Source organism: Diorhabda sublineata, chromosome X, assembly GCF_026230105.1.
Source record: "Diorhabda sublineata isolate icDioSubl1.1 chromosome X, icDioSubl1.1, whole genome shotgun sequence".
NCBI classification, from domain to species: domain Eukaryota; kingdom Metazoa; phylum Arthropoda; class Insecta; order Coleoptera; family Chrysomelidae; genus Diorhabda; species Diorhabda sublineata.
Genome location: NC_079485.1, coordinates 3,713,008 through 3,857,186, shown reverse-complemented (window position 1 = coordinate 3,857,186; position 144,179 = coordinate 3,713,008). Strand labels below are relative to the sequence as shown.

At 31.3% G+C, this 144,179-nt stretch overlaps 7 protein-coding genes and 1 non-coding gene across 18 annotated transcripts in view; 4 read left to right on the top strand and 4 right to left on the bottom strand.

Annotated features, from left to right (window-relative positions):
• The window catches only part of LOC130451101 (uncharacterized), a 5,511-nt gene extending 1,865 nt beyond the window's left edge, over nucleotides 1-3,646 (bottom strand). The window contains exons 1-3 of the mRNA XM_056789904.1: nucleotides 3,391-3,646; nucleotides 2,437-2,634; nucleotides 194-327 (exon numbers count right to left, since the gene is read on the bottom strand). Coding sequence (XP_056645882.1) covers nucleotides 194-327; nucleotides 2,437-2,566 — 264 coding nt within the window. The 5' untranslated portion in view covers nucleotides 2,567-2,634; nucleotides 3,391-3,646. The remainder of the gene's footprint in view (nucleotides 1-193; nucleotides 328-2,436; nucleotides 2,635-3,390) is intronic.
• A 74,476-nt stretch (nucleotides 3,647-78,122) lies between these two features.
• On the bottom strand, nucleotides 78,123-80,653 carry LOC130450943 (histone H1, gonadal-like). Its single transcript, XM_056789692.1, has 5 exons — nucleotides 80,371-80,653; nucleotides 79,097-79,188; nucleotides 78,827-79,043; nucleotides 78,409-78,690; nucleotides 78,123-78,326 (listed from the first exon to the last, which is right to left on the bottom strand). The coding sequence occupies exons 1-5, from the start codon at nucleotides 80,387-80,389 to the stop codon at nucleotides 78,232-78,234; spliced, it is 705 nt and encodes a 234-aa protein (XP_056645670.1). The 5' UTR covers nucleotides 80,390-80,653; the 3' UTR covers nucleotides 78,123-78,231.
• A 3,633-nt stretch (nucleotides 80,654-84,286) lies between these two features.
• LOC130450947 (uncharacterized) lies at nucleotides 84,287-130,309 on the bottom strand. Of its 11 annotated transcripts, none has more exons than XR_008910653.1 (15): nucleotides 130,208-130,294; nucleotides 129,993-130,103; nucleotides 129,527-129,617; nucleotides 123,140-123,379; nucleotides 122,912-123,088; nucleotides 115,642-115,880; nucleotides 115,414-115,590; nucleotides 109,072-109,310; nucleotides 108,844-109,020; nucleotides 101,775-102,013; nucleotides 101,547-101,723; nucleotides 94,273-94,511; nucleotides 94,122-94,221; nucleotides 93,905-94,017; nucleotides 86,657-86,792 (listed from the first exon to the last, which is right to left on the bottom strand). XR_008910653.1 is itself a non-coding variant. In XM_056789697.1 (5 exons), exons 2-5 carry the CDS (start codon nucleotides 87,454-87,456, stop codon nucleotides 84,968-84,970), a joined length of 459 nt encoding a protein of 152 aa, XP_056645675.1. In that variant the 5' UTR covers nucleotides 87,457-87,645; nucleotides 89,118-89,230; the 3' UTR covers nucleotides 84,287-84,967. The 11 variants fall into 11 exon arrangements, 3 of the variants coding, with proteins under 3 accessions (XP_056645675.1, XP_056645674.1, XP_056645676.1); XR_008910655.1 differs by having other exon boundaries at nucleotides 94,320-94,511; XR_008910657.1 differs by having other exon boundaries at nucleotides 101,822-102,013.
• On the top strand, nucleotides 102,938-104,539 carry LOC130450945 (histone H1, early embryonic-like). The gene is made up of 3 exons (XM_056789693.1): nucleotides 102,938-103,842; nucleotides 103,979-104,260; nucleotides 104,343-104,539. Exons 1-3 carry the CDS (start codon nucleotides 103,641-103,643, stop codon nucleotides 104,444-104,446), a joined length of 588 nt encoding a protein of 195 aa, XP_056645671.1. The 5' UTR covers nucleotides 102,938-103,640; the 3' UTR covers nucleotides 104,447-104,539.
• Nucleotides 110,235-111,837, top strand: LOC130450946 (histone H1, early embryonic-like). Its single transcript, XM_056789694.1, has 3 exons — nucleotides 110,235-111,140; nucleotides 111,277-111,558; nucleotides 111,641-111,837. The coding sequence occupies exons 1-3, from the start codon at nucleotides 110,939-110,941 to the stop codon at nucleotides 111,742-111,744; spliced, it is 588 nt and encodes a 195-aa protein (XP_056645672.1). The 5' UTR covers nucleotides 110,235-110,938; the 3' UTR covers nucleotides 111,745-111,837.
• LOC130450948 (spermatid-specific protein T1-like) lies at nucleotides 118,027-118,808 on the top strand. Its single transcript, XM_056789699.1, has 2 exons — nucleotides 118,027-118,331; nucleotides 118,417-118,808. Exons 1-2 carry the CDS (start codon nucleotides 118,073-118,075, stop codon nucleotides 118,509-118,511), a joined length of 354 nt encoding a protein of 117 aa, XP_056645677.1. The 5' UTR covers nucleotides 118,027-118,072; the 3' UTR covers nucleotides 118,512-118,808.
• LOC130450949 (protamine-like) lies at nucleotides 125,288-126,039 on the top strand. The gene is made up of 2 exons (XM_056789700.1): nucleotides 125,288-125,565; nucleotides 125,648-126,039. The coding sequence occupies exons 1-2, from the start codon at nucleotides 125,307-125,309 to the stop codon at nucleotides 125,740-125,742; spliced, it is 354 nt and encodes a 117-aa protein (XP_056645678.1). The 5' UTR covers nucleotides 125,288-125,306; the 3' UTR covers nucleotides 125,743-126,039.
• An 819-nt stretch (nucleotides 130,310-131,128) lies between the features above and the next one.
• On the bottom strand, nucleotides 131,129-131,201 carry Trnar-ucg (transfer RNA arginine (anticodon UCG)). The gene has a single exon. It is a non-coding gene; the product is annotated as a tRNA-Arg (tRNA).
• Between the last annotated feature and the right edge of the window lie 12,978 nt (nucleotides 131,202-144,179).

The window sequence follows — 144,179 nt, the reverse complement described above, 5'->3', positions numbered from 1 at the left end:
TCAACTTATGTAACAGTTTTTTTATCAAAAAGCTATTTTTACACTAGTAGTTTCAGTTTATCTATTAGTCTTCATTCATATTTCTACTAAAACCTAACTAAACTAAAAAATGTAGATGAAATTGATAAATACTTTTTGCATCTCCAGTTTTTAGTAAAAAATCTGTATTCAGTAGTAAAAAGACGTTACTTACAATAATCAAAGAGTCTCCTTCCATGAAACTCTTCGTGTTCTTAGGTTCCAAAAATTGTTTGTAATAAGATCGTGTTTTACCAAATATTTTGGTATCGCAATATTCCATACCAATCTTGATATTGTTGTTTAGACCTGCAAAAAGTTAGATTAGTTTATCTAATAATTCTCTTCAAAACATCATTGTCTGCATAATTAAACCTTTTGGTTAATCAAAAGTTTTACTTGGACAGATTATATCACGATGACCTGCATCGACATGTACATCTGAAACTACTGGTAATATTTTTCAGATAATTTGTAGAATCTCCTGCGAATTTTCGTTTCAGATAATTGCTTATGAAAATTTTGACAGATGCAGCCCTTCATAAAAAAATTAATTATTTGGAAGCAACTAGAAACAGGTCAAATATTATCCTAATTTGAATAATGAATATAGCTCCCTAAATCTTGACACATGTGTTGAGAAAAAATATTGTTTTATTTTTAAAAATTCTGTTACACAAATTTCGAAATTTTCTCAAAATATTTCTAAAAATTTAGGGAGCGTCAGGCGTTATTTGGACAAATTATGGTTAACCTTACTCTATTTGTTTCAAAAAGACAATTTATTTGTGAAGATTAGTATCTATCCAATTTTTTTTTAAAAATTGAAATAACCCATTTTTACAACTCTTTATATTAGAATACTAAAAATATGATAAAAACAGGGTATTCTATGTAAAAACAAAGTTGGGTTTCATAATTAGAAGTCGTTGACACTTGAAAATATTTAACTGGGAGTAAGCTAATCAGAAAACTCTGGTATGTAAATTTTCATAAAAAAAATATTAGTAGTTTCATATATAGATGTTGACTCAGTTCATTGTGGTATAACATATTAATTTTCTTTAAAATAAATAAGTATTATTTTTTTCAAGGGAAAAAATGATTTATGGATTTGTTAAGGTAGGAGACCTAAAAAATTGTTATTAAGGATACCAAAATTAAGCTTTAATCGATATTTATATAACTAAGAATACTTTGCAATGATGTTTTGACCTGTGTGTATAAGTACATGCCTCGTCTAGTTACAATTGTAGAAATTTTATCAAAATTGTTAGAAAACATCACCTTCTCCAAATGTATGCTAAAAAATATATATGCTATTTGTTAATATAATACCAGCATATATACAAATGACAAAACAATATTTAACATTCATAATTATATAAAGAATGACTTGTTACTTTTCTAAACATCCAGTACTAATCTTAAAATTAATTAAACAAAACACTTATACAAAAAAAGTTTACTGTTATCAGTTGCCAGATAATATTATATAACAGAATCTTGAATTAACTGCAGATTTCTGGCTACATGAATTTAATAACAATAAAAATTATCCTAATGCTGGTATTTAAATATTTATCTTCCCAATTCATCAAGTGATAACACCAAAAAAAAAGAAATTAATCATAACTAAGAAGTGGTCCACATGTAGATTAATTTCAAGAGTTGATAGTACCTCTAAAAATTAGATTACTTCTTATAAACACTTGTTCTAAAACTTAATAAGGGACATACAGCCGTTTAAAAGAATGAATTGAGAACCTTATTTCTTCAATTATCATATTATTAATTGATTTCATATCACCACCACTCCAACTTACGTAAATACAGGATGGCTTTGAATGGTAAGTGCTGATAATTACTTCACATTTTTGATAATAGTGAAATAACTTCAAATAGTGATATGTATCAAGTATTACAAAAGCATATTTTGGAGAAAAAGGTCTAAGAATACAATTTGGAAAATAATTTCTTCAGATTATTAGGAACAATAACCTTCAATTAATTTTCCTTATTATTCAGTTTTAGAAACACTGTAAACAGAGAGGAACCCTTGTGTTTTAACCAAACTAGCAACACAAGAGACTATATAGCATTTTGGTCCACCTTGTATATATAAATGTTCTTAATTTTCAGTCTACTTCAATCAACAATGTGTTTTTATTTTATATAAATGATTTTTAAGTTCCAATATGATTATTTAGTATTTGTTTTTGATAATATTTTGGAGAAATTCATTCAAATATACCAAGAACATTCACTAACAAACTATATATAAAAAAATATAAGAACTAAAAATGGAAGACATCAGGAATGTAATATCTATTGCTTGTATTAACATATTACCTGAAAATATTATATTCCTCAAATAAATAAAAATAGTAATAAGAAATAAATGAATTTTCTACTTACCATAACGATCAGCAGTGACTTTAGCTAAAGACTCGGTTGTTTCCAGTTTACAAAGGCTCCTGACATTATCTGCTACATAATTTATCAAAGATAGAATTGGTTTTTCAGTTTCAAGATGAAACTCTGGCATTACTGGTAGAGCAAACTTCAGTCCAGTGGATGTTGTAGCTTCTGTTTCAATTTCATCAAAATTATGTCCTAGATTTAATAAAGATTGTATAAAAATATAAAATAATAAATAATAATAATAATAGTAAACTAATAATAATTCCAAATAATGTAATGCTTTAACAATGAACTATTGTAGTTACCTTCATGCCTCTTGAAATAATAAGGGTTAAATGATTCTGTTAATGGAGCTGCTGTTTTCTCATTAAAGTAAGTTCTTTCAACTTCATTATTTTGGATTTTTGACTGGTTGAAATACATTTTTGGTTCAATAGGTGCTTCAGAAATGTAAATTCGTTCTGACGTTAAGAAAGATAAATAAATAAATGAAAGAATAATTTGTTTGACAAATTTAACAAAATTGTTGTTACCATGGAAACACACATTTATGTTTCTTATAGCATACTTAAACATTTATTAAGTTATAAATGAACTACTAATTTTCGAAATACTAATTCGATAATTAATCATTTTCATGAAGTTTTCAGTTGATTACGTAAAGTGTGGATAATATAGAGATTTGAATAGTTCAAATCAAAATGTTTTATAAAGATCTGGTTTCTATTATAGTTAGACATGAGTTTGATAAGAGATTTGTGGGCACCACAAAATTTTAATCAACGGAGAAACATTTTTGACTATCTACTGTATTTTGATGAAGCTACGTTATATCAAAATTATTGTTTCAAGAGGCACGAAGTTATCCTATTTGAAATTTAATTTACATTAACCCCTTAGTACAATCTACATTGTTATTGTGAAATTTTAAAAATAACGGTATAATACCTTATTCCCATCTTATTGTTGAACTATATCACCTGTTGCATCGAAGTGGATGAAATATTAGATATAAAACATATATGCTGTTGTAAATGCACTTTAAAAACAAAATACACTTTAATAACACAATCATTACACTCTTAATATCTAAAACTTTCTTCTAATACCAAAATAATAATTAATTAATTGGGATAAATTAAGATTAACATAGATGTTTTGTAAAGATGGCTGACTACATTATACTAACTATCTCTTTCTTATTAAATACGACGATAACTCTAACCTTTTTATAAAATTATTGTGTTAGGGTAAGCGTGCAATAGAGATTTGCGATTTGTTGTCGCGCGACTATTAAGTTGCTAAAATAGAACAATAGCTAAATAAGCTTGTTAATCTACAACATAATACTGATAAAATTTTAAAAGCTGGTAGAAATAATCATTTGTTGTATTTAATTGAGTATATTTATACATAATTAATATAAACTCTGAAAATAAAACATGACTGAGAATAATTATTAGCAAAGCAAGTGTATGAGCTACAGAATGCTGCAATTTTTCACTAATACTAGTGACACAGGCGCAGGGCTAGAACTCTTGAATTCAACGTAATTTGTTAGGGAAGCAAGACTTAAATATTTTCTTTATAAAAAAGGTTAGGTGTTGAATTGTTTATTAGGGTTAATTGGGTTCGCTAGTGCTACAGCTACCTACACAGTTTAAGAAAACTGTTGTGTTTTTAGGGTAACTGTATAATGGGGAGACGATAATAGCAACAAAAACACACATATATCATAAAACTAATTCTGTGAAAAAATTGATAATAAATAAGGTAAGGAATGTTGAAACAATACTGGTGGTTAGGTTTTCACGATTTACAAAATTTCTAGTTTCTATCTCTGCTTGAATTTGAGATGAAAAATAAAAACACATTTTACTCATCACCTTGTACGGCTGATATCTTGAAGGAGAAATACCCTTCATAAAACATTGATTTTTCATATGGCCATTAATATTTTACTGCTTCTTCATATGCACTTTCTCCTAATCTGAGTAATAATGAAGACACCACCCTTTAAAATGATAAATTGAAAACCTTTTCTTCAAGCCAAACGGATAAAACTACGAGGTTCATATTTTGGGATGATTGTAAGACATTAGGATAACTAATTTTGACCCAACACCTACCGCATGAAATCACGTTAAGAACCATGTAAGGATAATCTCTTCGAAAAGGGAAAGACGTATTATAATGTAATACGGACAATCACCTATTGAATCGTATGAATGAGAAACTCTGTATATTCCATTGACATCTTTTGTCAAATTATTTATTTAGGCTGCTGAGTACTAAATTGCATTTTATAAATATCAGAAGATTGATATTTGAAAAAAAACTGCTCAAGTTCCAATTCAATCTTTATATAATTCTTAAGAACAAATTCTGATGTAAAAACGCACAGAGAGTTGGAGGCATAAATAGATGTCGCTAACTTCTTCTATGATTTTGACCTTGCTGGAGTGAAGAATTAACATAGTGCACGGATGGCCCCAGGATGAATGGCTCCGGCTTCTTTTGAGAATACCCCAAAATAAGTAGACTTTTTGCTTGGGAAAAACGCTACGTCTCTCAATTCAAAGTATTTACTGTGATAGAATGTAGTCGAGCGACACTACACAACATACAGCAGAACGGCTATAAAATTTATAACATCTGAAATTGTGTGTTCTAGGCTTGTGTTGTAGTGCCAAAAAGACCACGAACTGGAGAGTGATGGTTACAAAGTTCGACTCGATTGTGTACCCTGCCACTCGGGCAACTATAAGGCTGATTCGTTCACCAGACTAGGATCAGCAAAACCACAAATTGACCCAGACTCCATTCTTGGTATAGCCAAAAGTGTAGCTATAACATCTGAAGAATATGCCTGTAAGACAAATTCTGCGGAAATGTATGGAAACACCTGATATGAGACAATATCTGATTTAACCGGACAAGGTTATTTAACACCATATCCATGCTGTAGGAGGAGGAGGAGGAGAAAGAAACTGCAGACCACGTCATCAGTGAGTTCAAACACGTGGTGACTACAAAAGGCAAGATCCCTGATTAACTTTTTTCAATACATCGACCTTTGGTAGTTTTAAGTGGGGCGCGATAGGCCTATGTGCACAACGGTTCTTGATCGCTCATTAGCTTAACTATGAACTATGAGTGAAGGAATTTTTGGAGAATGAAGTAGAGTAAATTGTGTAATTTTTTTTAACTGTATAAAAAATATGTTGAGATTTTATATCTAGCAAGCTATAACAGCAAAATCATAGAGGAAGGAAATAAAGAGAAGCTAAAAATCTACTCAACATTAAAACTGCGGATAGCCTATAAGCTTTGTCAAAATTATTAACTGAGAAGACGACAATATGGCTTAATAATTCAAATTAAATTTAGACTACTGCGTATATCAACTTAACGAAATAAAGTTCAATAATCCCAGCCCTGGTGTAAATAACGAGTATTTACGTGCTCTGAATCCGAAAGAAATCTCAAACCGTCTCGAAAATTGCAAATCCCGTCGAGAGCAAACTCTCGCGAACTCTCGATAAAGAGATTGCCGGAATCGAGCACCATCATTAGTTGGGTTACTTTTTTAATTACTTCCTTAAATAAATACTGGTTGCGTTGTAGCTCTAAGAGAAGGAAAAACGTTAACATGATGCCGAACTTCATAATTAAGCTTGTTTAGATCTATTTTTATTTTGAGGGATACAGGAACAACGATAATATAATTTCCTTTTTATTTCTTTTTTTCTGGCTTTATTTCTGGCTGTTTCAATGAACATTTTAATGCGAAAGCTCAAATAGGTCATTCAACACAAATTTTTTCTTAATGAATGAAAATTAAATCTATTTCGAGAAGGTTTATTTGAAAATGGCATTAAAGTGGATTAGATTGAAAAACTTTCTTCTGAAAAAATTATATTCACGCTGCAGCGTTCGATAGTTGTTAATACATATATGGAATGTGGAAAGCTGCATTTTCATTTTTCGCTATCGAGAAGTTAACGTGCTCTGTAAGCAAAAAAAATATACACATCTAGAATACGAAGAGCTAATACCAATGCTGTCAATTTCCTATTTTGAAAATGCTCTAATAATATTCAAAGTAATTTAATGGGTTGTCTTTAATGACCTAGACGAATGAGACATAACCTATTTGACTAAATACTAGATACCTCAGAAACTAAGTTGCTTCTCAATACAGAAATATAATAATAAGTGTTGCAAGATTCAGATGTGATTCTTAAGCAAATAGTTGAAGATACTGCTGAATTGAACATGAAAAATTCTCTGTACGATGGGTACCACGAATTTGAATAAGTAGATGCACACAAGCGTCCTCCAAAAGATATTTGCAGTAGTCTTTTAAAGAAGTATAGACAGGACATTGGTAACAATAGCTGATTAATGGAGGGAAAGATTAAATCTTCATCAGAGAACGTTATACTAACCGTATTTTGGGATAATAAAGCGCGTAATTACCTGTCAATATGAGACATAATTGGAGGTGCTTATTATGCCAATCTAATTCTAAAATTACATGAAGTGATAGAAGAGAAACTCCAGGGGAGTACAATGTTGCTTACTTGCATCAGGATGCACCCAGTCAAAAGTCTCCCATTGAAACAGCTACAATAATTAATGCAGACTTCGAATTAGTTTTTCAAAAAATGAAGTCGTATGTAGGGTAGATCAGTGCTTTGCAATGGCCGAACAATCTTACTTTCGATAGGCATTAGAAATAGCCTTAATGGAGATTGTATTGAAAAATAAGAATGATACCTATACAAATTTTTGAGTGTGAGTTGGACAAGGGTAGAGCAAAAGGATCAGCCTTCATACATATTGCACTATATTAAACTTCTATATTTAAGTGAAATCCCATATTTCATAGAAAAATAGGTTATATTTCGATATAAATCTACCACGTATAGACAGACGAGTAGCGTAGTTGTAATGGATAAAGAAAAATCCTATTTTGTCTAGTATTGTCATCATGTTCAATTGTCTACTTTGAAATACACGACCTTAAATATAACAAAGATATACATGTGTACAACACATACATATTTACAGTTCTAAAATATAACTCCAAGGAAGTTCCAAGCTTGCGGAAATATTTAGAGAAGTTTTATTGTTGTACAAAAAAGTGGGCGTAGCAAAAAAAAATTGCATAAAATATTGTATACGCTGCTTATTTTAAAAAACTTTTGGCACTTTTTTTTCATCAGCTCAAGTAACTGGTCAGTACACAAGATATGTCGAAATAATCAATTGATAATTTATGAATCCCTCAGTGCAAGCTATTTTTCACATTTGCCGATCAACAATAATTAGTTTAAATTAAAAAAAAAACCATATGTAGGTATTTGTGACCGATAAAGTAGCAGAAGTCGTTAAAAATCCAGTGGAGAAGTTAGAGCTACATAAACGTCTCAAAGCACTAATTATAATACTCATAAAAACCTAATAGTACTAAATATGCTGCATTTAGTTTTGCCATTAATCGCTACAACTGAATTGTTACGAATTAATTCGAAGGAATAATTTTCAGACCTTCATTTCACATTAGCAATATAAGGTTTGGTAAAAAATCAATTTGACCTAAACATCGTTAATCAATTTCAGTGTTCCTGACAATCTAAGTTCATTTTCAGTGAAAATTCATGATATACATGAACCCTTTAAACCGATCAAAAAATTTCACCACACATTTGAGGTGATATAATGAAATAAAGCATCATAAATAGAATAATTATATGATGTTCAAACACCGTATTATGGTAAAATTAAAACGATCCAGTTAATAAGATCAAGATGTAGTGACATTGTGAACTGAAGGAAAGTGTATTATTTTATAAAATTAACAAGTGGCTGCGGTGAAACAAAAATATGTATCTATTAAATTTGGTGGAATTGTAATTATAAAAATCCCATTGACGACTTTCCATATTTCATTATGTATACATAGCAAAGATCGTATTTTATCATGTAGCAGATAATTAAAATGCCCATACCTATGCAGCATGCAATAATTCACATATAGATATTTTCCAGTGATTTAAAAATCCCTATTTTTGTTTCTATTGGTGGAGTGTTTCCGGCGTTTCGACCCATATGCGACAGTGTAGTGTATGTTTGCCAGACGTGACCGTTTCAAAGTGGGTTAATGGTCAGGGTTTCAGAAAAATTATGAAATATGAAGCGGGTAGATCCTTTCGAAGGTGCAAGCCACTTTAACCTATTTCTTGAAATTGGTAACAGTCGAGCAATGGACTAAAGGGTCAAACAATATATTTCAATGCTCTTTCTCAGTGACGGACTTTTCTAATATTTACAAAACTTTTATTGTCAATTTTTTTAAGAATATAAAATAGTTGTTACATTCCTTTCAATTTATTTCACATTAGAGAACGTGATATGTATACCAAAGTTGTAGTTCAGTGGAGATTATTGGGTATATATACACATTCAAGATTCATTATTTTTTTATTTGTAGTGTTTAGTTTTCTCAAATGACTTTGTTTGTATGTCTAGATGTTAATTAAGGTGCATTGAGTAATACATGCGTACTAGAAACAGTTCTTTCAAAGCCATATCTCCCTCAGAATCTTCTATGCATACACATTACGGTCCAAAAGATCTTTTGTAGCCTCTTTTTTTGCTGTGACTCTGAATATACTCAGTGACTACAGCTGATGCATTAATCCCACTCCTTTGCTCTGTCAAAGATTTCATACGCCTTCAGCTGTATTGCTCTGGAGGTCCGTAGTTTCTAACAAAAAATGTGAATATAAGTTCCGTTTTCTACGTACCAGAATCTTTATCCTAAATCTAGCTAAACCAGTCCAACACAGTAGTCATAGAGTGTAGATTTAAAAGAAGCTGAATCGAAAGCAATGAATTACATACTTAACGTTAATTTATAATGTATTACATAAAATAATCTTTTCGTGCTTCCATTACGTTCTAAATTTACGTTGCCCATTTCTTTACTATCTTGTGGGGGATTTCAGCTGTATTTATCTATAGTAATATCATTCAGTACGTAATTATATTCTCCCTCTTGTAATATCATTGTACGTCTGGTTGATTTCTCATTACACCAAAATTCCACCCTCGCTCTTTTGTCTCATTCTTGTCTTGTCTAATAGGCAGTGCCAAATGATGTTTCGACAATAGATCTATTACACAATATTCCCAAAGGGAAAAGATATCCCAGTCTGGAGAGTGCTCATTTCGTCTGAGATCACAGCTACGGAATAAAACATATATCAATAATATATGAAAAAGTTGTATAGAGACTATGAAATAAATTTTATTAACATTTAACTAAATTGTCTTTTGGTTATTGTGGATAAATTAATCACAGATGTACCAGAATAGTATTTTTCAAACTTTTAAGTCGAGATATTACTTAATGTGTATTCTGTGATTTTTTGATACGTTAATATCTCGAACTTTTTTCTTTTTGTTATATCATTTCCGTACCTAATTATAATTATTTACTCCATCTTACGTTTCAAGAATCATGAATCTCTTATTAGATCGTCTAATTAACTTAAACTTTCTATTTAATCAGCATGTATTTAAGACTATTTATTTAATTTCTCTTGGTGTAATACTTTTTATATCACAAAAGTTTGTACAGTTCAAGTTCTAGGAATACTCATTCGTACTTGATAAACTTCCTTTCCAACTCTTCAACTAATATTTACCCTATTCAACTTACCCGAAATATCTTGAATATCATAAAGTTCATAAATGCTAGAAATGTAAGATAACGAAGTTCAGTTGAGATTGTTGGAAATTTTCTTATATTAGAATTGGAGAGCCCATTCGATAAAAGGTTTCACTTTATTCAATATTTGAATGGATGTGACAAATAACTTACTACAAATTATGATTTGATTAAAATCAAGATTCTATTCTAAGTACATATACAAGACAGTGAAATATGTTTTCATTTATTAATTAAATATTAAATCATATATTAAAACATAGAGTCATGAATGCAAAAACTTTCAATTGTTGATAATTATGTCGATATTTGCTTAGAATAGAGTTTCTTAAAGTAAATCCAGTAAAATCGATACCTCTAAGAGTTATACGCCTATCTTAATGGATTAGAGTATCGTTTTTGAACGTAAACATTTTAATTAGTGCAATATCTGCAACATTATTGATTTGAGGGTTGATTTTTAATCCTTTTACATTTGACTGTTCAATATACATAATATGTTATGGATTAATTTCAGTTTAATTGACGTATTTAAAAAAATAATGTTAAAATTCATTAAATATATATATTACTAGTCAATAGTTTTGCCCACCCTATATTTTGCGTGATACATAACAAAAATAATACGATCGATTTTGATATTTATATTTCAAAGAACATATATAGATAAAAACAAAGTAATAATAAAACTACTGTCTATAATTGTTACAAATTTAAATTCTTGATTCATCAGTGTAACCCCCTTTTGCTTTTATTTCAGTGCACAATTTTGGCATTCTCTGTAACAATGTCGAAAAATAATTCGCTTCCATTCGTTTTCATGATATTCCAAGGATGTGAAATGGAAGTAGGACGCTGCTTTCTGACTTCCCTGTCCAATTTGTCCCAGAACAACTCCGAGTCGAATTGGGCGACTGTGACTATTTCAGTTTATTCTTCCTTTCCAATGTTTTCAAATAATTTCTGCATAGTTTCAAGGAATGCTTTCTATCGTTGTCATACTGGACGATAAATTTTCTGCCAATCAGACGCTGGCCAGAACGTACTACATTTTCCTTAAATATTTCTTATAACTTTGTCTCTTCGAAATCTCTGCAGTTTTTACCAAGTTTCCAATCGCCCTTTTTTCAAAATATCCCCAAACCATCACCGATCTTTAGCGTGTTTCTCAGTCGAGATTACACATGAATCTAACATCTGTTCTTCCTTTGAGCTGCGCACAAACACTCTTCTCTTAGACTCAAAAATCTCAAACCCCCACCCTTCCGAAAAGGCCAGCTTCTCTCAATCTCCTTTTCACTGTAGAAGTACTCAAAGGATTCATTGATCTGAGCTGCTATATCTGGGACCGTGAGTTGCCTATCACGTTTACTGATCACTACAATACGTTCATCTTCAGCGGTTGTGCTTTTCGAGGCTGCCCTGAAACTTTTCTACCGCCAAAGCTCCTAGTGAGTGAGGTATTTTTAATTCGGTGGCAATGGTACGGTAACTTCTGCCTAGACAATGAGAACTTGTGATTTATGCAAAAGTTTCAACCGATAGTTCCTTGGTTTTTTTTCCATTTCAAAACTTAAATCAACGTAGAGAATATAAACCCTTGGTCTCAGCCAACATCCAACAGACCTCACCAAGTGAGATTATCACGCTTACTACTACGGCATAGTTATTCAACCGATACAAATCTTATCAAACGAAATTAATGAAGCCTTTAATGAAGGTCTTAGTGTGAAACTTATACTGAGTAAAAACAATATGAAGCCACAAGAAAGAAGTACGACATTTCAGTTAATGCAGAGAAGACTTTACAAGAAAGCACGACTTTCAAATTATTAACTTAGAATACACTTTTTAAAAACTTTATTTTACACAAACTAATAATTATAGAATGATTATAATTTACTTTAAATGACCACATTCTACTAATTAAATCGACCTACAAAAAAAACAAAACCAAAATAAATCGTTATCCAATAATGAACTTAATGAAAAGCTGAACATTTTTTTATATGAATTTTTTATCTTCAGATTCGTCCTTAATGTTGGATTATTTTGAAACTTGTGTTTTAATGTCTAAAATCTCATTCGATTTCAAAATTTGATCGGATTTCTAGGTTAAATAAGCCACTTGAAACTAGATTTTTTAATCGGGTATATCTGAACTCAAAGTTACGAGGGCGGTTTAATTGCAGAAAAAATATTTCAATTTTTAATGTATTCTTCTACTCTATGTACTTAGTCCAGCGATCGAATTTTTTCGATCCATTCAAAGACTAATATTTTGGAAGTTCCGACAGATGTGCGTTTGTATCTGCTATCACCTCTTCATTTAACTGAAATTGCTTTTTACCAAGTCATTTTTTGAATTTTGGAGCAGAAAGTAATCAGAGAGAGCCAGATGAGGTGAATATGGCGGATGACGCAATATATTATAATGCAGCTCGTCTGCAGCGATCGTAGACGAATTGGAAGGTGAATTATCATCTGTCCTTTCTTCAACAAATGCGAACGTTTTCAGCATCTAAATGTGACAGCAAATCAGCTAGTTTTGGTCAGTGGTAGTTTCCTTTTAACTAAATATTCAATACACCTTTCGATTCCCATAACCTTCTTTGCCAAAAAAACAGTTTTTGTTACCTCGGGAGCACTTTACTTCGATAAATTCCATTATTTCGACTGTATTTTTGTTATGAGATATAATGGAATACCCAAGGCTCTTTAACATTATCAACAGGAATATTCGCTTGGTTTACGTTTGTCTATAATCAAAGATTCGTTCGAATTTTAATGCGATTTAGCATTTGATAAGCATCATGCAATCGGGAAACCCACACACAATGAAACGAATTTTATTAACCATATCTGAGGTAGCAGAGGTCCCCGCATCATTCGTGTTCATATGGCTACTTTTGAAGCGGAAAGTCTCTCACAAATCTTCTCACAGTACGGACCAGTTACTCGATAACATTTTCGTTATACTTCTTCAATATTTACTTAGGTAAAACTATTTATTTGATAGGTGGAATTCTTTTTCCTTTACCCCATCAAACCATCAAAAAAATAACGTTTCCTTTATATGAGTATTAAAACCATTCTATTCATTAGATTTATGTAAAATTTTGGCAAATGACGAGAGAAATATGGCGAAAGCTAATAATATGATAAGAGTAGCGAAAGTCAACCTTCCATCAAACCGCCTTCGTATACAATCATTTGGTCATTCTATTTCGATATATGTTCATATTATTCACTTTTTTCAGTATATTTCTATGAAAAAGCTAGCAACTACTGCACGTATGTGAATAATTCAATATTAAGACATTTTTCAAGTAAGTTTTGTTGGAATTTTCGTTGAAAGCCTGTTAAAGCCAGACAAATATATCACAATTTGAAAAACCACCGTCCACAATCCATAATTGTACAGTAACGGCTGTTTTTACCCTACATGTGTGTTACAACATAGTGATGTATTACGCTGTTCTCGACTGTCTTCCGGAAAAGGATTGTCACCTTAATGATATACGACAGAGAATAGTGCTGGAAGTGTTCATACTAACTTTGGAGAAGGATATATCGTTAGATGAGATAAAATACCAAAATATTCGGAGAGAAAATTCAGCCTAATGTGGTGTAACAATGTCATGTCAAATGGGCTCGGAAAATTAAAAAAAAAAGTATATTCTATTTTAAAGAAAAAGAATACTCAATTTTACAATAATAATGGTGTTATTATTTCAAATCGATAGGACAAAGATAAGAAGTCTTGATATGTTTTATACCGCCCGGGATCTGTTTCAAATAGGTACTACGTCATCAACGCCGATTGTGTTGGAGAGCGGCCATCCTGTCTGACACAATGCTATTTGCTAGAGTGGCTAGTCGCTATTTTGACGAGAAAGAGTTGATTTGTTGATAGAAATGGAGCAGGTATTTGTTCGTAGTCTATTAGACAACTTACCCCAAACAGATTCGCTTGCAATGGCTACTTATTTCGCCACAATTAACAATTTTATGACTGTTATAAGACCCGGCATATTTATGGAGCAAAAACAAGAAGATTCTATCTGCATGGAGCCTTTTTATTTTGAGAAATCGAATATTAAAAATTAAACAAATATATTACATTTGATTTTTTCATTCGGAACAAATTCGACTTCGGTTTTGTTGGACTTGTGGTGTTCGAGTGAAAAAGTGTCTGATTTTATTCACAAAATAATTAATGCTATATTATCCCCAGGTGTTATTAATTTAATTTATTTAATACCTAGCAAAAGGTGTCAACAACTTATAAAAAAATATAGTTTCATAGAAGTTTTCATAAAAAAAAAGAATATATCCTCAGAATGATGGTCACAACAAAACCGATTACTTGGAATTGATAAAACAGTATTCCTTTTACTGAACTTTTTCATTGCGGCACACCGTTTTTTCCGTAATTTGTCTCCCTTGGGGATACTTAAAAATACTTAGCTTGGTGCAGTAATAGTTGGTACATTTTGATAGAAGGCTTCAAAATTCTAACAAAAAATACAATTAATACGACGCGACGTGATAAGATGGTAAAACAGAACAATCTGGTGTGGATGCTGCTGTAGCTGCCGGTCGAACTCGATCGGCGCTGGTGACATAAGCAAGCGATTTGCGCGTCGCAAGAAGAATAAGAGCGGAGTGAAAATAGTACACTTAGAAATTTATATGAGCGCTATTATGAGTGCTTGAGACGGGCGAGAAATTGCAAAGTTTATGTTACAGCGTGCCCAATAATTTGAAGAAACAATTATCTATAGTTATGAAGAAATTCAAATTACGTCTAGTGTTATATGGTATATCTTTTTTCATTGTTCACATCATTTCTCCTCGTTTTTCATATAGTAGCTTTATCTTCACTTCTATTACCATTGAATCTACGTCTGTAATATCCGCATTTCTGAATTCATCCTTAAAAAGTCTATAATATAAAAAATATAATTTCTAATAGTTTTTTTTTTCATTGTTGTTTTGGTTCACATCAACGTTTATGGTATAATTTTTTTGTGTATCCGATATTACTCATATATTTCGTGCATTTCCTCTATATCTTAATAAATCCTTCCAATTCTTGTATACTCCTAAATACTAATATTATTTATGAGCCTGTGGAACGGAGGTTGTGAATCAATTTATTGGAATATACTTTTCTACAATATATTTATCATTAATTTGTTAGATCTATCACCTCCTCTTACTGGTTATCCTTTGAGCATATCTTTGCTTTGAATTTTTCATAATCTGGTACATTTTATTAGTAAAATTTACTTTTTTTGATATTATATTTTGATTCAATCACCTGCAATAATCTCCACTTGCAGAAGCAGATAATATAGCTTAAGAGGCTTTAGAGAGATCTCGTGCTTGAAATGCATTGCAATATTTAAATGTGGTTGGAAGCGCTTTAATTCAACTCTTCTGTATCCCCATTTCAATTATTTTTAATTTGCTTTTCTCGTTCATACTTAACGTTTTAGCAAGAACGAATTTATTTAACTTAGAATTTATTTAAGTAATCATAAAACATTTTGTGATACAAAAAAGACCTCGCTCTAAATCCAATTTCAGTGTTGGACAAACGTCTGCCGACTATCAATGAATAAATCTTCATGGTCTGTGTATTGTTCCAAAATTGAAATTGAATGGAATCGTGGAACTGAGAAAGGACACATCTGTCGAAGACCGCCAACAATAAAGCATGATACGATTTAAATGCACTCAATTTCCAAAGACGTTACTTTACATTTTCTGAAAAATTTTATAAATATCTGTGTGAAGTTTCAAGAGAACATATAACAATATATTTTTTTGCTGATTAAAAATATTGATTTATTTTGAATATGAGACAATATGAGATAACGATATTTGGTCTCTAAAAACTACTTGTTATCAAACCACGAGACACACAGTGTAAGTATGCGTGTAGTCGCATTATCTACAGTATATATATATATATATATATATATATATATATATATATATGTAACGAACAAGCTCGGGAAATGAGTCCCTATGCGGGCCCTGTACAGCTACAATGGAATTTCAAAATTCGGCGAATTCGCGCGTCGCCTCTAAAATTTCTTATAAACAGCGGAAGCGCCTTTGATGTGTACTTTCAGAACTTTTCATTGTAGCAGGCGGGTTATTTACAGTATTTCATCTAAATAATTTATAGGAAAGTCTATTTATTTATTCCTTTCGTTTCTTTTTGTTCTAGAACTTTGTAGAATTCTACTTGTGGTATATAAATAAATTTATGTAGCGCAGTATGTTAGTTTTAAATAAATAGTCGTAGTGAAAAGAAAGGATTAGTAAAAGTAATAACAGAAACTCTTTAAATGATATTTATAAGTAAATTATTATAAGTTAAGTGTATTGTAAAGTGTGTAAATAAATTAAGAACGTAAAAAACAGTGTTTATTAATTCACCCCATAAATAGAAAGAGTGTAAATAAATACGAAAAACGTTGCATACATACGAAAACGTTATTTTCAACAGTTCTAGAAACTCCTACATAGTCTATGCAAACTGAAACTTTGTTAGATCGACATATCCGAAAAATTATTGACTGAAGAGGGGCTAAAGATGAATAATAGAAATAATATGAGAGAAGAGAAATTAATGTGAGAGAAAACGTGGGAGAAGAGATAACGACAAAATATTAGTAAACTATCAGGTCAGTTTTTTATGAATACAAACGATACCTGCAGAATTGGAAAAGTAGTACAAACAAAAGAATTGAAATATATGAAACAGGACATTGGTGATCTCTGGTGCTTAAATAGAGAATCTAACAAAAAAAATCAAGGAGGAAAATTAAAAGATAAATGGAAGATTACAAAATGAGAGGAAAGGATAAACCAAGGAAAAATAATAGAATGAAATCCAGTAGACAACAAATTAAGTCACATCGCAACATTTAGATGGACTGATCCTCCATGAGAAATGGATGGATGAGTTCTGTGACCAAAAATTTAAAAGCATCACCCTATACTAACAAATCGAAAGAAGCATGAAATGGAGTAAAAAGAAGTTTCCTCCTGTACCTATGGGCCTTGGACTTAGCTAAAACGGAAGTTGAGCTCTATCAGATTGGTACCATAAACGGTATCATGAAAAAATTGTTCTTAACCAAAGATGATTGCTCGTCCCAGAGATATAAAGAATGTACCAAATACAGACATTGGAGCACTGGAAACTCTAGAAGTTTTAAAAAGTGCCTCTGCAAGAAGTACAGCAAGATGAGGAAACTCCCACCCTTTCACTTTAACACTTTAGCGGCACAACCCAAGGATTTTAGAATTGATAAAGCTAGAAAGCAGTAACATACCAATGGAGCAAATGCATAGCATGATGGACACAGACATCCCATTTGAAGTCGTAATCAATGACCTCAAATCACAGATCTTCCACGAACTGGAAATGCATCTCTCTGCATATAAGAAGGTTCGAGATAACGTAAAGGACTGGATTGAGCATTTTTATACCAAACCACTGGGAATATTACTATTCTGGGGCAGAGTTACTAGCAATAAACATATGTGCTCAGGAGAGTTTCAATAGAAACGTCTCTAGCAATCACATTTACATTCTCTCCGATAGCCAATCGGCCGAAAATCTTACGTGCTATTGCATATTCAAGCTAGCGTGGGAAAGCAAACAAATTCTGAAAACACTAGCTCATAGAAACAAAGTAGTCCTAATATGACTACCAGACCACCAGATGTCATTAACGTCAACATTAACGAACTGAACGAATAGCTGAAGAATCAGATGGGGTTTTACTGGAGAAACACTCCAATCAGAGGACAATCCAAAAGATTCATAACCATATCAGCTAAAAAGTCTGAGGAACTCGAGATGTATATAAACCACATTAAGCTGATGGCCGGTCTTGTATCAGGTCACCGCCCCGTCAAGTACCACCTTAATATGATAGGTAAAGCACAGGACGATAACATCAAATTCTGTGATCAAGTCATGGAAAAGCAGAGGATCTACTCTGCGAATGTCCTGTCCATACCGTCAAAAAACTTAAATATCTCGAAGAAGTAGTACTTATTCCTTCGGACGTAGGACATTAAAACTCAATTTTGGATGCAGAACAATGGGATGTTCAAAATATTTTTTAGGTATAGGTGCAAAACGACTCCCCAAACAATCTACGAAATGTTTTAGCTTTATAAGAATATATAAGCAGTTTTTATGCTAGTTCCGCCTAAAAAATAATATACAGTTGGGTTATGATGCTTAATTTATTAATAAGAAGACTTTTATTTACTATTATCAATCAAAATTTCTATTGAAGAGTTTTTGTGTAGTATAAACTCACATGAACCAACACAGAAAAATATTCTGCTAATATCTGTAGCTTTGTTACCGCTCTATTTATATAGAGTAGAATAAAGTGACCTATATTTAAAATTTCATCTAGATTACCTGAGAATACTTTGTGTTCGAATTTAATCAGCTACGGATAGAAAGAAAATGGATATTAATTTTTGCCAGACAATGGAAGTATTCTCTCTACAATGACTTGATGGGAATAGCATTGAAGCAGCCGGGCATGAGAAAAGGCCACCTAACTTGATAACAACGTAATTTTAAGTTCGCATGCAAGAGGCTGCATAACACCAAAGAGGACAATAGGGCATTCTGCGGCGCAGAATTGAATCACAGCGCTCGCCGGTTCTTTGATTAAAAACTTCCTACGACTCAGAACTTTCACAACTTGAATGCACAGTCGAGATTTAATTGCATCACATCTCCGAGTCTTCATTTATTATGCATTCGTTTCGATTTAGCAGACAAATAAGTTAATTGATTATTGATTGGAATCGAATATGATTAGTGAGAGAAACATTTATGAACATAATGTCATATTTTGATAATTATCTCCTACAGAAAAACATCTAAATTAAATATCTAAATAAGTAGCTTTGTAGAAAATATAGAACGAATTTGTATCTATAGAAACTGATATATAATTACATTAATACGAGGGTTGCTACAATTCAAATTCTATTATAGCATGTTTGCGCTTTATATTTAAACAATGAAGAGGTATGCGTGGACCGAGAAAAAATCAATAATTTTGTTAAATGAAACTTTTAAAAAATATATCATTATGATCTCAAATATATTATCGAATGAAAATCAATGACTGTATTGTCATACATTTTTTTTTAAAAACCACTACGGTAACAATTTAACTACAAATGTTGTGGAAGAGAAGATAAACTTTCCTTGTCGATGGTCCAAACTAAGACATTAATCAATTGGGGATTAATCAATCGTTAGTTTAATCAGAGAATTAATGTTTCAGATAGTGTCTCGGATATTCAGCGGGGCGTTATTAAATTAAATACGATAATCTGCCTAAAGAAAAGGGTAGAGTTATAATAGTCTGAAATGTTGATATCCCTTAAACGGATTCAGGTTATGGTTACCTGAAAATAGGCACAAGGAAAATAAAATAACTGATTGTTTTGTGTGTGTATCTATAGGAATACGACGAAAAGGAGTCTACTTTTTAAAAAAACCCCATAGTTTGCTATTGCACTTGAGGCCTAATTACTATATGCCTCAGTCGGAGACTAATTTCAATAACCTTTCGGCGTTTCCGGGTCCTGATGCGCAAATCAATAATCATACATAAACTTGCTTGAAAATTTAAAAAAAATACTTTCGCCAAAGCCAAATGTTGTTGTCTTACAACATTATTTCTTGTCAACTTACCATACTGAACGCAACAAGTTTGTTGCTAAACTCCGACGCAACCAACTTGACTGCGTTTGTAGGTGTCTCTAGCTGATATTTTTCTGCGGGCTCAATTTATCCGAATGGGCTCGAGAAAAAAAAATTCTGCAGGTTTCCGACGAAATGTAGACTACTTTTGAAAGAATTCGAAAGACTGCTATTTCACTTGATGCCTTGCGTATCCATAGTAAAGAGCTTGGTAATCAAGGAAAAAACTTCGAATATTACGTTAACAAAATGTCACGTAGTCGCCACAGACTTAACTCTGCTTCTGACTGTAACTACCCTTCTCAAAAAAGTCACCCAATCATCAGATTATGCAGCAGAAATTCGATTGTCACGCGTTGGGTATTCACAATATCTGTTGCCTCGTCCTCCCATCCAACAAATAATTGCCATGTTAATCGAAAGAATCTTTTTCATAAACTTTGTTCAAAAAAAGGTCATGTGCCAAAGGTTTGTATTATCAGCCTGCCTGACACGCATGACTCCGATAAAGATTTCAACCTTAAGGCCGCAACGCAATAGATATAATTAAAATTAACCTATTGGAAGTAATACTATGCCCAGAGACTCAACCATAGTCATCAATGGAAAACAACATGCCAAATTTTCAATTTTACCACAAAATTTTACAAAAGTTTGGCTTGAGTATTGACTTGAAACTTTCCAACATCACTTGTCATACAATTTCAAACGACTCAGTGCCTTGCAAGAATGAAGCCTTGTGACATATAAAGGCCAAACTATCAAGGCAATCATCAATGTTGTGCTCAAGGGACACGACTTTCAGGGCGCGACTGAATACGTAACCTCGATATTGAGATTCAACAAACACAAGTTGCTGCTTACAGAGAGAGAGAGAGAAATACTTTATTGTCAAAAAATTGTTAAAATATATAAAAAAAAACTTGTAAAAACTGAAAAACAATCATAGAAATGACTAAATAAAGATACAAATTTCAATATACAGAAGAAAACCAGAATGAGTAACAAAATTATAGGTAATAGTAATAGGTAATAATTAGTATATAAGCCCGCAGCAAAAATTAAAACATTATGCAGTAGTAGTTACAGAGTAAAAGGCACTTTCCAGTAAAAATGCCCTCAAATTATTGCGGAAAGCGGGAAAAGATGATATCGATATGATTTCAATTGGCAAGTGATTGTTCATTTTTTGCATTGTAAAATATTGAGCCCTTAACTAATTCTGAACGTGGAATAGGTATGTGAAGGTCGTGCTCCGCATTTCTGAGTGGATAGCCGTGCAACGATCTTTCTGAAATTGGAGAAGCGTGCTTACGTAACCAGCGTCTTTTCCAATCAATTTGCCATAACACTTTGTGAACTACACATGCACTTTTTATAAAATTCTCATATTTAAATTTACTGCATGATATTTTGGAAAGTTTGTGAGAATAAATGTAATGAAAATTATACTTGAATAAACGGATTTCCCATTTTCATTTCGCACCTTTGAAAAAGCTACTGTTTGTACAACGACTTTTTCCAAATTAAGAACCAAGCTTCATGCATGTATTCAGGGAGTGGCTGTGATCTCAGAAATGTTTGTTTTCACAGAGAAAGTTAACGAAGCGTTCTATCACGTAGAATTTCCTGCGGAAGTTGCAAGATATTTTTCGCTTCACGAGATTCTTTCACGATTCATGTAAGTTACCTGATTTTGTGGTTTTTCGGTTTTATATGCAATATATATATATATTATATAACGATGAGAAAAAGATAAAATATGCTAGTAAATAGTCCAAAGGTATTGGTATTATAATTAGGACAAATTCTCTAATGCTAAATTGTCAAGGAAGTGTATAGGAATAAGATTAATACCTTTTAAGCAAATTACCGAATATTCTACTCAATCAATTCTGTTAATAATGGAAATTCGTGAAAAATATTTATCAAAATCACTTCTAGATTGGTTTGATTGAAATGCAATAGTTTCAGAACTTGCTTATACCCAAAAATTATGTATGAGTGTAATAATGTTGACATTTAAATGTATTTAATCATATCCATAATTCTTTCGACGAGTAACCCATGTTCAGTAAAATAATCTACACTATTGTACTAAAAGAAGGAATTTTTCGTAATATAATATGGTACAAATCAAAACCACAATTATATTGATGAATCTCATTCAGAATTTGAGGAAGTTGAATATGTACAAGAAAGATATTCTGTTGCAACAAAATTAATTTTAATAAAGACAGACAGACATAAATGCGCTAATTGACCAACGACATTAGATATGATATAGATATAGATAGACATACGATATGCTAAAGGCAGAAGTGAGAGCTAATTCTTGTCAAACAAACTAGCATCTGACAAACTCTTAACTATTCTGGTGGACCATCAAAGAACATTCGCAGCAGATGTGAAAATAAGAAAAAGTGCCCTTTTTCAATCGTTGATCAATAGACACGAAAATAGTCTCTGTGAGGTAATCCAAAACTCCAAATGAACTGAGACTAAACCAGGTTTACATCCACAAAAAGGGTCTCCTGTGCTGAATCAATCCTTGAAAAAAATTAATAAATTGGAGTGGGTGCCATTGTCTCACTCAGCATACTCGCCGATATCATACCCTCGAATGTCCGATAACAAAAAAATTGAAAATTTAGATGATATCTAAAATGCCATCACGGATTTATTCACTTGAGAATCAATGAATTTTTATCGGTCTGGTATTGAAAATTGGTCCACTAGATGGGAAAATAATGTTGGTAACTATAGTTACATTTTAGGAGGAAAAATGAAAATTTGTTGGAAATTTATTTGTTTTTATTCAATTTAATAAAGTTACATTACTTTCCAATCCATCTCTATATTATTTATTTTTAACTGTCAGAATTTTAGAATGAATTGTAAAGAAAAAATAGATATCAATATAGTAGATAGTTTGCCCATATTCCCATCAAACTTCACGCAACTATTTTATCATTATTTTCAAAACCAGTTAGGTTGTTGTATCATAAAATTCTATTCATTTCAGAAAAGAGTATTTCATCAAATATTCTATGAAGTTTAGATAAAACCCCATGGAAGCTCTTCTATTGAAATAACCCATCATAGAAAACATATAACAATTAATTCACAGCGTATCTCAATGACGCAGGCGTTTATAAATCAGACAGTCACATTAGTCTCCCAAATAAACTACCCTTAGTCACATCTTGTCAAATATGAAAAAATCGACCAATTTCCATTTATAAATTCCTTTCGTCCTCAGGCTCAATATATACACCATCACCCATGTTTGCCATCACATATTTGATGGTCTTCATTAATCATAAGGCTTTATCTACGTTTTGCTCGTATATTTCGGAGCCAACTTTGATAGACAAGAGTGATAGTATAAACGTAATTAGTCGCCATTTAGATTTAATGGTCTTTTAATATTTATATGGCAACCCCTTCGTGAAGCAGGCATTTTAGAAATTGCTACAAATTTTAATACGTAACGTTAGCTAAGCTAACATTGTCTGGAAATTAGCTTTTTTCATAAATATCTCAATTTTTATAATTGGTCTTCGTACAATGAATGTCAGTGAACGTTTAAATTTTCTGCTAATATATTAAAAAATGTATTACCGAATGTATACTTTAATTTGATCCGATATGAAAAAGGACATTTTAAACCTAACCCAATTTCAGTTTTATACTAGATATTTATAAAATTATAATTTTATCACTCGAAATTCTGTGTAAGCCATGCATAACGAAATTGAATTGTATTACCAAATAGCAGTTTTTATAATTTCGTTTTTTTTTTTTTTGTGGAATAGAAGAATAAAAATCGCAACCAAACCATGAGAATTTATCTTACTATTTGACTTAAGGGATATTTTAAGTACTTTTGAGGCATTACTGTGAAGTATCACCATATATCTTACTATGCCTCAGAGGACATTTCGAATTTACTTTAATACGAAATACTTGATTAACCAATACTAACATAACCTCTTAAAATTTGTGCTTTTTTTCTGTTCTGGACTAGGTGAAAAGAGGTCGTGAACGCGCTGGTCGTTCTTATTTGAAGATTAAGGGTTCTATTTTAGAAAGCCAAAAATTGAAATCAGACAATAATATTCGGTGAAAATTTCCGAATTTCCATATCATGGTTACAATAATTTAAAGTGCACATTGCAACAGCAGCCGCCACTTGACCGTTGCCAAGTGCGTGAACTCCGAGACACTGAGTTCCTCGTGAGGTTGCACGAGAGTGTGGGCATGCGCTTCAGCTTCCTAGAAGCGTCGGAGCGACTGGTGTAGTGGATGCTTTAGTTTCAATCAATTTAAAAATATCGATTCACAGCATAGATCATTAAATAGTTTTTGTGGGATAGAGGTGTGCCATCTGTTAAACTTGTAATGGGAACATATTCTAGAATGTTATATTAAGTTAGATGCTGCAATTAGTACATAGTACAACATATATTAAATATATTTCACCGCCATAGTCATGATAACTAAAAATTGAAATGACAAGCCGTGATAAAAATTTCGTTTTCCTTCATCAAATCGTTGCGTTGCATGTTTGAATTAATAAATAAAAGACTTGTGCACGAAATGTTTCATTATTATTTAAGTAGCTACAATGTATCCTTCTACTCCATTTCTTTGACTTTATTCTTGAAAATACATCACAAACCACTAAAAATTTGATAATTTTGTTAAATAAAATTACTTTGGTTAGATTTCTCTCTCTTTATTGGTGATTTGAACCTAACTTAACGGCTAAACAATAAATTGTAGTAAGTAAATTCACGTTATTATTAACTAGAACTAATTCTATGTATTGGCTTTTCGCGTCATTTTCCTTCATTTTAGGTCCTTACTTCCCCATTTGCTTTCTGGTATTCCTCTAACCAGTTGGTTAAAATCTCTGTTAAACTCATTAGAATCATCATCAAAATTATTTTCTTAACTTATTATTTTTCATTCGATAAGTGTTTGAGCTGAGCTTTCAGCCATCTAGTGATAGTTTTAAATTTCTCTAATTTCAGATTTACACGTTCTCCTTCAAACTTCGTATACTTAAATTTCCCTTTATTTAGTTCCAGTCCCCTTCCACTATTCAGCTGGAGTATTGATTACGATGCAAATTGGATAGTGTCCCCATCCTATCCCACACATGTTCGAACATGTCAAATATTGACGAAAGTGGTCCGAAAAGAAACGAAGGTGTATCATCCACTAAAAAGTTGAGCAATCTAATCGTCTCTAGTTCGCTGACGTTCGGTTGTATGTCTGGGTTGACCAGTTGCTTCTGACACAAAGATCTGATCATTATTGCAGGGCATTTGATACAAAGGAAATTTTGTGATAGGATATACCAACATCTCGATAGTCCCCAATTCTACCCTTTTCACAACTACTAACATGATAATAGTTTTGACGGCTTGAGATATTTTCTCACCCATGACACAAATAGATAAACAAAAATATTTGTACGATTATGGTATTTCGAGACTTTTTTAGAAATAAACTGTTGATATTGTTATCGTAGTCTGCTTTAGCCATTAAATGCTACTTTTATATCTAAAATTCTGAATTAATAGCTTTCATCAACAGATATTTATGTGAGTATAATTCTGCAAATAAGCTCCATTTTATTACTGCACCTAATTCCTTAAAAGCAGCATTAGCAACTGAAAAATAATTCTCAAAAACCATTTCTAAACCTTATTTATGCCTCTGCGCTTCGTAACAAATCACCACCTGAAAGTAGACTCAGGATTTTTCTTTGCATCTGTAGAAATACATTTCTTTTATATTCTGATAACCTTATCAACGAATTACAAAAAACAGGCTCTACCTCTCACGGTAAATATGTTTTCTTATACACGCCGCACCACCAATTCGATAAAATTGCCAACAAAAGAATACAAATTCGTTTCATTTCACAGAAATTCTTCTCATCGTCCTCCACTCCTCCGAAGTTGAAGGAGAAAGGAAGGGGAATAGCTGTGATTTGTAGAAGTTTTTTCTTTATTTATTCCCGACTAAAACGCATTGCAAATAAGTCTTGGTGGGTTCGTTAGATACTTTAGAGAGGGGTTGAAATTGCTCTATTAATGTAATTAGACTCTCAATGCACTTCCTATTTACCATAAAAAACAAATATAATCTTCATTGGGACTCTTTGATGATGGTTTACTAAACAAAGGAATTGTTTATTATCGCTGTCTATGGATCTTGTTGGAATATTGTGTGAGATAATGCCGTATATACATGGATCTCTATACAAATAAAAAAATGCATAAAAACACGTGATTTTATTTATATAGTCGAAAAGATATAGTGGTATCGGTGAAGACTGAAAACTCTTTGAATATAATAATGCAACTAAGGACTTTTCTAATTCTAATAATACTATACAAGTAGACCTTACAATTTAGGTTACACCTATTCCAACCTAACCAATTTATTGAAAACTATTGTCCCTTTCCGTTTTCGGATACTTACTTGCTTCATGTACTCATAGTCTAAAGCAAATGAAATTGACTGTGGAAGTCAAAAAATCGATACTAAGTTCACAATGTTCATAAAGATTCCGAAGAAGTGGTGGAAACTAAATTGAGTGAAAAATATATTTTGACGGAAACTTCATCAAGCAGAATGTTTTAGGAACTCAATAGCGATATATATTCGTATAAGTATTTTTTATATAAATAGTTATCTCCCATTTTCTCTTAATTCTAGCAGTTCAACGTCGGAGATTTATAGCGGGCTCAATATCTATGTTGACAAATAAAAATTACTCCGCAAGTCGACAACGTGGAGATTTAGAGCATTTTATTGTGCCGAGAGGCTTATTTAATATTCATTGCGACTTCCGATATATCTATCTGTCTGCGGCCATACTGTGCATTGTAATGAACAAGCAGTCACTTGGAGAAATTCAGGTTCAATTTATTATTGTCTGTTTGCCACTTAAATATTTTAAACTGTCAAAGAAATATTATTAAACAAATATATAGATTGGAAAATCGTTTTTCAGTAGTAATAGACACTATTGATTAAACTACAAGTACATGGTAATATAGTATAGGAATTCTCTTACTTTAGGAGATCATATAGAATTTAAACTTTGCACACTTGTCAAAAACTGAAGGCTATGCAATTATTCGATTGAAATATCTGATTCTCTTTATTAGATTTGCCAAAATTCATGACTTTCTTTTTGTATCCTTTGCATGAGAGTCGGAAATACAGAGCTGGTGGGCCAGCTACGTAAGCGCGCAGTTCCAGACTTACAAAATCGAGATACAATCATCAAAGCATCTGTACATATTAAAATAGCCAATTGAACTAAAAAACAAAAAAATGAAACACGGTTTGGAAACACCGAAACGCACTTTTAAAGTTAGTTATACTAAAAAGTAAAAAATATATTATACAAAAACTAAAAACACAAATTTTGGCATAAGTATGAAATTACTGACCATATTAATGTCAATATTATCAAAACTAGGGTTCTTTCTATGATATTTTTAAACTAACTAAGTTTCGGAATGAGATTAGTAAAAAAGTAACGAGTTAGGCAAATGAGGAAATATAGAATGAAGTTAAGGGAAGACCTACTTGGTTAATCATTTTCGATAACGGAAAAATAATTAGGTCAACCTGGAATAGGAACCGATCCCAGATCTATAGGTTACGCGCTGGAAGCTTCACCAGTTGAGGTATCCTAGAGCCACGTCTCGCCATTTATATTTTCTTCTATCTTACCATGGAGAGCCATTCCGAACATATTAAGGAAATGGGAGTAAAAGGAATAATGGAAAAGGACGTCCTACTCAGTGAATCAAAAAAATCATTTGGATAGTCAACGGTGGGAATCACACTCTGATCTATTCGTTATAAAACGCAAAGTTAGTTTGAAAATGTAATACAAAACATCTCATGCCTTTACAATAGTGACAATAATTTCCTCATCAGTGATTATATTCTTTGCAAAGAATTATTTTTTTCTTTTCAGTTTGATTATTGTTAAATGCGTGTTTTCTAGTTTTTCTAAACCATAATTGTATGAATAAATGTTGATTACTCAGGAAAATGCATCCGAGAGTTTTGACATTATGACACTGTTTTCTTTCTCGTATAAATGGAAACTGGAAGTTATATATAGCCGTAAAAGCGTTAGAAACTCTATTTCATCCCGAGGTGCAATGAGACTTTATGATTACGTCAATTAGTAAGTTTGAATGTTAATGAGATTTTTGATGTGAGACAAGGTCCAGTTGAAATGAGAGTTTCAATTAATTGTTGTAAAGTAAATAACAAGGTTAAATAGATTATTAATAATCAGTAAGTAATTTTTTATTAATTCTATCTATTTGTTTGTCCCAATCAGATTAGAGGAATAAATTGAGTTTTTCAAACACTTTTTTAAATAGAATATCCCGTGCTTTAATTTATCTTGATAACAATTGCTTTCCAATCAAATTATCCGTTTGTATTCACACACTCTACCTCAATTATAATTTTTCATCAATCCTATAAAGATCAAACTTAACTTCTCTCTTTGTATACGTTCAAATAAACCGATTTGCTATAATATAAAAAAACGTATCTAAACGTTTTAAATATTGTGAGCCATTCACACTAGATATGACATTATGTTATGAAGGATACTTTTTATTGAAATACATCTTATTAAATTTCCCGGTAGGTGTTTATACAATTCTTGTTGTTGCTTTAATGAAAATATCAGTGGGATGATATTCAAATTAAATTTCTCTCTGATTTTTTTCAGTGGTAGATAGATTTTACTAGAATTCAAAAATTACGAATATTTCAACATTGGATTTAATTCTGTCTCGATTTTTGTGGTAACAAGCGTTGGTCAATATTGTGATAAACGTGAAAAATGCTCTCACATCGTGTCAATTTAACTTTTAATTAAAAATGAATTTCACATTTTGAGCTATTTTGCAATAACAAAACTACGTTTTATGTTCTCCAATTAGTCATGACTCAGGCAGGAAGTATACGATAAACATAATTACTAATATTTATTATTCAATTCAAAAGGTGTGAATTTGGAAATGTACATTTCAGAAAGTATACAACATCCAAAAAAAAAGTTATTCTTATTTTTAATTATAATATAATTTCAATCAAATTGCATAAATTCTCCAGAAGGGGATGAGTGATACCTTCGTTTTTATATTTTTAGGACGTGAAAGACATATCCTTTCCTTAGGAATGTACGCTTCTGTTATACAGACCGAACTAGTTGCAGTTCTGCAGATTCAGTGTACGGCACTATTAGCAATGTCGTTGAATCAAAGCAGATTCTGAAATATTAAAAGGCCCTCAATAAGTTGGTGGATGAAATACCGGTAGAGATGCTCTAGATCCCTGGACAGTTTGCTCAGGAGCAATGAAATTGAAATTACTGACAAACTGGTTGTTTTCGAGTTTAAATCAAAATCTTCACACTGAGCGGCGAAAAGACTGTAGATAAGTAGAGAGGCGGCAAATACTTTGGTATGTCTACTAATAGAGCACGTAAAAGTCGGTTAGTATACATACCCGCTGATCTGGACTGCTTTGGAATAGAGGAAGAACTCCTAAACAGTGATAAAGTCTGCTCTGAAACTTATTTTTAACATTTCGAATAACTTAAATCTTGAATACATAAAGGGTGATTGGAAACAGTCCTTTTCAAGAAGTTGGTTTCGTACTTCTCTAAAACACAGATCAACAGGGTTTTGTTTATAGAATGAGGAGTAACTAACTAACACGTACAACTTTGAGACTTTATACTTAAAAATAACGTTTTATATGGAAAAGAAATAAAGTAAGCTACTTTACACAAAACTCCATGCATAATATACACTTGGGGTAGATATTACATACTTTGCTATTTTTGTGGTCTTTGGCACACATAAAAACTGAAATTCGAATTGTCTTGATGTTTTATTTGAGCTCAAGACTCGAAAGGAAAAATTTTGATGTTGGAAATAATTTTTTCAAAAATTTCTCAAAAATAACAATCTGAATTTACTCATATCTATGGTCTCCCAAACAAAATATAAAACTTCAAGAATCTATTCTCAGATATAAAGGAGTTATTTTCAAAATGGAACCAAGAAAGTTTTAAAAATGTCCTGAAAGTGATGAAGGGAAACCGCAAAGTGAAATTAAAAGAGATAGTTCATAGATCATAGTAGCATAGTGGGCGGCCAAGATCCGTTAAGCACATGGCCTTCTGATAAGCCCCTCATGCCCCACTTAACTAAACTAATTAGGCTTGAATCTTCTGATGCCATTAGGCAAGCTGTTAGGCTTTCCCAAGTGATTGAACTATGCTAATGTGTGGGCTGGGCACTCATAGATAACGTGGTCTGCAGTTTCATCCTCCTCCTTGCACCAGTGGCACTCCGGATAGTCCGTGATGCCCCATGATGTGGAGAGATGAGCGTGTCTGGTTAAAATTCCGTGTTCTTGTCAGAGCAGTTGTGTATCCAGAGTTACCAAATATTTAACGGCTCTAGAATACATAAGAGTCACGTCTGTCAACGTTACCCTTGGAAGCGTACCTTTTTGTTTGATTCTTATCTCTTCAGACTGACTCAGTAGTCCAAGGGCTCTTATCATAGGGCCTCGCGAGCCGAAAGAGTCCTTTACCGGGCAGAAGATATCTAAGTCATCAGCGCAAGGTTGCGTATACAAGCCTGCCTTACCTGCTCCACCACCGGGTTGGAGACAAGACTCCGCCCAGCAGGCAGCCCGTACCTGCTATGAAAGAGATAGTAAACGTCAATTTATCGCTACGATTGTTTCCAACGGAAGAAAAACTACAACAAATTGATTGAAAGCGAAATTTGACGTTATTTAGGCAAAACAGAAAGACTTTCATTTTGACGTGTAACCTTACATGAAATTTGCTACAACAAATTGATTGAAATCGATATTTGACGCTATTTAGGCAAAACAGAAAGACTTTCATTTCGTCATGTAACCTTATATGAAGCTTGGTCTCACCACCAAACATTTGAATCAAAACTGCAATTAAGTGAATGGACTCAGTCTGACAGAAGCCTTCCAAAGTGACCAAAAATACAATAATAGACTGGCCTCTATACTAGACATATAGTTAAACGATTATTTGGTGAGAGAAAAACAAGTAACAGTAACCATTACTACTACATTATTGGATGTAAATCAAAAATAAACGCCAATGAGCAGAAGAAAAAAAATTGCTTCACCAAGACAAAGCAACGTGCGATAAATCGATAGCATCGATAGGCATACTCAATGAATCACGCACTGATAATTGGAAAAATTATAGAATAGATGGAAAATATAGAGGATGGTAAAATATTTCCTTCTCTAACCGTAACTGTTAACTATTCTGTTAATTATAAAAAAGATTTCCCATTTCTCGCGAACTTTGATAGAGTATCGCTCTTTATGGTTTAGTCGCTTGCAAAATTCGCCCGTTAACGTTACTAAATGTTTTTCTAGAGGAACTGAACAGGTTATTTATTTAGGGTAGGGGAAATAGGAGCACATGCAAAACGGAAAATTGTGTCAACAACAATTTTGTGACCTTTTGTAATGAGTTTATATTAATATTGAATCTTATCCTTGATTATTTAAATTCATCACAATTACCACAATTTTAAAGTTTTCATGAAATGATCTCACAGGCGTTATCAGAATTATATATATAAAATTTGCTTTGTGATTTCCACAATATTCCACTAAAGAGAAACCAGAAAAATTCTTACTATATCATCCATATGAATAAATTTGTGATTCCTCCTATTTCGAATGTGGCCTTTGATCATTTGAAGGAGGAGATTTTTTGTCATGTTCCGCATCATCTTTCTTTCTGTATCGATATTTTTTCTGTGTTATCTCATCTAAATAATCTTCCACTATTAATCTTTCGATCCTAAGGCAATCTCAGGAGTACTATGACATTTTTAAATCCGATGTTATCGAAACTGAAAATCTAAGAAACTCTAAAAGAAATGTCTTTTAAAAAAAATTCATAGGGATAAATAACATATGACTGTAAAACATTAAAGTAATTTGATAATATATAATTAATCGGCTCATCTTATTTCGATAAATTTCAAATTTTCATATCGTATCGAACACTGTCGAGGATTACCGCAACTAAGAGAGGTTCGATAGCCCAGAGTGGGACGAGAATCACTAGAAGATCTACGTGTGGGAGAAATTGTACGACACACAGTGGGACGAACCTATGCATTTGGAGGATATAGGACCAATATTTGAAATTTCGAGTTTCCCCCATCTTTTTTAGTTGAAAAGTTGTTTTCCTATCTCCACATATTCTACCTTTTGTATGCTAGTATGTTTTTTGGTATCCCACTTATCATATTTTAGTTTTTTTGGCATCGAACATCAATTTTTACCATATTAGGTAATTGGAAAAGATGTTCTACATTGTATCTGGCCCTTCGAAGTAGATACATTTTTCTGTTGTACTAATTTTCATGCTGGGTAGTCAGTAGTTGGGTTAAGTTTACCTGACCACGCTTTCGGTCGCTGTACATCCTCAGTTTTTTTGTCTACACTCTTTTCTTCAATCAATCTCCCACCTTTTCAGAATAAATCTGTGAGCTTTCTATTAGTTAATCATACTATAGGCGATAGTATAACTATGACAAACAGGGGTTTCGTAGAGGTTGTTCGAGATACGTTTATGATTCTAATTGTCATTCTTCTTTGGATTCGGGAAGTTTTCAAGTTTATTTCTCAGTAATTTCATCTGTGGGACATGTCTATAAAATATTATGGAATTCACAGTTTCAGACTGAATTTTTCTCGTTGATTCCCTCGATTCTTAGATGTTTGGTGTTATCCACGTAATGTTTGCATTTCCAGTTATTATTCGACCGTGATTGTCTATCTTGCCTAGTATGTACTAGGCTTAATAATGTGCACAAGTACACACTAACGATGTTACATATTTACTCCTGTTTCTCCCATATAGGAAAAACTATTAGCTGGGGAAATGTAATGTTTAAACTTAAATGATTATTTCCTAAACTGATCTGGCAACTCATCTATTAGGTATTTGAATTAAGCTTAAAACAAATACAGCCCTATTTTCCCTATAACAAATAAAATGAAAAATGCGTTGGAAATTCACTTTGTAACGGCTATTTTATTGATCTTTTTCATGAGAGATAAGCCAAGTGATTTATGATTTGAATTCATGGACTTCCTAATATATCGTTGATCATCTTTTCAATTTTAAATCTAATAGAAATCGGCGGAATTATATAGAATGAGGAAGGAAAGCAATCACGTAAATTTCTTAATTTGATATCTAAGCTATAGTTTCCAAAAAAAATTGTCATAAATTTAATCTCGTATAGTAGAGAAAAGATCTTGATATCCATTCTGCACACATTTTTCAATACACCTTGTTAATGATACAATTTCTTATATTTTTTAGTTAAAACCAAGAAAATATTAGCTATTTATGATATAATTGTTGAGTGATTAACATCTTAATTTTTCAAAATTCTCATTGGATACCTAGTGCGGTCCATGAGTTCTAGGCCTCATACAGTAAATAGGAAGCGATCGTAAAAATCTTTATGCACGCTTCAGTATTTAGTTCAAAAAGGTTTACACAAAGTTTCAAACTGCTACCTCGATATATTTTATTACAGTAGAGTTGGAACGACCAGGCAATAAGTTGTTTCGAAAAATGTCTCAAATTGAGTTTCGCGCTGTTTCTCCCATATAGGAAAAACTATTAGCTGGGGAAATGTAATGTTTAAACTTAAATGATTATTTCCTAAACTGATCTGGCAACTCATCTATTAGGTATTTGAATTAAGCTTAAAACAAATACAGCCCTATTTTCCCTATAACAAATAAAATGAAAAATGCGTTGGAAATTCACTTTGTAACGGCTATTTTATTGATCTTTTTCATGAGAGATAAGCCAAGTGATTTATGATTTGAATTCATGGACTTCCTAATATATCGTTGATCATCTTTTCAATTTTAAATCTAATAGAAATCGGCGGAATTATATAGAATGAGGAAGGAAAGCAATCACGTAAATTTCTTAATTTGATATCTAAGCTATAGTTTCCAAAAAAAATTGTCATAAATTTAATCTCGTATAGTAGAGAAAAGATCTTGATATCCATTCTGCACACATTTTTCAATACACCTTGTTAATGATACAATTTCTTATATTTTTTAGTTAAAACCAAGAAAATATTAGCTATTTATGATATAATTGTTGAGTGATTAACATCTTAATTTTTCAAAATTCTCATTGGATACCTAGTGCGGTCCATGAGTTCTAGGCCTCATACAGTAAATAGGAAGCGATCGTAAAAATCTTTATGCACGCTTCAGTATTTAGTTCAAAAAGGTTTACACAAAGTTTCAAACTGCTACCTCGATATATTTTATTACAGTAGAGTTGGAACGACCAGGCAATAAGTTGTTTCGAAAAATGTCTCAAATTGAGTTTCGCGCTGTTTCTCCCATATAGGAAAAACTATTAGCTGGGGAAATGTAATGTTTAAACTTAAATGATTATTTCCTAAACTGATCTGGCAACTCATCTATTAGGTATTTGAATTAAGCTTAAAACAAATACAGCCCTATTTTCCCTATAACAAATAAAATGAAAAATGCGTTGGAAATTCACTTTGTAACGGCTATTTTATTGATCTTTTTCATGAGAGATAAGCCAAGTGATTTATGATTTGAATTCATGGACTTCCTAATATATCGTTGATCATCTTTTCAATTTTAAATCTAATAGAAATCGGCGGAATTATATAGAATGAGGAAGGAAAGCAATCACGTAAATTTCTTAATTTGATATCTAAGCTATAGTTTCCAAAAAAAATTGTCATAAATTTAATCTCGTATAGTAGAGAAAAGATCTTGATATCCATTCTGCACACATTTTTCAATACACCTTGTTAATGATACAATTTCTTATATTTTTTAGTTAAAACCAAGAAAATATTAGCTATTTATGATATAATTGTTGAGTGATTAACATCTTAATTTTTCAAAATTCTCATTGGATACCTAGTGCGGTCCATGAGTTCTAGGCCTCATACAGTAAATAGGAAGCGATCGTAAAAATCTTTATGCACGCTTCAGTATTTAGTTCAAAAAGGTTTACACAAAGTTTCAAACTGCTACCTCGATATATTTTATTACAGTAGAGTTGGAACGACCAGGCAATAAGTTGTTTCGAAAAATGTCTCAAATTGAGTTTCGCGCTGTTATATAAAATTGTTGACTATAGAAGGATGAACAACAATGAAAATCAAAAACAGAAAGTTGTACGATGATCATTTTAAATATTTAATAGTTTGAGTTGTTTCGCTGTAGACGAGAATCACTAGAAGAAGACCCACATGTAGGAGAAATTGTACCGTCACCGCCGCACAGGAAGGCGAACCTATGCATTTTGTGGACCAATATTTAAAAGTTCGAATTTCCCTATATTTTCTGGTTAAGCTGTTATTCTTACTTCTATTAACATTATCCATCGTCAGTTTTTTCTAAACTCTAACTATTTGTTTATATTTTATAAACGTATTATTGTCTTTAATCCTCATGAATTGTGGAAGCAAAAAAGTTAATAAAGAAATAAAAATTGAGAATCGGGATAGAATATGATCACAAATGCCGAAATTTTTAATTTTTCAGAACAAATCATATGGGTTTCAAAGATTATGACTTCTCGAATTCTCGTTAAAAAATAATTGGGGTGTACATTTAAGTTTTTTTCGTACGGCCAACAAACTGATCTTAAAATTACAATGTCCAATAATTTGGTGTATTCGCCACAGTATGCAAAACAAATTAAATCACAGACCAACATTTCCAAAACAAATGTTCTATGGATTCAACATGAGCATTTAAATATTACAAAAATCAGTGCAAGGTGGTTGTCTCCAATTCTCAGTGAAGTGCAAAAGCAGCTTTGAGTAGATTGTTGTAAGCGATTTTTACAGGACAAAGAAAATGTAATCCGATCAATTGTAACGGGTGATGAAACTATGGTCTTTTACTATGATCCGACATCCGAAAGGAATTCCATAGAGTGGCATCGGAAACGAGAGCTTGTGCCAAAGAAGCAAAGGTCAAAAGTTATATAGAAGAATATATTGAAAAATCATCACATTCTTTATTATTTATGACCTTTCTTTCTATGTTAGGCTAAAAATTCATGGATGTATATTTTGTGAGTGAAAACGATTACGAAAGAAGGGAAGAGAGTGGATCAATTTCAAAAACAAAATCAAATTTACTTTTATCACAAATACCATACAAAGTTTTTTGTATATGTGTCCTATTTTTATAACAAAATATGAAAAAACTGACTAAGTTAGATGACGCTCTAAAGCCCTAGTTACTACAGCTAGATAGAGCTATCAAACCAATGTACTAGTTACCAACAACATTGTTTCTAGTTAACGCCTTTTAAATTTATAGTAAGAATTTAAAGAACGTTTTTCTCTTTTAACTCAAATAAAATTTTTGCTTAAGTATTTGGTTTAATTGTTAATTGCTAGAATTATGGCTATTGTATGTTTTGGAAGCAAATTCTTACAAACTTCCTATGTTGATTGAGGAATTTTCATAATTTTGTACTTCTAGAATGTACCATTCAATTATTTATTAAACAAACTTTTTTATTTGTGTTTCAAAAACTTTGATTCCGTCTTTACACTACTTAAAGTTTTTAACACAAAAACCTGACAGAGCTAACTATTCTCATTATCGAGTTAAAAGAGTTTTAATCAGATTTTATTAAAAAAACACTTAAGGATTCTGTTTCTAATTTCTCTTACTTTAAGCAATTTTTCTTAATTACAGCAGAATAGTTTTCTTAATTATTTATCTTCAAGCTTAATTTTATAATATTACTTTTTTACATAACAAAGATTTTCGAATCACGCTGTCCAATATAGAAGTTATATACCATATTCCTGAACATCCTGAACAAGTATTTGCTATTTTGGATGACAAAAATCGAGTATGTTTTGAAATTTGATATGTATTCATCTATAAATTTGATATTTATTTCAAAATGAGGAAATATGTCCACATATCATATAGAAAAGTATTCTAAATATAATCAGGCATTAGAATTTGAGATTAATATATATTCTCATGACTAATTCGAAACGGATAGAAATGCCTTTAAAATTTAGTTTTACATATTTACTACTGATATTATTTTGCAACTCGCCAGTTGTTTCAATCTACCGGTATATTTATAGTAGCATAAATTTTTATAGTAATAGTAATATCCATCAAGATTAACAACATTATACAACCACATGCTAAGGGTAGAAGTGGAAGCAAATCTATGCCAGATAATATAGTAAATCTTAAACACCTTTAACCAATTTTGTTCAACCATCCAAGAATATTTACAGCACATTTGAAAACTAAGCAGAGTAGTTATTAAGGTCCCTCATAATCTATCCGATAATGACAAGTCAACCGATCCATCACATGCAACGTATTTCATCAAAAACCCTACAGAACCGTCTTTTGATCACTTGATCACTGGATAAGAAAATGGAATATCATTATCGAAAACGCAAAAGGCAGTGGAATCACCACGAAATTCTAAATTCCAAAAAGGCGCTTTTATGTGTTTGGTAGAGTATAAGGGGAATTGTTCATTTTGAAGCACTGAAATCTAGACTAACTATTTTTTCACACATTTCTATCATATTTAATAATTTCATCTTTATCATATTGTACTTTAGTATCCACGCAATTAATTTGAACTCAATGCCTAATTATTAGAAAGTAATAGCCCCTTCTTTACAGTTGACTACCTTTTTGTTATTCTTAAAGACCAATTTTATCAAGATTTGCGCCCAAAACTTTATTTTTCAGTGAATTTTGAATAAACTATAGTTTTTGAAAAAAATATTTAATTTTTAGTAACAACATGTTCGTCTCTGTTCATTGTAGAAATCGACAAAATTCATATTGTATTATTAAAGTCAATGCCTCGTCTAAGAATGTGTGTATGATCTATATTTCTGGATTTCTAGCATAACAGTATTTCTTACCTCATTAAAATAGAATTTATGACCTAATGCATTTTTCTGATTCTATGGTAGATAAAAGGTGTCGCTAAACATACTTTAACGATAACCAATATATTACACGTATTTAAGTTTATCGCCTTCGCCACCTACCGTCATTAGTAAATATCAGAGAAGGACTTCGAAACTAAGAAGTGAAAACAACGTATTTAAAACTAAAAAATGTGAGTATGTTACCGTGTAAGACATAAATTGGAGAATGTTAACAAACGTCGGTGAAAGATCGAATATTGGATTACAATCTTGAACATTCGGACCCCCACAAGTATATGTCACAAATCACAGATATGGTCTGTTGGAGATCGAAAAGAGAGGAGCCAACGAATAGGAGACTGGCTGATTCCCACCATTCCATTGTTCTGTTTGGAGTCAGTCAGCTTTGTCAGTTTTATGCAAGGTTTGATGGTGAGAGCAACGTTTTCTCAATTTTTTCCAATACCCTAATTTATACAGAATAAATACTGTGGTGAATTGTGATTTTTTTTTTGGAAACTTAAATGCCTCAATAGCGGATACACTAGAAGATCATTGTTTTCATATTTCTCAAAAAAAGGACTTTAAAATACTTTCTGAAGTGCTTTTTACTAAAACTTAAGTGCATCTTTGGATTACAGACAATTAAAACCTATTGACGTTTTCAAAATTAATGATGAAGAGTTAATTGTATCTTCAAAACCAATAGAAACAAATATACATGTTACCAATAAAGCATTGTTCTTTATTGTTGTGAAACCAATGATCACTTCTGAGTTAAACTCAAGATATCAAGTTGATCTTATAGATCAATCAAGCAGAGATGGCGAATATAAGTCTAAAATGGTGTATCAAGATAATGTAACTAAGTTTGTCCAGCTACGACCTTTGAAAACTAAGAGGGTGGAAGAAGTAGCATATCAGCCTCCTCTAATATTGCAATTAGTGCTACAGCAATATTGCAATCAGATAATGGTGGAGAATTCAGTAATCAAATAATATCCGAAATATCCGCTTTGTGGAAAGATATTAAGTCTATGGAAAGCCTCGTCATAATCAAACACAAGGCTCAGTTGAAAGGGCTAATCGGGATATCCAGAATATGCTATAACTGAGTGGATGAACGATAACGATACCAATAAAAGATCAGTTCAATTTGTCAAGAACTCTACATACAGAACGAATACGCTCATAACGAAAACCTTATTCCAAAAAAAAAATATAATTAATCTCTATAAAAAGAGCGGCCGCTAAAAAGAATATTGTACTGTAAGCAACAAAAATGTTACGAACCTCAAAAAAACAATTTCCTTCTACTCGAATTGGTGATACAGTACGATGTCGACCGGGGTCGTACACAACCCAAATTTGTTAACGACAATTAAAATGGTACCCCCAAGCAGCTCTACACACGTAATCTGTGTAATTAGTGATTTTTTCATTACTATTATTTTAGTTTCTCATTTTAAATGTACTGTATAATTTAGTTTTGAATTTCTCTTATTTTCCTTCCTTATTTGAATGTACTGTGTTTTAAGTTTTTAGTCATTCCTAGTCACGGGGAAAAATTTGTCGCGACTGAATTATGGAAATATTCAACATTCACCATAAGTGCATGGTGAAAGTTGACAGTCTCCAGATACTTTGTTTCGCCTTAGAAGCAATAAATGACTAGATTTTGGATTCTATTAAGTTTAATTTTTTATTAGGATAATTAATAGATATAACAATAAACAAATGAAGTATTTTAATGATTCTTGTTTGGCCACGTATTTTGCACCTTGGGATAGACGATATTTTTTGTTTTATCAGGCGCAAGAACAAATAACTCAAATAGTGTTCGGACTCGTGAACATGCCACATATAATTGACCATGGAAAAATATGGCTTTCCTAAATTCACACAACCAACTTACAAATATTAGCTTTGTGATTCGTTAATGGTTATGGCGAATGCAAAACCGATCGGAAATTGAAGTCGCTTAAACTCAAACGGCAAATTGGTTAAGATCATCGGAATCCCCAGAATGAGAACTTTCTCACTTTCGAATTTTCCTTTGAGTATCACAGTAAATCCCATTGTTCATCAATTTACTCACCACCAAACGCGTTCCGTTGCCCATTTGGTTTATGGTTGTGAAGCATGATTACTACGAAGCCAACCTTTAGCAATAAATTTTGTGCTAGTAAGCCAGGAACATCCAGCTTAGTAAATACCTTGAATTTCGGATTAAATTCTCGTTCTTCGCTAATTTCTGCCCCTACTTCATAAATTTTTTCTGGCGCTTCAAAAATTATCTAGTTGTTGATGTCTGAGGTTTGCTTGGCGACTTCGCATTGCCTACCGAGTTGTTTCACAGGCTGCCTCACTTTGCTCTTGTGATTGAGAAGGACGAAGTTGTATCATATTAATGCAGCACTCTTCTCTTGAAATTTCTTGTTCCTCTTCAGTACTTTCATTCGCAATGTTTGGAACCCTAGCTGCATTACGGTTTTGTCGGTAAAGATCGTCTTGGTCATTGCATTGTTAATGATACTATTGGCACGATAAGTTAATAGAAACTCCAAACAAAAACATTAACTGGTAAACCTCAAAACTTCTAATTATCAAATAATACTTAACCATAGATAACATTACGTTTAGCTGTCAGTTGCGTTTTGTTACGAGTATACCTTTATTAACAAATGAACGGCTTTTATTGAAGTTTTTCGTTTTCCCGTATATTGCGTTTCATTAAACCACGTTTTATGTCAGATCCCACAGATATGGAATAAAAGGTGTCTTATGTCCCTCAGGGTTGTAAGCTACCTTCATCTTCCTACCAATTTTCAACCAAATCCGTTCGTCTGCTCTTGAGTTAGTTAGGTTAAGTTAGGTTAGTTAGTGTAACTAAAATCATATATAGATTACAGATTGATGCGGGGCTTGATATTTGGTATGGAGACTCGTCCTCCCGTTTTGAGGAGGGTGATGATGTCGTTTGTAGCTTTTGAGAATTGTTCTCAGAGTTTTTAAAAGAAAAAGTGATGCCATAATTCGAAGACCTTTTTATACTTGATAGTTCAATATTTCTACTCCCTATTTCAATTTGTACAAGGATGATGCTTCAAAGCTAAATTCCATCAATTATCCAGTATAAAAAACTAAATCGTACCAACTTCGTTTTCCAAATTAATATTTGATCATGTAGAACTTCATTTAATTTCATATAAGGTTCTTTGAACATATGTCCAAAAGATTTTCTATCCATCAGTAAATTTCATTTATGCAAGCATCAAGGTTTCTTAATTGTACACATATACATACATCTCTTCCTTCTCAGCATGTAATTGATCGTTGACTGAACTAGTATTCAAAATCAAAATAAATAATTCAAAATAAATCTTACCCATTCTCAAGGTATAATTATAAAAATTCATGTGTTTCATTAAAACAGCTTTGTTAAATTTGAGGTTAATGTAATTAGATTTCTTTCTAAGTCCAGGACTGCTTCAATAAGGAAATCTTTAGAGGAAAATGCATTACGTTAATGTATTCTGTATCAGCCTCAATGATAAAATATTTTCAGTGCTAAAAGCGTAAACTTATTTGAAACATATTCCTCTTACCTATTTCAGCTATTTATTCATTTCCAATGCAATCTCTAAAAATAAAAGGTAATAAATATGAATGCAGTACATATATACGAAGATAAAAGTTTGTTATTTTCGTGTTAGATAATATACACCCCGCAAAAATTATTGCATCACTCATTATTTTTTAAATATTTTAAATGTGTTGCCTGTTTTTCGAATTCTATTATTATTACGAATTAAAACACCAATAGATATGCCTTTTACAACATTTATTTTATATCAGTTTAACTACAGAGGACAAAAAGTTTGATTTACGAAAACATAGAAAATATCAAAAAAATTGTACAAAACATCTATACAAAAAACGGTGCTTAAACTAAAACCAGCCCATGAATTTCTAATAACGTGTGTTGCCGCCCCTCGCTCTAATTACAGCTTCCATTCGTCTTGGAAGGCTTCTAAACAGCTTCTGGACGTATCCTTGCGACATATTTGTCCATAAGTTAAAAAGAACATTTTAAAGATCATCTAATGTTCTTATTGGTGCCGGATGTTGCAGAATTTACCATCCTATATGGTCCCAGACATGCCCTATTAAGTTAAGGGCTACGTTCAGGCCAATTCAGGGTGGGTATCTCGACCTCTTCTAAGTAATGCCGAACCACTCTAACCCACTACATGGGATTCTTCGATATTGGTTACGTACCTGTCAGCATTTAGTTTTCCATCATTCCCTGGTACTAACTCCGTGCGACCCTCGAAAGAAATTCCTCCCCAAACCATGATAGAGCCACCACCAAAGCTTTCAGTTTGACAAAAATTAACCTGATCGTGCTGTTCACCACGTCGCCTATATACTGGTACACGATTATCTGATGAATACAGACAAATTCTTGATTCATCCGTGAATAAAATATTGGACCAATTCTGAATATTCCAATTTGCGTGTTCTCGAGCAAATTCCAATCTTGCTACTCGATGTTCTCTGGTAAGACGTGGACCTCTAGCTGGCACTCTGGCTCGTATACCTGCTTCTCTCAGCCTATTTCGAACTGTTTGTAGGCTTATTCGGACATTACGAGCAGCCAACAGATCTGTTTGCAGCCTTCGAACGGTGATATGCCTACTTATTAACACCTATTAACCTCAAATAACGATCATCTACTCCCGAAGTTACCCTTCCGCGGCCTTATCCGGATCTTCTCGTTAGCTGCCCTGTTTCTTGGTAGCAAATAACAACTCTCGATATGGTGCTTTGTTCAACTTCAATAACCCCGGCGACGTATCTTTGACTGCGGTCATCTTGTATGAGCGCGATGATTTTAGTGGCTTCTTCATTCGTCACATGTGTTGTTAAACGTTGAGGCACATCCATTATTAACAAAATAAATTGAAAGTTTTACTATACAATAACTTAGAAAGTTCTCGATCCCAAAGCATTCTCCAAAACAGAAATGATTTACTCTAGCATTTTTGCTTTCAAAAAAATTTGTAAGAAATTTGTAATATTTTTTTGCCCATGATAAGAAACCAGAAATATCTATTAACTTGATATATATACAGATTGTCCCCAAAAAACTAAAATTAAGTATTAAAAATATCCTAAAATACCAGTGATAATTTTTGTGGTCTGTATATAATGTTGTCACCTCAATTAGTATTTAGAAGGGTTAATCAATTACATGAGTTGTCCATATATTAGAAATAATTACAGAAGAAATATATTCCTCATATGTTACTTTTTTAGAGTACCAATTTTGGAATAGTGAAATAAACTTTAAAGTTTATTGAATGTAATTCTATTTTTCATAAATTAAAGTAATTACATGCTTGAATGTTTCGAACAATTTCAATCATATTTTCTTTTCCAACGAGGGAATATGTGACTTCAAATGTTGCTTTATTAGCGTAAACCTTAGATTCAAGGTCACCCATAAGTAGTTTGCTGGATTATTATTAGTATGTTCGGCATTTGATGAAGTACTCGAATTAAGGTTACAATTACGTAGTTCGCTCATGACTTAGTAGCATTTCAGCAAGAGAATCAGTATAAGATTGTCTTCAAAAAATACCTTATTTTCGATTTTCGCTCAAAAGTTAATTTTAAGTAAGAAAAACAGTCATAGATGTTTAAGATGAAGATATTCTGCAGTTTGTTCACGAAACAATTCGTGGAAAAACAAGATGGTATTACTGTGTTTCAAGTGAGTCAAAATGTTGAACCAAAAAAATATCTTTGAATAACACCATATAAAAACCGCATTACAAACAAAATACTGTTCAAGGATCTAATCTCCTATGCAATCTGGAATATCAGGTAATACATATGCCATTTTTTTGAAGATCTGTCATAAAAAAATTTTTTAAATCAGAAGAGAACTAAAATCAAAAACATTCAGAAGCATAAACATATTAAAAGGTTTAAGAAATAGGAAATATATATATAGCAGTGCAAGAAACTTATGGTAATAAGAAACCATATTAACATTTAGTTCTTCTTCTAAAATAAAATTCGTAAGTTTCAAAATGGTAATGTACCCTAGTTCAGCTCCCACCGACGCTATTATCACATGCTTTGTTTTTAAAATTCTTGTACTTCTTCGTTCCCAACGAAATTTCCTATTTCTTAGCTTACTTGAAATTCAGGAGTGCCGTTGAAGATTTTTTACATGTAAAACTTTACCGTAACATGTTGTAACTGCCAAGTCTTAAAGAAAGGCTGACGTTGAGTAGAAAAACTTTATGATATGCGTTTAATGTGAATAATATCTGTAGAAAACTAACTTGTGTATCACTTTCTGGGAATGCCGTTTGACGAAATATGTCTAAACTGCCACTCAGTTGAATAGGTTCAAAAGTTACTTAAGATTTAAATTTTTTCAAAAAATAGTAGTAATAAAAGTTTCAAATTGAATTGTATTTTTACTTGGTAAAATTTGCTAATATTTCCATTTCTGTTAGATGCACAGAATAAAATTTTTTCAAATAATTCTGACCATCTGAATAGGTCTATGAAAAGTTTTCAGGGTGCACCGATACTCCACAATAAATAATCGACACATTTGCTTAAACTTTATATTCTGTTTGAATTTTTATTTTCTAGTAATTTACTAAATAACGAAAATAAATGGCAGCTCTGCTTGTCAGGTTTTGTCTAATGCACAATATTTTTTCTGCTATAATCCTAAAAATAGTCCAAAAGAGATGAGTCGGGAGATCTGGCAGACTATTGTAACCTTTCTTCCAGTTTATCTTTTGGACAAAATATCATTTCGAATAACAAGTCCAAATTGTGTTGTACCATCATGCTGAATGAATGCATGCATGAACTATTCAATTTCATGACTAATTTTCACTTTTAAGTCACTGATACCACAGTCATTTCGTGACCTTCCTCGGCACGTTTTTCCAAATTGGAGCAAAACTATGCGGATATAGTCGGAATTTTTCCTTGATTTCCACATCTCAAATATATTGAATTTATTAGAATTTACAAAATAGAGCTATAAATTTTACTTAAATTATTTAGATCTTTTTTATCATTTATAGCTTTTTCGTTCTTATGAATGTGAACCATTTCTAAAAATTCTCTTTTTTGTGTAATAGATTCCGTTTCAAGAATTTTTGAATCTTTATAATTGAATTTATTTTTTTTGATATTTCATGGTTCGTTAATGCAGTTCTATTTTTTTTATCGTATTGATGACCTCTTAGTCTATTTTCCAAATACTGAGATGTTTGTCCTATGTAGACAGCTTCACAATATTACATCTTTTGTTTTTTGGTGTTTTAGATTTTAGTGAAATATTTGGATAATGTATTATGTCGTCTATGACTTATACTAATATCGTATTTATTGAAATAATTCGATAATTGTTGGGAAAGTCCTTGTACATATGGTAAGGAAAAATGTTTTATCTTTTGATGTTTCGTTTCAGTTTTGTTTTTAAATGGATTGGAGTGTTTGTTTATTCTTTTCTTGAATATGTTATTTATCATTTTTTCCGGATAATTATTTTCTTTTAATGCAGTTTTTGCTTTTTGAATAGCTAAGCATCTAAATTCAGGATTTGATAGTTGGATAGATCTAAGACGAACAATAGTAATTTGGAAATTTGTTGCCACTTCATCAATATTATATTTCTTGTGGGGATTGTTTAAATTAAAATTTTTTTGGATTTACCAGTTAATAATGTCTTGTTTCCTCCATGACGTCGTAGGTAGACTTTCACACCTGCATTCATATCCTTGTGATAGTCACCAGTTTTTTATTATTCAAATAACAGTAGGCCACCCTCAACATAACCACTGTCACTGCCAATATGTGTTACTATGAATTGTCTGCCTTTCTCTGATGGAGCTCTCAATCCTGTTGATAGTTCCTCCAAAAAAGCTTGTCTAAAATTGTTAACCGTCTTATCCTGCCATATTTTTCCTACAGTGTGCCCCTCGTTAACCCAAGTCTCGTCCAAATAAAAAATAGTTTTTCCTTCCTCCAGGAGTTTCTTAATCGTTCGTGAATAAGACCTTCTCTAACACACGATGTCTACGAAATGTTTTACGTTGTTTTTTCCAACAAAAATTTAGTTCATGTAGAACTTGCCAAATCTTATTTGCGCTTATTGTTGGCCATCCGTCTTCTAAAAAGGACGCCATAATTTTATCAATGGTAGGAATTTTCTTTATAAAGTAAAATGAGTGGACTTTCCTGTGGATTGCATATTTGTTATCTTCATGGATGTAAACCTTTGGCCTTCCTGACCGAGACCTTTGGACCACTTAAACATCCACTTGTTTTCCTTTCCTTAAGAAGTTTGTAGACCGTTGATTTTCCTAGACCTGTCATCTTCGAACACATACTTGTTACATTATCACAATCACTGAAGGGTACTGATATTTTAATGGACCATATACTTTTAAAGTCATGACTTTCTCGTTAACAGAGAGTGCATGCGTCTTCACTTTATGTATTGGAGTAAGGTTTTCAAAGGTCGACATATTGAATATTCACTGAAGTTTTGTAAACGTTTCTGTGACAAACACTGCGCTAGAACTGCAGATGTGTATTGGGAATTTTCTTTTATGGGACTTTTTTTTCAACTGAAACTTGTCAATAACCATTTAAGTATACCTCTTATTTTAATCTTCTATTACCATCTTAAAAAATGTACCTAATTGTGAAATATTTACCTGTCAACATCATTCCTTTCTTAAAATGCCCCAAAGGAATTGTTTTGGCCGATAAGTAAACATAGTTGGAAATTTGAACTTGATGCAATCAATTTCTTAGAAAATAAATGTTGGATTCATTTGCAAAGGTTTGATAAAATAAAATAATAAATTGTTCTTAAATGTGACTACGACTATGGTGGTCAGGAGAGGGATTGATTTATCACTCTACAGTCTTTCCGAATAGATTATAATAAAATTTTCTACTGAATTATTATGCGTTATTACCAATTACCAATAATTTTAGAAAAACTAACTCTTAAATTGTATAAAGATAAAAGAAAAAGTTTCTAGTACAACGTAAGTTTTATCTGCCTAAAACAAACTTATATTTCTCTGTCTAAAGGCAATTTCCTGGCGGATTCCTCTATAAGACAGCTCAGATTGTAAAAATCCGGTTCGAACGACCTAATCTTGATAGCCACCACTGCCCACTGCAATTAACACTTTAGATGGAGGAGAGACCTACGATTGAGATTAGAGCGAGTTGCCTCTATCGCTCGGGACCTAATACTAACTTATTATTTCCATTTATGTTAGATTTCTTGATAGGAGATGCCATTAATTTTGTAAATACCCTGTTACAAAAAAAGTTCATGGCGAAGCAGATCTATCTAACTGATAAAATTTCTTGAATTACTAGCCATTTATTCTTTCTTATTTTTCTGGATTATGATAAGAGGAGTACAGACGCTGCAGCAAGCAAAGTTATTGTGGAATATGAATAATTGATTTTCATTCATCAATGCATATATATTAATTCCATTGTAATATTTTTAAGCGCGATAAATATGGATAGTTGAGATTCTTAGAATTCCATGGACGTATGATGAAGTATTACAAAGAGATGAAGTTCAAATAGAACAATTGGAACTAGTAAAAAAATTTAAGTTGAGTTCTTAGGTCAAATAATAGTATGTCAGGAATTATTAATGGGTAAGCTGAAAGGAAGAAGAGTACCAGAATGAAATCTCTGTCTTAGAGACATTAAAAATTGGTGCAGCATACTTGACATAGAATCCAAATACGAATACGAAAAATAGAAGCTTGCGCATCTAGCAATCGAATAAATGATCGCCACAGTATATGGTATAAGAAGAAGGGCGCATCGGTGCCACCGAAAACAAAAGGTAATTGCAAATTGAAGTGACGATCATGTTAGTAGTTATAATATATTAGTTGTACATAAATGTGGAAAGTTATTTACCAATTATAACAATTTATTTGGACTCTCCATTAGTCGTAAAGTCATCTGCCAGATGAGTAGCCAGCATTTTCTCAGACAGCTTGCAGCTGTAAGGGACCTAGTTAGGATAATTGTCAACTTCATTATATTGACTATTTCTTAACTACGACCTATGCTCCTCTTACCAATTATTTTAACTTGCATTATCGAGGGGAGAAGATTGTACTTTGTAGGGTTACGCATCACATGACCAAAATATTGTAATTTACGTAAAACCTACATCTCAAACACTTCCAAACGTTTAAGCAGATTTTCTGTTGGCGTCCATTTCTCTAGCTATGGCTCTCGCTTTGGCCATTCTGGCTCATTTATGTACTCCTGGGATCCTATTTATTGGTTATTATGGTTTCCAGGTATGTTAATTTTTCTATTTTCTCTATTTTCACGTTATTAACCGTAATTTCTGCCTCTGGTACATTTTGTTATAACAATATATTTAATTTTCTTTATATTAAGTTTTGGTCCGTAATACTGGCTAACAATAACGGGGATCTATGAGCCTTTGTAGTTCTTGAAACGAGCTGGCTGTGGAGAGTGTATCATCAGTGTAGCGTATATTGTTGACAAGTTTTCCATTAACCAAAGCACTTTCATCAGAAAGCGCGCAAATTATGGATTAGTAAGACCTAATATCTCCAAATCTTAGTTGCTATGAAAATTATGTTAATTTGACAGTAATGACTTAAAATAATTCATACTATTGGTTTTATTATTTACGTAAAGCTCTTATTTTATTGTGTAATATGACTGAATTATTAAGTAAGGGAAAAATAATAAATCTTTTAGTAGACGATCATAGAAATGTCAGAAGAGTTTTTAAATATTCGACGCAAGATATGCAGATTATTCTATAAAGTAGAAGAAACATTCAAAGAAACATCAATACTGGTAAACAGAAATGAATAATTTATAATGGAAATATTCACATTTTCTAGTATACATTTGAAAGTTCATCTATAAACTATTTTTCTATATATCAAATCAAACAATATTAAACCTTTTGAACCGAAACTTTTACACATATTCCAAGAAGGTGACGAGACAAATCATTTTGAATATTTTTTATGGACTCAAGGGGAATATTTGAACAAAAGATATATTTTTTAAGAATGTGATGGTAATCGACAAAATGTAGTTGTATCTCATAAAATAGTCGCGTTTAAGTAGATCCCACTGGGTAATAAACTGCATTTTCAAAAAAAATACGTCTGTTGTGGTAATAAACTAACTGCGGCTTTGCTCCTACAGTTTTGTATAATCGTAAGAGACAATAACATGAAAATTACTTATAGGTATTCGTAAACCTAATTTATGTATCCATAGTATAGAGAAAAAAGAAGGTGAAGATTAAATATATCAAGTAAATGTATAAAAAATATAGATTCCTATCACACCCCTTTCACAGGGTAGTTGTATAAGTATAATTATAAAGATTATATACTTTTTGACTTCACGGCTACCAAATATATCGAAGCTTTAGCTATCATTTTGCAGCCTTACAGCTTAAATTTTTGAAATCCTTTCTTTGTGCACACTTAGGTCATTCAAGAAACAATTGTGCAACTTTCATGCTTCTTCCTCAAGCTTTTGTCTTTCGCGGCTAAGTTGCTGAACTTATTAGAGTGAGAAATCACTGCAAGGGATACACGCGTGACTATGAAGTAGATTGAGAAAGTATCAATCGTAAGTCCAATTAATGAATTGGATGACTTTTAACTGAAATTGAAGGACTTCAAACGCTCCCTGATAAAGTGCTCTGGAGTTCCGTAGTGTTTTACACTTCGAGAGAATGGAGATAGAGGTTTCGTCCTCCGTGCAACAAAATCTGCACGCTGCATTATCTGCTAAGTTTAGCGTCTTAAGGTATCTAAGGTAACTCCTGTTAGAGTTCGTAGATTGTTGTTACGTAGGTTGATACGTTCAGCTCATATTCTCTGGTTATAGTTTCCCAGGAGAGTCTTTGCCTCTCTCTGCCCTTGTAGGATGTCCCAATAATTGGTTTCGCTCCTATATACCTTCGTTTCCAATTGCTTTTTCTATTGCTCTGTAACCGATAACCCAGAAGGAATCAAGTCCATGAAAGACTCGTCTGCCCCCGCTTTAGCGAGCTTATCAGCTATTTCATTTCCCTATTGCAATTTTGCAATTAAATGACTTTCAGTTCAATATGCCAAAGCTGAGAGGCTTTAACTAAACAAACTATATCCAAACGGATTAATGGGCCCTGGTAATTCGTTGGTAGATTGACCACTCAGATTTCCAAATCCAAATTTTTGATTTATTTCTAAGTAAGAGAAACAAACTTCTTCCAAGTTTCGAATGAAATTTCTCCTCAAAATAATCTATCAAATTTGATGACATACATAAAATATAATATCCAGGTATTTTTAACATCACTCAATAAGTCGTGACTATCCAAGAAAAACACATTTTTTCTAAAAATCGATTTTATTCATCAATGTAATCTCCTTCAAGAGCAATACAATCATTCCAACGCTTTTCTAACTTCTCGATGCTGTACTTGTAGAAGGATTTGTCTTTTGCCTCAAAATAAGCTTCATTTTCAGCAATTGCTTCCTCATTTGAGCTGAATTTCTTACCGGCGAGCATTTTTTGGGAAACAGAGAATAGCCTGTAATCACCTTTCCAGCTGACTGTTGTGCCTCTGGATGCTTCGAACGTGGTTCAATGAATGTAGTCCACTCAGATGATATTCGTTCTGATTCTGGAGTGAAGTGATGGATCCATGTTTCATCCATTGCTACATATCGACGCAAAACATCTGATTTATCACGTTTGTACATTGCCAAACACTGCTCTGAATCATCAACATATTATTGTTTTTGACCGACTATGATAAAATGCGGCACCCACTTTGAAAAAAGCTTGTACTTAAATGGCTGTCACTTTTTTCTTTTTATTCGAAATGTCATGAAATTTTCAGCACAGACTTTTGAAAGTTGATACTTCATAAACGTCATATAGATTTGATAATGGCAGTGCCATCTGTCAGTCACGCGACTTATTGATCGATGTATAACTAAAGTTAATCTTTCCACTCAAATTTATTAATAGTCGTGTCAGTCTTTTATATATTAAATGTATTTCTAGTCTTTTATTAAAGTTTTATTCTAGTTTCCACATTTTTTTCTGCATTAGTAGTATATTCTAAAAATTATAATAATGAAATATAATTTCCACGGTCATCAATATCAATATACAGAATGTCTTTTTGTAACCATTTGTATTCTATATGGACAAAGAGGAAGTCAACCAATAGTTATTTCACCAAAATAGATATCAATTTTTATAAAAGAATAACCAGAAAAACCGGAACAAACATTTATATCTGCTGCGGCAATCGAAAAGCACTAATTACTTGGCGGGTGGTTATGACCTCAACGATGGTACTAGAGAAGCTTGAAAAGCTGTCAATGAATAACTATGTCAAACTTGTGTGGGTCCCTGGATATTTTGATTTTCAGAAAATGGAAGAGTAGATGAGTTAGCGAAACTAAGATTTCTAAAACGGTGACTGGAAACTATCGGGAAACGACACATCAATACATTGTTCAGAGGGCCATCCAAGAAATCAACTAAGACTATTCATCCGGTTCATTACTGACCCTTGATATACGGTAAAACACTCCAAGATGATGGATATTACGCAACATGCTCAATGTTTAAGGTACAAAACTCCACGTATTATTCAAATACGCTTCTCTTCGGAGTGTTCGAGGGAACACCCTGAGAAGGAATTTTTGTAGGATTCTTCGTTTAGCGCATAAAGTAGGTCTCCATATTCTGTAGTCTATCCCCTTCATAGGGCAAGGGTACATGGCTGAATTACTGAACATCAGGCTCAATCAGAATTCAATTATAATAGGTTTTAAGAAAATTATTTTATCATGAAACTAAGAGGTCTGTTGTAGTACAATTCTAGAATATATTTACAATTATTTCTGGACAGACTTCAGGAAATACGTAGTTCGGTTTTATAAAAATTTGACGAAGACTAAGAATGTCGAAGCACAATTGTTTAGTGTATATATTGCAACGATTACATAATTCCAATTGTCCTATTGGAATTACAGGAAAAGTATCGAATTCTCTCTCAATGAAATACGTAACTCGTTATCCGGTAGAGCGGCCAGACTCTCACTGAACCATTATCGGAATTAATTTTATGATACAGGACAAAATTTTCGCTTGATTTGTTTCCTCCATGGTTGAGTATAATTAATGTATCTTGTATTTGCTTAAATGTTTAATGCAAATACATCGGTTCAATCTCGCTACACAAATGCGACAGTTAAATGAATCTACCAATCTGAATTTATATGTTGTCAACTGTAAACAGTAGTGCCAAGTACAAACAAACTACTAATAATATTAAGTGTGTCCATGCAACTTAACATACATTAATTTCTTGATAGAATTTAAAGAATTCTTCTAATGGGTGAATGGTTTTACTTCAAAATAGAAAATTGAGCCGAATGTTTCCAACCGAACTACATTAATAAAATTATTGGATTTAGTATGCTAGATGTTACGAGCTGAAATTGTTTCATTCTAAGGAAATATGTCATAATTTACAGGAAATTATGGAAGATTTTCAATTCCACAAACATTCTAAGATCGATATGGATAAACCACTTCACTTGTACACTATAATTTTTTTGATTTATTAAAAGACCGATTTAGCCAATACAAACAGTTCTTGTTTTTAAATCAATACTATATAAAGAGATATAGAAGGTGTCAATTTGAAATCTAAATTTCGAAACCTATAAAAATTGAAAATATGCCACGTCACACTTTGTAATTTTTAGGGTGATTTCCAGTTGAATTACATCAACTCTGTAGCAGGGACAGACGCAACACTTGAAATCGTTTAAATACCTTTCCAACAATAGAAAATACTAGATCTTTCTTTCAAGTTCTGGAAAAATCAAGTAGAGCCCTCAAGGTATTTTGTGTATCTAATGTTTTGCAACTAGGCATGAAAACGTATTAGAAAGAAAATTGTGTTACATAATTTTAGAAATATTGTCCATTATTTGCTAAATAGTGAAGAAGTCTGCTCTCAATTGCCTGTCCATTATTTTTATAAACTCCTATTCTTATCTTCTACTCCAGATCTGGAGGTTGTGTTTTATAAAAACTCCATGGTATGTGCCTCAAGTAGCGACCATTTTTATTGTTAATGGGGGCAATACAATATACATAAATTATTCAAGAAAATTATCAAAAATTGCCGCTAAGAAGAAAGTTTGAGAGACATTCTAGGTCAAAATTACAGTTGTACTCCTTATTTTTAAGAATTGTCCATAAGATTTGTTTGTTACACAAAAAATTAAAGGTTACTACACTGAAAATATAAGACAAATTTTGTTCATATATCGACTGTTTTTGTTGAGTAAATATTAATATAAATTACTGATACTGATTTACAGCTGTGTAATAATTGTTTTATCGTTGTTGATTAATGTACTTAGTATTTTATAATTAATATTAATTTAAATGACTAATTCGTCCTTTGTTATCGATAATTATCATTAATTGACGCCTATAATGCATATAAAAGCTGGAAAGGATGTTAAATTATATTGAATACGGGTGAAACTTATACCTCATATTGAACATTATATGTGTGAATAAAGCCGTTTGCATCTATAATAGGTAACACAAATATAATAGTGTATATAAATAAATATTATTGGTAACGTTTTGTTAAAAGTAAAAAGAACTATCAAAAAATTATCTATAACCAACTCAAATTATTGTGAGTTGTGATGAATGAATGAAAATACACCAGAAAAATGCCCCGAAAAGTTGAACGATCAGTAAAGAAAACTGCGTTGAGGTTAACAAGTCAGAAGAAAACGGCTTCGGACAAGCGGAGTCTGCTTGCTTGAACTCGATAATGCGCCAGCACTATATTTATTAAAGCACCAAGTCCGGGGGATGTGAATTCGACAAAATTACCTGTCCTACGGTTTCCCAAAGATCGTTTTAAAGTACCTAGTATATTCGGCAAAAAAGTGTCAGAGCTACCTGAGTACAAGAGGCAGATGAGTATCCGAAAACGGGAAAGCGAAAATGGTTTTCACTAAATCGGTACACTCTAATTTAGATTTTAATGCAATAACATACTTAAAAATATCCCTAGACTAGATTTTTATTAATGAAATAAACGACTGGCAAAATGTAGATCGGGAAAATTAATAGTTTGAATACAATACAAAAAATTGAAAATACGAAAAACAAAGGATTATACTAGCTAGGATTAACGAGCTTAAAAATAATGAAATAACCGAATTTCAGTGAATAAAACCGGTGACTTGGTTTTATGCTGAGTAAATAATTTGTTATCCACTATCCACTCATTAATTTCAAACTTTTCCAGTTTACTTGTACCTATCTGACAGTTGTATATATTTTTAAAATATCTAATTTAGTTTTTTTGGTTTTAAAGAAGCACGCTAAGATCTGGTCGAGTTTACATGTACAAATGTTGCATCCAAAATTTCTCTGGCTGAATATACGACACCAAAAGGTCATTTATCTGATATCAGCATGAATTTACTACCGCCCGCCCAGTGGTATAGCCTCACTAACTTCCCTACTGTCAGGAGGTAGCTCACTACATCTCTTGGCACTTTTCAGATTAAACATTCCACTTAAAGAACATCAGTTTGACGAGAAAGAGACTGTTGAAACTACTATGAGAAATACCTTGAAGGGAACTGATTCTCATTGGTGTTTCATGAACTGGAATCAACGCTGAAAATCTATCAACGCTATTAAATCAACTACATTTAAGGATGAATAATGCCATTTCAGTAGGCTCCTTACTTTCGGAATAAACCTCGTAACTTTATATGAGTATCAATGTTAAACGATTTATGAAAGTTTATTTTGGGACCTTACCAGAGTGTCAAAGATTTCCGGGTAGATAGAGACGCGTTGTAGATTTAGAAATATGGCAAACGTTGAATTTATACAAGAAAAATATGGAAGCTCATTCGAGAACATTTATTCGATAAAACATTTCCTGAAAAATATGGGAAATAAACATGATGGAAGTGGAAATTAAGAGATAACAATAAATGTTTCTTAATATACTATTACATGTATTGAAAATGGTAATAAAATATACGTTACTGTAAAATTGTGATGAATAAGCTAGTAAACTACTTTCTCATTTGAAGGACCATAAAAAGAATCTGAGAGAATTCTACTTATTCTTAGTAACTCCTGTAAAAAACCAAAAACACCTGAGTCAGATCAAAGAGGCCGGCTTATTATTTCAGAGAAGCTGTCCATTTGCATATAGTAAATTAATTATTTGAATTAGACAAGGGATGGCCAGCCAGCGACCCGCGAGATTTATCAAACAATTTACGAAAAAAAATTATTTTTGTGTCAAAATAATGCACAATCCGGAATCCGTATTATTAACAACGTAAGCGCAAAAAACTAATAATACTAATCTAATATACACGAAACACGAAAAATTATTACTTTCAACACTTTTGATCAAAAATAGATTTTTATAACTTTAACTAGTCGACCCGACAAACGTTGTTTTGCCGAATCGACCTCTCTTTGATGATAATGATTTTGAAAGGCTGCGTATGGTATATTTAGAAGGTCGAATAGGGTCAGATAATCATTGGGGACTGCTGGTACTAGGTTTGTTTTTTACTACTTCTCTTGTAACCTCAATATCTCACGCAGATGGACGACCTGAGCGCGAACGAGCGGCAAGCGTCCAATCTCCACTATTAAAACGATTAAACCAACACTATGACTTTCGCTCATTAAATTTTTCTTCTATCCCAAATATTTTTCTTGCTGCCACGACTACTTTAATCTTTTGTCTCTAATAATGTCTTAACAATCCCTGAATTCTATGTTTATCCATACTATTTATTATAAAAACTTACTGCGTCGTCATTAAACCAAGAACGAATTAATAAGTAAATAATTATACTCTTCATAGAATTAGAGACTAGTTTTAACAAGTAGCGACGTGTTGAAATTGAGGCGTAGGAATTTTCACAAACCGACATTACTTATGAAACACCCTTTATATATTATAGAAAAGAAAGTATACATACGAAACTAATATGTATATTCAATAGACGCCTAAGAGGTGAATTTAAAGCGATGAAGTGATAATCTATAGTTGATTTATTCATTGGATGTAACGCTTCAAATTAAATATGGATGCAAATGATTGAAATTCTATATTTCCTTTCCAGCAAAAGTTGTTCATGGCGAAACAAAAAACATTTATATTAAAATTCCAGCCAGTTATCCTATAAAAACTTCAAATCATTTATCTCTTTGTGACTAAAACGAGTTGTGGGCAAAAAAGCAATTTGTTTTTGAATTTGTGGTAAGAATAGAGCAACTATACGTAATTACGTTTGAACCAAAAAAATGTACATATTTTCATAGCTTCCAGTTGAAACGAAGTGAATAATCAATGACCGTATTCCGAATAAAACCCCAGTATGTTGTTTAAAAGAATTCATTGTTTTTTTATTCCATGTACCCTTGCGTGTTGGTTTCGTTTGTCACATTCAGTTGTAAATAGCGAGGAATATCGAACCACTCCATATTTTACTACCTAAATGGAACAAATTTTCTTGTTCCTATGCGCCGTTTAAATAAGATGAAGTTGTAAAACGTGGCATAAGAGCCAGTGTATGAAGCTTCTGGAAGCTGTTCTCTATATTCGAATTTGTTACTTGTTGAATTTCTCCTTTTTTAATGTGGTAACTAAATGCGACTTTAGTTTAAAGAAGATTTGAAACCACGAACGCTGACATATACCGGAATATTTATTCGTTATTTTAGTCTCGTTTATGTTGATACAGACGAGTAACCTTTCTTAAAACACTTTTATGAACTTAAATGATCGATATAAACAGAAAATATTCGCAATCCATATTCAAAACTCAGTTCCTAATGTTTTCAATAAAACGGAAAATTATTTAATGATGCAAGATACACAAGGACGATTTTAAATTAAATTGCAAAACAAAACCATGTATTTTTCTGTATGTATAACGTATTTGACAATTTTTCAACGACAGACCTACCAAACTTCAATTTCAAGTTTTTGTTTTTCTTTGAAAACCGCCCACAAAATCTCATTTGTCATCACACAACATACTGCATCGTCACCAATCAACATTTTACGATCGTCACAACACACTAGAGCACCATAAACCGATTTCTCGACAATAGCTTACTTTAGGCCTGGAGGTTTCATGGATATTTTACATTATAATGTCATAAGCAAGTCTACAAAAATAATAACTACTTCTTTGTCATATAACTTGATTAGTTACACGCGTCTGAGTTGACAGACATTTTTACAGTAAGCTCATAACTTCACATTAGAGATAAGTATAGTGTGCTTCAAAAATAATCGATCACGAATGCTGGAAAATAATTGTAATTAATAGTCAATGAACTGAAATGAATAAACCGATTAATTTAAACTGGTACTCAAAATAAATATTTACCAGTTTGAGTGACATATTCAATAGTTGATGTTTTCTCCATCCTTTAAGATATCCACAATCACTTTTAATGGTATCCATAGAAGTATGCAAAGAGGGGACAAGCACTTGAACGGTAAAAATAAGCATGATGTATGGTCAACTTATGGTGAGGTATAACAGAGCATATTAGACTTGATCAAGTGTTGTACTTCTTCCGATACCGTAAAAAGACATTGAACGTTTAGTTTTCAACTCAAAAATGGTTCAATGCTCAGTTTTAGTATATTTTAATTAGTGTAATAATAAATAAAGCTTCTTCGTATTAATATTTCATAAATAAGTTATTGAGAAAGTGCTCAATGTTTAAATTCAAAGCCCGGAAAAGTTAATGAATAGTTCGCAGTATTTTTAATGATTTTCTGCAATTTCCTTCAAATTTATTCTCAATAATTTGTTTATAAGAATTGCTTTAGAAATAATTATAGTATTAGATTCAAAAAAGTATTATTTGATTTTTATCAAATTAAGGTGATATTTCATACATGTTTCTAATATACAGGGTGTTTTGGGAGTGAGTATATAACATGAGAATAATACACTACTATATGAAGGTCAGGGGCGACTCATGCCTAATGGTCAACAATCCGTAACAGGGACAACCTGTACAATCCGAAGATAGCAAAAATGAATTTTTCAATCAATTTCTCAACAAAAAGGTACTCTTTGTTCAACTCGATTTATGGTTTACGAGATATGTAGATTTTTAGATCGTTGTACATGCCAAGAAAACCGTTCGCTATAAAGTGACATTCTGAAGTAAATGACGATCGGTTTCCTTGGCATATATACAACGATGAAAAAATCTACATATCTTCTGAACCATAAATTTTATCTAGTTAAGCAAAAACTATCTTTTTGTTAAAAAAATAGATTGAAAAATGCATTTTGTTATCTTTAGATTGTACAGATTATTCCTGTAAAAATTACGGTTTGTTAACCATTGCGCATGAGCCACCCCTGGCCTTCAGATCAGTAGTGTAGAATTATTTAATCCTTCAAACACAATACAAGGACATACTTAATAATCCATCAAAAATTCATAATGTATAATTTAGAAATTATACTTAAAGATAAGTTCTGATTTCGCAACTTTGAAGGCCTACAACTCAGAAACGAGGGGTCTTGTAAGATTTTTTATGTCACAACATTATTTTCACGTTATCTAGTCACTGCCAAATTTTTTGCATCAAGTCCCGAGATACTCTGTAGAAAATGTAGGTGAATATGTGATATTACAAAACAAATAAATACAGTGTATTTGTGACATAAAAGGAATTTTTTTACTATATTTCGTGAAAAATTATTTTTTTCGTAAAAGATAAAAAGAAAAAACCAAAAACTTGTTTTTTTTTTAATTGTTCACAAAGATTTTGAGGTTACGTGAAAAAAGTGTGAATGCTTTTTAATTTTTTTTCATAAGATTTTCAGTCTTGCCGGAAATCGAAAAAAACCGTTTTTTACCCTTAAAAGCTCACCTCCTGTTCCTTCCCGACCCCAGAGCGCCAGTAAATTTACTTATTTTCCATTTTTATCATATTCTTCTACCTCTTCAATGAGTTTCACTTTACTATTATTTTTTTTTATTTCAAAAACAATCGACGCTGGTCTAAAAAAAGATCAAAAAGGACCTGTTATCTGCTCTATTCTCTTTGAAGAGTGGTTTTTTTCTATACCCCTGTTTTTCTGCTATCCAAAAAATAAATAATATTATTAATAACATTAAAAATAATTCAGCTGATTGTCAATTTATCTGAGGTTGACACGAATATTCCTATTTATATAGCAGGATTCGTAGTAAAATACCATTATAAAATATTCACATTGCCATCAGTGCATTGATAGATTGTTTTCTTATGAAATATCAATATAAGGGATTGGAAGACGTTTTATGATTGATACATTCTTGTCAGAAATTAAATACCAACTGTAATCTTCGAAAATTTAATTGTCAAGAACGTCCTACAAAATGTTTTTTACGTAAAATATTGCCACGGTGAGACCATATTGCACTGTCAAAAATGAGACGAGAGTCAAGCTTCTAGTTATATGTTCTAAGGATATTAAATTCACAAACCGTAGTCAAAATATGTAGCTCGGCTTCTCCGCTACGTTATGTCACTTGGACGTAAAGTGAATTTATTCACTGTTAATTAAATTTCTATTATAAAATAATTCTGACAGTAACGAAACGGCCAAGTCACATATTTAGATTTTTGTGTTAAGTTTGTTAACTTAGGGTTTGTAGAGTTTGGACGTGTAGTATAAGAAGATGGACCATATATGAGATCTTTGACTATACGAAAATGCTTTCGTGGGATATCATTTGGGTTGTCAGAAATATTAGCATCAAACTTTGGTTTCGTATTAAAGCGTGTTCTTTTAGATTTGTTGGGTGTTCTGGGTAGAGGAGAAATAAGGCTTTTCCACTATTTATGAAGTAAATGTTAATTAAGATTAACCAAATCAAATATGCAAAAAAATATTCCATACACAGATAAAGCTAAAATAACCCTAAGTACATGATAACTTCTAGTAATGCACATTCAAATCACATCAATAATCGAATCGAGATGTCCCCAAACATTTGTGTCCGTTTGGTTCGAGCGCTTTCTGATTAGGGGGTCCCTAAATACATTTTCAGATCTCTAGCATCCAAAGTGTGGTTAGTCTTACACAAACTTCCATTCCCTAGTTAAAGGGTTTGGGCGCGTTGAAGTAGCTGACATATCAAATATCAGCTTTATAGTACTTCCGGAAGTACCTTAAGAGCTTTAATAATCATCATTGAATGACAGTGTTTTTTATCATCAACAAAATCTGAAGTATATATAATATTGAAAGTTACCAGGCTTTAAAGAAAGAAATGCCATATACTAATGTTTCAAATGAAGAATTTCTATTAAAAATGAATGGTAAATAAATAGGTAATGAACAAAAAGACGAAAAATAACAGGGAAAACAAGGATGTACAGGATAAAAAATGAGATAATTAATAAAAAGCTCAAGAAGGATGCAATGGGTTACACAATATTCGGAGCATATTTAAACTAGTACAGACACATAAAGAGAAGAACACCAGTCTGATAAAAAAAGTGACAGGAGCACAAAGACGGAAAAGAAGGAAAGGAAGACCCAGGTGAAAGAGGATGATACACTCATTCCCGAAACATGACGCAATGATCAGAGTGGGATGACGTTATTTACTTGTAAGGATACCAAGAAGGTCCAGAGTATTTCATGATAAGTGGAGCAGTACCATGACAGAATTATATTGCATAGTTTGCTTGTTTAGTAGAATAAATGTTGAAAATAAACTTCGCGATGGTCTATTATTTCCCACAGCTCTTATGAATCGATCAATGGCATGGTATGCAAACCGATACACATCCTCTGTCCCGCTTCCAGTCATTTCTCTCAAGAGTCTTTCTCAAGTTTCGATACGTCGACATCAGCGATTCCTTTTTCTTCTTCAATATCATCATTGTTACTTCTGTACTGAATTCGCTCTCTAGTTTTGTCCAAGCATCCAGTAGAAGGTTTTTGTTCATTACTCCACTTCAAACTTCTGTAAATGACATACCGTCCAAGGTAAATAAGAAGATAATCATTCTTTGAAACGGGTCGATTGATCATGTCTAAAGAATAAAATACAGCATAGAAAAATATGAAAAATCTATTGTAATTATGTGTCTGTCTGAATGTATTCAAATAAAATTGTAGAATTAAACTTATCTAAAGAAATGAAAACGTGGCAAAAAAGTGATGATATAAATTATTTTAAAATAAACTCGCAGCTTTTTATACAAAACACATTTTCGTGCAAGAGGACAAGAAGTAGTTGTACTACAAGTATGGGTTCCAACTTCGTTCCAATGTTGGGTAATCCTTTGACGCATCGTGTGGTAAACTGCTGAGTTTATGTTAGTAGAACAATTAAGTTATTTTGATAGAAATAACATTAAAAAAAACTTGAGTAAAAAAACAATAAACGAGCCGTAAATATAACTTTCCGCTCCTGTTGATTTTATATTGTTAAATTCACCTGAAAAATTAGCATTTTTCTAATTTTCTATAAACATTTCAAAATTATCTCACGTTGTTTTGTTTTTCTCATTTAATTAGGAATAGTTATTTCACTATCAAATCTTCTGCTTGGATATTATGTTATATTTTAATATCATTAGTAATCGTGTGTACATTGTTCCTGATTAATTAAATGGTAATGTGGATTTGTAAATAGTATAATCTCGTATTTAGAGGACTGTAAACACGCATTTCTCCAACCATTTGCGGCTTATCTGGTCATTTTTAACCGGAGATTGTAACTGAAAGAAAATTGGGGTTAATTTCATGAGCCATACACAAATGGATAATACAATGTGCAATTTAATTATATTTTTTGTATGTTGCTATTATTTTTTGTTGAATACTGTTTCTAAATTGTAAATTATGACATTATAGTTTTAATTTACAGAGCGTTTATAGGGGATGGTGCGTTAAGAAGTATTTCATTTATAAAAGCTCAGAATACAAGTCGTGGCAGACATTCTGTATCTTCTTCTTCTGGTGTCAGAGCTTCTTCAGCTTTCTCACTAATTTCTCTTTCTGCTAAATCTGTTTATATGGAGAAGCAGTGATAATAGTTTTTTCTCCTTTTCTTCTAGCATTTCTTAGTCTTTCCTCGGCTTTCTTGGATAAGACATTAACTATTTTGGGTTAGCCAGATGCACTGTTGCATTATCGTCACTGTTGCTTGCTGTACTAGATATGAAATTGTAATAGTAGATTCAGGAAGAAAGTTTGCTAGACCTGACGATTTGAAATTTAATCAAAATTTAAAAAAAAAATTGCGTGAATGTTATTACAGTAACATAGGTCAATATAGTTTTGTTGTTGGTATCTGGAGATATAATTCATATTTTGATAATTTAGGTAATACCCAGAAAGCAGGTATTTCACCTCAGCAAAATAATTTAGAACTACTTTTCATATTTCGTGTTAAGCTGATTTTAAGATGACCTAGCGAACTCCTTGAGCATATATTTTTACGGAGTATATTTTGCTGAAAATCTTTTGGTCGGTCGCAAAACCAAGTTCAAGCCTATGCCAAGGTTAATGTCTGAAGAAATATGGAAAATCTATTCTTCTAAGGCTCAATTTTAATGTTTCATCCCAAAGTTCAATCAACTAGCGATATCTACTCGAGGAAAAGGTTTTCTATACTGATATAAAATTTTAAAAGACAACACTGCTACTCGAAAATGGGATAACTGCTGATATATCCGACAATCGTGTTTTTGCACTTTTCAGTATTACTCAGAAATTGTTTGTATTGGAAAAACCAGAATCGAACCTTAAATTTTATTAGAGCCAAAAATGGCAGTGAATGTTCATCGCATGTACGTGTTCTTCATTAGTTTTAGCATTTTCAAAGTGGTAGATAAGACGTTCTAGGTGATTTCTGCTCGGGTCGTCCTTCCACGTCAAAAACGTGCAACAATATCGAAAAATTCTGTAATTTGTTTCGATCTGACCGTGGATAAAGTATTCGTGCGATTGATAACACTATAGGAACTGATAAGGCATATTTTACATGATAATTTTAACATGTAAATATTTCTACTGACATACAAAATTGTTGAAATGGAAGATATCTAGTTCATTGAAGATGTGAAAGAGAAAGCAGCTCTCGTCCTGAGGAAATGGAAGATTCGCATGGACCGTTGTAGAGATAAGGGAGGGGTATATATTGGAGGTAATATAAGTAAAAATATATGAATGCAGAATAAAATATACAATTACCAAAATAATGTTGGAAACTGGATGATTTTAAAACACTTCATTTGGCCCTGTATATTGCACAAATTTGGTACATTGCTAGCCAAAATTTAATGCGTCAGCTTTAAATTATTTTCATCGTAAATTATAAATAGAAGCCTGGTTCGAAATCAATTTCACAATTGTTAATGGAACAATAATAGGGATAGTTCTCCTGGGTGGTGGATATTGTCAGTAGAGCCACATTACATGAGTGGAATAGATGTACCATAACAGCATTGGACGGCTTGCCAATGTCTCTCTTGTTATTTATGATGAGTTGTGATGTGTATTTGTAGGTTGTGCACAATAAAAATCTGAATACACGAACAACAACGTGATCAAAAATTTTCTAAAACACGTGAAAAATGTTATTAATTTTTTTCAAGTTTGGAAGTTTTTAGTAAATCATACTCAATAAATGAGAGATATACATAAAATTAATTTAATTCAGATCCTTTTCAATATTATTGTTCTTAACATTGAATGGGTTGTCCAAAAAGTTACTTTTCGATTTTTGGTGCAATAATACGTATACGAGGGCCATTTAACGGAACTTTTTAGAGGTAGGTAACACTTTCGATAATCGAATTGCTAGTTTCTACCATATTTCTGATATCACCTTATATATACGTTAAATAACAATACAAGTTTTGATATGGAAAAAAATTTTAAAAATCCGAGAAAAAGCTACTCAACCATAATCCTGAAATAAATCTGATCCATGGTCCGGAACAATACTTTACGATTAATAAAATCTATACCCTTGTAATAGCTAATGAAGTAAATGATCTAACTGAAAGATTAGATATGAAAGATCTATCTGCAATTTCTTGATGCTGATCAAAAACTCGAGAAGAAAGATTTAGTATCTTCGAAATAACTACTTTTCCGTCGATATATCATAGTAGATAAAATTTAGGTACAGAAAAACGATAATTGGCTAATATTATGCTCATTTGTGGACACGTTTTTGAGATAAAAGGAACGCATTTTTTAGAGTAACTTTGCTCTACGTACCAGTTAATCAGTCCATTTTTATTAAACCGTACTGCGTCTTATTAACCTGGTCTGGTTCCCTTTAAATACTTTCTGTTACCGAACTTAAAAATGGCTTGGTGGAAAGCGACACCAAATAGACGAAGGAAGTATGGCAGAGATAAAAGTATATTCGCGAAACTTCCTAAAGTTGGATAGTGTAAAAAAATTATAAGATCACTAGACAAGTGTGTAGAGTTGAAAGAAGATTACATTTAAATATTTTTTTTTATAGTAAAGTACATACGTCTCTGCGGCTAAGCGAAATTAGGTACAGTAAATATTATTGACTGATATATTTCTTGAAAAGTATAGAAATATTTTGACTATTGTTATTTTGACCTTACTTCGAAATTGTAAAAATTCATTGGCAAAGGTTCTTTATTACGTCAGGGATGTATCTGAAATCATATCCGTTTATTTCACTGATATAGCCTACGAGAATGGTCCCGAAAGTAGCTGGCCCAACAATGAAAACACCAAAATTTTTGAAAAAAATATATTTATTTTCCTTTCAGCTCCATATACTTTTACCAGTGATGTTCAATAATTTCGATACCTTTTTTATAATGAGCTGCTCAAAATAGCCAAAACAGCCGACAATCTTTGACCTCCCAGCCATTTTTTCAACTCTGAGAACAGAAAATAATCCGAGGGTTTAAATCTGGTAAAAAGGGAAGCAATTCAAACTTTAATTAATTAATTTTGGCCATTGCAATAATAAATGTGTGAGCTGGTGTATTGTCTTGAGGAAACAACACATTTTTCTTAGCCAAATGCGGCCGTGTTTGCTTGATATCTTCGTTCAAACGTTACAATAAATTTGCATAATAGTCGCCGTTGATAGTTTTTTCTTTTTCAAGATAGTCAATGAAAATTATCCTATGCGTATCCCAAAAAACCAACGCCTGCAGAGGTAACGGTCTTTGCATTCTTTTCAGTACATTGTTTTGATTGTTTTTTTGTTTCGAGTGTGAAGTGATGGACCCACGTTTCATCCATGGTTATGAAACGTGGCTTTATTTCTGTGAAACATTGCCAAACACTCGATGGAAACATCTTCTAGACGCTGTTTTTGTTCCATTGTGAGCAAACGCAGCAACCATCTCGCGCACAGCTTTCTCAGCTCCAAATTTTCAGTTAAGATGCGATTTACGGCACTGAATCGAGTTCAGCTTTTATATTAATTGGGCTTTCAAATAAAAGTATTGTATCACATAAAGATGACCAATTTTTTCCATGTTTACAAATTCACTGAAAAATTTCACTATTTATGGCTGCCAAACAAATACCAAACAACGTGGTGTCTTCAAACTTGATAGATATGCTGTATAGATTTTGTACTTTCTAATACAGTGGTATTTTTCAACTAACTTTCAACTAACGTCATCTATAGGTCAGACCAAGTACTTCTGGGACTATCCTCGTACCAATTGTGCAGAAAATAGATGATATACATGTAATTGTGGAAAATAAACATTTTCATTCCTATTTGTAGAATATTACATTGTAGGAAACTTCGTTTCATATTTCTAATACTCAAAAATGAAAATAACAAAAGTAAGTATTTAATATCACAAATTCTCTGTATTTTTTGTTCAGTAATTATCGCGGTCTCATTTTCAACTTTTTAAGTCGATATTCACTTGGGATTTAAATATTTCAATCCAATCGATCTGTCGTTATTGTAAACAATTCAAACCTGACCGGAACCTAGATTGACGATTGTTTCCGTTATTTACATATTTGATAAATCTCTTTGGTGCAGTTGGGAAATCGTTGTAGGCCTTATGATATTAAATCATATCTGGAATATTCTATTTACTTTATGGTTTGTATTGAATACTAGTACATACATATTCCAAGTGAATTATGCAGCCGATCATTATCAGATGCTATTTATAATAAATAAAAAATTGATGTCCAACAACGATTGAGCATCAATAGTAACACATAACTTAATCTTGAAGCATTTGTCTGTAATTTTCAAAAATTAGTAGGTATATTTTGTAAATTATTAACTGCTGGTTTGAAATCACTACTATCAAATATAACGAAGTTTCATATAAAACCCCATTTTAATCGGGGTTGAATCAAGGAGCATTTGTTCAAATTTCATGTTTCTTTCTCAAGTTTCAGCCAATTATGACTAAATTGCTGAATTTATTGAAGTGAGAAAGAACTGATTAAAATAGCCGTGGATGCTCTGCATATATCGTAAAGAATACAGTTATCATTATAAAGTAGAATGGGAAAGTATCAATCATAAGCCCAATTAGTAAATTGAATAATTCCAAATTGGAATTGAACGACTTTTCATGCATAAGTTCAACCCCATTCCACCCTTAGGCTTAAACACAAAACTTCAAAATTAATAAACTTTGATATAAATCTCTCACTCTCTTCTCCCCCTTTGAGGGTATAATTATCAAAAACGCTGAAATATGTGGTTATTATTTCCTATTTTTCAGTATAAACTCAAAATTGGAAGATCTGAACTCAAAAGTTACGAGGTCTGTAATGCCGCGCTTGTGGTAATCTCGACCAACGAAACTTCTACCCTGCTCTATCCATACAAACTTTGTGTAACATTCGACAACTAAAATTTACGGTAAAGCATTGAAAGTGTTTGGTGATTATTTTTGAGCCGTGCACATGTCTGTTGTTGGTATAAAATGTTCAAGGAAGGCCGTGAAGACGCGGAAGACGGAGCGCTAAGAAGAGAATCGATCTAGGTGAAGACGTCCAAAACCTATGAGAAGAGCTAAAAAACGTCGAATCTCAATCGCAGAAGACTGTTTAGTACAGGTACGCTACTCAATCGCATTATTACGGACAGTCGGGGGGTGGTCCATAAGGGCCATCTCACACCAAACTAATCCGAATCAATCAGAATCACTCCGAATTAAGTTGAATCTGATTGACCAAGATTCGGCCTCTAGCGCTCCGTTTAAATGTGAAGGGACTCTTTTCCCGCCTTCAGACCGAACGAATCTGGTTCAATCAGGTTTGATTTGAGGTCGTACTTGATTCAACCTGTCGGATTCCTCGCCCGGTCAGTCTTGAATCAACCACCATACGAGATGGACGTGGAGTTATTAATTTGTATTATATTATCCATATTATATATATTGTATCCAGTTTCGAGATTTCAGGTCCCACCAAATCCAGCAGTATTACGAACAATTCCTCACTCATTCGGAAGAAGTCATAGAATTTCTTCTCATCATTTTGTAGGTCAGAATGTAAATGATGAAACATACCAAAATCCAGCCTTTTCCTATTTATGTGATGTATCCAAACTTTTCTTGTTTTCTGTTTCCGCCGTTGCCTCCTACGAAACACTATTGCATTTAAAACAACTGCGTCCATGATGATAGCTCAAAAGCAACTAAAAGAAGGAAAACAAAAAGAAGATGAAAGGATTTTTATAGATTCAGGTTGATTCAGCTGGGTGAAAGAGTGGAGATGACGAGTCAGATTCAACTTGATTCGGAGTGATCCAGATTGATTCGGATTCGTTTGGTGTGAAAGGGGCCTAAGAAGTTCATGCCACCCGGATAGATCGTGAATAATAAAATAAAATAAAAGGGGTGAGACATCGCGACCAATTGGATACTTCATCATAACAATGCACGGCTGCCACTGTGCGTTGAGTGTGTCAAGTTTTAAATTTGCAGAAAAATTTCATTGTTACCACAACTGGATTTGTAAGAAGAACGAATTTTGAATTGATATAGGATATCCAAACAACTTTGACGAGAATGCTATCGAAGGTTTCAGCCAAAGACTTCCCGAATGGCTATAACGCTTGGAAAAATTGCTGGAACCGGTATATTAGTGCGGAATGGAATTACTTTGAATGGGATTATGTTCCCAAATTATTTTGTGATAAATAGTCTCAATACTTAATTGTTAAACCTCGTATATTCTCAACTCAACCTTCTAAGGGAGGAAAGTCCAAAAATAATTTTTTAATAGAAAGTGAAACTACTATCCAAATTTCATAAATGTAACTAACAGTAATTTCGGTTGTGCGACGATAGTCAGTCACTTAAATCCTACTCTTTCATATGGTCAGATATGAAAAAGCTCTGCATGTTCTTTATGCTATAGGTAGCGCAGTTTTCATGAATTCAGAACATCTGTGGCACCAGCCAACTAAGCTCCAGCAACTTAACATATAATTCTTCCTAGCCTTGGACTGTCGAAATAGGGAACAATCAAGCAAGAGTAGTAGAGCTGTGGCTAAATAGCTTGTACCAAGAGAACTGTAACCTGGACGATCCTTATGACGAAATTAATGCAATTACTAGAAGTACTATACTCTGAATATGTAAGTTTGTGTGTTATATGCGTTGATTATTATTTTTCTACCACAGATTGTATTTTATTATAATATTTCGTATGCAAATATTACACAAATTTTGTTTTCATGAATTACAATCCAGAAATTTACTTTCTATCACAACAAAATTCCAACTATTATGAAACCAACAAAGAGTGTTCCTCAAAACAACAGAGCTGGTGCGCCAACTACAAACGAACATATCTTCCTAAAATATTACATTTCTTTTGAGTGCAGATTTAATGAAAACGTACACATTGCTAATTTGATTCAGTCGGAAAAACAGACGAAACAAGAAATCCTTTTCTGTTTTAGAAAAACCATTTATATTTTCATGTCCGGATCCTAATTTCATTAAGGCAGTGGAAGTATCAGGACGATGCCTGCGTCTGGGTGTATTTTGCTGTAATCCTGCAAATTACTGAATTAGAAAATTTCCGCAGCTGACGCCACGTAATTTTCTAGTCGAGAGTATATACAATTGTAAATAGAACAATACGAGAGATTAAATGATAAAAAGTACATTTGTTAACCGCATTGGCAGGCATATATATTTCTTGATCAGGATAAAAATTTACACATCTGCATGTCTGAATTGTTATAAACCGTACTTTACTTCTTGTTAAAACAAAAAGAATATTTTTACGTTGCATTACTTGTAGCAGTTTACTATGAATTGAATTGTTCATTGAAGTGTTTACATTAGGTATGTTCCAGCCTGCTAGTCTAGACCGTTCTTGGAACGGTTATTGGAAACGTTTAAATGATATTTTCTGCGCAATCTCCGACTATGCACGGTTCTTGTAAAAGTACTTGCTATCAACCAAGTATCGAAAGTTCACAAACTGTATCTAAGTCGGTTGGAACACAAAACAGAATCGTTCGATTTCGATAGAAATATTTCTATCAACGTCAATTTGATTATTGAATTTTGAATTCTATGAGTTTAAAAATTTTTACAAGCTTTAATAATATCAAAAATCACCGGCAATCTTAATTAACTATTTCCCAGACGATGAATACATAAGTATTCGAAAGCTCGGAAAATATATTGAAGTTATTCAGCTATATTATGAGTAGTTTTTTATTGGGAAGTGGAAAGGAAACACCAAGTGGACTAACTTCAATATATTTTCCAAGCTTTCGAATGTATTCATCTCTGGGACTGAAATTATATATATTCTCTTCTGTTTTAATATATATATATATATATATATATATATATATATATATATATATATATATATATATATATATATATATATATGTAAATATAAGTTAAATCCAAAATAGCAGCTGATGAATAAGTCAGAAACTAATCATTGTTTTGGTTTCAATATAAATTATATATTATGTGTTATGACGCCGCCAATGGTCATCAGGCTTGGGGTGAAGAAAACGATTTATCACAAAAATAATTCTCTTAACGCCGTTATAACGAGCACCTCTCGACAAAAAGAATCCGCAGAAATGCTCATCACATCACATAATGGGCCGTAAAAAGAACTGGGATATCGGGAGGCACAAAACAAAATGAATTTGTTTTCGTATTTCGTATTTTTTTCTTCAACCACGAGAAGATTGAATTTATTTCTTTTTCTGAACCTGATAAATTAATAAGGAGAACGTTTTGAGAATATCCCCACAGTAATGCTCGTAATACTAATTCCCTAAAGTTCTATATAAAATGTGTTCATGTCTCAGCACTTCCCCTAATTGTTGAAAAAGGAATATCAACGGATTTCTTTAAAGACAATATTTCTCTAAATACGTTCGTTTTTAAGACTACAAAATAAATGTGTGTAATATATTATATGCAGACGGAAAGCAAAAACTTTCATTTGTTCAGATGGTATAAAATCGTAGATTATCAGTTGAATAAGATATTAAGAAAGTTTTTAAAATTATTTCCATGTTCTATCGGCTTAAATACTTGCTTGTCACTTGATTTTGAAAATTCTAGTTGATAACACAAATTTCAAGTGTTTTCTACACTGATTTGGCAATAAGTTCAATTAATAGGTCAAAACTCCCATTGATTCAACAAAAATTAGATACTTGAACCTCCAATCGAGGTCCAATCTCTAAGTAAATCAACGAAGAAACATAAGTATATTAATTCACATAATTATTCTGCCTTTATTATAAATCTTGTGAAAGAATATGATCGCTAACCCAACGTGACAAACTATGATTCTTTATTGCCCTTTTTCAGCTTCACCAACTGTGTCGGGGTGAACGTTCTTAATGGCTTTTATCATTAAGAAAATGTATGAACGATCCCCAAGAAACATACTTGCGATATTAACAATTTCTGAACACTATTGAAGAGGGGATAAAAATAGTTTTTAAAATTAAAATAACTCAGTTTCAAAGTGATACTTTTTAATCTAATGGTGATCGAATATAACCTAATTTTTTTTGAAAATCTGAATGGTGTTTCTAGAAAATAAATACTACAAGTTTGTTGTATTTACTAATTCTATGGGTATGGTTCGTTGCCTAAGATGAAATGTTAAATTTTGTAAAACATATACTCAATTTTTAAAAAAAATCGGAGCGGTGTTTCTAAAAAATAAACACTAAACTTTTGTGGTTTTTACTAAAACTATGGGTATGGTTGGTTGCCTAAGAGGAAATTTTAAACTCTATAAAACACAAACTCCTTCCTCATCCTATATCTATCTATACTGTATCAAACCATGAATAAGAGGAGGAAGAAACCCTAGTTCCTAGGTGACATGTGGTGTGGGTTTCGATACGAACTAAGCCAAGTTATTGGATTACTCATACTGAAGACACTGAAAATTTCAATATAATAACTTTGAAGTAACCCGTGCCTTTCGTTAACCAAGTCATGATCTTCAGGTCGTAAGGTAGACAAAACTAATGCATTTTCTCGTGGGATACATTCTGATAAAAAATGTACTTATAATAATCTATAAAGTACACTGTAAAAATAATTTCTTCATTTCTATTCAAACTACCATTATATCTAGCAATTTCAATAATTTCAAATACACCCAACCAAGATTTTGTAACATATTCAAAAATACCCAATTTTCTGTACCTACATACACCAAATGAGCTAGGAGTTCCTAGTCTACCCAAAATACTTTCTGTCAATTGTTAGTTATTCTTGGATTTATGAAACTATCGCCAAATCTATTTTCTTGAAAATATGTTCTAATTATTTTGTATTATCAGGATTTAGAGTTTCTAGAGATAAAATCACTATTCAAAGCAGATCTATTCATGAGTTTGTGATACCTACAGGTATGTGGATATTTTTGCTATATATACAAGACTGTAAATTTTGGTAGGAATTGTATTAACATTGTAAGGGGATATCCTATTGATCAATTTATTTCCTTAGTATTCATACTCTTTAAATCCATATTAACCTGGACATATCTTGTTTTTAGTCTTTTCCTTGCTCTGTCCTAACCTAACCTAACAATTTCATAACTCATCAATCTTCTCATTTCTCCCTTTCCTGTTTCAACTTGACCATACATATTTTTCTCAAACATCCTCAATTTATTTTCTTGTTTTTTTGTTAGATTTCCTATATAAATGTTAGTTGGTAAAATGTTAGCTGCCAACTTCATGTATGTCATATGTCAGTTGTCTAAGTTGTCGCTGAAAATGATATGTAATGTAGCAAGCATATTTTTCTTTATATATTAATAAAATATTTAAACTTCAAGAAAGTAATCATTATTTCAATGCAAGAAGGCTCTTCCAAATAATAATAAAACAGGTTATGGGCCCAGGTAATACTGGAAACTATTAAGTAGTAGAAGCCGGCCAGTCAAAAAGCGAGGGAAACGTTCATTAAATCGAGATGAATATTTCAACGGTACCACAATTGAACTCAGATAATTTCAACAATTGGAAATTTATAGTAAGAGCTTTACTTGCAGAAAAACAATTAGAAAATACACTTGAAAATACAATAGCCGATTTCACTTCAGTTAAAAAAATATCAGAATTCAACGATGCTAAATCAAAGTCAATAATAGTGCAATGTGTGAGTGACAAACATCTAGACATAATAAAAGATGCGAAAACGGCTAAGGAAATGCTAAGTTCACTAGAAGATGTATTCCAAAGAAAAAATGTCTTCACAAAACTTACCCTAAAAAAGAGATTACTTACCTTGAAGCATAGAAGAAATGATAAATTAGAGGATCATTTCCATGTGTTTGATACTATAATAAGGGAGTTAGAAGGAATAGGATCAAAAATAGATGATGAAGACAAAGTATGTCATCTTTTGTTAACATTGAATGAAGAATACCAGGCAGTGATAACCGCGATTGAAACTATAAACACCAGTATAACAATGAACTTTGTGAAATCTCGTTTGCTTGATGAAGAATTAAAAATTAAAACAAGGACAGAATAGTGGTCAAACTGATGCATCCTTTAATACATTTCAATATGTGTCTTACAAAAGTGGAAAATCCGGACATAAGTTAGCAGAATGTCATCACGAGGCAACTTTAGAGGTAGAAGAGGTTTTCGTAGAAATCAGAATAGAGGTCAAAGTCGAGGTACAGGAAGTCAAGCAAATGCCGCCAATGAAATTGCATTTATAGATTTAAGCAGTGTAGTGCCTTCTACTAGAGCTATTAACAAGTTTATTTTGGACTCAGGGTGTACTCTGCATATGGTAATGGGTGAAATGGAGCCTTACATGTCAAATGTAATGGATTTAGCATCAGAAGTAAAAAATAGGAACTGCAAAGAACAATGAAGTGCTGTATGTAAAGAAAAAAGGGACAGTCAAAGGGGTATGTCAAGTGAATGAGATAAAGATAGATGCATTAATAGTACAAGGTATGACACATAATTTAATTTCTGTGTCTAAATTATTGTTGAATGATTTCAAAGTAGTTTTCGATAATAAATCAGGTATTAAAGGTGCAACTTTGAGTAAAAATGATTGGAAATTTAACTGAGAGTCATGTAACAATTTATTTGTTTTGAATGTAGATTTAGGAAATGATAAATGTTTTTATATTAAGGACAATGATGATAAAGATATTTGGCATAGGAGATTGGACATATTAACAAATATAGTTTAAAAAAATTAGGGTTACCTTATAGTTCAGAAGTTTGTAAAAATTGTATTGAAGGTAAAGGTACTAGAAACTCTCTTCATAGATGTAAAAAGAAAACTACAAAAATAGGGAAATTGAGACATACAATTATAACAGGTCCTGTAAAAACTCGTACACCAGAAGGTTGCAAGTATTTTTAATTGAAGATTATTCTCATTAATTAGTTATTAAGCTATTGAAAGATAAAAATGAAAGTGAACATAATGTTATAGATTTCATTAAACTCATTAAAACGAAACATGGGCTTAGAACTCAAAGAATTAGATTGGACAAATTTACCTCTAATTACTTTAAAAAATTTTGTAAGTCTAAAGGGATTCAGCGGGAGTATACAATGCCACATACTACGCAGCAGAATGGTATTTCAGAACAGATGAATCAGACACTTTGAGATAAGATAAGGACAAAGTTTTCAAAAACCAACTTACCAAGAGAGTTATGGGGCAAAGCAATTCTATGTTCTGCATATGAGTTAAACAGATCACCTACTGAGGCAAATTTTGGAGAAACTCCAGCCACATGATGGTATGGTCACAATGATCTATCAAGGTTGAGAATTTTTGGGTCTCAGGCATGGGCAACTATTTTGCCAAGGCAAAGTAAACTAAATAGGCGAGCACAACCGCGTATAATGGTAGGGTACAGTGGAGCTGGATATAGATTATGGGATAATGAAAAATGTGAAATTTTCTGCTCAAGAGATGTGAAATTTAATGAAAAACAAATTAATTTCAAAAAATATTGAACCAAAAACCTGACTATGCGAATGAATAGATAAGAATAAGATTTTATGAAGAAACTGAATTAAGGGTTAAAGAAGATAACATTGAAATCAAAGAAGAGAGTGACTCAGAAGAAATACCACAACCATCAGACCTGATGTGACTTTTTCAGTATCTTATTTGAGTAGATTTCTAGATAAACCTACAGTTGAAGTATGGAACTCAGCAAAATCTTGCGTTATTTGCAGGGAACAAAAGAAATGGGGCTAATATTCTACAAAAACACTACTGATGAAATTAGACAAGTGGGATATTCAGATGCTGATTGGGCAACAGATATGACTGACAGAAAGAGTGTAAGTGGTTGCATAATCCTGTATGGAATGAATCCAATATCATGGTTTTCAAAGAAGCAAAACTATAGCATTATCTATGGCAGAAGCTGAATATATGGCAGCGGCTAGTTCTGCTGAAGACATAGTGAATATAAAGGATATTTTGAGTGATTTTAATATTATTATCAGCGCAGTTCTTTATTGTGATTATAAAAGTTCTATTTTAATGTCAAAGTCCAATGAAAATTCTAAGAGAGCTAAGCACATAGATATTAAGAATCAGTTTTTAACAGACTTAGTTACGAATAATAGAAATTGTAAGTTATGTGTCAACAGATCAAAATTTAGCTGAAATATTAACCAAACCTTTAGTTAAGGATACTTTCATTTACTTAAGAGTAAAAGTAAGTGTAGTCTAAGTTTTGTTTGCTAATTAGTTAAGTTGCAATTTTCATGTATCATTGTATGAAACATTTTAAACAAGAAGGAGTGTTAGTTGGGAAAATGTTAGCAGCCAACTTCATGTATGTTAGTTGTCTAAGTTGTTGCTGAAAATGATATGTAATGTAACAAGCATATTTTATATATTAATAAAATATTTGAACTTCAAGAAACTAATCATTATCTCAAGAAGGCTCTTCCAAGTAATAATCAAACAATAAACAAACTGTTTTATATATTGTTCTTTTTGTGTTTATAGTAATGTTGTATTTTGCAAATATCATTTGTATCTATAAAGTGCTCTACTTCCTGATCGTATCCTTGGAGCAGTTTCTAGTGTTTTATCATTATCTCCTCTAGACATCTAAATATTTAAAACTTGTTACTACTTTGTATTCAATTTCTCTTGTACCAATTTTTGTCTGGTTTCACTTTGTTTCTTGATGCAAACATTGTTTCAGTTTTTTTCTTGATCTACCTCTACCCCCCTTTTCTCAGCTTCACTCATTAAATTTATGAATATGTTTTTATACTCTTTCATACTTCTTGATATTAAGAATATCTCGTCTGCATACGCTATAATTTGTGTCTGCTTTGATCCTTTTGAACTAGTAGCTATGATGGTCCATCTAAAGTAATATTAAAAAGTGTTCTCGATACCATATCCCCTTACTTATCTCCACTATAACAATCAAAAGTGTTCCTCTGTTTATACTATTAAAATCCTGTTTGTATTCCATGAATAATATATTCTATATTGATATTGTATTTATAGCTCATAGTTGATTTCCCCTTCTAAATTCATACTGATAGTCGCTCACCTCTCCTTCTATCTTGTCTCTTAACCTGTCGTCAGTTTAAGAGGTTTATTCCATTATAATTGGTACATTGTACCAGATCCCCTTTTTTATTAATTGAAATTAATCATCCTGTTCTCAATTCGTCTTTTTTTTCATGTTTCCTTAACTAATTTAAAAATAATGTCTTCAAGGATTGTTCTTCCATTTTCATTTTTCATTGATTTCATATATTCATTTATTATTTTCTAAGTTTTCTATAGCTTTTTTTAATTTTTCATAATCAGAGTCTTCCTCCTCGTACTTCACTTTCTCTTCACCTTTATTGTAAATTGCTCAGTTTTTCATTTGTTAACAGGTTTTTAAAATCTCCTTCCTATTATTCCTTTTCTATTTTTGCTGTGTTAGTTGATTTCCTTTTACTTTTCATACTTCCAAATAATTTTGTATTATTTTCACAAGTTATTCCTTCTTGTATTATTTGTTTGAACCTCCTTTTTTCTACTTCATTTTTAATATACTTCTTCACACTCCCCTCATTTTTCAGCTGACCTAGGTTTCACTACCTCCTTTTTTTTCTTATAATTTAGTTCTAGATTAAGTTTTGCCAAAATAAAGAAGTTGTCGAGTATAATATGTATATCATATTTAGGGATCTTTTCACATAATTCCTCTAAAGTATCATAAACTTCTTTTTTTTTTTCATCGCTTTACCTTATACTCTATGTCCTTCACCGTAGGCTACTAAATTCAATCAATTCATCAGCTTAACAACCTCATTGCCCATGCCCTTGTTTTTATTAACTTCCCTTAGGAGCACCGAAAAAATTGTCTCAAAGTACTGTTATATATGTAAACTATCTTCAAAACTACTCTATTGAAAAGAATTTTCAATTCTTTTATGTCAGCAGTAATCATATGAGTTTATTTTGATTGAGCTCTTTCGAGTACTTCATCATAAAAATTATAACAAAACTAAAATATTGCACACCATTCAATTGAACGAATGACCCCTCGAAGAAAAAGGATGTGAATAATAATACTACATTGTACTGAACGAGTATAATGGAAAAATAGTTAATAAAGCTCTAGCTCTACCTTTTAATCCTGCTTTGACTCTGGTGGAAATTATATTGTACTAAATGGTTGTTTTAAAAGTTATACACCAATACATTGGAATTTGAAAATATTTTAAATAAAGACAAAAGACCTAATCCTCACAATCCACTTCTTGAAAAGCTTTCCCATCAGAAAAGGTGGATTAGTGTGGAAAATTTAATATATATGTAGTACAATTTAGTTGTTCACCTTTTGTATATGAATGTGATAACTTGGTTGAGCGAAAACACATCACACAGTATAATTATTGAGAGTGTTGGAGCAATATTAGTAGGTAATCTGTTCAAGATGATATGAGATGAATGGCCACTAATCTCTTGTATTGAGCGACATGACTTTGCACACTCTAGAATAATAGAACCAAGTCTGAGGAAAGATATGTGAATTATATGGTCCACATAAGTCTGTAGAATATTATTGGTAATATAAGATGAATGGTGAACTTTCTAAAAACAAATATCCATTCCTCTAGTTCATAGTCTTTATAATCTTTCAATTATCAATAGAAAACAATCTTATTCCATATAAGTCCCTGTATATTGATGAAAAACCAAATAACAAAAATCAATTTGAAAAAATTAATTATTGCTCTTCATTGAAACAGATCTTCTGTTAAAGTTAAGGAATATTAATTTGTTTGAGTAAATAAAACAAGATTTGATCATGGAGATGATATATTTGAGTGAATGTATACAATAAAATGAGTAAATATAACAAAGTAAATGTTTCATGTTTCAATACAATGAGATTCATGGTTTAATGACACTATTTCCTTCTTCCATATTTTGATGATCGTCGTGGCCTACGCTTCGTTCCTTTACGACGTGGACGTCTGCTGCGATCCATCGGCTCTGCTTTGGCTGTAAATAAAATTCATATTATTATCAAATTCATTTGTAGATAGGTATTTGTTGTGAAAATAATATTTGGATTACTACTCACTGTGTACATCATGTCTTCGTCTCTTTGTTCTTCGTCTACGTCTTCTCGTATTCTTAGGGCGTCGTCCACGACTGCGTATTTCTATTATTGGTAGCTTGAGACTTTTGGCTAACTTGGAGATTCTTGATGATTCCTCTTTCTGCTTGCTCTTTGCACTTTTAATAAGACTGCGTTGTTTTCCTTGCTGACGTCTAGCTCTTGCTTGCATTTCCTTGACTGGAGCCCTTCTCTTTTCCAAATTCTTGAAGTTTTGGAACATGGTGAATTGTTTGGAGCTGATACCTATCAAAAATATTTAAATTCACTTGAAGGAGAGCTCATTTAAAACCTTTAAGATACTAGAGAAGCATTTATATTCTAAAAGATGTGGTGAAATATGGTATTTGAAGTAATATAAAGAGAATTTCCAAGTACTCACCTAATTTAAACTTTCCATTGGCTTTTTTCAGAAGACCATTTTGAATTCCGGTCGTTAGAGCTTTCTTAACTTGCATAGAGGCATTTTTCAACTTGGTTTTTCTTTGGGAGTTGATATGATTGATTATTTCATCGAGAGACGAGCCTTTGCGGTCCTTTAAGGTAGCAATGGAACTCATTACGTCGGTTATAAGAGCTGCCATCGTGGAAACAAGCACCTAGAATAAAAATTAATAGCTGAAAAGACAATAACATGTTTGAATTCACTTACCTCAACTTCTAAACGCACGAATTCGAAAACTTTCGCAGTAAATAAATAATTTTGACGGGAGAAAAAATATTCACCGGCACAAATTTCGAAACCTTAATAGAAAATGAAATAATATTCAATAAATAACTGTTGCTTAGTGGCGATTGTATTTTTTTTTTGAGGTAGGATGATTCAAATTTGAATTGATAGATGTAAGGACAGAACGAAAAAGTTTCAAAAATAAGTGATTGCTAATCATTCTCAATAGTGAGAATTGCTTTTGAAATCATACTTAAGTTTCGAATAAATTTTTACACAATCGTTAATGTCTATTTGATTCTGATTATTCTCATTCAATTAATTCATGACTGTTTTCCTAATTAGAAAGAGGCACAATTTAATTTTGACAGATTACAACTTGACTTATAGAACACTTTACTTCAGAATTGAAAATTATTCTATGCCCGCATAGGTAATAATTTCGATTTTCAGTTTCAATTTTTAAATTGAAGAAGTTTTCTGAGTATCAGAGAAAAGATACCCTAATTTACATCATTCAAATAGGTACGTCTGAATTTTTAGGCTAAAAAGCTGGATAACTAGGCTAAAGTCTAAGATCATAGATACGTAGGTTAAATACTTTTATATTTATCTATGGGTTAAAGAAAATATGTATATTTAATAATTTATTTAGCATATTTTTGAACAATAAAATGACAACGACAAAGCTTATTTTATTCGTATGAAAAATATTCGCACTAAATTGTAATAAAAAGGCAATCAGAACTCGTACCTTGAACAGCTATAGGAGCACTCTTTAAGAAATGTTAACATTCGGTGTAACAATAAATGTTATAAATTAATGGCTGAAGAAACTTCTATTTTTCTATGGAAGCTTATTTAATGTATTTTGCTAACTCGACGCTGACCGACCAGTCGTATTTGTTTGTGAATAGTTCATTCTTTACGTTTTCTTATCTAACAAAATTAGTCAGTTTAATCATAGTAACAAGTTAATAACAGATAAGTTTTAGTGAACAAATTAATAAGAATTATGTAATTAACGGAGCAAAAAACTTCACTGGAAGCGTATTTAAATATGCAATTTGATTTTCCTCATATTAAAACACTGCCCAAGTTTACAAAAAACTTAACAGAACAAAGCAAGATATAGTGTTCACAGACTAATGACTCCTTTAGCGTACGATAAGAGCCCCACATTTACGTATTCCACACACAAACACATCTCATCAGAAGGCATCCAGGTTTCTTTCCTATATAAAATTTTTACTTACTCCATCCTTCTCGCTGCATGCTCGAGAGAATCACTATTAAAGTGCTAAAGCGTTTTATCACAAAAGTGGCAACACAATTGTCGCTTTAGCACGAACTTATATGGATTTACCAGCTTACTTTGATATACACATCAACAACAGACGATGATTTAATGGCTTTTTCTTTGATAGAGATTTTTATTCTAACTACAAGATATACGTAAAATATTTATTTCATTTTTTTAATTTTATATTTTCTCATTCATCCTTACTATTCCAGTATAGTAAATTTAATCAAACTAAAACTGTACAATTCTATGAAATTTTGATATTTCGTTAGACTAGAATCTTAATATGCAGTTCGTAAAGAATAAGAATCGAAAAAATAATGTCTGAGGATTGTTCCTCCATTTTCATTCTCCATTGATTTCATCTATTTCTGCCACTTTATTATCTTTTAACTTTTCTATAGCTTTTTTAATTCTTCATCTTTATTAGTAAATCGTTTTGTTTTTATTTTTTAGCAGATTTTTACAATACATCCCATTTTGCCTTTTCTATTTTTGCAAGGTTAGTTAATTTCCTTTTACTTTTTATACTTGTAAATGATTTGGTATTGTCTTTGTTCGTCAGCTCAATTCCTTCCATTTTTCTTGTATTCATTGTTTTTTACCATTTGATTATCTTCACTGATTCAATCCATCATTGTCTGGCTTGTGTTTTATGTTTACCTATGGTTTCACATGCCTCATCAAATAAGTTATTTCTTTGACCCATCCTTTTTTCTGCTGCATTTTCAATATACTTATTCACAACCTCCCAATTTTCTTCTGCATTGCTCCTTTCTTCTATTTGACAGATTCCTCTATTAAATTCCTCCTCATATTTCTTCCAAATATCATTTTTCAGCTGTCCTAAGTTCCACTTCTTCCTTTCTTTTAATTTAGATCCAGATAAAGTTTCGCTTTTTTTAGAGCACATATATTGACCAGTGGAACATATGCCTCATATTATACTATAATATATTTTGATATATACATTAACAGCAGACAATGACTTAATGGAATTTTCTTTCTTCCTTGATATTTTTATTATTTTTTATTCAAAGTACAAGGTCTAGGTGAAATATGTGATTTATGAGTTTTTGAATTTGTGATTTACTATTAATTTAACCAAATCAAAGTAAATCTGCACAATTTTCTGCAAATATCAATTGTGGTAGATGTAGACTCTTAATAATCAGTTAGAAAGAAATAGTTATCGAATAACTGATTTGCAATTGTTTAAGATAAAAATAAATAAGTTTTATTTTGTAGTATATCAAAAAACTGGAAAGTATCAAAAAAGTGTCTTATGCCAAAAAAGGTAATTACTGTTAGTTATTGTCCCCTACCTTATTTACGATGATTATGTAACAAAACAATTCTAATTATTTCCTCATAGAAATAAAAAATCTTGAGCGTTATTTTTTTATACAAAAGAAATTCATTCCAACTATTTTTCCATCATCCTTTGTGACCATACATGTACAATTGCCAATGTAACAGAGATATTCAACATTTTACACACCGATATTTTGGTTGTGAACGTCGGGAAGTAAATATATTTCCTCGCAGCTTTTCAGCACTAAATTGCTCTCGTATTCTTATGGTAGATATTTTCATGCATTAACTTCTGGTCTACGTAATGGCCTTAGCTCTCTACTTCCGCTTCTTTCACAGCAATAAAGCGTACGCCATCATCAGACTGATATAATTGATATTATGAAAGTAAATTTTTTGATACATTTATTTATTACTTTAATGTGTAACTTTTTTGTAAAATAATCATAATTTATTGAAGATCTAGAACTTTTCACATAAGAAGTAATGGTTTAATTTATTTTTTTTAGTTAGTAATTTACCACATAAATACAGTTCTTACTTATTTCCAAAAATGTATAAAATTTTTTGGTTTAACACTACAAGGAGTCCAGGATTATGAAACTTCATTTAGCAGAAGAATAATTCCTATTCGAAGGACAATACTTAATATTATAATAAACACTACATGGTTAGCAGATTCGTAAACCAATTAACTAAATACATGTAGATTTTATAAAATTCTATATTTATTATTTCCTTTTTATTTATATGAAATAGTAATTAAATCGACATTATTCAAAATTATTTCTGTAAAAACTAGTTTCCATTTCTTGTAAATAAAACATTCTTTGAAAAGTCGAAAGTTTATTTCAAATATTTCTTTATTATACACAAATGGCAGTAAGGTAAATGGGGAAACAACATAAAATAAAAACTTAAATGGAACAAAGTGGCAGAGACGAAGTGTATGTTGGCAATACAGTCAATTTTGGGAATTCTGTATTGCCAACACACACACACACACACACACACACATATATATATATATATATATATATATATATATATATATATATATATATATATATATATATATATATATATATGAACGTAAACACGAATGAGACCAGGCATCAGAAATAAAATCATGAAGAGAAAGAGTTTGAGCTGCGTTTAACAACATGAACAAACTATACCAGCAATATTTCTTTACACAACTAAAATTAGTACTAGTCATGTGCTGTTTATATTTTCTGTTTTGTTCTATGGTGTAGATTGTAGATATATCAGCGTATTTTGGAAATATCCTGAACGGAGCACATAATTAACATGGAAGTTATGCCGAGACTGGGAAAAGAGAAGGAAGTCGTCTTTAGAGTAAACGTAAACTGGTGTATTTTGATCACATAATAAGACATGACAAATACTGTCTTTGCAGTTGTTTGTTCAAGGCAAAATGAATAGTAAGAAGAGACCAGGGAGAAGAAGGGATTTATGGTTGCCAAACCTATGCCAGTTGGAGTCTGTTGATTTGTTTAGAAACGCGGTAAACAATATAAGAATAGCCTTGTTAATAGCCAACGTTCGCAACGGATAAGACAATGAAAGAAGAACATTGATGGTCTAACTGCAATACCCTGTATCTGAAAAAATGGAACTTTAGAAGGAAATCAAAAAACAGTATAGTTCATTCAAATAATAGGTAATTGTACATTTTTTTTATTTTCTATAATTGAAGAAATGAGATCAGTCATAATTCATGATAAAAAAGGAGATTCACACTACTTATAAAGATCATAGCTTCAGATACAAGATATTCTACTTAAAACGATGTAAATAAATTCAGATATGGCTGATTAGTGATAACATTACCAAGGGAATTTATTGGAAAACACAAAACCTTATTTTGCAATTTAGTTTGTTTCACTACAAAATTCTTACATAGTTTTCCGAAACAAACTAAACTATGATTATAATAAATGAGAGTTACAACTAAAGTGCTACCATTAGAAAAACTTTTTTTAGGCATAAGGGATATTGTCGATAATATCTCGATAAAATCGTGTTCTATATGGAAATGGATTCCACTTTGCTTGTTTTGTGTGCGTGATGTACTCATTTGGAACGTAGATGTTTCTTTCCACAATGTTAGTTTCTATCATGTGATGCACACTGTTAAATTCCATTTGAGTATGGCCTTTTTCCAAGAATTTTTGGAAAATGGCTTGTCTCTCAACTGCTAAATTCAATAGTGCATTGAATAATATTGAATTTCTGTTTTGGTAGTTGCAACCATCGAACCACAAAGTTGTAGGAATTTGAGTGTTGGAATAATTTTCATTAATATGGCTTATAATAACAGAAGTAAATGTAGAAAAGCCTAAATCAACTTCTGTCTCGTCCCATCAGTAATTTACTGTATCATGATTTTCCAGATTATAAACATAGAAATTGTGTAGTGTTAACTTTTTCTTATAGTAAATTGCACTGGCATTCAAAGCAGGGCAGTTCTTCACAACCTGAAGGTCCATAGTGAATAAGTAATTCTTTTCTTCACTAGCTTCAGCTCTATCTTTTTCTTTTTCAGTCCTAGCTAATTCTTTTCTAGCAAAATGAACGCCATAAACTTTATCGTCTATATTTGCGGCTTCACAAGTCCTGTAAGTATAACAAAAATCTTTCTTTGGCTTATAAATATCTAAATTCAACTCACGGAATATGTCATAAAAAGGTGCTTGTTATCTTTACAGTACTTCACATACTCCATGTAACATTCTTGAAAACTATCTCCAAGTAAAGTTTGAAAGTATCTTTACGACAATAATGTGAGGGCATTTTTGTAACTAAATTGCACCACCTACTTAGAAATACCCGTTTTTCTGTGTTTCTATTTTTTAGCTTTCTGGGTATTTTTTCTTCAGTTCATGCTCAGTGTTTTTAAACCAGTCTTGCTGATGTCCTCCTTCAGGTACTAGAAAATAGTTTCTTTCAAAATTTTCAAATAATACAAATATGTTCCCTTTCTTCTGGATTGTTCATAATTCTTTTTTGAAGATCTTTTTGGCTGTGTATTCAATATTTCCGATTATTTATATCTTTTTTTCGCCCCAGTTCATCTTACTCCAAAATGTCCTAAACATTTTTTTCTCTATCTTCATCAGAAAATGATTCAAAAAATGATTCCTGGTATTTTGTTCAGAATTTTTAGTGGATTAGCAATGCAAAACCCAGAATGTTTTGTGCACGGCTACGTCTCACCTGAAAAATGAAGGGAAAAAAATATTAATAATCAAACATTTTCGTCTTTTTTCAAACTCGGCTAAAATTTTTTAAACCCAGGATTTTTTCCAAGTTCACATTCTATTCGAATATCATTCTGTAAATAACCCCTATAATAAAAATCCCAGAAATCCTAAAATAAATACCCCATACTGTAAAGCCTTTTTTAAAAGCAAAGTTTTGGTCAATTTGTGCATAGAACACTGATTTTGAAGGAAAATGATACGTGGTATTTATGCGATTTTCCCATTGTGTTCAGCCTACAGCACATCATAAAAGTAGGCAACCCAAACTTGCTTAAATCACAGATAATCTAAGAATCGTCAAAAACTCAGAAATGAGGTATTTCAGTTAGGCCATCGATATATAAAAAGTAGACAAGATGAAATTGACCGGTCCATTTGGTATTTGCATCAGTATATTTAATATTTAATTGTAAGCTAAGACAAATAGAAGACTTCGATCAGGAAGACAAATATAAGAAAAAACCTAATAAATACAAATATACCATTGTTTGGCTAAAGTATAGGTTCTAAAAACTTTATTATTTCATTTTAATAGTTTTGAAAGTATGTTAAAAGTGTCTTATTCTATTTTAAAGGCAGTTCACACTTCTCTCATGAAATAAATATAACTCAAAATCTATTAAAAAGTATCCTGTTTAATATAAACTTGGTAAGCACTATATATAAAAGTTTCTTACTCATGTTCATTATAATAATCTTCAAACATCCAATCTTCAAAATAGACTTTTTTCTTCACTCTCTTCATGGGAAAAGTTTCTTCATACCCACACCATTCTTCATCAGCGCTATCAATTTCTGGATCCTTTCCTGTTGCACAAACTACTAAGTCCCAATTTTCATCCAATATTGTCCCATCTGAAGATGCATCAGAATTACAATGATTTGATTCTTCATCTAGACTAAAATAATGTTTTAATATATTCTAATAGAAGGGTCTATTTTCGGTAATCACATTATAACAAAAACTAAGAAAAATACTTAGATATATGTAAATGGAAGACAGATTCATTAATTTATTTGGTAGAAAATCTAAATTAAAATGAGCTTTTCCTCTATAAAATCAAGAAAAGAATATATATGGCAATTTTCCCAATGACAATTGATACATTAACATGGAATTATATTTGACTGGAAAAAAAAACGGATCAATTGCTCCTATCCTCTGAAAGTTAATATAGTAAAGTATATAGTATAAGATTGTCCAATGACAAATATCTAAGTTATTGTTTATATAAAACATTTTAGTTAGTAGGCAATCTCTGTAAAAATTGATAATTTGAAATTTATTACTGATTCAACAAAACCAAATTATTATCATTGTATTATTAGTGTTGTGAACATTTTCAAGTACTCTTACTATGCTATCCAAAAGCAGTTTTCAATTTTGAATAAATTAATATAAGCTTTTATTCATTTGGTTAATTTAATTTATTGAATTTGAAACAATTATGGTAACATTTCTTTCACAAAAATACAGACCATTAAAAAGTATCCCTTTTAAAATAACAAAATTAGTGTTTACTATGAAATTTTGAAATATCTTACTCAAATTCCTCATAATAATCCTCAAACATCCAATCTTCATCTTCAACATAGATTTTTTCCTTTACTCTTAGTAGTTTTTTGGGAAAACCGTCTTCATATCCATCCCAATCGTCATCATCGCTATCAATTTCTGGATTCCTTTTTGTTTTAATGGCTGGTGTATCCCAATTTTCATCACTTATTGCTCTATCTAAAGATCCATCAGAATTATAATGATCTGATTCTTCATCTAAAATGAATTTATGATTGAATTTATAAATTGATTTTATTTTTTGGCAATCACATCTGCCTGTATGTTCTTGATATTGTAATATATATATATATATGTATATATATATATATATATATATATATATATATATATATATATATATATATATATATATATATATAATTTAACATTGGCGACAACACAGTTAAACAGAAGAGGGCCAAGAAACTCTCACTCCGAGAAAAGAACTTTGATACTTAAAATGAAGCATCTCCTTTATTAATTTGTAATAAAGAAATAAAAAATTTCATTAGACTAATTTTATAATCTCATATGACCTATTAACATGCACTTATGTTGGTTCCTGTTATTTCAATTATGAATATTTTTATTACAATATTTATTTCTTCAAGAAAAAAAAACTTATTAGGCCCTTAAAAGCAACGTTTGCTCCTATCATCTGTTAGTAGCCTCTATAGAAAGATTTTCTTCCAAATAACAAACATCTTGAGGACATCATTTATTACCCAATACTTTTGAGAAAAATTTTTTTGGCACATGTATGTAATCAGAAACGTGAGGTGAAAATTAATTATTTGAAATTCACTCTTGTTCAATTCTACTACTTCTATGTTTGTTAATAATTATTATCGTTTCAAATATACCAAAAAAACTCACCCATACTTATAAGTTACTAAAAATCACAGTTTTTAAAATATCGGGCCTATTTCATTTCTAATTATCACATAATTTCGTTTATGAAATCAACGGTCATAAGAAAACCAACGTTTAGGTTAGGATTCTTGGACAACAGAGGCGTGCACAGGAGTTATTAGACAGAAATAGAAATATTTATATAGAAGTTTGCAACCTACAACAGAATAGTTTTTTTTGATGGATATTTTTATATACATTTCTAATGATTTCAAAATTATTAATATTATTTGTAAAATGTATTTATACAATTCGTTGTAATTATTATTCATACACATGGATTGAACACATGAGCAATTGGCAGCCCATATAATTTTTCTCTTTATCAAACATTAATAAAAACAATTTTCTTCTGGAAAATTAATTTTATTAAATGTATTATAGAAGAATCATAAATCATTTGTACTAGCTTTATAATAATATTTAATAAAAATTTTTGTGAGAATGATTACTATTAATAAAATGAAACTTTAAGGAAAATATTAGATATTATATATTACAATAAAGCTAGTTAGACGAAGTAATTTATAATTTTCATTATTGTGGCTATACTGTTTTAATGTAGTAGATTTATGCAGAATCAATCGTGGTTAAAGCAATTGGTGGTTGCAGTTAACTAGTTCAGAAATTACATTGATTTTCCAAAAAATAACTAGTGTTAATATTTGTTTTATATATATACAATTATATTATTGATATAAAAGTGTTCAGTAAATGATTAAAATTCACCATGAACTATAATCAAATTCAATGAGAGTAAAAAACCCAAGATGTGTTACATTTTAACCATATTAAAGAAAAGCGAATTGACCAAATAATAAACCAAATAAATAAATTATATGTATGAAATAATAAAAAGCAGTACTTATTCTGATTTACCCAATTTTGAAGACATGAAAGGAAAGGTAGTAGAAAGTTAGCGAACGCAAAATAGAGTATGATGAGTTGTATCAAAGTGACCTGTTTACTTTGTAGCTTGGATAATTGTATTTCGTACTTCGGACATAAAAGTCTTTGATAGGAAAGTGAGTCGTAATTGGTTCTTTGTTTCAACTATATAACGAGCTATAAAGTCAGGTTGTTCATTGTTTCACATTAGATGCTAATTTAAAACGAAAACATTTGCATATTAGTTTCCCAAGTCAACCGATTCTAAGATTGTACTTAGAAAAATTAATATTATTACGAAATTAAGTTATTGCTATTAATTTTATATTGAGATGAAAACTAGTCTTCTATAATGTTAGACTTTTCTATTAGAATTAGTACCAAAACACTATCACAATTTTTGAATAATTGGAATAAGGTATTCCTAAATAACATAAAGCATACAGGTATTCATTTTTGAGCATTAGATTTTCCATTGGAAGTTGTCTGTTATCATATATTCGTTAATATTGATTCTAAATTTGGAAGCAACTTATTCTGAAAACATATTATTATTATATTAATATTTTAAATTTTACATACGAATATTTAAGCTTTGTTTAAATTTTTATTTAAATAAGCTAATTATTGTTAAATATACATATTTTCTCTTGGACATAGATAAACATAAGAGAATAGAGCCTAGGAATCTATGATTTTAGACTGATTATCCAGCGTTTTAGCTTAAAAATCCACACGTACCTATTTGAATAAAGTAAAGTAGCATATCTTTTCTCTGAAACTCAGAAAACTTCTTCGATTTAAGAATTTAAACTAAAAATCAAAATTAATATCTTTCTATACGAGCATAGAATAATTATCTAACCTAAAACGAAGTGTTCTATAAGTCAAATTTTAATCTGTCAAAATTAAATTGTGCCTCTTTCTAATTAGGTAAACATTCATGAATTAATTGAATGAGAATAATCTGAATAAAATAGACGTTAACGGTTGTGTAAAAATTTATTCGAAACTCAAGTATGATTTCAATAGCAATTCTCACTATTGAGAATGATTGGCAATCACTTATTTTTGAAACTTTTTCGTTCTGACCTTACATCTGTCAATTCAAATTTGAATCATCCTACCTCCGAAAAAAAAAAAATTGTCACTAAGCAACAAATATTTATTGAATATTATTTCATTTTCTATTAAGATTTCGAAATTTGTGCCGGTGAATATTTTTTCTCCCGTCAAAATTATTTATTTACTGTGAAAGTTTTCGAATTCGTGCGTTTAGAAGTTGAGGTAAGTGAATTCAAACATGTTATTGTCTTTTCAGCTATTAATTTTCATTCTAGGTGCTTGTTTCCACGATGGCAGCTTTTAAAACAGTCGTAACGAGTTCTATTGCTAGCTTAAAAGACCGTAAAGGCTCGTCTCTCGATAAAATAATCAATCATATCAATTCCCAAAGAAAAACCAAGTTGAAAAATGCCTCTGTGCAAGTTAAGAAAGCTCTAACGACCGGAACTCGAAATGGTCTTCTGAATAAAGACAATGGAAAGTTTAAATTAGGTGAGTACTTGGAAATTCTCTTTATATTACTTCAAATAACATATTTCACCACATTTTAGAATATAAATGCTTGTCTAGTATCTTAAAGGTTTTAAATGAGCTCTCCTTCAAGTAAATTTAAATATTTTTGATAGGTAACAGCTCCAAGCAGTTCACCATGTTCCAAAACTTCAAGAATTTGGAAAAGAGAAGGGCTCCAGTCAAGGAAATGCAAGCAAGAGGTAGACGTCAGCAAGGAAAACAACGCAGTCTTATTAGAAGTGCAAAGAGCAAGCAGAAAGAGAAATCATCAAGAATCTCCAAGTTAGCCAAAAGTCTCAAGCTACCAATAATAGAAATACGCAGTCGTGGACGACGCTCTAAGAATACGAGAAGACGTAGACATGATGTACACAGTAAGTAGTAAACCAAATATTCTTTTCATAACAAGTACCTATCTACAAATGAATTTGATAATAATATGAATTTTATTTACAGCCAGAGCAGAGCCGATGGATCGCAGCAGACGTCCACGTCGTAAAGGAACGAAGCGTAGGCAGCGTCGGCCACGACGATCATCAAAATATGGAAGAAGGAAATAGTGTCATTAAACCATGAATCTCATTGTATTGAAACATGAAACATTTACTTTGTTATATTTACTCATTTTATTGTATACATTCACTCAAATATATCATCTCCATGATCAAATCTTGTTTTATTTACTCAACAAATTAATATTCCTCAACTTTAACAGAAGATCTGTTTCAATGAAGAGCAATAATTAATTTTTTCAAATTGATTTTTGTTGTTTGGTTTTTCATCAATATACAAGGACTTATATGAAATAAGATCGTTTTCTATTGATAATTGAAAGATTATAAAGACTATGAACTAGAGGAATGGATATTTGTTTTTAGAAAGTGTTTTTGCTTAACCAAGTTATCGTATTCATATATAAATGATGAACTAACCCTTTTTCACCTCTCATGGGAGTTAGATTTTGAAGATTAGGCTTTTTGTCTCTTTCAAAATTTTGAAATAGATACAACATGGTATTGATAGATACTTTTTCCAAACAATTTAACATTATTTAGCCCAACATACTTTCCATCACAATCAAAACAGGAGGGAAAAGAACTAGAGCAACTTTCTCCTGGTTTTTGAGTAAGATTTTAGAAACAACTAGTTTCACTGAAAGCTTTCTTAGATCTATGAAGATTAATCAATTTATTTATTATTTTTTTATCAGAATTGTTGAGTATTCTCAATCATATAAATTTTCTTCTTGTATCTTCCAACATTAACTGGGAGTTCAATATACAATAAGAAATAACTAGTTCAAATAATGTGAAAGTGAACATAAACAGATGGATTGAATTAGGGAGTGGACAGGACTATGAAATTTACAAAGAATTAAGAAAGGAAGCAGTGAAGATAATAAAATGGAAAATGGAATTGAACTGAGCAACAAAGGCAATAGCAAACTATTTACAAATATAAAAAGTAAAAGGAAATCAACTAACGTAGCAAAAATAAAAAGAGTAATTGAAAAGACATTTTTAAAACCTGTTAACAAATCCAGATCACTTATAGGAAAAGATCAAGGAGAAAGTAAATACGAAGAGGAAGACCCTGAGGAAGAGCTTCGATATGAAGAATTAAATGAAGCTAAAGAGAAGTCTAAAACAACAGGAATATATTGAATTTTCCACGCTAATCCACCTTCCTTCACGGGTAATCGTCCTTCACATAAGTTTCTATCTAATAAACTATAAGAAGGATTGTGAGACTTGGTCTTTTATCACTACTTCAACCATTCTTGAATATAACGATTTCAATACTTGCAAATGCATATAATAAAGTATCGGTGGATACATTTTCAAACAATTCTACATTATTTAGCTCAATAGACTTTACATAAAACTATACAGGAATTGGGTTTACAAATTCAGTATATTATCCTATGACAAATATTTTAAAATATCCTTTAATTTGTATTGTATTCTCAATAAAATCTTTTTTCTTCTTGTTATATACCTAGATATATCAAATTATGAATTGTTATAGTACTGTAGTATCTAAAAATGGCTAGTATTCATTGATTACATTTCATAAGTTATTTTTTTTAATTTAATTCAGTTGAAACCAACTACATTTTTTGCTCTATTTGTATCACGCTCTGGGAATATACACAAACTCTTGGCTAATCTGCTTCATACTTTTGAATATATCAGCTTTGAATGAGGATGGGTGATTGCTCGTAGCTGTAGCTACATGTTGTTCGTCTTTATTTGTTCTAGTATCATTTAATACTGCTCATACAAAAGAATTGAAAAATATATTCAACAGAGTACATTTGAAGTTAGTTTATGTATCCAATAATATTTTGAAACAATTGTTAGGTAATACTGAGGAGGATGAACAAAAACAAGCACATAGAGAAACGGGATTATTGATAGAAAAGATGATCAAAAATGAGTTAATGGATTTTAGAAACATGTGGAGAAGAAAATATTGTTTCACTGGTAGATATGCACCAACAAAAAGAGAAGAAGAAGAAGAAGAAAAACAAGAGTTTTATAATACTCTGAAGGAGTATGTGGGAAAATTCCTAAACGCCATATATTTATTTTATTCGGAGCTTTCAGTGCTCGAATAGGGAGAAATTAATTCGTAAATACCGTCGCAGGGAAGCATACAATCCATAAATCCGTAGATGGAAATGGTATAGAATATTATTGATATGTACATTGTGGGAAACAGACATTACTAAAAAAATTAAGTGGATTTTACATAGAAGAAGCACTGAAAATCCAAAAAAAGCTAACGTACTAATAGTAAAAAACGGATAAAATATAAAAACATTTGTCAAATCATACAGAGTAGATGCAGACTCTGATCACTTCTTGGACTTACCAAAACTAAAGTTGGAAATAAATTATAATAACAGCAGGTAAACAAAGGTGGAATCTAGGACAGTTATGATTGTGACGGAAAGTATGTTGGTCTTATTAGAAGTAACTGACTCATTTAAAATAAGGAAAGACAGAAAAATAGGATAACGTCGAGGATGTTAATCAAAATCATATAATAAGAAGTAGTTATGTAAAATTGTTAAAAAATGATTGTTGGATGCATTTAAGTATTGATATTTCTAGATGTACATATGTTTATATTAGGTTACCAAGTACACCACAACCCAAAGGATCTAGTTTGTCCTTTTTCTTGCTGCTATACTGGGGATTCCAGTGTTTACATCTGATCTATTATTCCCACTCTTCTTAGAAAATTCAGAATGTAGAATGGCTTTAGATGCCAGAGATCTTCATACTCTCAGATATGGTGTTCTGGAGGACTCCTGTTAGTATTTGTAGGTTGCTGTTGCCTAGTTGTATACATTCAGCAGATCTTCTATGGTTATAGCTTCCCAGGAGTGTCTAGATATAATAATAGTTTGAATAGAGATAAAAGGTCTTTTCCTGGCAGTTTACTAAGAATACGTTGCCTACTGGAGATTTCCCTTAGGAGTAGCTTTAATATTCGCAAGTTTTTTGTGGACCTTATGCATCTTAAGATGATAACATTGTTATTCAAGTGTGTTGAGTGTGAATTACAGCAAAAATTTCCATGAATACTAACATAGTTAGTTAATTATATCATACAACTTTTATCAAGGTGCCCTCTTCCTTTTATGCATGGTATTCAACAGTATATGTAAGTATTTGATGAGTTTTCTGTTAGGCGACCAACCATAATCATGATTATCATTAAATACCAGTAAAATTACTGTTGATTGTCTGAAAACAACTATTTTTAATGCGGCATGGCAATCTACTACCATTCGGATCAATCAGTAGTATTTTTTTGAACACTTAGTTATACCACCAAGGTTCTGTACCAATTAAAACATTTTTCCATAACCTTTAAAACATAATCTGAATCTTGTTTTGTTTGTAAGAAGTTTTAACTAAATATTCAGCTTGTGGTACCTGAGAACTCCATGAAGTTTTTTCTGAATACACCATTGAAAATTCTTAGGAGGAGAATCAGCTCTCATTAATCGTTGTTATTTTCTGCTTTATTGTGCTTGGCATAGAAGCATCTGAAATATGTAATAATTCATTAGGATGATGCACACTTCATCCAATAAAACTGAAGCAAACTTGTAGATTTCATGAAGAGTGAAAGATATACCAAAACATTTACATTCACAATTAATGAGGTTGCTTCCTGTGGTGGAAAATCCCTTCTACAGCAAATATTACCATTTCTTTTTCTGCAGCACGTAAGCTTGGAATAAAAGTATCTGTAATGAACAATAGTTTGAATTATATCCCTTTATTGAAATATAACAAACCTTAAAAGACATATTGTATGGCATTAAACTGATATCGAACAACTCACTGGAATAGATATGTTGAGTCCAGTTTGAAATTTGATCTAGGAATTTTGTAAGAAAAGTGGTAAGTATAATACCAGTTCTACTTCTGCTAACCACTCAATCTTTCCATCGCCAATAAAATGGATGTTTAAACTCTACAATCGCGATCGATTTCAATTAACTTTGGACTATATATCTGCTGGATCCAAATTCGTCTAAAATGAAATGAAATATTACATTGAGACACTGATAATATGTTAAGTTCAATTTGCTGGTTTATTATTATCAATTATTTTGAAGAACACTTTTATCTGGGGGCTCTTACCAGATTCAATCACACATGACACACATTTATTATTTTGAGTGTATTATCTCTCCATGTATTACTCAAAATGTAACAGTTTGAGTTCATACAACTATTAAATTTTACAATAAGCAAATATAATATATTAGTCAACACTATTAAACCAGCTTTTTTAAATGCGGAATCCAAGTAACAGATTTCACCCAGAGAGCTGATGGATATGTGTGTCTCCTGTAGCCTACCCTCTAAGTCTTCTCAGGAGGTCCACGGGGATTATAACTGCCACTACTAGAACTTTATTAAACATCATACATTGATTATTTCAGCAGATAATTTGGAGAACTTTTATTAATTTCAAAACATAAGCGGATTTTTTGGTTTACAATATCAAAATATTGTAAACAAGTAAAGAGAATAGATGACATTATTAAAATATTCGTGATGTAAAAAGGTCCTCATGTTGTTTTAATGATCCTGACCTCACAATAAACTAAAACAACTCAGAAATAACTATAAAATTCACTGTAAAAAAGTTCTTAATTGAAGAAGAGAATATTTTCTGATACTCTCTTGTTCACTTGCTGTGCTGATGTATGAATTTCAAACAACTATGCAAAATGTGTTATATGAAAATTGTTGATATACTACTAAAAAAAATGTTATAGCTATGTACAAGATTATTACGAAATTAAAATATTGCTTTTAAGTTTATATTGAGATGAAAACTAGTCTTCTATTAAAATTAGTACCAAAGCACTATCACAATTTTTGAATAATTGGAATAAAGTATTTCTAAATAACATATAGCATACAGGTACTCAGTTCTGAGTATTAGATTTTCCATTGGAAGTTGTCTGTTATCATATATTCACTAATATTGATTCTATAATTTGGAAGCAACTAATTCTGAAAACACATTTATTATTATTATACTAATATTATATATTTAAAATTTTAGTGCGAACATTTTACATACGAATATTTAAGCTTTGTTTAAAAATATATTTAAATAAGATAATTATTATTAATTATATATATTCTCTGATGGCCATAGATAAGTATAAAAGTAGAGAATCTAAGTATCTATGATCTTAGACTTTAGCCTGGTTATTCAGCGTTTTAGCCAAAAAATTCAGACGTACTCATTTGAATAAAGTGAAGTAGGATATCTTTTCTCTGGTACTCAGAAAACTTCTTCAAGAATTCAAACTAAAAATCGAAATTATTATCTTTCTATGAGGGCATAGAATAATTTTCAACTCTGAAGTAAAGTGTTCTATAAGTCCAGTTGTAATCTGTCAAAATTAAATTGTGCCTCTTTCTAATTAGGAAAACAGTCATGAATTAATTGAATGAGAATAATCTGAATAAAATAGACGTTAACGGTTGTTTAAAAATTAATTCGAAACTTAAGTATGATTTCAAAAGCGATTCTGATTATTAACAATCATTGGTAATCACTTATTTTTGAAACTTTTTCGTTCTGTCCTTACATCTGTCAATTCAAATTTGAATCATCCTACCTCCGAAAAAAAAAATTGTCACTAAGCAACAAATATTTATTGAATATTATTTCATTTTCTATTAAGATTTCGAAATTTGTGCCGGTGAATATTTTTTCTCCCGTCAAAATTATTTATTTACTGCGAAAGTTTTCGAATTCGTGCGTTTAGAAGTTGAGGTAAGTGAATTCAAACATGTTATTGTCTTTTCAGCTATTAATTTTTATTCTAGGTGCTTGTTTCCACGATGGCAGCTCTTATAACCGACGTAATGAGTTCCATTGCTACCTTAAAGGACCGTAAAGGCTCGTCTCTCGATGAAATAATCAATCATATCAACTCCCAAAGAAAAACCAAGTTGAAAAATGCCTCTATGCAAGTTAAGAAAGCTCTAACGACCGGAATTCAAAATGGTCTTCTGAAAAAAGCCAATGGAAAGTTTAAATTAGGTGAGCACTTGGAAATTCTCTTTATATTACTTCAAATTCCATATTTCACCACATATTTTAGAATATAAATGCTTCTCTAGTATCTTAAAGGTTTTAAATGAGCTCTCCTTCAAGTAAATTTAAATATTTTTGATAGGTATCAGCTTCAGGCTGTTCACCATGTTCCAAAACTTCAAGAATTTGGAAAAGAGAAGGGCTCCAGTCAAGGAAATGCAAGCAAGAGCTAGACGTCAGCAAGGAAAACAACGCAGTCTTATTAAAAGTGCAAAGAGCAAGCAGAAAGAGGAATCATCAAGAATCTCCAAGTTAGCCAAAAATCTCAAGCTACCAATAATAGAAATACGCAGTCGTGGACGACGCCCTAAGAATACGAGAAGACGTAGACGAAGAACAAAGAGACGAAGACATGATGTACACAGTGAGTAGTATGCCAAATATTCTTTTCACAACAAATACCTATCTACAAATGAAATTGATAATAATATTATGAATTTTATTTACAGCCAAAGCAGAGCCGATGGATCGCAGCAGACGTCCACGTCGTAAAGGAACGAAGCGTAGGCCACGACGATCATCAAAATATGGAAGAAGGAAATAGTGTCATTAAACCATGAATCTCATTGTATTGAAACATGAATCATTTACTTTGTTATATTTACTCATTTTATTGTATACATTCACTCAAATATATCATCTCCATGATCAAATCTTGTTTTATTTACTCAAACAAATTAATATTCCTTAACTTTAACAGAAGATCTGTTTCAATGAAGAGCAATAATTAATTTTTTCAAATTGATTTTTGTTATTTGGTTTTTCATCAATATACAAGGACTTATATGAAATAAGATCGTTTTCTATTGATAATTGAAAGATTATAAAGACTATGAACTAGAGGAATGGATATTTGTTTTTAGAAAGTTCACCATTCATCTTATATTACCAATAATATTCTACAGACTTATGTGGACCATATGATTCACATATCTTTCCTCAGACTTGGTTCTATTACTCTAGAGTGTGTAAAGTCTCATGTCGCTCAATACAAGAGATTAGTGGCTATTCATCTCATATCATCCTGAACAGAATAACTATTAATACTGCACCAACACTCAAGATTATACTGTGTGATGTGTTTTTGCTTAACCAAGTTATCGTATTCATATATAAAAGATGAACTAACCCTTTTTCAACTCCAATGGGAAACCTTTTCAATCAGTGATCTTCCTTCAGGGATAATTTCACATTAGTTTATATCAAATTAATTACAAGGTAGATTTTAAAGATTAGGCTTTTTGTCTCTGTATTGGTAGATACTTTTTCAAACAATTTAACATTATTTAGCCCAACATACTTTCCATCACAATCAAAACAGGAGGGAAAAGAACTAGAGCAACTTTCTCCTGTTTTTCAGTAAGATTTTAGAAATAACTAGTTTCACTGGAAGCTTTCTTAGATCTATGAAGATTCATCAATTTATTTACTATTTTTCTAACAGAATTGTTGAGTGTTCTCCATCATATCTATTTTCTTCTTGTATTTTCCAACATTAACTGGGAGTTCATTAGAAAAAAGTTCAAAAACAAGAACATACGGGAATGAGATTTATGAGGATAAGAGTATTAGAGTACAAGAAGGTATGGTGAATGTTTCACTGCTTATGTGCCCCATAAAAAAAAGAAGGCGAAGATAAAAAACAGAAATTTATGATATTCTAAAGGAAATATGACAAAAATTAATAAGAATGATCACTTCTTGGTTTTTACGAAACTGAATAATAATACGAAATGAAGAGGTAGGCAAAAGTAGAACCTGGGATATCTAAATAATGGGAACGTCAGGAGTAAATACATATAGAGATCTGTGAACACAACAAGAGGAAAATGTAGAAGAAAATTGAGAGAGTATAAATAAGTTTAATAAAAATGTAGCAGAAAAGAGGTGGGTTCAAAAAATAATACAATAAGAAATAACTAGTTTAAATAATGGAAAAAATATTTCACGCTAATCCACCTTCCCTCAGAGGTATCGTCCTTCACATAAGTTCCTATTTAATAAACTATAAGAGGGATTGTGAGACTTGGTCTTTATCACTACTTCAACCATTCTTGAATTTAACGATTTCAATACTTGCAAATGCATATAATAAAATATCGGTGGATACATTTTCAAACAATTTTATATTATTTAGCTCAATATACTTTACATAAAACTATACAGGAATTAAGTTAACAAATTCAGTATATTATCCTTATGACAAATATTTTAAAATATCCTTCAATTTGTAAACTAACTTGGAATGTTGAAAATATTATCAAATTTTTTGTTTGAACAGGTTTAAAAGATACTAGAATTAATTCCTCCTGTTATGAAGTTAGATTTTAGTAATAAATGGTCGGTTTCACTCATATTTTTTATATAATTCCTTGAATATATTGTATGCTCAATCAAATATTTTTTCTTCTTCTTTCGTTCAATAGCAAGTGAGAAATCTTTCAAACAGTGTGTAATATTTTAGTTTTATTATGCTTATTATACTAATCTAAACAGGTTTCCCAAAAAGTCATCAAGTCATGGTCGTAAAAATGGGAAAACAAGGAGAAATCTGAAACATGGAAAAAGACCCTAGGTCTGAAACAATCATAAATATTTCTTTCATATTCCGCCAGTTGTCCAAAAAGCCTCCTTATCAACATAAAGAAGAATGTAATAGTAGCAATTCCACAATGTTTCAAGATTTATTTAACTGTATTGCAAAAGTATTGAGGACTAAGTTGGAATTTTTGGAACCATTGGTGTTATTCATACTTTTCGATAACCAAGTTATCGTCTTCAGAGACTAAAGGTAAGCTTTATTAAGTATTAAAGAAATTAAATATTGTTCCAATCTTGTGTTGGACAAAATGGAGACAAGAAATCGGAATATACTTAGATATATCAAGTTATGAATTGATAATAGTTCTGCAGTATCTAATTCATTAATTACATTTTATAAGTTATTTTTTTTTATTTAATTCAGTTGAAACCAACTACATTTTTTGCTCTATTTGTATCACGCTCTGGGAATATACACAAACTCTTGGCTAATCTGCTTCATACTTTTGAATATATCAGCTTTGAATGAGGATGGGTGATTGCTCGTAGCTGTAGCTACATGTTGTTCGTCTTTATTTGTTCTAGTATCATTTAATACTGCTCATACAAAAGAATTGAAAAATATATTCAACAGAGTACATTTGAAGTTAGTTTATGTATCCAACAATATTTTAAAACAATTGTTAGGTAATCCTGAGAAGGAAGAACAAAAACAAGCACATAGAGAAACGGGATTATTGATAGAAAAGATGATCAAAAATGAGTTAATGGATTTTAGAAACATGTGGAGAAGAAAATATTGTTTCACTGGTAGATATGCACCAACAAAAAGAGAAGAAGAAGAAGAAAAAAAACAAGAGTTTTATAATACTCTGAAGGAGTATGTGGGAAAATTCCTAAACGCCATATATTTATTTTATTCGGAGCTTTCAGTGCTCGAATAGGGAGAAATTAATTCGTAAATACCGTCGCAGGGAAGCATACAATCCATAAATCCGTAGATGGAAATGGTATACGATTTTGCAATCCTGCAGTAGAATATTATTGATATGTACATTATGGGAAACAGACATTACTAAAAAAATTAAGTGGATTTTACATAGAAGAAGCACTGAAAATCCAAAAAAAGCTAACGTACTAATAATAAACAACGGATAAAATATAAAAACATTTGTCAAATCATACAGAGTAGATGCAGACTGTAATCACTTCTTGGACTTACCAAAACTAAAGTTGGAAATAAATTATAATAACAGCAGGTAAACAAAGGTGGAATCTAGGACAGTTATGATTGTGACGGAAAGTTTGTTGGTCTTATTAGAAGTATCTGACTCATTTAAAATAAGGAAAGACAGAAAAATAGGATAACGTCGAGGATGTTAATCAAAATAATATAATAAGAAGTAGTTATGTAAAATTGTTAAAAAATGATTGTTGGATGCATTTAAGTATTGATATTTCTAGATGTACATATGTTTATATTAGGTTACCAAGTACACCACAACCCAAAGGAACATGTGGAGAAGAAAATATTGTTTCACTGGTAGATATGCACCAACAAAAAGAGAAGACGAAGAAGAAAAACAAGAGTTTTATAATACTCTGAAGGAGTATGTGGGAAAATTCCTAAACGCCATATATTTATTTTATTCGGAGCTTTCAGTGCTCGAATAGGGAGAAATTAATTCGTAAATACCGTCGCAGGGAAGCATACAATCCATAAATCCGTAGATGGAAATGGTATGCGAGTGGTGTTCTGGAGGACTCCTGTTAGTATTTGTAGGTTGCTTTTGCCTAGTTGTATACATTCAGCAGATCTTCTATGGTTATAGCTTCCCAGGAGTGTCTAGATATAATAATAGTTTGAATAGAGATAAAAGGTCATTTCCTGGCAGTTTACTATGAGTATGTTGCCTACTGGAGATTTACTTTAGGAGAAGCTTTAGTATAGACGCAAGTTTTTTGTTTACCTTATGCATCTTGAGATGATAACATGTTTATTCAAGTTTGTTAATTACGAATAACAGCAAAAGGTTCCAGAAATACTAACATAGTTAGTTAATTATATCATACAACTTTTATCAAAGTTCCCTCTTCCTTTTATGCATGGTATTCAACAGTATATGTAAGTATTTGTTGGGTTTTCTGTTAGGCGACCAACCATAATCATGATAATCATTAAATACCAGTAAAATTACTGTTGATTGTCTGAAAACAACTATCTTTAATGCGGCATGGCAATCTACTACCATTCGGATCAATCAGTAGTATTTTTTTGAACACTTAGTTATACCACCAAGATTCTGTACCAATTAAAACATTTTTCCGTAACCTTTAAAACATAATCTGATTCTTGTTTTGTTTGTAAGAAGTGTTAACTATATATTCAGCTTGTGGTACCTGAGAACTCCATGAAGTTTTTTCTGATTCCACCATTGAAAATTCTTAGGAGGAAGAGAATATACCAAAACATTTACATTCACAATCAATGAGGTTGCTTCCTGTGGTGAAGAATTCCTTCTACAGCAAATATTACCATTTCTTTTTCTGGAGCACGTGAGCTTGGAATAAAATTATCTGTAATGAACAATAGTTTGAATTATATCCCTTTATTGAAATATAACAAACCTTAAAAGACATATTGTATGGCATTAAACCGATATCGAACAACTCACTGGAATAGATATGTTGAGTCCAGTTTGAAATTTGATCTAGGAATTTTGTAAGAAAAGTGGTAAGTATAATACCAGTTCTACTTCTGCTAACCACTCAATCTTTCCATCGCCAATAAAATGGATGTTTAAACTCTACAATCGCGATCGATTTCAATTAATTTCGGACTATATATCTGCTGGATCCAAATTCATCTAAAATGAAATGAAATATTACATTGAGACAATGATAATATGTTGAGTTCAATTTGCTGGTTTATTATTATCAATTATTTTGAAGAACACTTTTATCTGGGGGCTCTTACCAGATTCAATCACACATGACACACATTTATTATTTTGAGTGTATTATCTCTCCATGTATTACTCAAAATGTAACAGTTTGAGTTCATAAAACTATTAAAGTTTACAATAAGCAAATATAATATATTAGTCAACACTATTAAACCAGCTTTTTTTTAAATGCGGAATCCAAGTAACAGATTTCACCCAGAGAGCTGATGGATATGTGTGTCTCCTGTAGCCTATCAAATTCACTGTAAAAAAGTTCTTATTTGAGGAAGAGAATATTTTCTGATATTCTCTTACCATAGTATTTCTAATATGAATGCATAAGATATTTTTATACGTTCTTGCTCACTTGCTTGTGTATGAATTTCAAAAACCTATGCAAAATGTGTTATATGGAAATTGTTAATATACTACTAAAAAAATGTTATAGCTATGTACAAGATTATTACCAAATTAAAATATTGCTTTTAAGTTTATATTGAGATGAAAACTAGTCTTCTATAATGTTAGACTTTTCTATTAGAATTAGTACCAAAGCACTAACACAATTTTTGAATAATTGGAATAAAGTATTTCTAAATAACATATAGCATACAGGTATTCAGTTCTGAGTATTAGATTTTCAATTGGAAGTTGTCTGTAATCATATATTCGTTAATATTGATTCAATAATTTGGAAGCAACTAATTCTGAAAACACATTTATTATTATTATACTAATATTATATATTTAAAATTTTAGTGCGAACATTTTACATACGAATATTTAAGCTTTGTTTAAAAATATATTTAAATAAGATAATTATTATTAATTATATATATTCTCTGATGGCCATAGATAAGTATAAAAGTAGAGAATCTAAGTATCTATGATCTTAGACTTTAGCCTGGTTATTCAGCGTTTTAGCCAAAAAATTCAGACGTACTCATTTGAATAAAGTGAAGTAGGATATCTTTTCTCTGGTACTCAGAAAACTTCTTCAAGAATTCAAACTAAAAATCGAAATTATTATCTTTCTATGAGGGCATAGAATAATTTTCAACTCTGAAGTAAAGTGTTCTATAAGTCCAGTTGTAATCTGTCAAAATTAAATTGTGTCTCTTTCTAATTAGGAAAACAGTCATGAATTAATTGAATGAGAATAATCTTAATAAAATAGACGTTAACGGTTGTATAATAATTAATTCGAAACTTAAGTATGATTTCAAAAGCGATTCTGATTATTAACAATCATTGGTAATCACTTATTTTTGAAACTTTTTCGTTCTGTCCTTACATCTGTCAATTCAAATTTGAATCATCCTACCTCCGAAAAAAAAATTGTCACTAAGCAACAAATATTTATTGAATATTATTTCATTTTCTATTAAGATTTCGAAATTTGTGCCGGTGAATATTTTTTCTCCCGTCAAAATTATTTATTTACTGCGAAAGTTTTCGAATTCGTGCGTTTAGAAGTTGAGGTAAGTGAATTCAAACATGTTATTGTCTTTTCAGCTATTAATTTTTATTCTAGGTGCTTGTTTCCACGATGGCAGCTCTTATAACCGACGTAATGAGTTCCATTGCTACCTTAAAGGACCGTAAAGGCTCGTCTCTCGATGAAATAATCAATCATATCAACTCCCAAAGAAAAACCAAGTTGAAAAATGCCTCTATGCAAGTTAAGAAAGCTCTAACGACCGGAATTCAAAATGGTCTTCTAAAAAAAGCCAATGGAAAGTTTAAATTAGGTGAGCACTTGGAAATTCTCTCTATATTACTTCAAATTCCATATTTCACCACATATTTTAGAATATAAATGCTTCTCTAGTATCTTAAAGATTTTAAATGAGCTCTCCTTCAAGTAAATTTAAATATTTTTGATAGGTATCAGCTTCAGGCTGTTCACCATGTTCCAAAACTTCAAGAATTTGGAAAAGAGAAGGGCTCCAGTCAAGGAAATGCAAGCAAGAGCTAGACGTCAGCAAGGAAAACAACGCAGTCTTATTAAAAGTGCAAAGAGCAAGCAGAAAGAGGAATCATCAAGAATCTCCAAGATAGCCAAAAGTCTCAAGCTACCAATAATAGAAATACGCAGTCGTGGACGACGCCCTAAGAATACGAGGAGACGTAGACGAAGAACAAAGAGACGAAGACATGATGTACACAGTGAGTAGTATGCCAAATATTATTTTCATAACAAGTACCTATCTACAAATGAATTTGATAATAATATGAATTTTATTTACAGCCAGAGCAGAGCCGATGGATCGCAGCAGACGTCCACGTCGTAAAGGAATGAAGCGCAGGCAACGTCGGCCACGACGATCATCAAAATATGGAAGAAGGAAATAGTGTCATTAAACCATGAATCTCATTGTATTGAAACATGAAACATTTACATTGTTATATTTAATCTTTTTATTGTATACATTCACTCAAATATATCATCTCCATGATCAAATCTTGTTTTATTTACTCAAACAAATTAATATTCCTTAACTTTAACAGAAGATCTGTTTCAATGAAGAGCAATAATTAATTTTTTCAAATTGATTTTTGTTGTTTGGTTTTTCATCAATATACAAGGACTTATATGAAATAAGATCGTTTTCTATTGATAATTGAAAGATTATAAAGACTATGAACTAGAGGAATGGATATTTGTTTTTAGAAAGTTCACCATTCATCTTATATTACCAATAATATTCTACAGACTTATGTGGACCATATGATTCACATATCTTTCCTCAGACTTGGTTCTATTACTCTAGAGTGTGTAAAGTCTCATGTCGCTCAATACAAGAGATTAGTGGCTATTCATCTCATATCATCCTGAACAGAATAACTATTAATACTGCACCAACACTCAAGATTATACTGTGTGATGTGTTTTTGCTTAACCAAGTTATCGTATTCATATATAAAAGATGAACTAACCCTTTTTCAACTCCAATGGGAAACCTTTTCAATCAGTGATCTTCCTTCAGGGATAATTTCACATTAGTTTATATCAAATTAATTACAAGGTAGATTTTAAAGATTAGGCTTTTTGTCTCTGTATTGGTAGATACTTTTTCAAACAATTTAACATTATTTAGCCCAACATACTTTCCATCACAATCAAAACAGGAGGGAAAAGAACTAGAGCAACTTTCTCCTGTTTTTCAGTAAGATTTTAGAAATAACTAGTTTCACTGGAAGCTTTCTTAGATCTATGAAGATTCATCAATTTATTTACTATTTTTCTAACAGAATTGTTGAGTGTTCTCCATCATATCTATTTTCTTCTTGTATTTTCCAACATTAACTGGGAGTTCATTAGAAAAAAGTTCAAAAACAAGAACATACGGGAATGAGATTTATGAGGATAAGAGTATTAGAGTACAAGAAGGTATGGTGAATGTTTCACTGCTTATGTGCCCCATAAAAAAAAGAAGGCGAAGATAAAAAACAGAAATTTATGATATTCTAAAGGAAATATGACAAAAATTAATAAGAATGATCACTTCTTGGTTTTTACGAAACTGAATAATAATACGAAATGAAGAGGTAGGCAAAAGTAGAACCTGGGATATCTAAATAATGGGAACGTCAGGAGTAAATACATATAGAGATCTGTGAACACAACAAGAGGAAAATGTAGAAGAAAATTGAGAGAGTATAAATAAGTTTAATAAAAATGTAGCAGAAAAGAGGTGGGTTCAAAAAATAATACAATAAGAAATAACTAGTTTAAATAATGGAAAAAATATTTCACGCTAATCCACCTTCCCTCAGAGGTATCGTCCTTCACATAAGTTCCTATTTAATAAACTATAAGAGGGATTGTGAGACTTGGTCTTTATCACTACTTCAACCATTCTTGAATTTAACGATTTCAATACTTGCAAATGCATATAATAAAATATCGGTGGATACATTTTCAAACAATTTTATATTATTTAGCTCAATATACTTTACATAAAACTATACAGGAATTAAGTTAACAAATTCAGTATATTATCCTTATGACAAATATTTTAAAATATCCTTCAATTTGTAAACTAACTTGGAATGTTGAAAATATTATCAAATTTTTTGTTTGAACAGGTTTAAAAGATACTAGAATTAATTCCTCCTGTTATGAAGTTAGATTTTAGTAATAAATGGTCGGTTTCACTCATATTTTTTATATAATTCCTTGAATATATTGTATGCTCAATCAAATATTTTTTCTTCTTCTTTCGTTCAATAGCAATTGAGAAATCTTTCAAACAGTGTGTAATATTTTAGTTTTATTATGCTTATTATACTAATCTAAACAGGTTTCCCAAAAAGTCATCAAGTCATGGTCGTAAAAATGGGAAAACAAGGAGAAATCTGAAACATGGAAAAAGACCCTAGGTCTGAAACAATCATAAATATTTCTTTCATATTCCGCCAGTTGTCCAAAAAGCCTCCTTATCAACATAAAGAAGAATGTAATAGTAGCAATTCCACAATGTTTCAAGATTTATTTAACTGTATTGCAAAAGTATTGAGGACTAAGTTGGAATTTTTGGAACCATTGGTGTTATTCATACTTTTCGATAACCAAGTTATCGTCTTCAGAGACTAAAGGTAAGCTTTATTAAGTATTAAAGAAATTAAATATTGTTCCAATCTTGTGTTGGACAAAATGGAGACAAGAAATCGGAATATACTTAGATATATCAAGTTATGAATTGATAATAGTTCTGCAGTATCTAATTCATTAATTACATTTTATAAGTTATTTTTTTTTATTTAATTCAGTTGAAACCAACTACATTTTTTGCTCTATTTGTATCACGCTCTGGGAATATACACAAACTCTTGGCTAATCTGCTTCATACTTTTGAATATATCAGCTTTGAATGAGGATGGGTGATTGCTCGTAGCTGTAGCTACATGTTGTTCGTCTTTATTTGTTCTAGTATCATTTAATACTGCTCATACAAAAGAATTGAAAAATATATTCAACAGAGTACATTTGAAGTTAGTTTATGTATCCAACAATATTTTAAAACAATTGTTAGGTAATCCTGAGAAGGAAGAACAAAAACAAGCACATAGAGAAACGGGATTATTGATAGAAAAGATGATCAAAAATGAGTTAATGGATTTTAGAAACATGTGGAGAAGAAAATATTGTTTCACTGGTAGATATGCACCAACAAAAAGAGAAGAAGAAGAAAAAAAAAAACAAGAGTTTTATAATACTCTGAAGGAGTATGTGGGAAAATTCCTAAACGCCATATATTTATTTTATTCGGAGCTTTCAGTGCTCGAATAGGGAGAAATTAATTCGTAAATACCGTCGCAGGGAAGCATACAATCCATAAATCCGTAGATGGAAATGGTATACGATTTTGCAATCCTGCAGTAGAATATTATTGATATGTACATTATGGGAAACAGACATTACTAAAAAAATTAAGTGGATTTTACATAGAAGAAGCACTGAAAATCCAAAAAAAGCTAACGTACTAATAATAAACAACGGATAAAATATAAAAACATTTGTCAAATCATACAGAGTAGATGCAGACTGTAATCACTTCTTGGACTTACCAAAACTAAAGTTGGAAATAAATTATAATAACAGCAGGTAAACAAAGGTGGAATCTAGGACAGTTATGATTGTGACGGAAAGTTTGTTGGTCTTATTAGAAGTATCTGACTCATTTAAAATAAGGAAAGACAGAAAAATAGGATAACGTCGAGGATGTTAATCAAAATAATATAATAAGAAGTAGTTATGTAAAATTGTTAAAAAATGATTGTTGGATGCATTTAAGTATTGATATTTCTAGATGTACATATGTTTATATTAGGTTACCAAGTACACCACAACCCAAAGGAACATGTGGAGAAGAAAATATTGTTTCACTGGTAGATATGCACCAACAAAAAGAGAAGACGAAGAAGAAAAACAAGAGTTTTATAATACTCTGAAGGAGTATGTGGGAAAATTCCTAAACGCCATATATTTATTTTATTCGGAGCTTTCAGTGCTCGAATAGGGAGAAATTAATTCGTAAATACCGTCGCAGGGAAGCATACAATCCATAAATCCGTAGATGGAAATGGTATGCGAGTGGTGTTCTGGAGGACTCCTGTTAGTATTTGTAGGTTGCTTTTGCCTAGTTGTATACATTCAGCAGATCTTCTATGGTTATAGCTTCCCAGGAGTGTCTAGATATAATAATAGTTTGAATAGAGATAAAAGGTCATTTCCTGGCAGTTTACTATGAGTATGTTGCCTACTGGAGATTTACTTTAGGAGAAGCTTTAGTATAGACGCAAGTTTTTTGTTTACCTTATGCATCTTGAGATGATAACATGTTTATTCAAGTTTGTTAATTACGAATAACAGCAAAAGGTTCCAGAAATACTAACATAGTTAGTTAATTATATCATACAACTTTTATCAAAGTTCCCTCTTCCTTTTATGCATGGTATTCAACAGTATATGTAAGTATTTGTTGGGTTTTCTGTTAGGCGACCAACCATAATCATGATAATCATTAAATACCAGTAAAATTACTGTTGATTGTCTGAAAACAACTATCTTTAATGCGGCATGGCAATCTACTACCATTCGGATCAATCAGTAGTATTTTTTTGAACACTTAGTTATACCACCAAGATTCTGTACCAATTAAAACATTTTTCCGTAACCTTTAAAACATAATCTGATTCTTGTTTTGTTTGTAAGAAGTGTTAACTATATATTCAGCTTGTGGTACCTGAGAACTCCATGAAGTTTTTTCTGATTCCACCATTGAAAATTCTTAGGAGGAAGAGAATATACCAAAACATTTACATTCACAATCAATGAGGTTGCTTCCTGTGGTGAAGAATTCCTTCTACAGCAAATATTACCATTTCTTTTTCTGGAGCACGTGAGCTTGGAATAAAATTATCTGTAATGAACAATAGTTTGAATTATATCCCTTTATTGAAATATAACAAACCTTAAAAGACATATTGTATGGCATTAAACCGATATCGAACAACTCACTGGAATAGATATGTTGAGTCCAGTTTGAAATTTGATCTAGGAATTTTGTAAGAAAAGTGGTAAGTATAATACCAGTTCTACTTCTGCTAACCACTCAATCTTTCCATCGCCAATAAAATGGATGTTTAAACTCTACAATCGCGATCGATTTCAATTAATTTCGGACTATATATCTGCTGGATCCAAATTCATCTAAAATGAAATGAAATATTACATTGAGACAATGATAATATGTTGAGTTCAATTTGCTGGTTTATTATTATCAATTATTTTGAAGAACACTTTTATCTGGGGGCTCTTACCAGATTCAATCACACATGACACACATTTATTATTTTGAGTGTATTATCTCTCCATGTATTACTCAAAATGTAACAGTTTGAGTTCATAAAACTATTAAAGTTTACAATAAGCAAATATAATATATTAGTCAACACTATTAAACCAGCTTTTTTTTAAATGCGGAATCCAAGTAACAGATTTCACCCAGAGAGCTGATGGATATGTGTGTCTCCTGTAGCCTATCAAATTCACTGTAAAAAAGTTCTTATTTGAGGAAGAGAATATTTTCTGATATTCTCTTACCATAGTATTTCTAATATGAATGCATAAGATATTTTTATACGTTCTTGCTCACTTGCTTGTGTATGAATTTCAAAAACCTATGCAAAATGTGTTATATGGAAATTGTTAATATACTACTAAAAAAATGTTATAGCTATGTACAAGATTATTACCAAATTAAAATATTGCTTTTAAGTTTATATTGAGATGAAAACTAGTCTTCTATAATGTTAGACTTTTCTATTAGAATTAGTACCAAAGCACTAACACAATTTTTGAATAATTGGAATAAAGTATTTCTAAATAACATATAGCATACAGGTATTCAGTTCTGAGTATTAGATTTTCAATTGGAAGTTGTCTGTAATCATATATTCGTTAATATTGATTCAATAATTTGGAAGCAACTAATTCTGAAAACACATTTATTATTATTATACTAATATTATATATTTAAAATTTTAGTGCGAACATTTTACATACGAATATTTAAGCTTTGTTTAAAAATATATTTAAATAAGATAATTATTATTAATTATATATATTCTCTGATGGCCATAGATAAGTATAAAAGTAGAGAATCTAAGTATCTATGATCTTAGACTTTAGCCTGGTTATTCAGCGTTTTAGCCAAAAAATTCAGACGTACTCATTTGAATAAAGTGAAGTAGGATATCTTTTCTCTGGTACTCAGAAAACTTCTTCAAGAATTCAAACTAAAAATCGAAATTATTATCTTTCTATGAGGGCATAGAATAATTTTCAACTCTGAAGTAAAGTGTTCTATAAGTCCAGTTGTAATCTGTCAAAATTAAATTGTGTCTCTTTCTAATTAGGAAAACAGTCATGAATTAATTGAATGAGAATAATCTTAATAAAATAGACGTTAACGGTTGTATAATAATTAATTCGAAACTTAAGTATGATTTCAAAAGCGATTCTGATTATTAACAATCATTGGTAATCACTTATTTTTGAAACTTTTTCGTTCTGTCCTTACATCTGTCAATTCAAATTTGAATCATCCTACCTCCGAAAAAAAAAATTGTCACTAAGCAACAAATATTTATTGAATATTATTTCATTTTCTATTAAGATTTCGAAATTTGTGCCGGTGAATATTTTTTCTCCCGTCAAAATTATTTATTTACTGCGAAAGTTTTCGAATTCGTGCGTTTAGAAGTTGAGGTAAGTGAATTCAAACATGTTATTGTCTTTTCAGCTATTAATTTTTATTCTAGGTGCTTGTTTCCACGATGGCAGCTCTTATAACCGACGTAATGAGTTCCATTGCTACCTTAAAGGACCGTAAAGGCTCGTCTCTCGATGAAATAATCAATCATATCAACTCCCAAAGAAAAACCAAGTTGAAAAATGCCTCTATGCAAGTTAAGAAAGCTCTAACGACCGGAATTCAAAATGGTCTTCTAAAAAAAGCCAATGGAAAGTTTAAATTAGGTGAGCACTTGGAAATTCTCTCTATATTACTTCAAATTCCATATTTCACCACATATTTTAGAATATAAATGCTTCTCTAGTATCTTAAAGATTTTAAATGAGCTCTCCTTCAAGTAAATTTAAATATTTTTGATAGGTATCAGCTTCAGGCTGTTCACCATGTTCCAAAACTTCAAGAATTTGGAAAAGAGAAGGGCTCCAGTCAAGGAAATGCAAGCAAGAGCTAGACGTCAGCAAGGAAAACAACGCAGTCTTATTAAAAGTGCAAAGAGCAAGCAGAAAGAGGAATCATCAAGAATCTCCAAGATAGCCAAAAGTCTCAAGCTACCAATAATAGAAATACGCAGTCGTGGACGACGCCCTAAGAATACGAGGAGACGTAGACGAAGAACAAAGAGACGAAGACATGATGTACACAGTGAGTAGTATGCCAAATATTATTTTCATAACAAGTACCTATCTACAAATGAATTTGATAATAATATGAATTTTATTTACAGCCAGAGCAGAGCCGATGGATCGCAGCAGACGTCCACGTCGTAAAGGAATGAAGCGCAGGCAACGTCGGCCACGACGATCATCAAAATATGGAAGAAGGAAATAGTGTCATTAAACCATGAATCTCATTGTATTGAAACATGAAACATTTACATTGTTATATTTAATCTTTTTATTGTATACATTCACTCAAATATATCATCTCCATGATCAAATCTTGTTTTATTTACTCAAACAAATTAATATTCCTTAACTTTAACAGAAGATCTGTTTCAATGAAGAGCAATAATTAATTTTTTCAAATTGATTTTTGTTGTTTGGTTTTTCATCAATATACAAGGACTTATATGAAATAAGATCGTTTTCTATTGATAATTGAAAGATTATAAAGACTATGAACTAGAGGAATGGATATTTGTTTTTAGAAAGTTCACCATTCATCTTATATTACCAATAATATTCTACAGACTTATGTGGACCATATGATTCACATATCTTTCCTCAGACTTGGTTCTATTACTCTAGAGTGTGTAAAGTCTCATGTCGCTCAATACAAGAGATTAGTGGCTATTCATCTCATATCATCCTGAACAGAATAACTATTAATACTGCACCAACACTCAAGATTATACTGTGTGATGTGTTTTTGCTTAACCAAGTTATCGTATTCATATATAAAAGATGAACTAACCCTTTTTCAACTCCAATGGGAAACCTTTTCAATCAGTGATCTTCCTTCAGGGATAATTTCACATTAGTTTATATCAAATTAATTACAAGGTAGATTTTAAAGATTAGGCTTTTTGTCTCTGTATTGGTAGATACTTTTTCAAACAATTTAACATTATTTAGCCCAACATACTTTCCATCACAATCAAAACAGGAGGGAAAAGAACTAGAGCAACTTTCTCCTGTTTTTCAGTAAGATTTTAGAAATAACTAGTTTCACTGGAAGCTTTCTTAGATCTATGAAGATTCATCAATTTATTTACTATTTTTCTAACAGAATTGTTGAGTGTTCTCCATCATATCTATTTTCTTCTTGTATTTTCCAACATTAACTGGGAGTTCATTAGAAAAAAGTTCAAAAACAAGAACATACGGGAATGAGATTTATGAGGATAAGAGTATTAGAGTACAAGAAGGTATGGTGAATGTTTCACTGCTTATGTGCCCCATAAAAAAAAGAAGGCGAAGATAAAAAACAGAAATTTATGATATTCTAAAGGAAATATGACAAAAATTAATAAGAATGATCACTTCTTGGTTTTTACGAAACTGAATAATAATACGAAATGAAGAGGTAGGCAAAAGTAGAACCTGGGATATCTAAATAATGGGAACGTCAGGAGTAAATACATATAGAGATCTGTGAACACAACAAGAGGAAAATGTAGAAGAAAATTGAGAGAGTATAAATAAGTTTAATAAAAATGTAGCAGAAAAGAGGTGGGTTCAAAAAATAATACAATAAGAAATAACTAGTTTAAATAATGGAAAAAATATTTCACGCTAATCCACCTTCCCTCAGAGGTATCGTCCTTCACATAAGTTCCTATTTAATAAACTATAAGAGGGATTGTGAGACTTGGTCTTTATCACTACTTCAACCATTCTTGAATTTAACGATTTCAATACTTGCAAATGCATATAATAAAATATCGGTGGATACATTTTCAAACAATTTTATATTATTTAGCTCAATATACTTTACATAAAACTATACAGGAATTAAGTTAACAAATTCAGTATATTATCCTTATGACAAATATTTTAAAATATCCTTCAATTTGTAAACTAACTTGGAATGTTGAAAATATTATCAAATTTTTTGTTTGAACAGGTTTAAAAGATACTAGAATTAATTCCTCCTGTTATGAAGTTAGATTTTAGTAATAAATGGTCGGTTTCACTCATATTTTTTATATAATTCCTTGAATATATTGTATGCTCAATCAAATATTTTTTCTTCTTCTTTCGTTCAATAGCAAGTGAGAAATCTTTCAAACAGTGTGTAATATTTTAGTTTTATTATGCTTATTATACTAATCTAAACAGGTTTCCCAAAAAGTCATCAAGTCATGGTCGTAAAAATGGGAAAACAAGGAGAAATCTGAAACATGGAAAAAGACCCTAGGTCTGAAACAATCAAAAATATTTCTTTCATATTCCGCCAGTTGTCCAAAAAGCCTCCTTATCAACATAAAGAAGAATGTAATAGTAGCAATTTCACAATGTTTCAAGATTTATTTAACTGTATTGCAAAAGTATTGAGGACTAAGTTGGAATTTTTGGAACCATTGGTGATATTCATACTTTTCGATAACCAAGTTATCGTCTTCAGAGACTAAAGGTAAGCTTTATTAAGTATTAAAGAAATTAAATATTGTTCCAATCTTGTGTTGGACAAAATGGAGACAAGAAATCGGAATATACTTAGATATATCAAGTTATGAATTGATAATAGTTCTGCAGTATCTAAAAATGGCTAGTATTCATTAATTACATTTTATAAGTTATTTTTTTTTATTTAATTCAGTTGAAACCAACTACAATTTTTGCTCTATTTGTATAATGCTCTGGGAATATACACAAACCCTTGGCTAATCTGCTTCAGACTTTTGAATATATCAGCTATGAATGGTGATGGGTGATTGCTCGTAGCTGTAGCTACATGTTGTTCGTCTTTATTTGTTCTAGTATCATTTAATACTGCTCATACAAAAGAATTGAAAAATATAATCAACAGAGTACATTAGTTTATGTATCCAACAATATTTTAAAACAATTGTTAGGTAATCCTGAGAAGGAAGAACAAAAACAAGCACATAGAGAAACGGGATTATTGATAGAAAAGATGATCAAAAATGAGTTAATGGATTTTAGAAACATGTGGAGAAGAAAATATTGTTTCACTGGTAGATATGCACCAACAAAAAGAGAAGAAGAAGAAGAAAAACAAGAGTTTTATAATACTCTGAAGGAGTATGTGGGAAAATTCCTAAACGCCATATATTTATTTTATTCGGAGCTTTCAGTGCTCGAATAGGGAGAAATTAATTCGTAAATACCGTCGCAGGGAAGCATACAATCCATAAATCCGTAGATGGAAATGGTATGCGAGTGGTGTTCTGGAGGACTCCTGTTAGTATTTGTAGGTTGCTTTTGCCTAGTTGTATACATTCAGCAGATCTTCTATGGTTATAGCTTCCCAGGAGTGTCTAGATATAATAATAGTTTGAATAGAGATAAAAGGTCATTTCCTGGCAGTTTACTATGAGTATGTTGCCTACTGGAGATTTACTTTAGGAGAAGCTTTAGTATAGACGCAAGTTTTTTGTTTACATTATGCATCTTGAGATGATAACATGTTTATTCAAGTTTGTTAATTACGAATAACAGCAAAAGGTTCCAGAAATACTAACATAGTTAGTTAATTATATCATACAACTTTTATCAAAGTTCCCTCTTCCTTTTATGCATGGTATTCAACAGTATATGTAAGTATTTGTTGGGTTTTCTGTTAGGCGACCAACCATAATCATGATAATCATTAAATACCAGTAAAATTACTGTTGATTGTCTGAAAACAACTATCTTTAATGCGGCATGGCAATCTACTACCATTCGGATTAATCAGTAGTATTTTTTTGAACACTTAGTTATACCACCAAGGTTCTGTACCAATTAAAACATTTTTCCGTAACCTTTAAAACATAATCTGATTCTTGTTTTGTTTGTAAGAAGTGTTAACTATATATTCAGCTTGTGGTACCTGAGAACTCCATGAAGTTTTTTCTGATTCCACCATTGAAAATTCTTAGGAGGAAGAGAATATACCAAAACATTTACATTCACAATCAATGAGGTTGCTTCCTGTGGTGAAGAATTCCTTCTACAGCAAATATTACCATTTCTTTTTCTAGAGCACGTGAGCTTGGAATAAAAGTATCTGTAATGAACAATAGTTTGAATTATATCCCTTTATTGAAATATAACAAACCTTAAAAGACATATTGTATGGCATTAAACCGATATCGAACAACTCACTGGAATAGATATGTTGAGTCCAGTTTGAAATTTGATCTAGGAATTTTGTAAGAAAAGTGGTAAGTATAATACCAGTTCTACTTCTGCTAACCACTCAATCTTTCCATCGCCAATAAAATGGATGTTTAAACTCTACAATCGCGATCGATTTCAATTAATTTCGGACTATATATCTGCTGGATCCAAATTCATCTAAAATGAAATGAAATATTACATTGAGACACTGATAATATGTTGAGTTCAATTTGCTGGTTTATTATTATCAATTAGTTTGAAGAACACTTTTATCTGGGGGCTCTTACCAGATTCAATCACACATGACACACATTTATTATTTTGAGTGTATTATCTCTCCATGTATTACTCAAAATGTAACAGTTTGAGTTCATACAACTATTAAATTTTACAATAAGCAAATATAATATATTAGTCAACACTATTAAACCAGCTTTTTTAAATGCGGAATCCAAGTAACAGATTTCACCCAGAGAGCTGATGGATATGTGTGTTTCCTGTAGCCTTCCCTCTAAGTCTTCTTAGGAGGTCCACGGGGATTATAACTGCCACTACTAGAACTTTATTAAACATCATACATTCATTATTTCAGCAGATAATTTGGAGAACTTATATTAATTTCAAAACATAAGCGGATTTTTTGGTTTACAATATCAAAATATTGTAAACAAGTAAAGAGAATCGATGACATTATTAAAATATTCGTTATTTGAAAAGGTCTTCATGTTTTTTTAATGATCTTGACCTCAAAATAAACTAAAACTCAGAAATAACTATAAAATTCACTGTAAAAAAGTTCTTAATTGAGGAAGAGAATATTTTATGATACTCCCTTATCATAGTATTTCCGATATGAATGCATAAGATATTTTTATACGTTCTTGCCCACTTGCTTGTGTAGGAATTTCAAACAACTATGCAAAATGTGTTATATGGAAATTGTTGATATACTACTAAAAAAATGTTATTGTTTGAGATGAAAACTAGTCTTCTATTAAAATTAGTACCAAAGCACTATCACAATTTTTGAATAATTGGAATAAAGTATTTCTAAATAACATATAGCATACAGGTATTCAGTTCTGAGTATTAGATTTTCCATTGGAAGTTGTCTGTTATCATATATTCACTAATATTGATTCTATAATTTGGAAGCAACTAATTCTGAAAACACATTTATTATTATTATACTAATATTATATATTTAAAATTTTAGTGCGAACATTTTACATACGAATATTTAAGCTTTGTTTAAAAATATATTTAAATAAGATAATTATTATTAATTATAGATATTCTCTGATGGCCATAGATAAGTATAAAAGTAGAGAATCTAAGTATCTATGATCTTAGACTTTAGCCTGGTTATTCAGCGTTTTAGCCAAAAAATTCAGACGTACTCATTTGAATAAAGTGAAGTAGGATATCTTTTCTCTGGTACTCAGAAAACTTCTTCAAGAATTCAAACTAAAAATCGAAATTATTATCTTTCTATGAGGGCATAGAATAATTTTCAACTCTGAAGTAAAGTGTTCTATAAGTCCAGTTGTAATCTGTCAAAATTAAATTGTGTCTCTTTCTAATTAGGAAAACAGTCATGAATTAATTGAATGAGAATAATCTTAATAAAATAGACGTTAACGGTTGTATAATAATTAATTCGAAACTTAAGTATGATTTCAAAAGCGATTCTGATTATTAACAATCATTGGTAATCACTTATTTTTGAAACTTTTTCGTTCTGTCCTTACATCTGTCAATTCAAATTTGAATCATCCTACCTCCGAAAAAAAAAAATTGTCACTAAGCAACAAATATTTATTGAATATTATTTCATTTTCTATTAAGATTTCGAAATTTGTGCCGGTGAATATTTTTTCTCCCGTCAAAATTATTTATTTACTGCGAAAGTTTTCGAATTCGTGCGTTTAGAAGTTGAGGTAAGTGAATTCAAACATGTTATTGTCTTTTCAGCTATTAATTTTTATTCTAGGTGCTTGTTTCCACGATGGCAGCTCTTATAACCGACGTAATGAGTTCCATTGCTACCTTAAAGGACCGTAAAGGCTCGTCTCTCGATGAAATAATCAATCATATCAACTCCCAAAGAAAAACCAAGTTGAAAAATGCCTCTATGCAAGTTAAGAAAGCTCTAACGACCGGAATTCAAAATGGTCTTCTGAAAAAAGCCAATGGAAAGTTTAAATTAGGTGAGTACTTGGAAATTCTCTTTATATTACTTTAAATACCATATTTCACCACATATTTTAGAATATAAATGCTTCTCTAGTATCTTAAAGGTTTTAAATAAGCTCTCCTTCAAGTAAATTTAAATATTTTTGATAGGTATCGGCTCCAAGCAGTTCACCATGTTCCAAAACTTCAAGAATTTGGAAAAGAGAAGGGCTCCAGTCAAGGAAATGCAAGCAAGAGCTAGACGTCAGCAAGGAAAACAACGCAGTCTTATTAAAAGTGCAAAGAGCAAGCAGAAAGAGGAATCATCAAGAATCTCCAAGTTAGCCAAAAGTCTCAAGCTACCAATAATAGAAATACGCAGTCGTGGACGACGCCCTAAGAATACGAGAAGACGTAGACGAAGAACAAAGAGACGAAGACATGATGTACACAGTGAGTAGTAATCCAAATATTATTTTCATAACAAATACTTATCTACAAATGAATTTGATAATAATATTATGAATTTTATTTACAGCCAAAGCAGAGCCGATGGATCGCAGCAGACGTCCACGTCGTAAAGGAACGAAGCGTAGGCCACGACGATCATCAAAATATGGAAGAAGGAAATAGTGTCATTAAACCATGAATCTCATTGTATTGAAACATGAATCATTTACTTTGTTATATTTACTCATTTTATTGTATACATTCACTCAAATATATCATCTCCATGATCAAATCTTGTTTTATTTACTCAAACAAATTAATATTCCTTAACTTTAACAGAAGATCTGTTTCAATGAAGAGCAATAATTAATTTTTTCAAATTGATTTTTGTTGTTTGGTTTTTCATCAATATACAAGGACTTGTATGAAATAAGATCGTTTTCTATTGATAATTGAAATATTATAAAGTCTATGAACTAGAGGAATTGATATTTGTTTTTAGAAAGTTCACCATTCATCTTATATTACCAATAATATTCTACAGGCTTATGTGGACCATATGATTCACATATCTTTCCTCAGACTTGGTTCTATTACTCTAGAGTGTGTAAAGTCTCATGTCGCTCAATACAAGAGATTAGTGGCTATTCATCTCATATCATCCTGAACAGAATAACTATTAATACTGCACCAACACTCAAGATTATACTGTGTGATGTGTTTTTGCTTAACCAAGTTATCGTATTCATATATAAAAGATGAACTAATCCTTTTTCAACTCCAATGGGAAACCTTTTCAATCAGTGATCTTCCTTCAGGGATAATTTCACATTAGTTTATATCAAATTAATTACAAGGTAGATTTTAAAGATTAGGCTTTTTGTCTCTGTTTCTTAGAACAGTTTCAAAATTTTTAAATACATACAACATGGTATTGGTAGATACTTTTTCAAACAATTTAACATTATTTAGCCCAACATACTTTCCATCACAATCAAAACAGGAGGGAAAAGAACTAGAGCAACTTTCTCCTGTTTTTCAGTAAGATTTTAGAAATAACTAGTTTCACTGGAAGCTTTCTTAGATCTATGAAGATTAATCAATTTATTTACTATTTTTCTAACAGAATTGTTGAGTGTTCTCCATCATATCTATTTTCTTCTTGTATTTTCCAACATTAACTGGGAGTTCATTAGAAAAAAGTTCAAAAACAAGAACATACGGGAATGAGATTTATGAGGATAAGAGTATTAGAGTACAAGAAGGTATGGTGAATGTTTCACTGCTTATGTGCCCCATAAAAAAAAGAAGGCGAAGATAAAAAACAGAAATTTATGATATTCTAAAGGAAATATGACAAAAATTAATAAGAATGATCACTTCTTGGTTTTTACGAAACTGAATAATACGAAATGAAGAGGTAGGCAAAAGTAGAACCTGGGATATCTAAATAATGGGAACGTTAGTAGTATATACATATAGAGATCTGTGAACACAACAAGAGGAAAATGTAGAAGAAAATTGAGAGAGTATAAATAAGTTTAATAAAAATGTAGCAGAAAAGAGGTGGGTTCAAAAAATAATACAATAAGAAATAACTAGATCAAGAAGAAATTAAATACGACAGTTTCTATCTAATAAACTATAAGAGGGATTGTGAGACTTGGTCTTTATCACTACTTCAACCATTCTTGAATTTAACGATTTCAATACTTGGAAATGCATATAATAAAGTATCGGTGGATACATTTTCAAACAATTTTATATTATTTAGCTCAATATACTTTACATAAAACTATACAGGAATTAAGTTAACAAATTCAGTATATTATCCTTATGACAAATATTTTAAAATATCCTTCAATTTGTAAACTAACTTGGAATGTTGAAAATATTATCAAATTTTTTGTTTGAACAGGTTTAAAAGATACTAGAATTAATTTCTCCTGTTATGAAGTTAGATTTTAGTAATAAATGGTCGGTTTCACTCATATTTTTTATATAATTCCTTGAATATATTGTATGCTCAATCAAATATTTTTTCTTCTTCTTTCGTTCAATAGCAAGTGAGAAATCTTTCAAACAGTGTGTAATATTTTAGTTTTATTATGCTTATTATACTAATCTAAACAGGTTTCCCAAAAAGTCATCAAGTCATGGTCGTAAAAATGGGAAAACAAGGAGAAATCTGAAACATGGAAAAAGACCCTAGGTCTGAAACAATCATAAATATTTCTTTCATATTCCGCCAGTTGTCCAAAAAGCCTCCTTATCAACATAAAGAAGAATGTAATAGTAGCAATTTCACAATGTTTCAAGATTTATTTAACTGTATTGCAAAAGTATTGAGGACCAAGTTGGAATTTTTGGAACCATTGGTGATATTCATACTTTTCGATAACCAAGTTATCGTCTTCAGAGACTAAAGGTAAGCTTTATTAAGTATTAAAGAAATTAAATATTGTTCCAATCTTGTGTTGGACAAAATGGAGACAAGAAATCGGAATATACTTAGATATATCAAGTTATGAATTGTTAATAGTTCTGCAGTATCTAAAAATGGCTAGTATTCATTAATTACATTTTATAAGTTATTTTTTTTTTATTTAATTCAGTTGAAACCAACTACAATTTTTGCTCTATTTGTATAATGCTCTGGGAATATACACAAACCCTTGGCTAATCTGCTTCAGACTTTTGAATATATCAGCTATGAATGGTGATGGGTGATTGCTCGTAGCTGTAGCTACATGTTGTTCGTCTTTATTTGTTCTAGTATCATTTAATACTGCTCATACAAAAGAATTGAAAAATATATTCAACAGAGTACATTAGTTTATGTATCCAACAATATTTTAAAACAATTGTTAGGTAATCCTGAGAAGGAAGAACAAAAACAAGCACATAGAGAAACGGGATTATTGATAGAAAAGATGATCAAAAATGAGTTAATGGATTTTAGAAACATGTGGAGAAGAAAATATTGTTTCACTGGTAGATATGCACCAACAAAAAGAGAAGACGAAGAAGAAAAACAAGAGTTTTATAATACTCTGAAGGAGTATGTGGGAAAATTCCTAAACGCCATATATTTATTTTATTCGGAGCTTTCAGTGCTCAAATAGGGAGAAATTAATTCGTAAATACCGTCGCAGGGAAGCATACAATCCATAAATCCGTAGATGGAAATGGTATACGATTTTGCAATCCTGCAGTAGAATATTATAGATATGTACATTGTGGGAAACAGACATTACTATAAAAATTAAGTGGATTTTACATAGAAGAAGCACTGAAAATCCAAAAAAAGCTAACGTACTAATAGTAAAAAACGGATAAAATATAAAAACATTTGTCAAATCATACAGAATAGATGCAGACTCTGATCACTTCTTGGACTTACCAAAACTAAAGTTGGAAATAAATTATAATAACAGCAGGTAAACAAAGGTGGAATCTAGGACAGTTATGATTGTGACGGAAAGTTTGTTGGTCTTATTAGAAGTATCTGACTCATTTAAAATAAGGAACGACAGAAAAATAGGATAACGTCGAGGATGTTAATCAAAATCATATAATAAGAAGTAGTTATGTAAAATTGTTAAAAAATGATTGTTGGATGCATTTAAGTATTGATATTTCTAGATGTACATATGTTTATATTAGGTTACCAAGTAGACCACAACCCAAAGGAACATGTGGAGAAGAAAATATTGTTTCACTGGTAGATATGCACCAACAAAAAGAGAAGACGAAGAAGAAAAACAAGAGTTTTATAATACTCTGAAGGAGTATGTGGGAAAATTCCTAAACGCCATATATTTATTTTATTCGGAGCTTTCAGTGCTCGAATAGGGAGAAATTAATTCGTAAATACCGTCGCAGGGAAGCATACAATCCATAAATCCGTAGATGGAAATGGTATGCGAGTGGTGTTCTGGAGGACTCCTGTTAGTATTTGTAGGTTGCTTTTGCCTAGTTGTATACATTCAGCAGATCTTCTATGGTTATAGCTTCCCAGGAGTGTCTAGATATAATAATAGTTTGAATAGAGATAAAAGGTCATTTCCTGGCAGTTTACTATGAGTATGTTGCCTACTGGAGATTTACTTTAGGAGAAGCTTTAGTATAGACGCAAGTTTTTTGTTTACCTTATGCATCTTGAGATGATAACATGTTTATTCAAGTTTGTTAATTACGAATAACAGCAAAAGGTTCCAGAAATACTAACATAGTTAGTTAATTATATCATACAACTTTTATCAAAGTTCCCTCTTCCTTTTATGCATGGTATTCAACAGTATATGTAAGTATTTGTTGGGTTTTCTGTTAGGCGACCAACCATAATCATGATAATCATTAAATACCAGTAAAATTACTGTTGATTGTCTGAAAACAACTATCTTTAATGCGGCATGGCAATCTACTATCATTTGGATCAATCAGTAATATTTTTTTGAACACTTGGTTATACCACCAAAAAGTTCTATGACAATTAAAACATTTTTCCGTAACCTTTAAAACATAATCTGATTTTTGTTTTGTTTGTAAGAAGTGTTAACTATATATTCAGCTTGTGGTACCTGAGAACTCCATGAAGTTTTTTCTGATTCCACCATTGAAAATTCTTAGGAGGAAGAGAATATACCAAAACATTTACATTCACAATCAATGAGGTTGCTTCCTGTGGTGAAGAATTCCTTCTACAGCAAATATTACCATTTCTTTTTCTGGAGCACGTGAGCATGGAATAAAAGTATCTGTAATGAACAATAGTTTGAATTATATCCCTTTATTGAAATATAACAAACCTTAAAAGACATATTGTATGGCATTAAACCGATATCGAACAACTCACTGGAATAGATATGTCGAGTCCAGTTTGAAATCTGATCTAGGAATTTTGTTAAGAAAAGCGGTAACTTTAATACCAGTTCTACTTCTGCTAATCAATCAATCTTTCCATCGCCAATAAAATGGATGTTTAAACTCTACAATCGCGATCGATTTCAATTAATTTCGGACTATATATCTGCTGGATCCAAATTCATCTAAAATGAAATGAAATATTACATTGAGACACTGATAATATGTTGAGTTCAATTTGCTGGTTTATTATTATCAATTAGTTTGAAGAACACTTTTATCTGGGGGCTCTTACCAGATTCAATCACACATGACACACATTTATTATTTTGAGTGTATTATCTCTCCATGTATTACTCAAAATGTAACAGTTTGAGTTCATACAACTATTAAATTTTACAATAAGCAAATATAATATATTAGTCAACACTATTAAACCAGCTTTTATTTTTAAATGCGGAATCCAAGTAACAGATTTCACCCAGAGAGCTGATGGATATGTGTGTTTCCTGTAGCCTTCCCTCTAAGTCTTCTTAGGAGGTCCACGGGGATTATAACTGCCACTACTAGAACTTTATTAAACATCATACATTCATTATTTCAGCAGATAATTTGGAGAACTTATATTAATTTCAAAACATAAGCGGATTTTTTGGTTTACAATATCAAAATATTGTAAACAAGTAAAGAGAATCGATGACATTATTAAAATATTCGTTATTTGAAAAGGTCTTCATGTTTTTTTAATGATCCTGACCTCACAATAAACTAAAACTCAGAAATAACTATAAAATTCACTGTAAAAAAGTTCTTAATTGAGGAAGAGAATATTTTATGATACTCCCTTATCATAGTATTTCCGATATGAATGCATAAGATATTTTTATACGTTCTTGCTCACTTGCTTGTGTATGAATTTCAAACAACTATGCAAAATGTGTTATATGGAAATTGTTGATATACTACTAAAAAAATGTTATAGTTATGTTCAAGATTATTACGAAATTAAAATATTGCTTTTAAGTTTATATTGAGATGGAAACTAGTCTTCTATAATGTTAGACTTTTCTATTAGAATTAGTACCAAAGCACTAACAAAATTTTTGAATAATTGGAATAAAGTATTTCTAAATAACATATAGCATACAGGTATTCAGTAGGATATCTTTTCTCTGATACTCAGAAAACTTCTTCGATTTAAGAATTTAAACTAAAAATCGAAATTATTATCTTTCTATGAGGGCATAGAATAATTTTCAACTCTGAAGTAAAGTGTTCTATAAGTCCAGTTGTAATCCGTCAAAATTAAATTGTGCCTCTTTCTAATTAGGAAAACAGTCATGAATTAATTGAATGAGAATAATCTGAATAAAATAGACGTTAACGGTTGTTTAAAAATTAATTCGAAACTTAAGTATGATTTCAAAAGCGATTCTGATTATTAACAATCATTGGTAATCACTTATTTTTGAAACTTTTTCGTTCTGTCCTTACATCTGTCAATTCAAATTTGAATCATCCTACCTCCGAAAAAAAAAAATTGTCACTAAGCAACAAATATTTATTGAATATTATTTCATTTTCTATTAAGATTTCGAAATTTGTGCCGGTGAATATTTTTTCTCCCGTCAAAATTATTTATTTACTGCGAAAGTTTTCGAATTCGTGCGTTTAGAAGTTGAGGTAAGTGAATTCAAACATGTTATTGTCTTTTCAGCTATTAATTTTTATTCTAGGTGCTTGTTTCCACGATGGCAGCTCTTATAACCGACGTAATGAGTTCCATTGCTACCTTAAAGGACCGTAAAGGCTCGTCTCTCGATGAAATAATCAATCATATCAACTCCCAAAGAAAAACCAAGTTGAAAAATGCCTCTATGCAAGTTAAGAAAGCTCTAACGACCGGAATTCAAAATGGTCTTCTGAAAAAAGCCAATGGAAAGTTTAAATTAGGTGAGTACTTGGAAATTCTCTTTATATTACTTTAAATACCATATTTCACCACATATTTTAGAATTTCAATGCTTCTCTAGTATCTTAAGGGTTTTAAATGAGCTCTCCTTCAAGTAAATTTAAATATTTTTGATAGGTATCAGCTCCAAGCAGTTCACCATGTTCCAAAACTTCAAGAATTTGGAAAAGAGAAGGGCTCCAGTCAAGGAAATGCAAGCAAGAGCTAGACGTCAGCAAGGAAAACAACGCAGTCTTATTAAAAGTGCAAAGAGCAAGCAGAAAGAGGAATCATCAAGAATCTCCAAGATAGCCAAAAGTCTCAAGCTACCAATAATAGAAATACGCAGTCGTGGACGACGCCCTAAGAATACGAGAAGACGTAGACGAAGAACAAAGAGACGAAGACATGATGTACACAGTGAGTAGTAATCCAAATATTATTTTCATAACAAATACTTATCTACAAATGAATTTGATAATAATATGAATTTTATTTACAGCCAAAGCAGAGCCGATGGATCGCAGCAGACGTCCACGTCGTAAAGGAACGAAGCGTAGGCCACGACGATCATCAAAATATGGAAGAAGGAAATAGTGTCATTAAACCATAATCTCATTGTATTGAAACATGAAACATTTACTTTGTTATATTTACTCATTTTATTGTATACATTCACTCAAATATATCATCTCCATGATCAAATCTTGTTTTATTTACTCAAACAAATTAATATTCCTTAACTTTAACAGAAGATCTGTTTCAATGAAGAGCAATAATTAATTTTTTCAAATTGATTTTTGTTATTTGGTTTTTCATCAATATACAAGGACTTATATGAAATAAGAACGTTTTCTATTGATAATTGAAATATTATAAAGTCTATGAACTAGAGGAATGGATATTTGTTTTTAGAAAGTTCACCATTCATCTTATATTACCAATAATATTCTACAGGCTTATGTGGACCATATGATTCACATATCTTTCCTCAGACTTGGTTCTATTACTCTAGAGTATGTAAAGTCTCATGTCGCTCAATACAAGAGATTAGTGGCTATTCATCTCATATCATCCTGAACAGAATAACTATTAATACTGCACCAACACTCAAAATTATACTGTGTGATGTGTTTTTGCTTAACCAAGTTATCTTATTCATATATAAAAGATGAACTAATCCTTTTTCAACTCCAATGGGAAACCTTTTCAATCAGTGATCTTCCTTCAGGGATAATTTCACATTAGTTTATATCAAATTAATTACAAGGTAGATTTTGAAGATTAGGCTTTTTGTCTCTGTTTCTTAGATCTAACAATTTCAAAATTTTTAAATAGATACAACATGGTATTGGTAGATACTTTTTCAAACAATTTAACATTATTTATCTATGAGGATTCATCAATTTATTTACTATTTTTCTAACAGAATTGTTGAGTATTCTCAATCATTTCTATTTTCTTCTTGTATTTTCCAACATTAACTGGGAGTTCATTTGAAAAAAGTTCAAAAACAAGAACATACGGGAATGAGATTTATGAGGATAAGATGATCAAAAGCTAGTTGATGGAATTTAGTAGCCTGCGGGGAGGAGTATGTTATATTAGAGTACAAGAAGGTATGGTGAATGTTTCACTGCTTATATTCCCCATCAAAAAAAGAAGGCGAAGATAAAAAACAGAAATTTATGATATTCTAAAGGAAATATGGCAAAAATTAATAAAAATGACCACTTCTTGGTTTTTACGAAACTGAATAATAATACGAAATGAAGAGATAGGCAAAAGTAGAACCTGGGATATCTAAATAATGGGAACGTTAGGAGTAAATACATATAGAGATCTGTGAACACAACAAGAGGAAAATGTAGAAGAAAATTGAGAGAGTATAAATAAGTTTAATAAAAATGTAGCAGAAAAGAGGTGGGTTCAAAAAATAATACAATAAGAAATAACTAGATCAAGAAGAAATTAAATACGACGGTTTCTATCTAATAAACTATAAGAGGGATTGTGAGACTTGGTCTTTATCACTACTTCAACCATTCTTGAATTTAAAGATTTCAATACTTGGAAATGCATATAATAAAGTATCGGTGGATACATTTTCAAGCAATTTTACATTATTTAGCTCAATATACTTTACATAAAACTATACACGAATTGAGTTTACAAATTCAGTATATTATCCTTATGACAAATATTTTAAAATATCCTTTAATTTGTAAACTAACTTGGAATGTTGGAAATATTATCAAATTTTTTGTTTGAACAGGTTTAAAAGATACTAGAATAGAAATCACTTTTATTTTTTTATCTCATTCCTTAAATATAGTATTGTATTCTCAATAAAATCTTTTTTCTTCTTGTTATATGCCTAGATATATCAAATTATGAATTGTTGATAGTACTGCAATATCTAAAAATAGCTAGTATTCATTGATTACATTTAATAAGTTATTTTTTTTTATTTAATTCAGTTGAAACCAACTACATTTTTTGCTCTATTTGTATTACGCTCTGGGAATATACATAAACCCTTGGCTAATCTGCTTCAGACTTTTGAATATATTAGCTATGAATGGTGATGGGTAATTGCTCGTAGCTGTAGCTACATGTTGTTCGTCTTTATTTGTTCTAGTATCATTCAATACTGCTTATACAAAAGAATTGAACAATATATTCAACAGAGTACATTTGAAGTTAGTTTATGTATCCAACAATATTTTGAAACAATTGTTAGGTAATCCTGAGGAGGAAGAACAAAAACAAGCACATAGAGAAAAGGGATTATTAATAGAAAAGATGATCAAAAACGAGTTAATGGATTTTAGAAGCATGTGGAGAAGAAAATATTGTTTCACTGGATATGCACCAACAAAAAGAGAAGACGAAGAAGAAAAACAAGAGTCTTATAATACTCTGAAGGAGTATGTGGGAAAATTCCTAAACTCGAATAGGGAGAAATTAATTCGTAAATACCGTCGCAGGGAAGCATACAATCCATAAATCCGTAGATGGAAATGGTATACGATTTTGCAATCCTGCAGTAGAATATTATAGGTATGTACATTGTGGGAAACAGACATTACTATAAAAATTAAGTGGATTTTACATAGAAGAAGCACTGAAAATCCAAAAAAAGCTAACGTACTAATAGTAAAAAACGGATAAAATATAAAAACATTTGTCAAATCATACAGAATAGATGCAGACTCTGATCACTTCTTGGACTTACCAAAACTAAAGTTGGAAATAAATTATAATAACAGCAGGTAAACAAAGGTGGAATCTAGGACAGCTAAAGAATGAGAATATGAGGGAAATATTAAGGGAAAATTGACAAATTTGCAGAATACATGAAGAGTGAAATATATACGAAAATTCAATATTATAAGGGAAATTAATTAATCGGTGTAATAGAAAATGGAAACCGATCATTTTATATAGGAGAAAATCGGAAGAATTTATCTAATCTGTAACAAATTCATGGATACTGTTTTGTCATTGCTTGAGTACGAATTTCAAACAACTATGCAAAATGTGTTATATGAAAATTGTTAATATACTAAAGAAAATGTTATAGTCATATACATAATTGACAATATAATTTATTATCGCACTGCCAATCAAATACTGTAATAACTTATACAAATACAATTAGGTATTTTTTTACACTCTCAAAAAGAGAAGTAACTGTAACTTCACTAATTCACCAATAAATGGCAGTTAGTGCAGTATTACATTGCAATGAAGTTTATTCCTGGCACTTGAAAGTGATCTCAGTTAGTGTAGCATTACATGTTGTGACAGGTGTTCTATACAGTTAAACGAAAGAAAAAGTAAGAATTTGATAAGTTTGGTGAAAACTAATCACATAACACAGTTTTATTCGCCATTCTAAAAACATGTTTGTCAAGTCTTGCACTAGAACAGCAATGGTTTGATTTAAAAAACATTCTATGGAACAGAAAGATTTTAGTACTAACGTAGTAGTAAAATCTTGTTTCATCGAATTTTTAATCATTTATTCAACTTAAGGATGCAAAACTGTTTATGTTATTAATAGAGATAAACATATTTGTACGTAATGTAACAACATTAATATATTTCATTTTAGGTAATAGTAAAATCTTTAATAAAATAGTCACAAATAAAAAAATAATAATAAAAAAATAGTGTTAAAAACATAATTATTCTATTAAAATGCAAAATAAATCAAGTTGAATCTTTTCTTTTTCCTGAAAATTTTTACTTTTTGAGTCGTTACACTATTTTATTGGAGATGCGATATAATTGAATTTTGTTAAGCTCCCATTTTCATAAAGTACATGAAAAAGTAAAAATGAACATTGTGTCTAATAGAGCAAAACTAAGTTACCTCATCTGTAAAGTGAAAAAAAGTTGACCCTCACAGGACTCGAACATTTTCTAAAGAAGTCTCGATTTGATGGTAATGATCATGAGATGCTCTATAAATAAAGTTGATTATGTTAATTTTGACTTGGAAAACAATAGTTTCCAGAAAAACTGGATCAATAATATCTGAATCGTATAAGATCTGTGGAATTTTCATATTATTTTGCAGTTTGCAAATGTATGAGGTGTGAATCGACTTCAACTAATATGTCTCACAGTCTTGCAAAGAACCTTACAATAATATGTTGAAATGTGTCTTTGTTGGAATGAAATAACTTGAAGACTGTATATAAAAAATTTAAAAGTGGAGATGTGGAAAGAAAAATACCGGAAAAATGTATCCACCATTTTTTTCTACATCAGAAGAAGGCGTCATAGCACAAATAGATTTAAATTCGCAAGTTTTTAGACTATAAGCATGTTCCTACCTGTCCACGGCCGCCTTATTCGCTGGATTTAGCATTTTGTTGTCTATTCAACTGCCACGAACGAGTTGATTTGGATAGTTTGTGCTTCAAATGTTTTCCAGAAAATTTAACCTAAAAATACAATGCATCTCTTACAAAATTTCTACTTATAGTGATGAATGACCAAAATTTACAATTGGAGTCAATAAATAATTATTAATTTAGGAATCACTTACTGATCTTATGAAATTTCGTTTTAATGTTTATTTTGTAACACTATTTGAGCTAGCTACTACCCCCTGCGAGATTTCTTAATATAGGCTGTTATTGCCATCTATTAAGAAATTACTGAAAATTGTACATTAATACCATTGTATAAAGAATATTCTTTATACAATGTTAATACTGAAGAGAGAGACTAGAAACATAGTAGGCTATTCCTAGATACAGAATAAAGGGATAGTTAGATAATATAAAATCTACAGTTAATAATAACGTAGTAATATTTGCAATATTATCACTTGTGTATTTATGTTCCAATAAAGGTATTAACAAAAAGTGTAGAAAGTAGAACTCTACTATTTCTTTCACCATCTATCGCTTACGTAAACATATTCAATTTATTACCAAAATAATAGAGATCTTTATTTCCCAGTAGTTGCGCCACCTATTCTTCACCAGCAAAACTATATCCATTTCAATAACAGAAGTAATACAATCCACAGTCTTTTTTGTATTATTTATTATCCATCAACTAGGGAAGAAATTATATGTATTAATAATTTAATTAATTTATTAATCATGGTAAATTTTCATATAATTAACAAAATAAATATATTTCTACATAATTAAGCTATTATCTATCCATTAAGGTGAATATTTAATTTATTAACAAAAGGAGTAGAGCACTAATTTTTTTGTTATGCTATCTATATTGGTGAGTAGATTAGCAAAAGAAATCTTTTTTATATTCTTCTTCTATTCTTTTATTTATTTGGAACACAATCATTTTATATAAAAGTCAAAATCTATAATATCTAAACATTTTAATTTTAATGCAATTTGATGATCCACAATTTTTATTTCTTTCTATTATGAAAGTTATACAAAAATAAATTATAAAATAGAAAATTTATTTTCGAAAATAAAAATAACTTCGACCGTGACAGGACTCGAACCTGCAATCTTCGGATCCGAAGTCCGACGCCTTATCCATTAGGCCACACGGTCTTTTTAATAATTTTGATTAATGTTTAACTAAACTATAAGTAATTCTAAAGAAATTAAAAATTTCTAAAATCAATTCAAATATACATTAAACTGTGTAAGAAAGTAATAGAAGACATGATGTTTTAAATTGAAAAAATGTACATTCTGCCGTAGAGTTAAGGCATATCAGAATCAAAAATTATCTTTTTAAATTTTTTTATCTGACAATGAATTGAAGATGGACGTATAAAGAGACCTATAATACGACATCATGCATTACGAAGTATTTCTGGTACAAGCACTCCGCTGTATCAAGCATCATCCAGTAGAAGCAGTGACCGCATTAGTCAATGTACTTCCAATCGGAAGTCGCAACCCACAACGGGTTCTTTTTTTAATCCCAGATAATCCAAGGTAGCTTCTACAGTTTGTCCATAAACTCCAGAACTAGGGAAATCATTGTGTTTTATCTAATAATAAGCTACAGCTGTTGGTTTAGTAATGATCGCTACAGGAGAGTTTACAGACGCCCAGTGCAACATTGTTGGAATAATACACAATGGTGGAGGAAGTGTTATGGTCTGGGGTAGTATTAGTTTGGAGGTCAGCACTTATTAGGTCCTATTTGTGGTCCAGGAAGGTTTTCTTACAGCTGTTCGATAGATAACCGACGTTAAACCGCGTATGGTACCACATGCACCATTGTAGTAGAGGAATTTTTATTAATGCATAGTCAATGTACCCTCGCGAATGGCTAGAGTAACACAAAGCCAGTGCCATAAACAGGGCGGTGCCACCGATGCCCAAGCACAGGGCGTAGATTCTAGGGGGTACAAGAATGGCCAGACCAGGCAGGACTATTATTTTTTCGGTTTGCTTCTGATAAGTACCTACTTGCCAGTATCATCATAATCATTATCATCATCATCATCATCATCATCAAAAACAGCGAACGATCGTATTTGTGTTTATCGGAGTCAACCGTTGCGAGTTTATGCAGACACACCCACTTCGGGTGAACTTGCGTTTGAATTTTAGTGAGTGGGACACAGTGGGTGGTATAAGAGGCGAAGGGTCCACTTAAATAGTTCGTCTGTTTGTTTGCTTACATCAGATCTAGTTCTTAAATAAATAGATTTTTCTTCCAAAACATTAGATAATTGGTCTACCAACACCAAGGGCCCGTACATAGCTCTAGCTAGGGTAGCCATAATATCTAAAAAACAAGCTCGCACAGGGCGCAAAAATGCTATTTACGGCTCTGAAAATTCAAACTTCACCTTTTCCACAAAAAATATTGATCATAAGTTTGTAGAAAACTTGGGCTAGGTGTAATATGGGTCGTAGGTTGAAGGTTTTTCTGCCTCGTATCAAGATGTAATTAGCAGCCTCAATTCAAGTATGCCTTGAAGATGTTAAGTAGTAATCATAGCAATACATAGTGTTGAGCCGAGAATTAAATATTAAATATAATTTTTTTCCTGGAGTCAATAAATAAAGTTATGTTCAATTTTCATTATCGTAAAATAACGGGGTGACGGGTTCCCAAACTGTTGAACTTGGAGCAAAAATTTCATGCGGTTGGAAGTTTTTGCCGCTTGCTGATGCAATAGGAGGCAGAGGGGGACGATTTCTTAAAGCGAATCTTCACTACATACGAAATTTTCGTACATACGATTTTATTTGGTCATGAGGAGGCTTACTTCTTTGACTACACCAACAGGCGACGATTCAATAACCGGCGGTCTCTGAAGACGATAACTTGGTTATCGAAATGCACGTCAGACTGTGTAATTTTAAGTGTTGGTGTAATGGTAGTAGTGAAAAGTCTGTTCACTATCAATATCACAACATCAACAGATACAGAAATTCTAACTTAGTTGATTGGATAAGACTTCGTTAATTTCTTTGTGGAAAATAACTTAATAATTTGAGAATTTGAAAGATCACTAGAGGACTAGAAAAACAAACTTGTTTGATACAATTTTCGTTTCCATACTTGGTAAAATGCTGCTAACCGATTTTGGTATTGTTTATTGACTGTTACGAATTTTATTGCTTTTTGTAACCTTTTTAAATTTCGAACAATGGTATTTCCAATATTGTTCTAGGTTAGGTGGTCTAAGGATTAATATAGAACATCTCAAATAATCTAAAAACTGTGAACCAAAAAATATTTTTGGGTTCGTTGATAAGGCTGGAAAGAAGGGTACAAAGCGATTACATTACTGTCCGTTGGGGTGTGTTCGATGTGGCGGATTTCACACCGGTTTCACCCGCTAATTACCAATTTAGAGTATGGCAGGTGTACTGTGAACGCTTCTATTCATTATACAAAATCGTATTGTCGCATGTTCTAGTTAATAACTTAGTTGTGTGTTTTGTAACTACGCCGAAGTGAGGGATTATACACGTTGATTTTCAATAGACGGGACCTTTTTGATATTATACCAATAAAAAATTAACGGCTTACAGAACCGGTTCGATTTTATTTAACATCTGTACTCTGTACTGTCATACTAATTATGATATCGGATTCTGAAAGTATTCCACTACGAAGTGTGAGTGAGTTTTCAAAATTCGAAATATTTACTTTATGAAGCTTGAATTTACTGAGTCTAAATTTAACTTTTTAAAACTCTTTTCAACTCAATAAAACAATGACAAAATTATGGTTAAATATTTTTATAAATTTATGTTTACTATTTTTACCATTCATTTAAAGGCAAAGGCTCCTAATGTATATTGAAAGCATCAGCCTTTGTGTCACAATTTATTCAACTTATACATTTTGTCTGTTTGGACGGTATAAATATAGTATTCAATATTTATAACTAACTTCCCGTTAACAAATCAACTTAAAATCTTGTATGCTTACTTACTCCCAATAACAATACATTAATTAATTAAAAAATATAGAAATTAGTTAATCAATTAGTGGTAATTAAGTTAATATTCCATATCTTGCATGTCTACTTACTCCAAATGACAATACAAAAATCAATTAAAAACTCTGGGAATTTGTTAATAAATTAATGGTAATTAATATAAACAATTATAATACAAATTTAGATTATAATATTCTGACTATAAAAAAATTGGAAGTAGCTATTGAAAACGTGGAGCTAATGATTATATTTTAGAAACTCCACCATATAAAGGTTTCAAAATGCACTAAAAAGTAAATAATATGGCACACCTTCGATCAAACAGTGTCATAAGTCAAAAAAATAAACTAGATATCGAGAAATATACGTTTGAAATTAATCCAAACGTTATTTTCACTTTTCAGATAATAACTCAAAAACCGACAAAGTTACCATAATAGTAACTATTTGAATGATCACAAGATTCGAGATTAGATTTCTAAGTTTTCTAGCACCAATAGCACAAACAGATTTTGTCATTTTTTGATTTATGACACTGTTTAAGCGGATGTGCGATTTTATCAAAAGGTTGGTACGAATCAGAATTTAGTAGAAATAGAGTTAAAAAATTATTATTCCGATACCACAGAAGTGGGTGCTTAAAATTTATATAAATTTCATCTCTTTCAAAAGAAGCATTTGTTGGTCTATATCCTCTCATAAGGCTCAAATTATAAATAGCCCTGTAGTTACTAATTTTAACGTTCAGGTATGTAATTAAAACGTTTCTTACCAGTATTTGATTTTAATTATTATTTAATATTTCGCCGAGATGCTTGTGAGGTATGTTAAGCAGGATTTGCAAGCTTTTGGGGGAGGAATCTCGAGGGTGTGTATGCAAGAGACGAAATGCTTCCTTTGTTATGCGCACAAAACAATTATCCTGGCGGAAAACATTTTCTCTTTTTGGATTGGTCACGCATTTCAAACAATCGCGAAATTACCAGAGATCCTTATGCTTTATACTGACGGTACGAAAATTGCTTATATAGTGCGGTTAAAAAAAAACAGATACACAAAAATAGATCAAAATAAAATGTATGTCTTATTTTAATTGATTATAAATCGATTATAAGGCTATAGTTAAAATTGAACAAGTATTTCGACTTGTGGTATCAGAAAGTTGTATCAGAAATAGGGGTAATAAGGGAAAAAATAAGTATGGGTTAATATATTAATATTAAATGTTATGTTTTAAAGCGAAATGAGGATAATAGTGAATGTAAATAATTTAAAGTATACAGGAAATAAAGAAAATTATCTGAACCACCAGAATTGAGAGGAGGAAACAATTAGATCAAAGTATTGTTGTGATTTTTCTGAATAGTTTGAAAATTATTTTTGGTATTGAAATTAGAAACAAAGGCAAATACACAAGTGCAGTTGAATTTGGACTTAAAGTTACATAAGAAGAGTGAAACTGATAGTGGAGGGAGGGAAAGAGGATTTACTAAAACTATTAAATAGAAGTGGATGATAAAAAAATTATTATATTGACTTACAATTACTACAACTGAAAGAACGTCAGTGTGGGAGAACAAAAAAACAAAGAACGGATATGGATGGAACAGTGGTGAAACTATGACAAAGGAACATGTTTTGTAGAACAGGAAAATAGTGCAAAAAAATTAATTATTCTCAACAAAAATCTCTGTTCAGTTCAGATCCATATTTAAAAATTGTTTGACGGCAGCTCTATAAAAAATGTCGCTTAGAAGATCTCCACGTATCAGAATATGTTCAACCTAATGGAAAACTGTAACGATCTGGAAATTTGTTGTATTCCAAAAAAAATATAGATCTCCATTGCCTTATTCCAAGAAAATTGCACGCCCATGATATTTTCCTCGGAAAAAGATTTTTTTGCTCTTATAAGAGCTACAATATCTAGTAATTGATTCTAAAGTAAATAATACCCGGAAAGATTTCTCTAATAAAGTTTCAATTTCATCCTGAATAGAAAACCTTTCAGGTAATTGCGGTAACTTTTTAGATGAAACGATGTAGATTAAATGTGGCCGTCAATTTCAAAAGAAACTGATTTTCGTTGTAATTAGTAAAGCTCTTGTGTATGTTTGAGTATGGCGTCTACTACAAGAACACTTTTTGCTGACGATCTCAGCCCTAGTGAAAATAATTATTTTAGAAAGATTTTTATCAGCGATTTTGACAGAATTAATTTTAGAAATAAAATTAGTTCATTATGTTGTGAAACTAAGTATCACTTCAACTGTTTAACAGTTCCGATCAACCCTCTGCTGGTAATAACAACACCCAAGATTTCATTTGAATGATCATGAAAACTGGAATGCCAATATGTAGTATATCAAAAAATATATCATTAATAGTAGATTACAACAAAGGATTTTTGTAAAAACTTTAAAATAAAAAGTGATTAAATTACTAACAGTTTAATCAATAGCGGACTCAACATTTTCTGATTTTCAGTTTTTAAAATAGCGAAATTCAGTGACAAATTCGATATAATTGTAATTTTTGGTAAAACTAACTAAACCGGAGTGGCTAGAATTTTAAATCAACGATATCCTGTTAGACGACTTACTGATAGACATTTTAGATTCCTTACTTTTTAAAACTGGTAGCATGCAAAACAAAAAACGTTATGGTAGAAAACCCATTACAAAAGACGTTCAAGTAAATCTGTAAATTTGACGTGAATCTATCCGTATCCAGCAGAAGTGTAGGTAACGATTGTGATTTTGCCGTCAAAATATCTTGTCTAGAGAAAATTCAAGGCTGATTCGTAAATACTATAACAAATACAAAACAAGAAGACAAATATATGGATGGGTATATTTAGTAATTATCTGGTAGATCCAATAATTATTGATGGAAAATTAAATGGCGAAAAGATGCAATATAATTACAAATCATCTACAAGACACTAGTAGAAGAATGTAACAATACCACAAGAAAACTGTTGCGTAAAAGTGGAGAAGAGAATTATTAACCTGATAGTGGAAACTATACTACGTTTGTTCTAATATATAAGTTACCGGGGGATCTAGACTCACACTGTATAACAGGATTATATTACACGCCTTGTTTTATTAAAAAACATTCTACTTCCAAAATCTTGGAAGTAAGATGAAAAATTTAATTACTGGTGGAAGTAGCTCACCAAAGTAGTAATACAGCGTCCTTGACTGATAGTTGTTTGGAGAAAAATCAGCATAGTTACAGTGGAAGGAGTGGGTAGTAAAATTTTATGTTACTTTCTTCATTCAATGAAAATGCAGCCCCTAGTTGTGGTCGAAACGTATTTTAGTAGTCATTTCATCATCCACATGAAGAGTAAATTTCGTGTCCTAATCGATTTTGTGCTCTAAAGGTATGTTCTTGGTCAGCAATCGATTTTTAAGTGACTGTGAAAAACAAGACTTCTAACCATTTATGAACAATAAGGACAAAACATCAGTTTGGTAAGACAATCTATTATGCGTTGGTGAATTGGTGGCGTTGGTGAAGAATTATTGAAATTCCATTCTTACAGATCGTAATCTGTTTTCTTATTTTCGGCAGCGATGAGACATTCTTCTACGATGGGGGCTAGTTTTGAGTTATAGCAATGTGAATGTGTCAAATCTGACATTGCTACTATAAAGTTAGACATTTTTAATTGTGATCGTACTCAGAACGTGTACTATTTAAGTTTACATCTTGGTCAAAAAATGGAATTAAGTGGCGTACATTTTCTATGACTTTTGACGTGGATTAAACTAACAAAAGCTCGCTGATCAACTCGCTTCGTTTTTTGATGATAAAACACAATCTCGAGCCATTGTTTGTTGGTTTTCCGAATTCAATCGTGGTCGCACTTCTCTACAGGATGTATTTTGTAAAGGTCCTCCAAAATCTGATGTGCAACAAAACATCGATGCTGTGCGTAAACTGATGTTGCAAGATTCACTCACATACATTCAATATTGCAAGAACATTTGGCTGTCGAAAAGATTTGTTCGCATTGCATACCGCATAATTTGACAATCGCTCAAAAAAGCTCGTGTCAATTGGTGCAAGGAAATGCGGAAGAAATTCAATCGCGATGTTTCAAATAACGTCTATAAGATCGTGACAGGTGACAAATCATGGATCTACGCATATGAGCCCGAAACTAAACAACAATCGACTGAATGGGCCTTTCAAGATGAGCCAAATCCAACAAAAGCTGTTCACGCACGAAGTACTTCGAAGCATATTGTCGCTTGTATTTTCAGAATAACTGGACATGTCGCCACCGTTACAACGTTACATCGTTTGTTTGCCAGAAGTTTTCGAAAAAATCAGGGAAACCATTCTCAGAAGACGAATCGACACATCAGTTCAAAGAAAAACGTCAACGCATCGAATTAATGAGTAATCCGACGTACAGTCTTTGTTTGACACCCAATGATTTCTTCTCCTTTTTCCATTACATACATAAGTGTATTAATCTTAAAGGAGAATATTTAAAAAAAATGAAGCCATACCCAATTATAAAAATTTGTTTTTATTTGTCTATCTCAAAACTTAAGTAGCAACTCTAGTATTCTTCGGAATTTTACCTTCGATTACCTTAATGATAACATTCGTAAATGTATAGCCAACATACCCGAATATGTATACATCATAGCTCTTATTTACTACAACTATCCTGTAAATGATTTCATATACAGTTAATTATATTGGACGTTCTTTTTTTAAATTCGTAAAAAGCAATTGTCAAATAAACAACAATAGCGTTTTTACAATATACGCATAAACAAATGGTGTTTGCTATTGGCACATACATGAAATACTTCAATTTGAATGGATATCATCAAAGATAATAGCCGATAGAGCATCGTATAATACCAAATAACAATCAATTTACATTGGTAATAGGTGTATCGTTTACTGAATGTTAATCTATAGTTGTTATAGCCTGACTGTATCAATAGTAGAACTGTGTCGGCCCAATAGACACAATGTAGGACAATAAGGCCACACATGCAATTGTAAGCATTGTTAACAGCGCCATCTATCTATAACAATGTAGGAAAATGACAAGCTCATGCAGGAAATGGCACTACTCCAACCCAATATCGAATGTATATTACATAGTGACAAAGTAGTCCGTAATCAATGTCTGCAAAATTTCAAGTTATTCTTTCAATTATACAAAACTTATACTAAAACAATAATATTCAAGAGGGTAATAGTGACGTATCTATAGGGTGTATATAATAAATTATCTGCCAGTAAACTAGTTATATCATTTTTTTGTACTTAAATATTAATAGCCAGAGAAAAACAGTATAAAATACTACATATAAAAAATCTGAATAATGAATGTAATAGTGGATTAAGTACACAATCAAAATATATCAGAATTGGGAATACCTAAGAGCATATATACAGAATATTTCCTAAATAAGTGCTACGACACTATCTTGGGACAAATTTTTGCATTTTCAGCTGTGTAAATTTATTTGACATTTGTGTTGCCATAATTATTAACCGTTTCAGTCCAGCCGACTCGAGTAAATCTTTACCATTCAAACCCATTTGTTCGTTACAAGGTATGCTTGAGAATTACACTTTTACTTCGACTAAACTTAAATTCATTATTGAATTATCTGTCACTGACAGTGGCATTAGGTAGAAACTCGATTTACGCAGGCAAAATATGCTTGTATGCTTTTTCAGTGGACAGAAGTGTATGTTGTGATTAAGATGTCATATTCACTGTGACCCAAACGATCTATTCTCTTGGTATGGAAATGAGGATACTCAGAATGTTGAGGATGTGGGATGGCTTTAGCTGTCATAGATCCTCGTTTTCCAGTTTATATGTTTCCAGGTCTAATACTCTGGATTTCCTCTATGTAACAGAATCTGCCGTAGATTAGAAGCAAGGTAGATCAATCAATAAGTACTAAATTAGTGTATTCAGTTTCCTACAGTTAATTAAAGCTAAATATACTTCAGCTATTTCAAACAAAAAGCAGATCAATTCGTGAACAAACTTATTATGGAAAATAAGTCTCAGATTGCATATTTGAATAAAGTTTATCCCATAGCCCAATTTTTAAGATGATTCTTTAGCAACCTTTCATGTATTTTTTTTAATTTGAGTGCAACATAATCTAATTTACTTTATAATGATAATGTTATGAAAGCTCGTAAATAATATTTTGAAAATGGTTTATACTTAATGTCGCATTCGATTAGAGCTGGACCAATTTCACTGAAAAGATATATAAACGAAAAAGGATTAGGAATGTTGTCCACGCATATCTATGGAACCTAGACCTATCCGCCATGTCTTGCAAAATACCGTATCAATTCTGTATGTCCTATGAATAAGATTTATTTCACTATTCTCAAATATAAAAAAGGTATATTACAACGTAAACAATGCTATTTCATTTTAATTAAACCACACCTTTAGATAGATGAAAGTTAAGAGCATCATTTTCTAAGCAAAATATCTGGATTTGAATTTCTCACTTTATCAAGATGTGGAAATAAGCCTTTCTTTTCAATTAAACTTTTTTATGCCATTCTTCCCCCATTTTCACTTACTAGGGGCTCAAGTCAGTCATTCTGGAATATTTTAATCCTTATCCTGGTATTTAATTCTTATGCTGCTAGTTATTAACGCTGTTCATTACTTATTATGCTTTTATTTTTCAAAGCAATTAGTCGGTGTGAGAAAAGAATGTGTGAATAGACCAAGATTGAATTATGCCCGTACTGTGGCGAGATCCTCGAACATAAAAGATTTTTAATTATGTGGTTTATATTTAGGTCTAATTTCCTTTAGCGAGGTTTTTAACGACAACAAAATAGGGAATTAGGAGAAAAAGGGTGGACGAAAGAATAGAATTGTGAGTATACTTGACATTTTTTTTTAAATTAAATCATATAGCTCTTTGAAAGATAGAGGATTATTGTAGTATTTGTTTTTCGAATTTTTTAGACTTCTCTATTTGTACTCTGTTGTAGGTATTTGATGTTTTGTTACGAACTCGTCCACGATATGAACCTTAAGCCGGTTCTGTTCTGTTATAATGTAAGTCTAAAATTTGGTGAATACTCCGATATCAATGCACTTTTGTAAGCGAAGCTTCCACAACCTTCGTCGTGAAACGTATGTAGCACACAACGAGTGTCAATTTTTTTCACAATTGTAACTTTGAATTTCCAATTGTGGATCTAGCAACAAAAGTTGCCTCAATCGCTTGATAGGTGCATCTTGGATCTTTCTTCGACCGCATGTCTCACTATCTCAATGTTTTCAACAGTAACTAAACAACTGGGTCTATCAGCACGAGCGTCATCACCTAGCGATATCCGTATCCTTTTAAATTCGCTATTCAAGTTAAATACAGCTCGTGAAGGACTTTTATCACCAGATACGTGTCTGCTGTTCACTTAAGGAGACCTTGTAGTAGATTATAGCGAGATATGTTGACATATTTATATTTCTATAGCAACTTGGATGCACCATAATTCATTCTGTGATAGTAGTGACTCAACGGCATTAAGACCTTATTACTTAATGATAGTGGTATTTAAAACGCAGTGTTGCCAATTGCAATTCCTTTAGTTTCGTGGCATCTCAAATATACTTCCGTAAATTCTACAAGAAATTATTTGTTTTCGATTTATTCGTATTTTGTTTTCAGGAAAACAGTTTAATTTTGCTTAAATACTGGAGCAATAGGGACAATAATTATATTTTTATGTCTTTGTTGTGAAAACAGGAAGGTACAGAATTCAAGGGCCTGTTTACATTATAATTTTTTTTATTTATGTTACGCCACACCCCTTACTAATGTCTTGTTTTTCTCATTTATTTGAGCAGTTTTTAACGGTGGGGTGAATTTATACACAATGTTTCTTATTTACTTACTTAATTTATTTATACACTAACACTAAATTCACTATTACCCTTATCTAATTCTTAACATATTAATATATTTAAATATACCCTTTACTTGTCTACCATGATGTGTTCGGGATGGCATCAGATTATTTACTGACTGACTCGCTGATAAACAAGCGTCTATTTAAAGACAAAAGATTTCTCGATAATTCGTATTTTAGAATGTAGCAAACAAAAAGGCCTTCTTAGATATTGACAGCCAAAACATATGTAAATACATTATGAAACGTAAATACATTATGTGAATAGTCCTTCTGGGAATTCCCGCCGCATCCGCCAAACTTCATATTTTCTTAACATGATAGGACAAGACCGGCTTCATGATCTTCGTCAGTGAACGAGTTCGAAACAGTATAAAAAAATTTAATTGAAATGTAGCTTCAAAAGAAAATGAAAATTCTATTGATATAAAGTTATCGCGAAAGTATGACAGGAGAGTTATCGTACTATCAACAGAATTGAACATCAGATAGAACGTTGTGGCGAGGTGCAGATCAGTATTTATAAAATTGTACGTCGAAAGGAGCTTTGTGGCAAGATGCAAGTTACAAAGACACATTTACAAAAACCAAAAATTAATTAAATTTGGAGACTATGAGAGAAAAAATATAAATTGTTCATTTTAAAGGAGAAATTTCTGTCAACGTAATTCTCAGTATGAATCATGAAGCCTTAAACGAACTCGTCCACACATTTGCTAAGGATGAGTCAGTATTGGTAGAAAGACAGAAAATAATAATCTAATAGGAAGAAAAGCATGGACCAAAGCATGACAAGCAGTCTGAAAGTCTCTTATAGACAGTATATCAGTGTGCGAATTTATTTCCACTGCAGTCGAAAACGGAAATACAATAATAGCTAAGTGATAAAGGAAAGAATGCAACTACGAGTATATCCAATTAATCACATTCAACACGTTGTTGATTAAATGGCTCTTACAGTTTTACGACCATATTACTGTAAGTTTTGACCTATAGAATTTTAAAATTACAGACGTCGAGCGTTTACTGAACTCAAATAAACGAAGTCTCTTCATTCGCATGGAAGAACGTTGTAATTCACGTTAAAAAAGAAGAATATTTGGAAATTAGATTTTCCAGTGGATGCAATTATCGAACCAGTTTTATATTAAAAGATCAAACTAAATAATGTTGATTGGATACTTTTCATCATGATAATTTTTACCTACTTTATTTCAAATCTGTGAAGTAATTACAATAAGCAAACGAGTTGTTACATTCAACAGGACTTGCGAGAAGAAAATATTTTCAATTTTATATAAATGACACTTTTAAAATCTAATAGGTAAGTCAAATGTGTAATGTCCACTTAGCCTTCGCCGATAGAGTGGTACCATTAGGTTCCTTGCCAGATTGTTATCATGGTTGCTAAGCCAAATCATTAGAATTAATATAAAAATGTTGTACTCATTAAATATCGAACAGAGCAGTGATATATAGAGCAAAACACAATCAATATCTAAATTATAATGAGAAAAAAACTCTCCTGTATCACTGGTTTCGCCTGCTGATCAACTTTTTGTCCTTTTTTAATTTGTTGTATGAGAGTTGCTTTTAATTAAGGCTACATTTGAGATTTAGCTGTAATATTCTAGTTAATTATATTCGAATTCCATCCAGTTTTTTCCGATGTTTTATTAAGAAATAATACGCTTCGCATCCAATAAAAGTCCAACCATAAATTTATCAATTTTATTATGGAACCCTCAGCTATTAAGTCGATACATATTTTCCATTTAATAGCTTGTTTGTTTATGTAACAATCGTATATCATAATAAAATATAATAACGGTTTTGCTTTTCATTACTTTGTGAAACTAGGAAATTTTATTATTTCCATGAACGAATCTTGTAGAGAAAATTGGGAAGACAATTAACACTAACATTTAATATTTTTGAGATCAAAGCTCGTGCACTTAGAAATGAATCATTTTAATACGGACACAAAAACTTATCTAAAAATATACATAAACGCCTAGTATCCCCAAACATAAAACTATTGTCACAGTTTAACATATTAAAAATGAAGTTTTGAAATGTGTTCGCAAAAACATAAGGTCTTCAAAGAATATTGGCGAGAAAATCACAGCCATTGTGAGGATATAATAGGAAAAGTTCA

What these genes read in the sequence shown, in the direction of transcription:
- LOC130450943 (XM_056789692.1), bottom strand. An exon ending in TCGTGCGTTTAGAAGTTGAG is followed by an intron (nt 79,044 to 79,096) that starts GTAAGTGAATTC and finishes TTTTTATTCTAG; the next exon opens with GTGCTTGTTTCCACGATGGC. An exon ending in ACGAAGACATGATGTACACA is followed by an intron (nt 78,327 to 78,408) that starts GTGAGTAGTAAT and finishes TTTTATTTACAG; the next exon opens with CCAAAGCAGAGCCGATGGAT.
- LOC130450947 (XM_056789696.1), bottom strand. Translation starts at nt 89,142, where the DNA reads ATGCTACTTTACTTTATTCAAATAG. An exon ending in ACTTTACTTTATTCAAATAG is followed by an intron (nt 86,793 to 89,117) that starts GTACGTGTGGAT and finishes AATTCATTTTAG; the next exon opens with ATGAAGAATCAGATCATTAT. An exon ending in GATTATTATGAGGAATTTGA is followed by an intron (nt 85,918 to 86,563) that starts GTAAGATATTTC and finishes ACATTATTTTAG; the next exon opens with TCTAGATGAAGAATCAAATC.
- LOC130450945 (XM_056789693.1), top strand. Translation starts at nt 103,641, where the DNA reads ATGGCAGCTCTTATAACCGACGTAATGAGTTCCATTGCTACCTTAAAG. An exon ending in CAATGGAAAGTTTAAATTAG is followed by an intron (nt 103,843 to 103,978) that starts GTGAGCACTTGG and finishes TATTTTTGATAG; the next exon opens with GTATCAGCTTCAGGCTGTTC. An exon ending in ACGAAGACATGATGTACACA is followed by an intron (nt 104,261 to 104,342) that starts GTGAGTAGTATG and finishes TTTTATTTACAG; the next exon opens with CCAGAGCAGAGCCGATGGAT.
- LOC130450946 (XM_056789694.1), top strand. Translation starts at nt 110,939, where the DNA reads ATGGCAGCTCTTATAACCGACGTAATGAGTTCCATTGCTACCTTAAAG. An exon ending in CAATGGAAAGTTTAAATTAG is followed by an intron (nt 111,141 to 111,276) that starts GTGAGCACTTGG and finishes TATTTTTGATAG; the next exon opens with GTATCAGCTTCAGGCTGTTC. An exon ending in ACGAAGACATGATGTACACA is followed by an intron (nt 111,559 to 111,640) that starts GTGAGTAGTATG and finishes TTTTATTTACAG; the next exon opens with CCAGAGCAGAGCCGATGGAT.
- LOC130450948 (XM_056789699.1), top strand. Translation starts at nt 118,073, where the DNA reads ATGTTCCAAAACTTCAAGAATTTGGAAAAGAGAAGGGCTCCAGTCAAG. An exon ending in ACGAAGACATGATGTACACA is followed by an intron (nt 118,332 to 118,416) that starts GTGAGTAGTAAT and finishes TTTTATTTACAG; the next exon opens with CCAAAGCAGAGCCGATGGAT.
- LOC130450949 (XM_056789700.1), top strand. Translation starts at nt 125,307, where the DNA reads ATGTTCCAAAACTTCAAGAATTTGGAAAAGAGAAGGGCTCCAGTCAAG. An exon ending in ACGAAGACATGATGTACACA is followed by an intron (nt 125,566 to 125,647) that starts GTGAGTAGTAAT and finishes TTTTATTTACAG; the next exon opens with CCAAAGCAGAGCCGATGGAT.